Raw genomic sequence first — 125,419 nt, 5'->3', positions numbered from 1 at the left:
AATCAGGCCACTCCTGCTATCTCCTGAGGAATGTTAACGAGCAAAGTAAAGTCCTTGTAGTGGAAGGTAAATAATCCAGGAAGAGTCATAATACAGTAAATCAACAGTCGCTCTCCCCCTCTTATCTGTAGCAAATGTTCTTGCCTTGGCTTTATTTCTCTCTCTCTCTCAATAGCAGCATAACAACAGCAATAGTTTGTAGTTCTCAGGAGTGGGGTTGGGAATGGTTAACTCTGTACCCCATTGTCCATCAGGTCTGTCCATCACTCATAACATATGATTGTAGGGGATTTTAATTTTCCACACATTGATTGGGACTCCCATGCTGTTAAAGGTCTAGATGAGTTAGAGTTTGTAAAATGTGTTCAGGAAAGTTTTCTAAATCATTATATAGATGTACCAACTAGGGAGGATGCACTATTAGATCTCCTATTAGGGAATGATTTAGGGCAGGTGACGGAAGTGTGTGTAGGGGAATACTTTGTTTCCAGTGATCATGACGTCATTAGTTTCAACGTGATCATGGATAAAGATCGATCTGGTCCTCGGGTTGAAGTTCTAAACTGGAAAAAAAGCCAAATTTGAAGAAATGAGAAAGGATCTAAAAAGCGTAGATTGGGACAGGTTGTTCTCTGGCAAGGATGCCATTGGTAAGTGGGAGGCCTTCAAAGGAGAAATTTTGAGAGTGCAGAGTTTGTATGTTTCTGTCAGGGTTAAAGGCAAAACGAATAAGAATAAGGAACCATGGTTCTCAAGGGATATTGGAACTCTGATAAAGAAGAAGAGAGATGTATAACATGTATAGGCAACAGTAGATAAGATGCTTGAGGAGTATAAAAAGAGGAAGAAAATAGTTAAGAAAGAAATCAGGAGGGCTAAAAGAAGACATGAGGTTGCTTTGGCAGTCAGGGTGAAGGATAATCCCTAAGAGCTTCTACAGGTATGTTAAGAGCAATAGTAAGGGATAAAATTGGTCCTCTTGAAGATCAGAGTGGTTGGCTATGTATGGAACCAAAAGAAATGGGAAGAATATTAAATGGGTTTTTTGCATCTGTATTTACTAAGGAAACTGGAATGGAGTCTATGGAAACAAGGCAAACAAATAGGGAGGTCATGGAACTTTTTCAGATTAAAGAGGAGGAGGTACTTGCTGTCTTGAGGCAAATCAGAGTAGATAAATCCCCAGGACCTGACAGGGTATTCCCTCGGACCTTGAAAGAGACTAGTGTTGAAATTGCAGGGGCCCTGGCAGAAATATTTAAAATGTCGATATCCACGGGTCAGGTGCCGGGGGATTGGAGGATAGCTCATGTAGTTCAGTTGTTTAAAAAAGGCTCAAAAAGTAAGTCGGGAAATTATAGGCCGGTAAGTTTGGCATCGGTAGTAGGTAAATTATTGGAAGGAATACTAAGAGATAGGATCTACAAGTATTCGGATAGACAGGGACTTATTAGAAACAGTCAGCATGGATTTCTACATGGTAGGTCATGTTTAACCAATCTATTAGAGTTTTTCGAGGAAGTTACCAGGAAAGTGGATGAAGGGAAGGCAGTGGATGTTGTATACATGGACTTCAGTAAGGCCTTTGACAAGGTCCCGCATGGGAGGTTAGTTAGGAAGATTCAGTCACTAGGTATACATGGAGAGGTAGTAAATTGGATTAGACATTGGCTCACTGGAAGAAGCCAGAGAGTGGTAGTGGAGGATTGCTACTCTGAGTGGAGGCCTGTGACTAGTGGTGTGCCACAGGGATCAGTGCTGGGTCCATTGTTATTTGTCATCTATATCAATGATCTGGATGATAATGTGTTAAATTGGATCAGCAAATTTGCTGATGATACAAAGATTGGAGGTGTAGTGGACAGTGAGGAAGGTTTTCAAAGCTTGCAGAGGGATTTGGACCAGTTGGAGGAATGGGCAGAAAAATGGCAATTGGAGTTTAATGCAGACAAGTGTGAGGTATTGCACTTCGGAAGGTCAAAGCAAGGTAGAACATACAAGGTAAATGGTAGGACACTGAGGAGTGCAGTAGAACAGAGGGATCTGGGAGTACAGATACATAATTCTTTAAAAGTGGCGTCACAAGTAGGGTTGTAAAGAGAGCTTTTGGTACATTGGCCTTTATAAATCAAAGTATTGAGTATAAGAGTTGGAATGTAATGGTGAGGTTGTATAAGACATTGGTGAGACCGAATTTGGAGTATTGTGTGCAGTTTTGGTCACCTAATTACAGGAAGGGTATTAATAAGGTTGAAAGAGTGCAGAGAAGGTTTACATGGATGTTGCTGGGACTTGAGAAACTGAGTTACAGAGAAAGGTTGACTAGGTTACGACTTTATTCCCTGGAGCGTAGGAGAATGAGGGGTGATTTGATAGAGGTGTATAAAATTATGATGGGTATAGATAGAGTGAATGCAAGCAGGCTTTTTCCACTGAGGCCAGGGAAGAAAAAAACCAGAGGTCATGGGTTAAGGGTGAAGGGGGAAAAGTTTAAAGGGAACATTGGGGGGGGCTTCTTCACACAGAGTGGTGGGAGTGTGGAATGAGCTGCCAGATGAAGTGGTGAATGCGGGCTCACTTTTGACATTTAAGAAAACCTTGGACAGGTATATGGATGAGAGGGGTATGGAGGGATATGGCCCAGGTGCAGGTCAGTGGGACTAGGCTGAAAAATGGTTCGGCACAGCCAAGAAGGGCCAAAAAGCCTGTTTCTGTGCTGTAATGTTCTATGGTTCTATGTATTGCATTGAACTGCTGCCGCTAAGTTAACAAATTTCACAACACATGCCAGTGATAACAAACCTGATTCTGATTCTAAGGACCCTGATAGGTGGAAGAAAGACCCCGATGATCCTCTCAGCAGTTCTTGCCATCCTTTGTAGGGACTTGTGGTCAGATGCAGTTCCTATACCAGATGGTGATGCAACTGGTCAGGAATCTCACCCCAAACTCCTTCTCTGTTGATCTTCTTGCTCCTTCCTCCCCATCTCTACTTCTGTATTACTCCTCTCTCTGCTCTGTTTTTCTGCACCCATCTCTCTATCTTCCTTTCTGTCTCTATTTTTTCTGCTGTTCTCTCTCTCTCTCTCTCTCACTCATTCTTTCTCCTAATCTTGCTCTCTTTGTCCCCCTCACAGCTCTTAATTCCCTTTTATTTCCTCACTGGTCTCTGCCCAATTCATTTATCTTACCTTCTCTCAAAGTTCAAAGTCAATTTTATTATCTAAGTACATGTATGTCACTATATACAATCCTGAGATTCATTTTCTTGTGAACATACTCTACAAATCTATAGAACCGGAACTATAACAGGATCAATGAAAGACCACCCAGCTAGGGCATTCTACCAGAGTTTGGAAGACAACAAACAATGCAAATGCCAATATAAATAAATAGCAATAAATAACAAGAACACAAGATGAAGAGTAATTGAAAATGTGTCTGTTGGTTCTGGGACTGGTTAAGGAGTAGTAACTGGTCTTGAACCTGGTGGTGTAAGTCCTGAGGCTCTTGAAGCTAATATCTTATAGCAGCAGTGAGAAGAGAGCATGACCTGGGTGGTGGGGATCCCTGATGGTGGACGCTGCCCTCCTACGACAGCGTTTCATGTAGATGTGCTCAATGGTGGGGAGGGTTTTACCTGTGATGTACTAGGCCGAATTCACTACTTTTTGTAGGATTTTCCATTCAATGGTATTGTTGTTTCCATACCAGGTTATGATGCAGCCAGTCAATATACTCTCCACTACACTACACATTTATACTAGTTTGTCAAAATTTTAGAGTTTTGTTATGCCAAATCTCCACGGATTCCGACGGAAGTAGAGGCACTATTGTGCTTTCTTCACAACTGCACATGTGTTGGGGCAAGGACAGGCCTTCTGAAATAGTAACACCTAGGAATTTAAAGTTGCTAACCCTCTCCACCTCTGATCTTCTGACGAGGAATGGCTCATGGACCTCTGGTTTCCCTCTCCTTAAGTCTACAATCAGTTCCTTGGTCTTGCTGATGCTGAGTAGGAGGTTGTTGTTATGACACCACTCAGCCAGATTTTCAATCCCCTTCCTATATGCCAATTTATCACCTCCTTTGACTCAGCTCATGACAGTGGTGTCATCAGAACTCTTGTACATGGCTTTGCAGCTATGCTTAGTTACACAGTTGTAAGTATAAAGGGAGTAGAGCAGGGGTCTGAGCACAAAGCCCTGTGGTGCACCCTGTGTTAAAGGAGATGTGGAGGAGATGTTGCTGACAATCCAAATTGACTGGGGTCTTCAACTGAGGAAATCCAGGATCCAAGTGGTCAAGGAGGTATTGAGGCCCAGGTCTCTCTCAAACTCGCACTCTCTCTTTAAATAACTAGTTGATTTCTGCTACTATTAGTATCAATTTTAAATAAAACAGTTTCTCAACTGTAATTACAATTTTCCTAAGATACTATCTTTTGATTTAATTACGACATAGCTGATGTGAAAAATAACTAACGCTGACTTTGCAACTAATAGAGCAAGCTGCCAAACCAGTAGATGGTGCTGCTGTATAGTATGAAAACAAACATCTACGTTATCATAGATAACGTATGCTCCTATCATTTCGCATTTCCCCTTCCCCCCACTACTTTCAAATCTCTTACTATCTTTCCTTTCAGTTAGTCCCGACGAAGGGTCTTGGCCCGAAACACCAACAGTACTTCTCCTTATAGATGCTGCCTGGCCTGCTGTGTTCCACCAGCATTTTGTGTGTGTTGTTGTTTGAATTTCCAGCATCTGCAGATTTCCTCGTGTTTGCTCTACATTATCAGTATCTGTTATCAAGGAATAATACAAACTCCAAAAGATAAACCAAAACATGAATGAGAACATAATGAAAACCAGAACTCAAGCAGGTATAAATTTGTTTTTATTAAAACTAATTTTAGTTAAAATTTGAATTACTAGTTTTTATCTGGGTGGGACTTTCAGCACTTCAATTTAAGGCGGTTTATAAAATGAAACCCGTAACAACTTGAAACGGCTAAATCAGATTGCGGGAATCCCTGTCCTGTGACCAAACAACATGCACTACTGACTGTGCTGAATGTTGGACTGAATCATATAAACCACCAAAGAATCACATAGCATAGATCAGATTTTTATTTCCAACCTCAGCATAGAGCTTGCAACTCCTATACTCAGTAGTATTGTCTTACTGATACAGAAGGATTGTTTACCTTTGCATCTGTTACAGATTCAGCAACAGTAAATATATAAGTGAGGCAGGGTTTTTTTATAAAGAATAAAACATTTATTAAACACTGAAAAACAAACCCCCAAAAGTAAACAAACAGCTAACGCAACCGGAAATCAGCTGCTGTGCGGCAGCTTAAACAGTTCTTAAAGCGATGTTGCAAAAACAGTTCTTCAAAGTAGTACTGCGAAAGTTCAAAATGCTTACAGTCCATTAAAGGAGAGACTTCTTAGACGATTTAAATTCTCTTTCATGTCGTGTTGTTGCGGTTCCCAGTCGAACTATACTTTTACGGGAGAATTTACGAAGATGAAAATGAAACGGCTTAAAGGCACTGACCTTTACTTGACAAAACTGTACCCAACCCTTTCTGCTATTATTGCAGGGGTTAGCACGGGGACAGCCAACGAATTCCTTCCGAATGAGGATCGAACAAGGTCAAACCTGTTTCACTGTCGAAATCGACTTTCCTCGATCTTTCAACTCCCGAACTCCGATCTTCACTCTCCACTGACTTTTGACTGGCATTATTATAAAGAAACTGCCGGCAATGACCTTTTAAACTTTAGGCATTAAATAAAACTCCACCTTTCAACCAAACTGCATCATAATATTGGACCACGCAGTGGCATGGAGTCGAAATGGCAAATCCAGCCACGAACTGCCCCTCCTCACAAGGAGAGGTCCTCCTTTTATACCCTGTCACATGACCTTTACTGGCGGGAAAATGATGTCACTCCACCATCACAAGACTATTACCGTAAGTCCAGTATAGCTTCAACACCACTGTCACGTGACAAGTACCAGATACCCACGGGTACATAACACATCCTTGAGGCAGATGATTTAACATATAATGCTCATTAGTAGTGGCTTATGACCTCAAGTGCCATCTATTGTATAAATTCGCCAATGACGCCACTGTTGTTGGTAGGATCTCAGTTGATGAAGAGGAGTGCAATAGGTTGGCTGATATGAGTGGTGTCACAACAGCCACCTTGCATTCAATGTCAGCAAGATCAAGAAAATGATTGTGGAGTTTGGAAGAGGAAGTCTGGAAAATGCACATCAGCCCACATTGAGGTATCGGCGTTGAAAGGGTGAGCAGCTTCAAGTTCCTGGGCATCAACAATTCGGAAGAGCTGTTCTGGGCTCAACACATTGATAGAATTCTGAAAAAGGCCCTCCAGTGACGATATTTCAGAATCAGAATCAGGTTCCCTCTCACTGGCATTTGTCATGAAGTTTTTTGTTTTGCAGCAGCATGTTGCAACACATTTAAAAAACTATAAATTACAATAAGAAATATATATATGAATTAAGTAAATAGTGTAAAAAGAAAGAGAAAAAAGTGAGGTAGTGTACACTGGTTCATTATCAATTCAGAAATCTGATGGTGGAGGAGAAGAAGCTGTTCCCTGAAATGTTGAGTGTGTCTTCAGGTACTTGTACCTCCTCCTTGTCGGTAGCAATGAGAAGAGGGCATGTCCTAGCCTAGCCGGCCCGGCCCAGCCCAGCCCAGCCCATAGCCTGTCATCTCCATTAGGAGTTTGACAAGATTCAGTGCAGCATGTCACTGAAGATCCTTACACATTCCTCTGGATGTTTAATGAAGCGTGTTCTGACTGGTTGCGTCACAGCCTGGTATAGAAGCTCTGAATCACAGGACCACAAGCAGCCTCAGAGGGTTGTAGACTCAGCCAACTCCATCACGGGCACAACCCTCCCCTCCATCAAGAACTGCAAGATTCAGTGCCTCAAGGTGGTGACATCCATCACTAAGGACCTTCACTGTGCAGGACATCCCTCTTAACGTCTCTATCACAGGGAGGAGGTGTAGGAGCCCTAAGAACAAACTCACCTCCGCCACCATATTTCCGAATGGTCCATGAAACTATGAATGTTACCTCATCATTCATTTGTTTTTCACTATTTACTTGTTTTTGAAAATTATGGTAATTTTATGTCTTTGTGTTGTACTGCTTCTGCAGAGAAATTGCAGTGACGGTAAACTTGATTGCCATTCAGAATAAAGGTTCTGCTGAATAAAAATTCACAATTCCTTAATTCCAAACAATTTCAGGAGGTTCCTTCTGAAATCATGACTACTTGCTTCTTGAGAGGGTGTGCTAAGCAAAAGACATCAGTTCATACTGGGCTTCTGCATGCTTCACAAGATGATTCATGTTTCGCAACGTTCTAGATGCTTGCTCTGTGTGCTGTTTGGTCAGAGCCTAAAGGTTCTCATGAGTCAGTAAGGATGACTCATGTTGTCAAGGAAGCTTTGAGAATGTCCTTGAAACATTTCCCTGCTACTTGGTAACCTTTACTTGTGAACCTAGAATGGACCGCTTGCTTCAGGAATCTGGTGTCCGCATGTACCAAACTGGCCTGCCTACTAGAGCTGGGTAAACATGATTGCTGCTGGGGATGTTGGCCTGGCAAAGGATGATGAAGTTGGTTCCATTAAAGACACAAGATGCTGGAAATCTAGAGCAATAAACACAATGTGCTGGAGGAGCTTAGCAGGCCAGGCAGCATCTATGGATGGGAATAAACAGTCGATGACCCTTCACTGGGACTGGAAAGGAAGGGAAAAAAGTCAGAATATGAAGGGGGGGAAGAAGTACAGGGTGAAATAAAGAGCTAGAACTTGATTGGAAGAAGAGATGAAGGGGGAATCTGACAGGAGACCAGGGAAGAGGGAGGAGCACCAGAGGGAGGTAATGGGCAGGTAAGAAGAGGTGTGAGGGAAACAAGAATTTACCAGGGGTTATTTACCAGAAGTTCAAGAAATCAACATTCAATTATCCTCTCTGCGGCTTTTGGGGATTTTTCTTTTTCCAAGAGTTGGAATGTCTTGTTGCAGCTGTACATAACACTGGTTTCTGTGTAAAGTTCCGATTGCCACATTGACACAAAGGATGTGACGACATTAGATGTGGTGTGGAAGATTTATCACAATACTGTGTGGAATGAAAGGCTTTACTTGTAATCATACTGCTGATTCCACCGAGAATGAACCCAAATTTACACAAAATCAAACGGGGCATAAATAGGACCTCTTTCCATGGGTGGGGGAGTCTTAAGACTGGAGGGTATAAGTATAATTAAGAGGTGAAGGAGATCTGCAAAGAGTGTTTAGATGCAGCAAGCTATTAGAGAAAATGGTAGAAGCAGATACAATTACTGCATTTAAAAAGGTACTTGGACAGTAACTTGGATAGGAAAGGAGTAGAGGGATACAGGCCTATTGTGGAGAAGTAGGATTAGAGTAGACAGGCATCACAGTCACCATTGGTTATTGCTGTATAACTGTGACTATGAGATAGCATTGACAGGTTTTCTTGTGTGTTGGAACACCTACTGTTAAGTGGTCTGGCTGGCGAATGGAATCACTGTTACCCTGTAAGATTGTGAGCTTTGTGCTGGATTTAAGATCTTGACAAACGTTTTTTAGGTCATTAGCATCAGCCTTGAGGTATTTTCTGTTGCTAGAATGCTTTTTCCCTTTGGTTCAACTTATGAGCTTATGCAGGTTCCTAACTGCTTTTCCAAAGGCACATTTTCTTTTATGCTTGTGACAATCAACGTGATAGTGCAACCAGTGAGCCAGTGCTTACACCATTTTATTCATAGCAGCCTAGACTCTAACACAATAATGAATGGAGCTCTTTATTTGATGATCAGATACTGCTATTTTTGTTGATTTTCATGGGTAAATGGATTACAGATCATTTACACCACAACCTGATTTTGTGTGACTTAGTCTCCAGATAACTGCATTATTTTGTCTGCCTCAGATATAACAACTTTTGGCATGGTCATTCACTCCAGTCAGTTTCACAAGCATGCAGTTTAGTATCTTAGCTTATATGGCATCTTAATAGAATTCAGATTCTTATTGTGCTCCCAATAATTGTCTGAAAGTGCTGATATTTCATCATTCCAGCATTATTCAAACGTTTTGCAAATGTGCAGCTTTGCAGCAGTAACAATGAAACTCTATCGTATCTCCTCAAGCAATCCTTCTCAATTCGAGATGGCCCATTTTTACAACCTGCTCCAGTGGTGGGTTTTGGGCACTCCTGATTCCTTACCAACTGTAAAAACCTCACCAGCATCTGTCAGTGATTGTGCTTTCCATTAATGGCATTTGATTAAGTTTATGAGATTATCCTGACTCATTAGTATTGTCGCACATTGATAACTTGCTTGTTAATGCGCTACTTGTTGATCAACACAATTAAAAATCTGTTCACTTGTTACACTTATTGCTTGCAGCAGCATACAATATATATATATATATATAATTCTTTGTATAAATGAATTTCCAAACTCACAGCCTGCTTCATATTGCCATTTTAAATTACTCTTAAATTTTGGTTAATTGGTGAAATTTTGGCTTTTAACCTGTGGTCTGTCTGAAACACTTGACTATTATAACTGGTAAGGCTCTCTGCAAGTGATGCCTGGATTAGAGAATATTAGATATAAAGGGGTTATTTTCTCTGGATCTTCAGAGGCCAAGGATAGATGTACATAAAATTATGACGGATTGGTAGCTAATCTTACCCCCCTCACTGAGTAGAAATGTCAAATACCAGAAGGCATGGCTTTAAGGTGAGGGGATGGGAAAGTTTGAAAGATTTAAGAAGTTTAAAAAAAAAATTATTAATAGAGGTTTGGTAAATGCCTGAACCATGCTGCTAGATGAAGTGGCTGGTAGTACATACAGTAGCAAAATTTAAGAGGTATTTTAAGGTTAATGGCCAAGCCTTCATCTTTAAATTCCTCTGAAGTTACAATCAGTTCCCAGCTAATTTTTCCACTCCTTCCCCTTTAGCCATCTGACCCATTCCTCCCTCCCTTCATGTTAGATTAATAGCAGAGACATTTGTCACGGTAGAGTAGCAGTCGTCTTAGGCACTTTCTCCAGCCACTCACCAAGGGCCTGCCACTGATGGAGAGAAATAATGACTGAAAATACAGTGTAGACAAAAAAATGTGATAATACTTAAAGCCAAATTAATGAAGCTACATTGTAGCCACGGGGTTAAATATATGATTTAAAAAGTTTAGCTTAATATAAAAGTAAATGTTACAAGTTTTGAGAAATATGATTGTAATATTTTTGTTTTTAATTACTTGGAGTAAAAATCAGAACTACCCTCATGTAATTCTACAAATGTAGAGAATGAATGTATTCATAAAATAATTTGATCAGTGCAAAATTAATAATTGTTGGGATACACCATGGCAATCAGTAATCATATTGCATAAAGGGTACTTTGAGACTTGGTCCATGTAGGTGTAGGAAGTTACCGTTATTCACTCAGCCAATAAGTAACAACGCACAAATGATCAGTCTCCTCCAACATATTACAGCCAGAATAAATACTGACCAGGTCACAAACTAGTGAGATGAAATGTGTCTGTATGAATGAGCACGAGATGAGGGCTTTGGTCAATGCCTCATTCAAAAGGCAGCATAGCCTCAAGTGCTGTTCTGGATCAGCAAGGTTATGTTTTTTTTTTGCTAAAATCACTGTTTTGGCACTTGAATCCCTGATGTTGACACTCAAAAACAAATGCTTACATCTGTCTGCAGTTCACCGATTAATCCTCTGACTTTAAACAAGATTCTCCATAATTAAAAATGTGAGGGACTAAAAGCAAGGAGAGAACGTTTTTCCAAAAAAACTTTTATTTACTAGAAAGACAAAATAACAACAAAATAGGTCCAAATTATGCTATAAAATGTTTCAAAATGGGGTAAAAATTTCAATAATTAAAATATTTGATATATTTAAAATTACAAAGGATACATTTAACCAAATTTTTTCAACCCTAGAGATTTTTTAAAATTTTGCTTGCACAGCAAGGTGCTAATAAAAGTCAGCCCTTAAGACCTGGAAATTTTAGAAATTACAGTCACATAGCAAATATAGTTTCATTGTGAAAGTGTACTTTGGTAGAAGAACTATAGGACACCTGAGGTAGTAGAAACTGGAATAAAACAGCAGTAGACGTTATTTACAATTTAAGAAGTACCAAATAACAATAAGAACAGCACAAATAATTACACATAACATTTTCAATCCAGCTCTGATCCAAAGAAAGAATATTACATCACATGTGCATAAAATAAAAGAAAATTACACAAAATACATCACAATTTACCAGCAAGCTGAGGGCAATGCAAACAATCTCAATTAAAACACATCTTGAAAATAAAAAGCATCAACTTTTTAAAAACAATCCAGATGCTGAGATCTATGAAGTAATACTGATTAGCTGAGGTTCATCAGTTTAATGCCTTTGTCAGAAAGTGAAAATATGACAAAAACATCTCCAGTATAAAATGGCAAGTGTGCATCTTTTAAAGCTCACGAGGAAACACTTAAAACTTATTGACTTGAAAGGACCACAATACAATTCAAAGTTGTCAATACCATAAGGAGCCAGTAGTATCCAGTGTGCTTACAAATACCTCTGTACTCCTTTTAACTCTTCAAGCAATAAAAGCACCTTTCTAACCAATAAGGAATGTAACATAATATTAACACAATCTTTATAAAAAATTAGTATTTTCAGGGCTTCACATTATAAGTGGACTTTTAAAAAATAATTGAAAATAGGGACAAAAATCCCTCACATCATTGACACTTAAAATCTTATGTTTTTTCCCCTAACCCTTGTATATTAATTTGACACAAACATTTTTATTTACCAAACTTGCCACAGTTACAGTGGTAACAATAATTAAAAATTTGTAAAGACAGTCAAAACTTATTGCTGGAAGAGTTAAAATACCCAAATGACAACATCTTTAGGATGCAAGCTTTTATAAGCCAACCACTTCTTGAAACATTAACAAAATATTTAGATTCACTATAAAATGTCCACGTAAAATGCCATTTTTTTCAGCCTAAATACATACCTAAAATTTGATCATGTCAATCAGAATTAATTTTTATTTTAAAATACTGATTGATGCAAAATATGATATTTTCAATTGTTTTCAATCCAATAGTGCTACTTTACATACAGCAATATGCATTTTCTTTTCCAAACATCTTAAAAAAAGAGCAGTCGACAATTCAGGTGATCTCAATAAAGTGATGCAGCTAATTCAAACTTACATTTCTCTATAGTTTACGGAAAAAGAGGCGATGAAAACATTCACACACTTAAAAACTTAAAGGTGTTGCATGTAATTTTTCAACATGCTTCTTAATCAACTAAAGTTTCTTAGCATTAAATCACCTCTATCCTGCAATAGATCACTGAATGAAGGGCTAACATTTAAAATGATTATTCTGTAGGGAAGGGCACATCAGTTTGCACTAAAATTTAAATATTAAGATATTACAAAGGGGAAAAATCAAGTTGAATATTAAATATGATAACAATGAATGAAAGCCTCTGAATGAAAGAAATCTGCAGACCAAGGATCAAATAATTTTTTTGTCTTTTTTTGTTCTGAAGCGTAAAGTAGTAAGACTTTTCGCAAACCTCCCAGAATCATACAGCAGTTAACAAAACTGAAGTTCAACTGATTTAAATATTTACATATTGAAGTTGAATAGAAAGTAGCACAAGTGAAACTGCAGTAGATTCTCAATATTTATCAACAGGAACTGAGCTCAGGTTTAAACAGTACATAATACTGTACAAATTTTATAAGGGACACTGATTATTTGACAATGGAATTCCAAAAGCAACTTGTTTAGCATTTTACAAGATTCATTTTCAATATTTTTTGTAACTCAATAGCTGAATTATGGCGAAATTTTTTTTTACAAATAGTTTGTTTTTCAAAAATTACCCTTCCCTGAATATTAAACAAATTAATCCCTAAGTAATTACCAGAATTATTTCAAATACTAGTAAAACAACTTGTCCATTAAAACTGGACAAAGATACAGTAGGCACCTTCCTAGTAAATTGGCCAATCAGCTGAAATGATTTTCTAACTTCACTGTCTTCACATTGAAAACCTATAATCAAGTACTTAAATGGATTGCTGAAGGTAATAAAGGGTAGAATTTCCCCTAGGCAGCGCACGTTTTTCCTAGTTTAAATGTACTGAAGACGACCACAAAAGAATAAAAGACTGAGAAATTTCAAGTCTGGTTAAAATTGCAATCCTTTCTGCTAGTTTCTTCGAATAGCATTCCAAATCTGATTCCACCCACAAAACCAGAGACTTTATTAATATGGCAAGTGTTTGTGATGCTTCGAGAAAGCACTTACAATTAAGGCACGATGGCAATAATAGACATTTTTAAAACTAAACATTAAACTGATTTTTAATATTTAACAATTAAATTATCAAAGCCATCTTCAGTGATTTAAACCTGGGCTACTCATAAATGGGGGTGGGATACATTAAAATACTTTAAAACAAACTATTTTCATCTGAATGAAAACTGTATCATGTTACCACATTTAAACACATCTTTTATACACAAAATTTAAAAAAAAAGTCACTGTTTACAATGATACAGATTGTGCTGGTTGATGATGGGACTTTACTTTCATTGATCTGAAACCCAAGCAAATAGCATCCAATTTCAAACTCAGTGCAATTCTATGTGCAATTTGCATTTGAATAAGCTGATTGCGCTCAAAGTGGAAACTCTACCCCCAGATATCTCAGCATTAAACCCAGAAATAAATCCTTTACCAGAACTTCTGTACATAAGCTTAATAAGGGGAGAGTCTGGTATTGTTGACATGTTACTTCAGAAGATAACCAATGGCAGCTTAAAAACAGCAAAAACTCATAGGAGCCCCTCAGCTGCTAGTATTGGCTGAAGAAGTACTCCAATGAAGAATTTCTCTCAACTGCCCTACAGCAGATCCAAAAACCATTTCTGGCCAACAAGGACAAGTCTAATCAATAAAAAGGCACAACTTTTACAAGCAAGAACAAGACATCTGCATACTATTTAGAAGTATAACTCCTTGCACGGTAGTCATTTCCTGAGACAGGCTCCGTTTGGCTTTGCTGCTTTAACTTCAAACTTGAGGCCAGTTCATCTGCTTATATAGCTCTACAACATACTGCAGGACAACACTTGGGCATTTTCTTTGTTTCAGTAGTTTTCTCTTGCACAGCTTTTTTTTCTCTCCCCCCCCCCCCCCCCCCCATAGTATTCTTCACCATGTTCGGAATACTGGGTGTTTGAGCAGCTCCCGTGATGGAGGTCTATCCTGGGGTTGAAGCTCCAAGCACCGAAGAGCCACATCTCGCAATGCTGGGGATAAATGATTTGGAATTGTCGGGGCACTCGTTGCACTGGCAATCTGTTGAATTGAAGACAAAATGCAACATTTACACACAATTCCTGGTATGCATTAATAGTCAAATTTGAAAATAACAATCCTTGTGCAAATGTGGCTTATAAAATTTTAAATTGTAATGCAATATCCTTAATTGGTATGATAGACCAAATGCTAGTTTGGTTTTATTCAATGCTCTGACCATTTCCTCCCTTCGGTCATGATTAAAATATACTCAGAGTAAATACACTATGAAAGCAGGCCCTTTGGCCCAACTAGTTCATGCAGAACACAGCATCCTCCTGCCATAACCCTCCACTCAATGTAGCCATCCAAGTGCCTCTTAATTTTAACACTTGTCAGTATTCTGCCATTCTTTGAACATGTTCTACCCAGCTTGACTGGCAAAATGCAGCAGCTCAGTTCACCCCAGCTGAAATCCATTTGCCATTCCTCAGCCCTTCTCCTTAATCGATCAAGATCTCTTTGAAATTGACTGTAACCTGCTTCATTATCAACAAAACACCCTGATTTAGTATCAACAACCTTGCTAATTTTGCCATGAACATTCATACCCAAATTACTCACATGAATAATAATAACACTGACCACTGGAGCATCCCACTAGTCACAGGCCTCCATCCGGAGAACTGATCTTCAACCATCACCCTCTGCTTCCTATCACTGAACCAGTCTGAAGCTGCATCATTGGCTCCCCTTAAATCCCATGCAGTCTAACTTACCAGATCAGCTTGCTATGCAGGTCCTTGTCAAAGGCCTATTGACACATCACCACCCACTGCATTATTTTCATCTATCCCTTTAGTTACCTCTGAAGAATTCCAGATGATTTGTCAGACCTGCCCTCCCACACATAAAACCATGCCGAATATTCCTGATCAAGCTGTAACTATCCAAGTGATGGTAGATCTTGTCCCTCAGAATTCCTTCCAGTCCTTTCAATCAACTGAAGTCAGGCTCACCTTCCTGTAGCTCCCTGTCTCATCCTCACTGCCCTTCCTGAAAAACTTAATTGTACCAGTGTTCTGAAATTTGCCATTAGCTAATGATGAAGCAAATATCTCTACGAGGCCCAGCATGATATTTTTTCCCTGGCTTTCCACGAGGTCCAGGGGTGCATTTGGTGAGGTGTTGGCAATTTGCCCAGTTTATTGTGCTTCAAGGTTGCAGGCATCCCCTTCCATAATATTCATAAGATCCAAGACCTTGCTACTCATTACCTCATTTCTCTGGCATCCATGATATTCTCCTTAGTATACACAGAGGAGAAATAGTCATTATAATCTCAAACATCTCCCACAGTGATTTTTAAGAGGTCCTAGTCTCCCCCAGAGCCCTCCTTCTGTTATTATAACTGAATAACCTGTTGGGAATCTGAATCAGAATTAGGTTTATCACTGGCATATATCGTGAAATGTTTTGTTTTGCGGCATATGTAAGTATATTTTTAAAAAGTGCTGAAACACAGCAAAAAAAAGTGAGGGATTATCTTTAACCCTGTCTGAAAATTCCATCTCATACGCTCTTTTTGCCCTCCCGATTTCCCTATTATACCTGGTTTAAACTTTTTTTTAATGTAAATATCTTTCTTTTTCCTTACCAGAGCAGAGTTTTCTAAATTTGGTACCTCAACCCTTCACCATTAAGGGGAAGCAACACACACAAAATGCTGATGGAACACAGCAGACCAGGCAGCATCTATAGGGAGAAGCACTGTCGACATTTCAGGCTGAGTCCCTTCGTTAGGACTGTCCTGATGAAGGGTCTCGACCCGAATCGTCGACAGTGCTTCTCCCCATAGATGTTGCCTGGCTTGCTCTGTTCCACCAGCATTTTGTGCCTGTTGCCTGAATTTACAGCATCTGCAGATTTCCTCATGTGACCATTAAGGGGAAGCCCAGCCCCTGGGCTCTTGACATGATAATTTTAAAAACTATTCACTCACCTAATTTTCCATTGCCTTTAAACATTCACCCAGTCAACCTCAGTTAGACCTTGCCTAAAGCCTTCGAAGTTGGCCCTGCTCCATTTCAGGACTTTAATCCAGGGACTTGTGGTGACTGGACCCAAAGTGCTCCCCAGGTACCACTTGAGTTACATGGCCCCCTCATTCCCCAAGGTGGTCCAGTACTGCTCCTTTCCAAATATGTTCCTCACAAATTCAGCACCATCCAATCCTCTGTACTCTGAGCGGCCCAGCATTTAACAGGAAAATTGAAATCTCCCACTAGCACTGCCATACTGTTCTCACAACTACGTGCAATTTCTCAACACATACGCTCCTCAAGTTCCCACTGAGTATTGGGAATAGTTTCCTAATGCTTGGCATCACTGAACTTGTAATACTTTAAAAGGGATTACTGCTCAATACATCATACTTCACTGCAATTAATATGCATGCAGCTTTTCAAAATTTAACCTGGATAACTTCTATAATTTTCTCTACCTTAAATATAAGAGCAAGATGATTAGAGTGCTTCTCTGCATTCCAAGGCGGTTTAGCACAAGCCATCTCTATTATAACGCAACCAACGCTCCAAACGTCGCAGCTTCTGCCATATTGCTGACCCCTTAACACCTAAAGAGACAATGGATTAGGATTAATACAGCATGTGATTTACTTTAAATACTTCCAATAAAGCAATTTGGTAAGCAATACATCTTTCGTGAAGCATGCAACATTCTCCACTGAACTAAGAATATCTTATACAAAAAAATGCCAATGCTGGAAATCTGAAATATAGAAAATCCTGGAAGTAGCGAAAAGTTAGGCAGCGCCTGTGGAAAATAAAACAAAGTTCATTTTAAGGACATTTTAAGTCCTATTACTGTAATCTTTGGTTTACCAATGATAGTCAATTCATTTATCTTCTTCTGCTTGTCGGATGATTGCATTCCTTATATTAATGGCTAGATCTATTTTGTTGAATTGTAAAGAAATTAATCCCCCTACCATATTTCATTGGTTTTCTCAAACTATGTTGTGTCTAAATTTGGAAAAAATTAGAAGTGTTATATATGACCCTTCTATTAAACTTGAAAAGACTTGGAGGCCATTTATTCAATATTTTCACATGATGTAATTCAACCCCGTTCCAATCCTATTTGTTTTTCCAGTTTTGATTATTTAGATATAGATATAGATATATATATTCACTCTTAAGGTTCCAGAGCAATATCAAATAATAATGGACTAAGAGGACAGCCTTGCCCGGTACCCTGAAATAAACGAAAAAAGGGAGATCTTTGATTATTAGTAAAAACCGAGGCTACTGGAGTATGATATATCAATTTAATCCAGGATATAAATGTGGGACTAAAATTAAACTTATCAAGCACAGTAAATAAATATGGCCTTTCAACTCTATCGAATGCTTTCTCCTCATGAAATGACACATTCTGAGGTACTGTGTGAAGGAGTAGAAATAATATTCAATAATCTCCTAATATTGAAAAAAGAATAACGATTTTTAATAAAACCAGTTTGATCCTCCGAGATAATTTGAGGTAATACCTTCTCCAGCCTGGTCACCAATAACTTGGAAAAGATCTTGGAATCTACATTCAATAGAGATATTGGTCTATAGGATGCACAGTCAGTAGGGTCTTTATCTTTTTTCAATATTAAAGAAATGGAAGCTCTATAAAAAGATTGTGGTAGTTTACCTAGTCTAATTGCTTCTTCAAAAACCCTGCATAACCAAGGAGAAAGAGTAGAGGAAAAAATTTTTTTAAAATTCCACTGTATACCCATCTGGATGTGGTGCTTTCCCGGAATTCATAGAGGAAATAACACCTTTAATTTCTGCATCTGTAATAGGAGTTTCTAATATTATAAGTTCTTCAGATGATAATTTTGGAAAATTCCATTATGAACACTGGTAACTTATAAATTGGGTTAAAACCCGAACTAATAAAAATTAGGATGTGATAAGAAAGGCATTATAGGAAGACGACGACAAAAAAAATGGCGAAATCCAAAAAAGCAAGAAGTATTTTAAAAAAGAAACCGCCATCTTAGTTACACAAAAAATGAAAAGATATATATCAAAACGTTAAAAAAATTCACCTTCAGAGAATTAATAATAATGACCAAAAAATAAAATACAATGGTTAAAGTAAGTAAATTTAAAAAATTAGTACGTTGATAAAGAAAAGCTTTAATAGGAATATAAAACGTAAAATAAACCTACACCAATAACCAGAAACAAAATCTGGTTTTGGAAACAAAAATTATCTTGTAATGATCAAAACCATACATTTATTAGAGACGAGAAACCGAAGCAGTAGGATAATTCTCATCCAGAAAGCTTTGAGCATCAGATGTGGAGAGAAAAACACGTCGTGGTGCATTCCAAAGCGAGATTCTAAGTTTTGCAGGGTATAGAAGCGCTGGTTTTAGGTTTTTCTCGTAACATTCAGACATCAAAGGTTTAAAAGCGAGCCGCGCCTTCATCACTTCTGGGCTAAAATCCTCCACAAGCCGGAATTGGAATTCTCACAATTTAACCATCCCTAAACGACGAGCCAAACAAATAAGGTGCTCTTTAACATGCACATAGTGAAATCGAACAATTACAACAGGTGGTTTAGATGAAGAACTTGGTGATCGGCGCATAATTCTATGGGCACGATCAAGTAACGGAGGACTATCTGGGAAAACAGAAGGGAACGCATCCTTTAAAAGTTGAGTGACATACTTCGAGGGGTCTCCTTGTTCGATACCTTCCGGGAGACCAAGTATGCGTAAGTTCTGTCTTCTAGATCGATTTTCAAAATCGACAGTCTTGGCTTTAAGTATTTCCAACTGTTTAATCGCCAAAGATAATTTCTGCTCCAGATTCTCGATTTTCAAGTCTCGCTTCCGAGCGTCCTCTTGCAGAGTTGCGATTAAAGTTTGATGCTGTTTAATTTTATGACCAATCTTATCCAGAGAATCCTGGAAAGCCTTTAAATCTTCTTTGAAAGTTTGTCGTTGTTCTTCAAATTTTTCATTTAAGAGCTCCAATAATGTATCATAAGTCAATTCAGTGCATTTAGGATCAGTCTCTTTTTTTTTCTTTCCATTGCCGTTAGAATCTTTCCCAGGGTCTCGCCCTTTAGATCTTAAAGCCATTTCTGTACTCATTTCCTCAAAATTCACAGTACACTCTTAAAGTCCAAGAAAGTAACAAGAATCTTCTGGTGTAGGTAAAAATAAGTTAAATAAGGGTGATCATAGGTTAAAAAGTAAAGGTTATGGAGCAAATCTAGAATAGTGCTCACTCCATGAGCGTCTCCTGGTGACCTCCAAAAAAAGTGTCCATTTGTTCAAGCAATACAGTTGTTCTGCAAATGAGGATGGATACATTCCAGATTTCCCCAAACGTATTCACAAATACATTTTCTTTAGACCACACAGTGGTTCTGAACATTGGCACCTAGTCTGAAAAAAATGGATAACAGGCTGGAAAATGTAAACAAGCTAAAAGAATTTGCAACACAACTTTTCGCATTGTTTTCTCAAATGAACACAAATGACTAAGAATGTCTAGGTGCACCCCCAATATTTCTTAATGGATTATTCAAATACCAGTGACTACAGAGAAACTGCAACTGAAGTACTACATGAATACAAATAGCAAATGAAATTTACAGTTCATCTCACCTCAGGTGCCATGAACGCAATGGTTCCCAACAGCTGTCCCTGAAATTCACCTGCACCAGTGCCCTTTGATGCCAGCCTGGCTGCAGCTCCGAAGTCTGCTATTCTTAGTCGCTGTCCTGTGCTGTCAATTAACAAATTGGCACCTAGGAAACCACACGCTGAGTTAGTACAGTAATCAGCGGGGGAACATGTTATTTCCGAGTCACAATCCCAAATATCCTTATAAATATCTAATATATAGTACTATGATACAAATTGCCTAAGATTTTTGCACAGTACTGTATACTGGTTAAAATAGGAAGGTGGCTGGGTAACAAAAATAAGAGTACTTAGCTTTGATTTAGCTCAGTAGTATTAAGTGGAAGGACATAATATACAGTACTGTTAAAAGTCACAAGCAGCCTAGCTGTGTACATGTAGTTAACACTTTTGCACAGTACTGTACATTCCAAAGAAACCTCAGTATCTATAAATACTGACAGGCATGCATTTTTAAAAGGAGTAAACATGTTATTGGATATGGCTCAAAGGTTCTAAATCAAAAGGTCAGAACAAGATTGTGCTCTGCTCTGACAACACCTCAAAGCATGGCTGCTTAGAACAAGACCTGCTCTTGTTACATATATTTTTCTTTTGAACCCATTGTACTTGGCCAAGGATCAAGGCATTCTTACCTTTGATGTCCCGGTGGATGATCTGGTTCTCGTGAAGATAAGCCAAACCTCTTAACAGCTGCTCATTGTAATTAATAATAACTTGTTCCTTAAAAGCACCGTACTTGTTCAGCAAATGAGAAACAGATCCACCTAAGAGATAAAATTGCCATGTGAGAAGATTCTAAAGCTCATCATATTCTCAGTTTGTCAAATGGCAATTTTTGATTTTGCTTATGTAATGCAACACTTATCTGCTTGCTGTGTTTCTTATAGAGTGACAACACTTCAAATAATTACTTTATTCACTACTAGGGGATATCCTGAGATCATGAAAGGAACTTTACAGATATAACTTTGTCAGAGGGTAAAATGTAACATTCATGAGCTGAAGTATCCAAAATCATTCACTGTTAAATTCAAAGCATTACTTCCAACAAATAAGATGCAAATTTAATTTAATTTTAAATACTGGCACTTCACAAGGTTACATCCTAAGCCTTCTACTCAAATTCCCGCACTGTAATGACTGTAATAATGACAGGTCAGAGTACAGGAAGGGCATAGTGACATGGGACCATGACAACAACTTCTCCCTCAATGTCAATAAAACAAAAGAGCTGGTTATTGCAACACACTCAAAATGCTGGTGGAATGCAGCAGGCCAGGCAGCATCTATAGGGAGAAGCGTTGTCGACGTTTCAGACTGAGACCCTTCGTCAGGACTAACTGAAAGGTAAGATAGTAAGAGATTTGAAAGTAGGAGGGGGAGGGGAAAATGCAAAATCATAGGAGAAGACCAGAGGGGGTGGGGTGAAGCTGAGAGCCAGACAGGTGATTGGCAAAAGGGATACAGAGCTAGAGAAGGGAAAGGATCATGGGACGGGAGGCCTAGGGAGAAAGAAAGTGGGAGGGGAGCACCAGAGGGAGATGGAGAACAGGCAGACTGATGGGCAGATGAGCTGGTTATTGCCTTCAGAAAGGGGAACAGTGCATCTGCTCCTATCTACATCAACGGCAATGAGGTCAAGAGCTTCAGGTTCTTAGGTGTTGACATCACTAGCCCATCTTGGTCCAACACAGTGATATCACAGTCAAGAAATCTTATTAACATTTCTACATCCTAAGGAAGCTAATGAAATTCTGCACGTCTCCATTGGCTCTCATCAATTTTTAAAATTGATACACCAAAGAGCATTCTGCCTGGATGCACAATGGCTTGGTATAGCAACTGCTCTGCAAGTCACTTCAAGAAGCTGAAGAGTTGTGAACAAAACTCAGCCCATCATAGAAAGTAGCCTCCCCTCCGTGAGTTCAGCCTCCCCTCTATGAACTCTTTCTATACTTTTCACAGCCTCAATAAATCAGCCAGCATACTGACCCCACACACTATGGATTTCTCTTTCTCTCCCATTGGAGAAAAGATACAAAAGCCTGAAAATGTGTACCACTGAGTTCAAGTACAGTTTCTATCGCACTGTTATGATTTTGTACTTTATTGTTCACCTGTACTGCAATTTTTCCACAGCTTTTACACTTTATTCTGTATTATTATTTGACCTTCTAGCTCAATGCATTGTGTAATATTTTGGGCATTGGTGTCTCCACGTCAGGCTATGATGCAATCAAGTCAGGGTTATTCTTCATCATTATTCTTTTAAACTCCATTTTAAGTGTTTCTCTTAGTTGCTTGTTGTAGGACAACAAAGGCTTTAGATGTAGCCTAACGTCCTGACAAATAGTCTTCAAGCTGAAATGCTGACTCTCCACAGATGCTGCCTGAATTATGTTTCTAGCATTAGAAGAAACAGGGCCTTTGGCCAATGATCTTGTATTAAACTAAGTGAGCTAATGGTACTTCATCCCTTCTGTCCACACATCTTCCATATCCCTCCATTCTCTGCATATTTAAGTGCCTAAGAGCTTCTTAAACACCTCTCTGCCTCCAACATCAGCATTTTCCAGACACTTTTTTACTTTTATTTCATATTTCCAGTTTTTTTTTAAATTATTAACTTCATGGATATTTGATAGAATGTCTCCAATGCTAATCAACAGAAGGGTATCAAAATAAACTGAATAATGACAACGTTCCTATGTCAGCAAAAAGTAAGCCAGTTGAAAACATGACTTTACTTCAGAATATTGAGAATTTGGGAGGCTTTAAAAGAAATATTCATTCTTACCTGCCATCCATTCAACAAACAGATTATAATTACTCTTCTCACAAGTGGCACCTAACATCCGAATAATATTAGGATGGTTAAGGTGTCCCATCATACGGATTTCTTCCCTTAGAGTCTGTACCACTTCTTCTTGTTCAGTAGATGTGTTCCTGACATAAGTCACCTGTTTAGCAAAGTTAGAAAAGATATTACGTACTCTGAATTAACAAAATTAAGTTTCATACTCCAACATTACAAAGGACAGCAGATCAAAATGAAAACCACCAGATGAATGCAAATTCATTTTTTTTTTTAAAACCAAATTTTTTTTAAGACAGCTTTTCAACCACTATTCCTGTCCTTGTGTTATCAAAATGTGCCATCCACTTTTCAGTTTAGTCTTTTTATTAGAGTTTGGGCATCTCTGGCAAAGTCAGCATAATCTAACTTCTCTATTTGCCCTTTAGAAAACAGCAGTAAACCACCATCTTGAACCACTGTAATCCTCTGGTGTCTCCAAATGCTGTTGACTGCAGAGTCCCAGGAATTAGACTCAGCGATGACCAGCTATATACTTCAAAATCAGAGTAGTGCGCAACTTTGTGGGGAACTTTTAAATAGCCCACTATCCCGAGCTGGTGTTCCCATGCACCTGCTACCTTGGTGGTAATGACATTGAATATGAAAGGTGCTCTTGCAGAAGTCTAGACAAACAAGTGCAATGGAGTGTACAACATTTTATCATAGAGGAAGAAATTAATATTCAGACTGGTTGATGGTGTATCATCTAGTGGGTCACTTTGTCCTGTGTGGCATCGAACTTCTGAGAGACAAAAGCTGCATTTGTCCAAATGAGGCAAGTATTCCATAACTCTTCGGTGTATTTTCAGGATGCTGAAAAGGCTTTAGGGCAGCAAATTCACCACAAGATAGCCAACCTCTGACCTTTTCTTGTAGCTACTATGGTCTATTATACTGTGGCATAATTGTCACTTATCAGCCCATGTCCTAATGTTGTCCTAAACTTATGATGGAAGGTTGGTCATTGATGATGGGATAAATTGTATTGTTGAAGAATGGCTTCTATTATGATGTGAATGCTCCAGTTTTATCTTCAGAGCTTGCTTGCTGGGAACTACTAAATCTGAGAATGGAGGCATTCTTGAAGCCTCTTATTCCTGGTGCTTACAACCATTCAGACTAGATGTGGTCCACTGCATTGCTTCAATCTAATCAACTGCTGAGATCACTTCATTCCGTCTATTGCATACCATGTTTCTGTCTAGCACACGTAATCCTGAATTTGCAGCTCACTAGGTTGGCACCTTAATGTTTTGGTATGCCTGGAATGCCCTTCTACATTAATAGACCTTCTCAGCTAACTAGTATTGATAGAATGAGAGCCAACAGAACGAATCATGCGGGTCTGACTGTGTGTACTTCTGTTGCTGCTAAGATCCATTATACTTTAAGGACGACCAACTTTGAAATAAATTCTATCCATAATTGATTTTATTAAACATGACTGTAGTGCCCCACACTACTACAATCAAGGGTATCCTTGGTGTGAAGGTGAAACCTTGTCCCACAAGAATCATGAAAAGGTGATTTCTTCGAATGCTATCCTCGACAGCTACACTTTAGAGAGCACCCAGTCAAGTAGATTAATCCCTAGTTGGTTCAGACACTACTGGTCACAGTACTAGTTTGCAACTGAGATCCTTCAGGGTTCAGTGTTACCGCAATTGAATATTCGGCATCCAGTATGGAAGAACACCGATTCATCTGTTGAGGTAAGACAGTATGTGATAATTAGGTTTTCTTATCATGATCTGATGCCATGAGATGTTATGGGGTTTGGATAAGTCTAAACACCAGTCCCCAGATGCTTTCAGGGAGAACTTTGCGTTCACCGTATTACAAAATTTGAAAAGAATATCTGTAGAAAATAGTGAGTTGCAATATAAATTAATCTTTTTATGGAGATGGAAGTACTGTTTTTTTTATAAATTGCTTTAATATAGTGCCCTTAAGGTAAGCAATATTTTACATTACATTAAGCTACAAGAAGAAATAAAAGACATGACATAAAAAATTCAAGTAACTGCCAAATTTTGAGTATTAAAGTACTGCTTGAATTGGAGCAAATTTTAAATGCATCACATCTTCCTACTAGCAATTGAATACCAGAATAAGGAATATCTGAAAATTACCTGTTTCACAGCCATTAATGTCCCTGTTCCCACATCTTGTGCCTGATAACACGAAGAAAAGGCCCCTAGTCCAATCTGTTGACCTTTGAACCATTCTACACCTTCTCTGTAAGCAAGTTTTGCTTTGGTATGACCAGGTAAGGTTTCTGGTGTCTACAGGTTGAACAATTAAAAGATAAAATACTTAAAAATGAAATATATTTAATTGTAAATTACAATTTAGATTCCAAAATTACAAATATCACATTAACTGGCTTTTTGTTTTTGTTTTGGATGTTAGGATTTCCAACAACTGAGAACAGTTTAGCAGTTGGATTTAGTACAAATGTTACATAAATACATTGGCCTGAGACTTGACAGAATTCCACCATGTATTATCAGTGTATACATTCAAGAATAATTCATCTGAATTACCTACAGTACCTGTTACTCCGATAATATCAGTAAGCATTTTTCTATGGGAATAAAAGAGAATGACCAGGTGGGAAGAAAATTGGAAAAAAGAGGGAGAGGTGGTGGCAGTTAAAAGAAGAAAGAATTCCCCCCCCCCCCCCCATGTATTAATCTAATGCCACTTCTATGTTTAGATTGCAAATTAGGTCAGCAATTAGCAGTATCTCATCTGAAGCCTCTTTGGCTCCTCACCTTCCCAGCATCTCATGGAGGAATGCAGTTAAGTCATGAGTTAATCATTTTGCCATGTCAAAAGAAAGATCGTTCAAAGGAATTTTAATTATTGGCCACTTATTTTGTACACTGAAAATATTCCAAATCTAGAATGAAAATGGTTTGAAAAATCTGCTTGTAAACTTCTCCAGAAAACAAGTGATAGGAATACCAGAACGTTTTAAAGGAGAAAGGTTAAACATGAAAAACACTTACATCTAACTGAATGAGAATAACATCCTCTCCATTCTGAACTTGCAGCTGAGGAATGGTGGGAAGGGCATCCTGGGATGCTGACATAGCCAAGGCAACAGCTAATGCCGCCTCCTCCTCTGCTTCCATCTTTTCTTTGCATTTTTGATTCTGGTTAACATCATCATTGTAGGTACAGTCAGTCTCTGCCTTCTCAGGAGAGAGCACTGCAACTTCAGATTTAAATGTAACAGTACTATCACAGGCAGGCATCGAAGCCTCAAGCAAATCTTCCATACTGGAGTTTAGCTCTGCTGAAGCATCAAGGCGAAAATTATCCTCCACAGGAGTGAAAACAGTTTCATCACTGGGAATAACTGGATTGCTGCCAGAGTGGTCACTCAGTGTCAGATCTTTTAGTTCAAGCATCATACTGCTTTTACTCAAGTCAGATGGCAATTTTCCTGCTTCGTTCTGGCACGGCCGAGATGGTTTTGGTCTATGAATCTGACTGGATGCAGGGGGCTGTGCCTGGGTAAAAACTGGAGAAAGCTTTTCAGTCTCTTTAGCTCCAGTAATATCCTTAGAACAATTGTTCTGAATTGGAAGTAAAAATTTACGCTGTGCTTTTGGGGAAGACGACGCAAGTTTGCTAGGAACAAAACCCTGAGGTCTTAATTTGGAACTTTCAATAGCTTGTTGTCCAACTGAAGGATTTGACAATGAAGGAGAAGGCAAAGATGGGAAGGATGATTGGGAATGATGTAATGGAGTCATTGATGAATTAATACATTGACTCAGTGGCCTGGAACATGCTTGAATGGCTGTCTTTGGTTGTTCACAGGACACCGAATTCAATGGAAGTCTTACTGTTGAAGTATTTCCTGTCATCTCTCCCATTTCATCTGGTTTAACACCAGATTTAACGTCATGATCAGGACTCAACATATTTTTCATTACTCTTCCAGATAACTGCACTGTGTTGATTGGGGAATTATTTTCTGTAGTATTTGGTGAGTTATGTGGAGCTGAGGGTTCTACAAAGTCATCGTGTCTTCCTTCCACAGTTTGTAGGTCCTCTATACCTAATTGAATGGCATCAAGAATGTCCATCTCCTCCGCAATAGCCATCAAGCGCCGCCTCATACGCGTATAATGAGTTGAGCTGGTAACACTCAGCATGTGTATCAGTTTCAGAAAAATGTGAGGCACCCTTGCAACCATTCGTGCAGCACTGAGAAAGACTCTCCGAGACATCTTCCCAACCATTGAATGGGAATTGTCAATCGACTGCAGTGCGAAGTTCAAAAGTGACAGTAGCTTCTTGTATCTGAAAAATAAAACAGAACAAAATGCAGCAAGTTTTTTTAAAAACCTACTTAATAAGAACAAATGCAGAGTTGGAGTCATGGACCAGTGGATTTTCATACAAAGTATTCATCCATTGGAGCCACCCAGAATACACCATCAGTAGCTAAGGAAACTACAGGTTACTATAATAGATAACAAAACAACTCAAAGATTTGACTGTTCTTGTTCTCTATAATCTTCATATGGTGCACTGCCATTTAATAGCAAAATTAATTTGGGGGTGCTTACGTCTTACCAAGAAAAAAAGTTAACATTCACTCTACTGCATCAGTAGACATCCCCTCAAAGTAATTTTTTATTTTTAAAAAAGGAAAAACTTCACTCATTTTCAACTTTCTAATTTTACCAGACAACTTTGATAGTATTTTGTACCATAATTGCTGCTGGATGGAACTATAACATTGAACCTGGATAGGGATTTTTGAACACTCCAGAGTTTAGCTATTCATTATCACTTCTCTATCTAGTTCATAAAAGAACCCGCTTGGAACTTATTTTCACAGCTAAACTTTCCATGAAGTTTATTTGCATGAGTACACAAATTGATTCCATGGAACTTAGCCCATTAACATTATATATATATATATATATATAAAAAAATGAAATCTCTTCCCATTAATGGTCTCTAATAGACCATTAAATTGGTCTATTATTATGGCATTTAACCAGGTACAGAGGGAAAACTTTGTTTTGCATGCCATCCATACTGATCATTTAAACAGTGCATTCAGTATTGCCTGCTCACATTAACTCAACTTCTTCACTCAGTGCTCCACTATAAACATTGCCCTGCCCATCTCCTTGTCAACATAACCCCATCACTACACTATTGTATTTCTATTCTTCACTCACCCTGCTGGATCTGAATGGTAAGAACCTGTGATCCTTGCCATTCTTAATCTATCACTCGACATTGCATCACTGATGACATCCAGAGCAAAACAAAGTGCTGGAGGAACTCAGCAACTCAGGGAGCATCTATGGAAATTAATAAACAGTCAACCCAGACTGCATTTTGATCACTGGGGGGAAATCACCCTCCTACTGGAGAGGGGAGGCTGCATTTTGATCACTGGTGGGATTGCTCTGCTGCTGCAGAGGGACAGACCTACCACTGTGACTGGAGAATATTACCCAGGTTTTCTGCATTTTGGATATGGACTTGGACAACAGACCACCACCGTCTTAGTTTTTTGTATATGTATTCCATGTTTTTCACCCAATCTTCCTTGTTCTTTTGTGTGCCGGGAGGGGGTATTATGGGGGTCGATGAGCCTGTTCTGTTCTTGCTCATTTTTTGTGTGGGAAGGAGGATTTGAGGGTTGATGATCGTGCTGCCGTTAGTTTCTTTCTTGGTTTTGTGGCTATCCGGAGAAGAAGAATTTCAGAGTTGTACACTTTGATAATAAATCAACCTTTGAACCTTGAACATTTCAGGTCAAGACCCTTCTTCAGAATTGGAAAGGAAAGGGGAAGATGCCAGAATAAGATGGTGGGGAAGGGGAAAGAGGTGATAAGTGAAGTCAGGAGGGTGGGGAGGGGTTGAATTAAGAAGCTGCAAGAAGGTAGGCGGTAAAAAGGTAAAGAGCAGGAGAAGAAGCAACCTGATAGGAGAGGAGTGAAACATGCCAGAAAGGAAGGGCACAAGGTTGTCAAGCACCTTTGCTCCATCCCAAAATGCAGGGCTTTCCCCAATGGCCAACCATTTAAATTCCAATCCCCATTCCCATTCTGACATGTAGGTCCACGGCCTCCTCTTCTGCCACAGAGGCCACTCTCAGGTTAGAGGAGCACCACCTTATATTCCATCAAGGAGCCTCCAACCTGATGGCATGTTCTCCAGCTTCTGGTAATTTTCCCCATTCAACCTTCCCTCTTGCTCATTTCCTCATTTGGATCCCCCTCCTACCTCTTTTTGTCTCCCCACCTGCTTATCAACTCCCCCGGTGCCACTGCTGCTTCCTTTTCTCCCAAGGTCCACTCTCCTCTCCTATCAGGTTTCTTCTTGTCCAGCCCTTTACCATTTTTATTTCATTCCTCCTCCGACGCACCTGGGTTCACTAATCACTTCCTAAGCCTGTACTCCTTCCTGTCCATTCCCCACCTCTCCACTTCATATTCTGGCATCTTCCCCCTTCCTTTCCATTCTGAAGAAGGGTCTCAGCCCAAAACATTGACTATTTATTCATTTCTATAGATGCTGCCTGACCTGTGAGTTCCTCCAGCATTTTGTCTACGTTGCTTTGGATTTCCAACATCTGCAGAATCTCGTGTTTATGACGACACCTAGAGAACATTTGTAAGACACTACACAAGGGCTATCAATGGTCAGAAAAAAGGACTACAAAAGGCATAAGTTTGCAATTCCTTACTCTACTCTATATGCTGACAAGCCTAATTAAAGCACTTAAGCCTCCCCTTTGTGTCATTTAGCAGCAGAAACTAGTGCCTTGCTCAAATGCATGAATCCATTAGTTTTCTGGCTCTTTACACAAAACCTCACTTCAAAGTTGATCAATTTTGACAATTTACATAAATCAATGTTTATAAATTTTACAATAAACAAAAATAGTTACCCCAATCTACATAGATTTTATAATTAAAAAGTGAGAACTACTAGACCAGCTATAGCCTATGCACTTTTCTTTGGTAGCATTTACTCTTAATATCTATCACCTCAAATATAAAGTATGGGGTGTACTCCGCTGCCACGAGGTTATGAAAGGAATTTGAAAGAGCTGACCATTACCTTTCCAGCACAAGTTCTGTTTGAGCAATCGGACCTTCACCACCAGAAACAATGTGGGGATAGAATTCTGCAGGAAATTCCAGTAACAGTCTATCAATAAGACACAGGCGACCAAGCAAAGCCTGCCAATTTGTGGACTCTGTTGAGGTGCCCAAGATACAGTTTAAGACATAGTCAACACCTCCAACTCCAATGGACCCTATGCAAGAAGAAATAACACATGTTACCATTAGGAATTAATTTTCAAAATCAGTTTGCCAGAGAGTTTTTATTTTTGCTTACAACTAGATGAAGGTTAAAAACATGCAATGGCAACACCGCATCCCCCACCCCAACCACCCGCACAGCTCAAATTCCATTTCACCATAGATAGCTTTTTAAAAGAACTTATGATAAACGGTAGTCTGTTGTTTCTAGCAGTTTTATATTTCCAAATTAAATAGTACAATTCTCTCTCGAAAATTTGGCGTAAAATTGTAAGACATCAGCAATTTCCTCCTGGTTTGTTTTAATATTCTAAGATGGAAACCAGCACATGATGAAGACTAAACAATTGTAAATATGGTCAAGATATGGTTTTCATTTTGTTACCAATGTTATATTCAATGCAAATCAGTTTCAGTAGATGTACAACCATACACATGAAATACTATGTTCAAGAACATCCATTCTTAATTTCAATACAAATTCAGTCATTCCACAGTAACTTTCACATCTGTGTGGCTTAGCTTTGAACAAGTGATTAACAGACATCCTTCTTTTAGCAATGTAGAATTAAAAGGGAAAAATAAAGACACATCTGTGCACAATACTCATTATATAAAATAGTTGTAATAGCAAATATTTCTTGCCTGATTTAAGTATTTCCCTGCCCACAGCAAGCTCCCCTGACTGGCCTTTGCACAATTCCAGCAGTGTGGATACAGAAAGTTGACTTGTACGACTATAAATAAAATGCAAAATATTATGTAGTTTTGCACATCCTACCGCTTTTCCAACCTAAATTATAACTTTATATAATTATTGGAATAAAATGTAGGCTCAAAGAAACAAAAGTAAGCTTGGATTATTGAAATAAACGGTCATTGAATAACTGCCAGAATTATTTATTATATGCTTTCTAAACATAATGTTTAGAAACAAGAAACACTGCAGTTATATCATGTGTCAGAAGCAACATATTGCTTGTTTTGAAGTACAAAACCAAATTAACCAACCAGATTATAAAGATAAAGATATTGTCTCCATTTACCTGTATCCTGGCATCAAAATACTTTTGTTCGAGGATCAAAGGATTAGATGACTTAAATGTCATCAAGATATCAGACAAACTTGTTATAAAGTATCCAGATTTACAATTAATGAATGTATACTTCACTACAATTTCGCAGAAAAATAATTGTAGTTGGGAAAGCAGAAGGTGGGGGAATGGAAAGAGAATAACATTCATATAATTGTGGCATTATAGTTAGGCTTGCAAATACTTCCAAATCTGAATGAAATACTTAAAGGCAGCAAGAAGATGGTCTGAATCAACTAAATTCAGAGCAAAGGAATCATAAAGGCAATTTTAGAGTGAATGGCAAAGAGGATATTAAATGATGCCAATTAAGGAATTAAAACAGAAATACTGGAATATTCCCCCCACCATGCAGAAAATACAAGAATACTGCTTGATTAAAAATGTAAGTTAATGTAGTGTTGACTACTAAATAGTGAAATATGCAATTCCCAAATTACGGTACCTGTTAGCATCTGCACATTTGACTAATATAGTTTCAACCACTGGCCTAAGAAGCCGTTGAAGTCGTGTCCTTTCCGTCGCTGCATGACAAGGTGTATACACTAACATGGCTCGCAAGGTTTTCTGGTTAAAACAATTAAAACAAGAACTTCAGTTACAAAGCTTCTGAACATATAGAAAATTGAGTCAACATCAATAACCCAAGTTGTGAAAATATTTTGATAGGAGCCTGAAAGGGTTTATTGACTAAATTTTCCATCTATCTAGTTGTTTATACATTGTTGGCCAATTAATGCTGTTAAAAAAAAAAATCCCATACAATTTAAACTTCAGTATACATATTATAAATCAATCAATGCATGTTTTAATCCAAGTAGACTTTTATAAATAAAAAGAATAATTTTAGTACCAAAATTTAGTTACCAAGCTGATGTTAACTTCATTGATATACTCAAAAAAAAAGTACAAAATTACTCAAAAAAATCATAAATTGCCCAGAATATTTGAAGGCTCCAACATGGCAGCATTACATGTTTTACAAAACACAAAGTATACTGCAGATGCTGTGGTCAAATAACGCGTACAAATAAGCTGGACGAACTCAGCAGGTCGTGCAGCATCCGTTGAAAGGAGCGGTCAGCCGGCTGACAGATCCTTTCAACGGATGCTGCCCGACCTGCTGAGTTCATCCAGCTTATTTGTACGTGTTACATGCTTTACTAATTTAAGACACTTGCAGCATCACCTGTCAAGTGATAAGTCTGCTGTTTAGGCCTTCCTGCCTTCTCATTCAATAATATGTTTCACATTACCTCTGTCCCTCAACTCCACTAACATCCAAGATTCTGTCCATCTTTCTCTTTAAATATGTTCAATAGCTTGGGCAGAGAAACGTAGAGATTCACTACTTCCTCATTTCAGCCCTGAACAGCTGGCCTTTTATTTGGAAATTGCAAATCCTGGTTATAGGCAGCTACAAGATGCATCATCCTTGCATCTGCTCTCTCCAGTCACATCACAAGTTTGTCTTTTCCACTGAACTCACCCCTCATTCTAAATTCTGGATGAAACTAGTCTGTTCGAACTATTCTGATCCCTCTGAACCAAGAATTACTCTAATGAACCTTTGCAGCATTCACTCTCATCACTAGTTAACTCTACAAACAAGACATAACATTCCAAAAACCATGCTGACAGATGTTAGAAACATAAAATTTGACCAGCATTGTACAAAATTAAATGTGCATTTCTTTGTAGTGAGAATATTCCATTTTCTATCCACAACACAACTGTGAAAATGCAAGAAAATTGAAGATAACTATTGCTAGATTACCAATATATACTTAGTAGAATACAATGTATATTTGCATTGAGGTAGATCTGAAGACGGATACAGGATTGGCTATACCACTGAGCCCTTTAGAAGCTAAATATAGAACACTACAGCACAGAGAGAGGCCCTTTAGCCCACCTATTATGTGTCAAACCATTAATCTGCCTAGTTCCATTGACCAGCACATGGACCATAGCCCAGCAAATTCCTCTCATCCATGTACCTATCCGAAATTCTCTGTAATGTTGAGATTGACCCTGCATCCACCACTTGCACTGACAGCTTGCGCCACACTCCGAGTGAAGCTCCCCTTCATCTTCCCCTTACATATCTCATGTTTCACACTTAACCCACGACTTCTAGTTCTAGACTCACCCAACCTCAGTGGAAAAAACCTGCTTCCATTTATCCCATCTATACCCCTTATAATTTAGACCATAAGACCAAGGAGCAGAACCAGGACATTTGGCCCATCGAGTCTGCTCCATGGCTGATTTATTATCCTTCTCAACCCCGTTCTTCTGCCTTCTTCCCAGAACCTTTGATGTCCTGATTAATCAAGAACCTATTAACCTTCGCCTTAAACATACCCAACAATTTGCACTGCACAGCTATCTGTGGCAAGTAATTCCACGGATGCACCACCCTCCGGCTAAAGAAATTTTTTCTCATCTCAGTTCTAAATGGACGTCTCTCAATTCTGAGGCTGTGCCCTCTGGTCCCAGACTCATCCATTACAGGAAACATCCTCTCCACATTCATTCTATCCAGACCTTTCAATAGCCAATAGGTTTTAATGAGATTCTTTTAAACTTCAGAGTACAGGCCCAGGGCCATCTAATGCTCCTCATATGTTAACCCTTTCATTCCCAGACTCTCTCCAATGCTGACACTTCCTTTCTTAGATTAGGGGCCCAAAACTGTTCAAAATTCTCATGTACGGTCTAACCAATACCTTATAAAGCCCCAGTATTACGTCTTTGTTTTTGTATTCTGGAAATTAATGCTAACATTGCATTTGCCTTCCTTATCACTGACTCAATCAGCAGGTCAACTTTTAGGGAACCACCAGAGAAGATCTGCAGGTGCTGAAAATACAGGCAACACACAAAATGCTAGAGGAACTCAGCAGGCCTGGCAGCATCTACGGAAAAGAGTACAGTAGATGTTTCGGGCCAAGACCCTTCATTAGAACTCCGTTCTGTGGGGTACAGCACTCCCTCTCTCTACCTATTCCCTTTCTGTATCCTGACAGTCACCCAGGTACTTGCCTCCACCAGCTTGGGTGTGACTCCACCTGTAGCATCTATTTATCACCTCCTCATTCTCCCGTATGAGCTGAAGGACATTGAGCTGCAGCTCCAGTTCCTTAACATGGTTTCAAAGGAGTTGCAGCTTGATGTACTTCATGCAGATGTAGTTATCAAGCAGACTCTACAGTCTCCTGTATTTCCCACATTTCACACAAGGAACATACCCTACCTTGGATCCATTCTCAGCAGCCTAGCCATGTACTAAAAGGGAAAAAAGCAGAAATATTCTTTCTTATTTACCTCTACCTGCTTACCCAAGCCTGTTGAGTCAAAGCTGAACCACTCCAACAATGTACATCTCTATCAAATCTCCCCTCAATCTTCTATGTTCTAGGGGATAAAGTCCTAGCCCATTCAACCTTAACCTATAACTCACATCAAATCCCGGCAACTTCCTTGCATATTTTCGATGAATTCTTTAAATCCTGTAAGTAGGTAACCAAAACTGCACACAGTGCTATAAAATTAGGCCTCACCAACACCTTATACAAATTCAACATAACATCCCATTACCTGTACTCAATACATTGATTTATGAAGACCAATGTGCCAAAAGCTTTCTTTACAATCCTATCCATGAGTGATGTTACTTTCAAAGATTTATGGATCTGTATTCCCAAATTCCTCTGTTCGATAGCACACTCCTGTACCCTATTGCCCACCATGCAAGGCCTACCCTCCCAAAGTGCCACACCTTACATTTCTCTACATTAATTTCCAGCTAGTCCAGATCCCGCTGCAAACTTTGAGAGTCTTCCTCGCTGTCCACTCCATTCCCAATCTTGGTGTCATCTGCAAATTTGCTGATTAAGTGTACCATGCTGTAATAGGTATCAATGATTTGGATGATAAACAACAAAGGACCCAGCACCAATCCCTGTGACACACCACTAGTCGCAGACTTCTACTCAGAGGGGCAACCGTCCCTCTGTAGCTTCTCTCACAAAGCCAAAGTCTAATCCAACTTACTACCTCACTTTGAATGCCAATGGACTAAGCCTTCTGGACCAAACTTCTATGTGGGATTTTGTCAAGAGGACTTGTTTTCCAAGTAGTTGCCTCAAAAAGCTAAGATTTGTTTAACATGGCTTACCACGTACAAAGCCATGTTGACTATTCCTAATCAGTCCCTCTATCCAAATACTTTATATCGGGTTCCAATAACTTTCCTATTACTGAGGTCAAGTTCACCAGCCCATCATTTTCTGGCTTATTCTTACAGCCCTTCTCAAACAATGGAACATTAGCTATACTCCAATCCTCTATCACCTCCCCCGTTGCTAAAGATGCTTTAAATATCTCTGCTAGGGTCCCTGCAATTTCTGTACTAGCCTGCCACAGGGTCCGAGAGAACACCTTATCACACCCTGGGGAATTTCTCCACCCTAATTTGCCTCAAGACAACAAACACCACCTTCTCTGTATTGCCTCACATCTATAGACTATGTCTGTCTCCCAAGCAAATACAGATCTAAAAATCTCCCTCATCTGTCTCGGCTCCATACAACAATTACCACTCAGATCTTCCAGAGGATCAGTTTTGTCCTTTCCTATCCTTTCGTTCTTAATGTATCTGTAGAAGCCCTTAGGATTCTTCTTCACCTTATCTGCTAGGGAAACCTCGTCTTCTTTTGGCCCTCCTGACTTCCTTCTGAAGCATTCTCTTGCACTCCTAATAGTCAAGTACCTTATTTGAAAATAAACTAGCACAAAATATAAAAACTGATAGTAAAAGTATTTATAATTATATAAAGCGGAAGAGGGTGGCCAAAATGAACACAGGTCCCTTGCAGGAGGATAAGGGGAAATTTATATTGGGTAGTGAGGAAGTGGCTGAGCCTTTGAATGACTATATTATGTCAGTTTTTATGGTGGAGGACATGTCTAACATGCCGAAGAGAGATGATATGGATGCAATGGGAGGCAAAGACCCTGATAAAATAGCTATCACTAAAGAGGTAGTGCTGAGCAAACTTGAAGATAGATTAAGTCCCCTGGTCCTGATGGAATGCATCTCAGCGTACTGAAAGAAATGACAGAAGTTATAGTAGAGGCTTTGGTGATAATTTAGCAAAATTCTCTGGACACTGGGCAGGTTCCAGCAGATTGGAAGAAGGTGAATGTCACACCACTGTTCAAAAAAGGATGTAGGCAAGAGCCAGGTAACTACAGACCAGTTAGTTTAACATCTATAGTTGGGAAAATGCTTGAAGTTATCATTAAAGAAGAAATAGCGAGGTATCTGAAAAAAAAATGGATCCATCAGGCAAGCACAGCATAGATTCAGCAAAGGCAAGCCCTGTTTGACAAACTTACCACAGTTCTTTGATGATATAGCAAGCACAGTGGATAGAGGGGAATGGATGGAGTTATATACACTTGGATTTCCAGAAGGCGCATAAAAAGACTTCTCCATAAGGTAAGGATGCATAGAATTGGGGGTGACGTATTAGCATGGATAGAGATTTGGTTAACCAATAGAAACCAGAGCTGGGATACATGGATTTTATTCTGGTTGGTAATCAGTGGTGAACGGTGTTCCACAGGGGCTGGTGCTGGGCCCAGAACTGTTCATGATATACATTAACGATATGGAAGAGGGGACCAAGTGTAGTGTATCTAAGTTTGCTGATGATACTAAATTGAGTGGAAAAGCAAATTGTGCAGAAGTTAAGAAGAGTCTACAGAGATATAGATAGGTTAGATGAGTGGGCAAGGGACTGACAGATGGAATACAATGTTGGTAAATGCAAGGGCATCATTTTGAAGGAAAAATGAAAGAGCAGATTATTATTTAAATGGTAAAAGATTGCAGCAGGCTGTTGTGCAGAAGGACTTGGGAGTGCTCATGCATGAATCACAAAAAGGTGGGTTTGCAGGTACGGCAGGCCATCAAGGCAGCAAGTGAAATGCTGGCCTTCATTGCCAGAGGGATTGAATTTAAGAGCAGGGAGGTTGTGCTGCAATTGTACAGGGCACTGGTGAGGCCGCATCTGGAGTACTGTGTGCAATTCTGGTCTCCATACTTGAGGAAGGATATACTGGCTTTAGAGGCAGTGCAGGAGGTTCACCAAGTTGATTCCAGAGTTAAGGGTGTTAGATTATGAAGAGAGATTGAGTCACTTGGGTCTGTATGTGCTGGAATTTAGAAAGATGACAGGAGATCTTATAGAAACATACAAAATCATTAAAGGGATAAGATAGAGGTAGGAAAATTGTTTCCACTGGTAGGTGAGACTAGAACTAGGGGACATAGCCTCAAGATTTGGGGGAGTAAATTTAGGACGGAGATGAGGAGGAGGAATTGCTTTTTGCAGAAAGTGGTGAATCTGTAGATTTCACTGCCCAATGAAGTAGCGGAGGTTAACTCATTAAATATATTTAAGACAACTTTGGATAGATTTTCACATAGTAGGGGAATTAAGGGTTATGAGGAAAACTCACTCCAGATTCGGAGTTTTCAAATGGCTCCTGCGCTACGAAGAGGGAAACCATAGATTGATGTAGGAGCTAAAAGGACTTTTTTTTTAAAAAAAGATAACTTCACAACTGAACAGCAACTATTTAATTTGTAAAGAAAAAGGAGTCTAAAACAGGAACAGCAGTTAAAATACAGAGCAATAGACGACTGTGGAATTTGCATTATAGTAATATAGAACTGCAGAAAACAATAGGATTTCCATTGCACAATTTGCTTCAATAACAAAAGAACCTGTGGAACAGTTTAATTTTTATTTACAACCACTGCTTTCAGATCGAATTATGATTCAAAACAATTTTATACAATAAAAAGTACGAGAAACTGAAAAAACACCAAGATCCGTGGAATCTTAAGGGAATCTCAATTTGACAGGGAATGTACAAATTTGGTTTAGCATGCTGGGGCATTTCAGATAGATCCTTGCTCCTGGTTGATTCCTAGCCATTCTGCTTAAAAGTATTTGTATATTGAGATTGTGCATACATAGTACCCAAATAGATGAACTTGTTTAAAAACATGAACAAATCACTTGATCATGATGCAAGAAGTTATTAGTACTTGTGGAACCACATGCCTATTGTTAATATCTTTGAGGGGTGGGGGAAATGAAAATGAGCCTTTAATAACTTGGAGCACAGTGAATCTTAAATACTGGAAAATATCGAACAAGTGGAAATTAACGCGTATCGTATTATAGTTACACAATGTAGTGGCCATAGTCTGCATTTAACAGTACTGGTACAAATCTTGTCTAATGAATGAAATTCATTTTGACATCCCAACATGTAATCTATTCCTCCTGCAAATCATCACCATTGTCTGACACTTTTGACCACATCATCCTCTTCTAGTCACTTTTCACTATTATCCAGAAGAGCAGGGCAAGAGTCAACTGCTTTCATTTTCCCGAAAATACTTCAACTATCCTTTTGTCTCCACAGACGCTGTCTGATCTGTTGAGTTTCTCCAAAAGCTTGATTTATTAGCTCCAGACCGCAGCAACTGTAGTCCCTTGTGACTTCCATTCTGGTGTTATCCACTTCACCATAGTATAGGAATAACCTGACGAAGAGTCCTTGATTTTAAACATTTAACTCAGTTTCTCTTCCCATCAATGCTGTTTGTTGCGTTTTCTATTTTTGCATAGGGTTAGAGGATACAGCAGACACAACTGATCACTTCATTAATAAAGGATCATTTTGCACAAATACTGATTGTATTCAAGCTCAATGTATGTCTATGAATGTAGTCTTGTCGAAAGATAAGGGTAGCCCTTTGTCTTCTATGTAAAAATATTTTACTTGACGTATGACTGACATATTCTAATAGCAACCAATAATTTTAATACATGTTGTCTTTATATGCCTCAGTGCTCCTATTTACTACAGCATGTAGCACCATACAAATGTGCAACAGAAAAGCCTTTTTGTATTACACGTGGTTACAAACCTAAATGAACAATGCTTTTCGTTGTTCCTGCATGCCAACCCCTCTAGACAAAATGCCACAAGCAAATGTCAGCCTCAGTAAGGCCTAAGAATTCAAAAGGACGTCGTTGAAAATGTAATATGAAGTTTCAAATTTCACCCTTTTAACCTAAAAAGTGAAAATTGCTTAGTTAAAATGATTCCCATCTTTCACAAGTCAAGGACTCATTAAGTCAGGGCTTAATTTAACCATTTCACTATGCAAAAAACAAAACAAACAAATTATGACACCCATACCAAAAAAAAATCAACTTGGAAGTGGTTACTTTGTTTTTCTATCAACAGATAGTGAGCAAGGTATTCCAAAATATATAATGTGTAAAGCATAAAATTAAAAATTTAGGATTTTCAGTCTTCTGTCACAGTCATCTTCCATTCTGAATTGCTCGATATCAGATTATAAACTTCCTCTTTTATGTACCATCTGTGCGGTGTGTTGGAAACACTTGCTAAGACACCATATTTTCTGGGTCATATATGCTTACTTTTTAAACCAATTGAATAGACAGAGAAAAGATTTTATCTGAATATATGCTAACTGAACTGCAATACTGGGATATCAGCAAAATGCAATGTTTAAGCTAGAATCTACTGAGAGACAAGTGCACCAAAGTGATATGGTTTTTTAAAAAAAGATATCTCATCGGAAGATCTCTACCAAATGATTTCTGAACAAAATTACCAAGCAATACAATTTTAAATCCATTCCATAAGATATAGCAGCAGCATAGGCCATTTGGCCCATTCAAGTCTGCTCCACCATTCTATCATGGCTAATTTATTACCCCCACTCAAGCATTTCCTCCATCAAGCATTTGACGCATTAATCATTGGAAGTTGCATCAATTTACCTCAAAGCCATTCCAAATGCTTGTTATGTCTAAATCTTGCTATCTGAGAACAGCTCTAGTTCTTTAGAGCTTCCTTAAAATTGCTGCATCCTTAAATTTAGTAAATGAGAACTATTTACATAATTATTAAGTGTGAAACACAAAATCAGGTATTAGCTTTATTCTATGTTATCTAGAAGCCTAATATTTTAGTATTCTACATATTTACAAAAACTCACTGGGTCAAGTAACAAATGTAAAGACAAAATGATAGATGACATTTTGAGTCATCCCAGGTTATGGCTGATGTTTGATTACAGGTGTCTCCTCCCCCCCCCCCCCTTTACAAAGGTAGAGCGCTCCTATGAAACCTTTAAGTCAAAATGGCGTAAAGCGAAGAACCATTAATTTATATAGTAAAAATGTTCGTAAAAGCGAAAATCCTCTTCGTAATGCAAAAACAGGTTACTAATGCAGGTCTTTCGTAAAAGTGAAGTGGTGTAAAGCAAACATTCATAAAGCAGGGGACACCTGTACTTGCCTTTCCTTTGCATCTTCCACCTTACTTAATGTTGTTAACAGTTCCTGGGCCTCTGATTCTGGTCCCCCTTCACCATTTAATTTGCAGTGATTATTCCCCCTTGGAAAGTCCAATTCCTTATCTCTATCCTTGCAAATTAACACACTAATTCCAGCCTCTGCTTTTTATCCAGAGCCACTGTTGCTTCCAATGTCTGCAGCCACCTTTCCCAGAATTCCAAAAAGGATGCCAGCTCAAATCAAAGTACCAATATGGCATTAACCATGTTATAATAGCAAAACAGCTCGTTGTCAAGAGTCATACTGCTTAGGCTGTTTTGGCCTAACAGCCAACAAGAACCAATCTATACTAATTTGATTTTCAGCCTACAACCTCCTATGCTGTGGTGATTCAAGTATTTGGTAGACACAAATCGTGAGAGTTTCTGTTACCACAATGTTTTCAGATGCTATGTTCCACAATGAACCATCATCCAGGCGAGTTTTTTTTAAATTCTCTCAGCTCCCTTCTAAGTACAAGATTTTTTAATCTCAATACTATGCTCTCCGGTTTTAGAGAACTCTTGCCAAAGCTACAAATAATATTAGGTGTTACACAGAAAACCAGCTCTCCCTTTGTGTCTACAGCTTCTGACATCCAATGCCTCGCCAGTCATTCATTTGTATTGGGACTATACTCAATTGGCTCCCACTTTTGCTGATCACACAGAACCAACATCTTTCCTTTTCACTTCCATGCATACTCTAGATTTAACAATATGCTTCCCTCATTAATATTATCCACTGGTGGCTTCTACAATACTGCTGATGCATTTAACTTTCTCAATACCTCCAGGCCACACATCATCACCCAAATGTCATTCTACTGGTCTGTCTTCCAATACTATGCAGGCACACATTTCTACCTTTTGGGAATTACTGCAAAGTCATTTCCCAATCACTCGCCCAACTCTTCTCCTTGGTCAGTGTCCAATGCTGAACTAGATAGTTTGAATCCCTGGTGTCTAAACTGACCTACGGATGAGCTTCTGCCAACAAACCACCCATTTCCACCTTTAACAATACTCGATTCAACTCCTACCCCAACTCATCTTCATACTTTCTACCCTACCTAACAACTCAAGAGTCTTACATTCACCATTACCACCATCCTACCTGATTTACACAGCAGCTTTAATTATTCAAGAAGCAATTTTAAAATGTTTATCATGGCCTTACTCCTCATCTCTTTAATCTTGTCATACAGATTAGCAATAATTAAATTCAATGCTGGCCCATGGACAATCCACAATTTTAATTCTGTTGCTGAAAGATGGCTTTCCCTACTAATGCAAAGGACCCAAGATCTGAGATCCCTCATTAAACCTCTCCATCTCTCTACCCCACTTTACAAATATACGTTTTATTAAAACCCATCTATTTGGTTAGGTTTTTGCTCACCTGTTCTAACATTTAATATGGCTCAAATAATTCCCCTGCAAAATGTCTTATGACACTTTACAATGTTATTTCATATAAAATGCAAAGTCTCATTCCATTGCATACAAGTGACTTTTATTAATAAGCTTCCCACACAACATAAGCTAATTTCCTTTTGAAATCTATATACACAAGATCTATTATTTTCTACTATTTAACTTTTATAAATAGTTAAGGGTCCTTTTCATTATAGCTGGTTGAAAAATGCAGTTCCACTTTCTATTTTAGATTAACACAATTCTCGTTGCATTAAAATTATAAGCATAAGCAGCCTCAACCTATTTTGCCCAGAGGGGGAAATGAGCAAATACTGGTGACAAAACTGATTTAAAAAGATAAATCATATTAACAGGAAATTAGCACAAAAAAACCCAGTAAATTAGTGTTTGAAAAAAAAGTGTTGGATTGGAAATAGAAGACGGACAACATCTGCCAAATTATTTTCTTCAGCCCACTACTCTGATGTGGACAATAATTGAAAACTGTAATTTTAATGCTTCCACTAAATTAGGAAGCAGCTCCACAGCCTACTAGGATGTTAAATGTTTAATTTTCAACCTGATTGTAACATCAAGTAACTTCTCAGCATTGTTTCTCCACCACCCAAAAGAAAAGCAAAATCACAAATTCCAAAATTATTTTAAGCTTGCTTTCTACCAGTTTCAATTAACAACCTGGGTAGCCTCCAACCTGGTGGCATGAATATCGATTTCTCCATCCGGGTAAAAAAAAAAAATTGTCGTCTCTCCACCCCGCCCCCCCACCGCTCCCTTCTTTCTTTTCCCCAATCTGGCCTCTTCTCAACTGTCTATCATCTTCCCTTGAGACCCCTCCTCCTTCCCTTTCTTACATCAGATTTATTTTTCTCCAAGCCCTCTACCTTTCCTACCCACCTGGCTTCACCCATCACCTTCTAGCTACCTTCCTTCCCATTGCCCCACCTTTTTATTTTGATGTCTTTCCCCTTCCTTTCCAGTCCTGAAGAAGGGTCTCAGCCTGAAATGTCGACTTGTTTAATTTCCACAGATGCTGCCTGACCTGCTACGTTCCTCCAGCATTTTGTGTGTATGTTGCTTACAAGTAACAAAATATCTACAATAAAATAAATTATACAAGTTTTTGTTTGTGATCTAATTTTGGGTTTTGAGAGGCGATTTGCACAATACATTTTGGAGCTGACATCCAGTTCTTAAATTTTATTAACTAAGCATTGTGTATAGTACATTTGAAATACTAATATCTTACCAGAGCAGCAACATATACTTTGTAGACTGGGTCAGCACAGACCATAGAGAGTACACTGCAACATGACTCCACCACCACATCTCCTGAGATATCAGTCTGAGATGATCCATTGGCTCCTATTAGACAACTAGATCCAGTGTCAGATCCATTACTACAAGAGGAACTTCCAGTACGGATTTCACCATTTGCCAAAAGCAAGGCACCACTAACATCATGTGAAAGACGTCTTAATGCCATCTCACGTACATTCCAGTTCCGAGAAAAGAGACAGCTGACAAGTTCCATTCCAAAAACCTAAACAAGAAAGTGGACAGCATAACTACAGATAAAAATCTAAACTGTTAAATGCATGTACTTCAAATAAAGGATTTATCAATTAAAATTATTAAACATTTATAGCTAGTTCATGATAAATATTGCAACTTATAACAGAAATTCAATAATAGGTTTCAAAACTTTGAGTTTTCATAAGGCGTGTGTTTAAAATTTTCAATGCATTCAATAAAATGCAGTTTCTCCTCATGAATAAAAGTATAAGTAATTCTTTGACATCTCCTCACCTGAATCCAAGGTTCTGTCAGCTCCTTGTAAGAATGTGGAATTTGTTGGACACCATAATGATGAAGACTAAAGTCACTGTCCTGTTGTCGTCTCTGTGCAACTGCATCCTGCGGCGAATTTTGAAGCTGCATTGAACTTTGAGATTCATGGCTTTAAAAAGAAAAAAGAACAAAGCTGTCTTGTAAAATGCTGCAACAAAAATATTGAAGGAATGAAATTCCAACAAATCTGGGATTTTTACATTTGTCAATATCCGTAAGAATCCCAAATATTTTACTGACAAGTCAATGGCATCTCTGTCAATACAGTTGTTACTGGACTTGTCAACAGAACTGTACCTTGCTGAGAAATACCAATATTTGTTTTAGAGGATGATAACAATTTCAAAAAATTTTTAAAATTCAAAAGACAAACATTTAAAAATCGTGACAGCTTTAATGGCTAATAGAACTGGGAGTAGGATTCCTCCAAGTCAGCTGGACAAGACCATCTAACCCGGATACAGGCAGCCAATGTAGTCCTGAAGAGCAGAGATTAGGTATGGTGGAGCTTTGCTTGTAAAATTTAGGCTATAATTTTAGTAGTAACTTTTATAAGTAACACTGGACAAAGATTTTGCTTCCCAAATACACTTGCGTACATCTTACGGATTTTTGGCAGCTAATCATGAAAATCACCATGAAATGTCCCTGTCACACACACTATTAAAAATTGCTGATATTTGTTATTTTAATTCATAATTCAAGTCAATTAAAATGTTGCCCACAATTTAAGCTGAAACCATGAAGTGCAACGTGTCACTAAAGATTCAATTTCTGCATTCCCATTTAGACTTCTCTCCTGCAAATCTTGGTGCTGTCTGTGATGAGTATTGTGAAAGGATTCACCAGGACATTGTGGTTTTGGAGAAACAACATCGAGGCAACTGGCTGATTACTGTTGGACATTTAAGTGAGAACTTCAGTACAAATGAAGATCATCAACAAAACATTTTTAGCTTAGTTGAACTATTACAAAGCATCAGCACCATTATGCAATTAAATCCATTATATTCAATAGAAGTTAATTTCTAGTTTCTCCAAATTCCTACAAGCAGTCTGAAACTATAAGCAAGTTCAACTTTAAGTGATCTATCAAACAAAAAGAATCTCTGAGGAAGCAACACCTTCGAAAAAAATTGTTGTTCAGTGTAATTGGGGCTGTTTTGTAGCTTACCAACTAAATTTAAAGAAAATTAAATCTTATTAAACTTCCTTTATACCAACCAGATCAGGCTAAACTCCCATGCTCACAAAAATAAAATCATTTTTTGCTTAAGGTACACTGAACAAATTTTGGATATAATTTTGAAACAGAAATGGGAATTGGCATTTCTGGAAGGAGAACTGGTTAATAAATAACAAAGATCATCCACAGGAAAAGACAGCGCCAGTGAACAAAGTGATCAAGGGCAACATCCTTCAGACAGTTCATAAAATTACTTCTTTCACTTTTTTTTCTTTCAAATGTGGTTCTGCTACTGTTGAAATGATCTGCATTTCGATGGTTTGTTTTTGGGCCATTTGAGCAATCTGGCACTTTGCTGTCGCTGAGGGTGTTCGGTGAGGTTTTGAGCAAAGCGTGTGGCCTCAAAGACAAGAAGCCTGGAGCCCGTTATCGACTTCATTTCTCACCAATTAAAACGTCGAGGAACACTGAAATCAGAGGCGAGAGTGGAAGGCCAGTGTGTTCAGCGTCGTCTACCAACCTCTTTTGCGCTGCTGCTGGAGCGAAGTTTCCGTGTGCAGCGGACTCTCATCACTCTTGCTCATTACTCCTGGAAGAAGATCCCTGTGTTTGAATGGTTTCTCGCTCTCCCTCAACGTTGAAGAATGGTGCCAGAGTCCTGGGTCTCAGGCAAGGTTTAATCAACATGGTTTGTGGATTGGACTCTACAGCTCACGATATGATGTATTTTTGGTCCTTCCTTTTTTTTTGTTGTTGCTATTTTTGCGATTTTGATCGGGGTAGCCTGCAGACAACGAACGACAGCACTAGACTGAACTGAACTGAATATGCCTGGACTCTTTCGATGTCTCTGTAGGTTGGGTGTTTTATATTTTGTGGTGTTCACTTTTTTTTTGGTCGCTTGTGCAATTTTGTTTTTTTTTTTGCACATGCAGTGAGTTTTTGGGGTTTGATTTTCCTTAAACAGGTTCCGTGATTGATTTTGTTTTGTAGCTGTCTCTGGGAAGATGAATTTCAGTGCTGTATACTGCATACATACTTTGAATCTTTGACACCTTTGAACTCCATGCACACTTTGAACTCCAGATTCTGCCTGTCGTGAGTGTTTGCACCGTTTTCTGTTTGGATTTTGCAGACTGCTGCTGACCTGTTCCTGATCTTTACAAATATTTGGTCTCTTTTCAAGTGCACATATTTATTTCTGACATCAGTTTCAAATTCATCCAATGGAACTGGTGAAGGTGAAATAAAGATTTGGACATAAACATTTGATCAGACACATCTATACATCAAACTCCATTTAAAATAATGAACTTTGAAATGTCCTGAGAACATGAGATTTTGTGTGAGGGAGGCTGCTCAGTTTAGTACGTTGTTAAACACTCAGTTACATCTGACTGATCAAGGGTCATTTTCACTATTTTATGCAAAGATGAATGAGTTAATAGATTAAATTCACATCAGTAACAGTTCTGTATCAACTTCATCTGCAAATACCAAAAAACTCCACCCTGTGGAGACCATTAACACCAGCTTTATATTGCCATCTAAATGTGAGGGCTACAGAGTCTGTTTGGTTTCCACTGTCAGTTATCGCATTTATCAATGTACCAATAGTTTTGCTGTCATTTACTAATGGAAATTTCAGGCATTTTTGAGGTGGGCAGACAAATCCGAGTCAGAGTGGAGTCAGTATGGAATATAGAAACAAATCCTTCACCACAATTCATCTACGCTGCCCAAATTGCCTACCTCAGCTAGTCTCTATTACCTACGTTTGGCCCATATCCCTCCAAACCCTTCCCATCCATGTACCCAACCATATTGTCTTTTAAACACTGAACTGCAATCTGCCACCTCCTCTGGCAGTTAATTTCACATACCCATCAACATTTCTGTGGAAAAGTTGCCCCTCAGTTCCTTTAACCTTTCCTCCAAATTGGTTATGGATACAAGAGTTTCAACATTTGAATAACAGATAATATCCAAAATTGCTGCTTGATATTTTTAAATCCCAGATGTGACCTTTTCACAAGATCTGATGAGCTCCTGAATTTCAACATTAACATCACTTCCCTTGAATGCCAAGAGGGAAATACAGAATAGGTTTAACTAGAGGTAGTAATTTTGAGAAAGTGTCACAAAACCATCAATGGAAAATTGATTCAAAAATAGGCAAGAATTAAAATGAGGTGAGGGTATGAGAGGTATATGAACAAAAGCCTAATTCATGAAGCAAATTTCACTACCTGTGTAGTTCATGGGACTTCCATTTGGCTCTACAAAGAGGACAGATCAGTGTCTCCCGGTTTCTTCTGCATTCTTCAGCCCCTGGAATAAAGCCCAACAAAACTCAATGTACCATTACTTTAAAACGTTTTTAAATACATTCAGAAAATAGACCACCGTAAATCTCTTTGAGTTTCCAATTCAAATCATCCTTTCAGAATAAATCCAGAATAAATAGCTAATCTACTGAGCTCCAGATGAAAATATCCCCACCTCTTTTCAAATTGTCACATTTCCCAGTCAGTTCAGATTGGCAAAAATCTCCTCCGCAGCCTCCATCAGCACAAGTGCACCACAAGGCTGTGTGCTCAGCTCCCGACTCTACTTATGACTGTGTAGCTAAGCACAGCTCCAATGCCATATTCAAGTTTATTGACACCACCCAGGACATGGTCTTTTCTCACTGCTGCCATCAGAAAGGTGGAACAGGAGCCTCAGGACTCACACCACCAGGTTCAGGAACAGTTATTACTCCTCAACCATCAAGCTCTTGAACCAAAGGGAATAACTTCACTTCGTCACTGAAATGCTCCCACAATCTAGGGACTTACTTTCAAGGACTCACCTTGTTCTCAATATTTATTGTTTAATTATTATCTTTCTTTTTGTATTGGCATTTATTGCACACTGGCTGAATGCCCAAGTTGGTGTAGTCTTCCATCATTTACATTATGGATTTATTGAGTATGCTCGCAAGAAAATGAATCTCAGATTTGTACATGGTGACATTTGAACTCTGCTTAAAAGCTAAAAGTTGAAGAAAATCATAAGCTTACAGATTGACATGCAGTGATGATGAAGTTTATTCCTGCAGCCTTCTTCACACACTGTTAAGCTTTCCTCATCCAACATATCCAGAAGACAAATGGGGCACATCTGTTCTTCTTCATCTTTCAAGCTATATATAAAAAGAAATAAATCCCAACTTTAAAGTTTCATGAAGTTACCAAATTCCAAAACTTCTTGTCTATTAAGGCTGTATGTATGCATGCAAAAGTCAATTTCCCTATTCCAATCACATTTCCACATAAACACAAATACCAATAGATCTTAAGTTTTATTTAAAATTTAATCAACAATACTGAAATTCCACTTCCATGTTCTTATAATTTAAAGAATGAAGCAGAATGTGCTGAATGGACATGTGTTTAATTTCAAGTAGCAATGGCTGGGCTTCGTATAGTTCACTGAGACAACTTTGGTTTGAGTCATTACTGCAAACTAAGAATATACAACCCTCAGGATTTGGAGTGTGCTTAGACAGAAATGTGGAGTGGTGGAGATGGCAGAGGGAGAGAAGAAAGGTGCGAAAGAGGGGGAAACTCATACAAGTTTACTTGACTGATTTCCAAAATGAAATAACTGTCCTTCAAGGAGACAAAGCAGAATAGACCTTGATCTGTCAGTGCTTATAAGAATAAGGGGTAACTGCATTGAAGGACATGTTTAAAGATGTGGAGAAGCTGCTTCTCTTGGCTGAAGAGCTTGTCAAAAGTCAAAGTCTTAAGATGAGAGGTCAGCTATTTAGGGTTCAAACATAAGAAATTTATTATCCAAAAACCTGTGTACAGTCAGTGATTATGCAGCTTCCTGAAATTTTCCAATTCTCATGCTTAGGTGCTTCTTTTGAATTAAAACCACTTTTAAAACTCAGAAATCCTAATGCCAACCAAACAGCAGAAACAAAATTTTAATTCACATCTCCTCATTCACAGAATATAAAATAAAGATTAGATGTGCACATTTAAACAAGAAATGAAACTGCACATTTAAAACAAGAATCAATAAGAAAAATAGAATTCAAAAGGACAAAAGAGAAGGTGCTTTCAAATTAATTTGTCAAAACAAGAATTAAGACTATACAGTTGGTGAACTTTTCTTGTCCTAACAAATTAATTTGGAAGTAATTATTCCATTCTCCAGACCCCTTTAAAGTTATTCATTTCAATACCAACCTGTTTTCTGAATTGGATGTAGAGGTACTGGATGAAGCAGATATATGCGAGTTAGACATACGGGAAACAAACTTTTGTATGGTGCTACGTGATGGTGCTTTGATACGGGAGCTCCGTCTATTGTGGTACTTCTGAAACAGACTCTCGACCTTTTGAAAAAAATCAACAAATTTTCATTATATTTTGGTTAAAACCAATCCTATTGCACAAGCTTGACAACAACTTTCCATATCATTTCCTTCTTCCTGAGCAGAGACTGTACATACACTGTAATCAACAAGGCCTGCATCAAGTCTGGCACTTTTCCCTCACATTTCATTAACTGAATCTAGTTACCATGTACTGCCAAAACCTATGACCCCCCCCCCCCAAAAAGATATGCGTTAGGATAAGATCTCCTGCTGCTTCTCCAGCAATCCCAATCCACCTCCTATTGGCCCAAAGTACTATCAAAATTTTGATATATCAATTGGCTTCCCATGGGAACAGCCTACTTTGGCACAGTGAAGAAGAACACAGTAAAACAGATTATTTCTATTACTTATTTTGATCAGTATTAAGTCAGCGGACTCTGTTGTCCTACATTATCAAGCAGCCCTTGACTGGTTCATGAAAACAACCATATTAAGTATTGGCATCTATTAGTTCTCTTCCAATGAACTACAAGTTTTTCCCTAGTCCTTCCTCCCCCTCCCCCAAACTGGCTTGCGGTAGCATCCCAAATACTGTTTTCTTCTCCAATGCATTTTTTGCCCAGTAATTAAAACACTCCATAACATGCTTAGCAAGTCTGTCTGTAATATCTGCACTGGCAGTGTTTTTTTAAAATAAAAGAATCTATCTCTGGAAAGCTAAAGCAACAACTAACAATGCAAAGCGTACAAGTTTGCACTTCAGGTGAGGTAGCACTCTGAGAGCTAGCTAGCCTGCATAGCCAAGCACAAAATATCTTGCACCACAATTTTGTAGCAGAGTAAGCAAGTTTCTATGTTCAGTATTTTCTGTCCAGTATTTATCCCACAACCCCTGAGTCAGCCAGTCATTTATCATTGAACTTGGACCTTGTGCAATATTAGTGACTTCTTTCTGGCTAGAAAGTGCTATCGGATATTCTGGGGCTATGAAAGTTGATCCACAAATTTAAAGATTATGAGAAATCATAATCTTCAAGTTCCACTTACCTCAAAATTTTTCAAAGTCTTTCTCCACAACAATGAATCAGAGGGTTCTAACTGGAAAACTCGTAACATAACGAACAGCACATGAATGCAGAATGTTCCACGTCCACAACTACAAGTCTACAAAAGATCAAATTAGCAAAACGCTCAAGGCTAGGGAGTTAAATTTAATAGTAAAAAGTTAATTTTTTTGCCAGAAGATCTTCAAGCCTTCAATATGTCTTCCTCACTATCCTCCCCTAGAATGATTACTTCATATAGATCTCCCCTACCTCCACCCTCCAAGTTGGGACTGAGGATTTAATTTTACCAAACTGAATGTGCGTTCAAAAACAGCAGGAAATTGGCAGCTTTAACTAAATAGTATAGTACAAACTCAAGTTCTACAATCATTGTCTTGGGTAATTTTTGTGGAACTTAATGTCTTCCATCCAGACATTGCTTTGAGGCAAAGCATCAGTGAGGACGTGGATACCATACAGATTACAGAGGTGGTGGTGTTTGGTATCTTGAGGTAAATGATGGTGGATAAATCCCTAGGGCCTGACAAGATATTCCCTTGGATCCTGTGGGAAGCAAGTGCAGAAATTGCAGGGGCTATTTACATCAATTGTAATCATTTTCGAGGTACCAGAGTATTGGAGGAGAACTAATATTATTCCAGTGTTTAAGTTGGCCTCAAAAAATACGACAGGAAATTATAGGCCAGTGGAAAAGTTATTGGAAGGTATTCTAAGGGACTGGATACAAGTACTTGGATAAACAGGGACTGATTAGGGACAATCAGCATGGCTTTGTGTGTGGTAGGTAGTGTCTAACCAACCTTAGAGTTGTTCGAGGAAGCTACTAGAAAGGTTGATGAAGATAAGGCAGAGGATTTTGCCTACGTGGACTTTGGTAAGGCATTTGACAAGGTCCAGCATGGAGGTTGGTCAAGATTCAGTCAGATAAAGTTGTAAACTGGATTAGACATTGGCTTTGTGGGAGAAGCCAGAGAGTAGTAGTAGATAGTTGCCTCTCTGACTGGAGCCTGTGACCAGTGGATTAGTGCAGTGATCTGTGCTAGGTCCATTGTTGTTTGTCATTAGATCAATGATGATAATGTGGTTAACTAGTTCAGCAAATTTACTGATGAAGGGGTTGTGGACAGCGAGGAAGATTAGAGCTTGCAGTGGGATCTGGAGCAGCTGGAAAAATTGGCAAATGGAATTTAAGGCAGACAAGTGCGAGGTGTTGTACACCAACCAGGGTAGGTCTTATACAGTGCATGTTAGGGCATTGAGGAATGCAGTAGAACAAAGGGATCTGGTAATATAGGTCTACAATTCATTGAAAGTAGCAGCTCGGGTAGATGGGATTGTAAATAAAGCTTTAATTTATAAATTGACCTTCATAAATCAAAGACCTGAGGAGATGGGATGTTGTGTTGAAGACATTGGTGAGGCCTAATTTGGAGTATTGTGGGCAGTTTTGGTCACCTACCCACAGGAAAGATGTACATTGTAAAACAATATCATTCAGAGCCATGCAATATAATTATCTTTGCTTTGATAAGCAAATTGGTAATTGTGAGCAATTTACACAATTGCAACTGGAACACCTACAGCCCAAAATCTCTTATAAAACCTTCAGAAGGCTATAAATATGCTCAGTTATTTCTTCTAAAGGTGAAAATGAAAATGTTAACAATCGTGTTCCAACTGACCTGAGGACCGATAAAGACCCTGTACTTATTGTCAGGAACATCGCCTCCAATGAGGAAGGAGTTTGGCCCTATTTGCTGCAGCAAATATAGGCGAGCCCGCATTACTTTGTTGACTCTACGGTTCGTTTCTTCGGGGCTGTAAGGTGAGAAGCCATCAGGTGATGGAGCTCTTCTTGGTGGTGTTACGCGTCCATTCTGAAACTACAGAAGAAGAAAAAAAATTGGAAAAAACTTCCACCACAGCCAGATTTTAGAATTCTTCTTTAGAATCTACGAAAGCAATTGTTCTTCACAGGCATCTACCTTATCAGGTAAATGTACAAGCAAAGGAACCCGAGCATTTTTATAGCTCAAGTCAGCTGTTCAATAAAACCCAACACGAGGAAATCTGCAGATGCTGGAAATTCAAACAACAACACACACAAAATGCTGGTGGAACACAGCAGGCCAGGCAGCATCTATAGGGAGAAGCGCTGTCGACGTTTTGGGCCAAGACCCTTCGTCAGGACTACTTCCTGATGAAGGGTCTCGGCCCGAAACGTCGACAGCGCTTCTCCCTATAGATGCTGCCTGGCCTGCTGTGTTCCACCAGCATTTTGTGTGTTGTTGTTCAATAAAACCAGTACTTTGCTCTGAATAGCAAGTAGCGATTTAGTCATATAATGTGCTTTGCTATTATTTTCCAAGGATTACAGGATATCCAACTATGAAGTTTATTTTAACTTTTCTGCAGCACCATTTACAAGTAGTTTTTTTTAAAAAAGAAAAAGGACAGAGGATGTTTTATACTGTTGTGAGCTAGAAATAGAATTCTTTTTAACATTCTCCCATCAAGACCCACAATAATCCAAGTTCAGGCAGTTCATGGAAAATACTGGGAAGAATTTGCTTACTCATTCCAACATTCTGATAACACTCAGGAATGAGTCAACATTTGTGGAAAAATAAACAGAATTAATGTTTCAGGTCGATGAGCTTTCATCTGGGGCATCTCCAGCATTTTCCACTCAGTATCCAGCAATTGCAGCTTTCTTTTGTACAATGCAAAAAGCAATACTTGAATGGAACTTGGCCAAACCATATAAAAATAATGGTGTGTATTCATACCCTTTTAGCCAATGTCCTTCATTAATATAGCTGATACTCATGCAGTTGATGCAAGCAAAGTATGGAAACACCAATGAATGCCCTTGAACAGAAAATCCTACAAAAAGTATTAGATACAGCTCGGCCCATCACAGGTAAAGCCCTCCCCACCATTGAACATATCTATCACAAGGATGCACATCATCCAGGTCATGCTCTCTTCTCACTGCCATCAGGAAGGTGGTACAGGAGCCTCAGGACCCAAACCACTAGGTTCAGGAACATTTAAAACCCCTCCAACCATCAGGGCCTCGAATCAGACGGGATAAGTTCACTCACCCCATCACTTAACTGGGCTGAAAGTCCTATTTTTCTGTTGTACAACTATTCCCTTTTATGGGAGAACCTACAACTTGGGATCACTGAATAAAAATAATGGGTTATCCACTTAACCAGAGACAGCTCAAGTTTCTTTAGTCTTTGGAACCCTCAAAGGGTGGAGAAAGCTGAATCTTGAGTATTTTAAGAGAGCAGAGAATTTTGTCAATAACATGGTGGAAGGCTAGTGGAAGTAGATGGAACAAGAGCTGAAGTAGCAAACAGTTCACCAAAGATCAAACTAAAGAGTGGAGCAGGCCAAGTGGTTCACTCCTAATTCTGTGTGTACTTTGACATCCCCCCCAACGCTGCCAAAATGCATCATGGAATCTTGAATAAAGTACATTAATGGCATACATATTTCATTGGTAGAGCTCATATTCAATGATTAAGGAACAGTTTCTTCCCCTTCTTCAGATTTTTGAACAGTCCATGAACAGCATTATGTTATTCTGTTTTTTTGTACTATTGACTGACTTCTGTAATTTATAGTAATTTTATGCACCCACTCTACTGCTACCACAAAACATCACATTCCATGTCATATTTCATGATAACAGTTCAGATTCTGATCAATGTTAACCACATTGCCATAAGGAATAAAAATGGTCACTGGGCTACTATAAATCAAGTGTGTCATTTGGCTTTATATTCCACGTTGTGCATCTTATGTAATTCTGATTTCAAAAGGCAACTTTAGCACAGTTGAACAGTTCTTAAAAAAAATCAGACTAAAAAGCCAGGGACATTCATTTTCACCCTATCAATGTAAAATTAACAATATTTCATCATGCACTTAACAGCATATTTTTGAATTAGTTCCTAATATTACAATGTTGTCCATGGAAAATGTCAGTTCTAACCCATCAAGCAGACTCACAAATTTTCTTGAACATCTCAATAAATTTTAATGCACCCGAGAAAGTCGCAACACTTAAAAATTCTAGTCGGCTGGAAGAAGATTAAAACTCAGTCCTCGAAATATTAGCTCCTTTAAAATCAGCCTTGAGTGTTGAAACTGTGATAGAATTTGGCCATCCGCAGATGATTAGCTCATACATCATGAATTTGAAGGCTAATTTTGATAAAGTTATGACACAATATTCAGTATTTGACTGGTGGTAATTTGATTTTAGACACTTGTACATTTAAATACCATTTCACTGTGGTCAGGAAAGTCAGAATTTTTTTTCATGCACTTACAGGAACTGGTGATATTCTTTTTCTCCTTACACCAGGAGATTCGGACTTTGCAACACATTTTGAAGATGATGATGATGATGTGGCTGATGATGATGAACTACTGGGGGAAGGACTGCGCCTTCTTTGCTGCATTTGTGGAGAGACATTTGCATTTGTTTGACAGTCAGATGCTTGCTTTCCAAACTCTGTCCCATCTGCTTTCACTGGAATTGGTTTCACAATCTGCAAGAAAAACAAAAGTGACCCTAGTTAATTTATTTCCAGTGGAGTACAAAAGAAAAAAAACATTTAAATTAAATTTAGTAAATCATTTGCAATTTCCACCAACTGCATGTAGGCATGACATAGAACTATCCTGGACTACAAAATTAAAAGCAAATTAATTTTAATAATATGGTAATAATCTGCATTTTTATAATTATGTACACGAACACACAAAATGTATATACCAAAAGGAAAGGGAAACATCTGCGCCTATTTCAATGAAAACTAGGACAAGTACCTGAAATAACAGTAGAGGGCACTGTGATAAGGCTTTAAGTTTATATCTGCAACGCAACCAGTGTCTAAAGGGGTACTAAGTCTGTGGAATCAACACCTCCTTTACCCCAATTTAATGCTACTTTTAACCTGATATTAATTACAGAGCTAGCAGCAATGAAGTTGATGTCATAACAAATATCTTTCAGACTGAAGAATTCTCAGAGTAAAGCAGGAAATAAAAGTACGATTATAATTATTTTTGTTTAAATCAGGTTTCAGAAAGTGAGTGAGTTTGGGTCTGCAAAAGAACAAAAGGCAGAAACTGAAATACAAGCATTTGAAAATTAAAAATTGAAATTATGGGACTTTAAATGTGGATGAAAGCTTACATTTTGATATTAGTCAAGTCCCATCTCCCTTCCTAACAATACAAAATGCATTCTTAATTTTAATTTGTATCCCTCCCTTCTTTTAAACAGACAGATTAAAGAAATAATCATTTGCACTTTTCACAGAATAATGCAGAAACTGTCTCTGCCAGAACCTTCTCTTGCTCAAAAAAAAATTCCTTTGCAAGATATATCATTGTACTTACTACAGGTCCTCGCCTGTTCCTTCTTTCTAACCATTCATGCTTCCAGGCTGGCATGCAAGTCACCTTCAGCTTTTCCCTAATTGTGCGCTCTTCCGGGCGGTCATCCATCTTTGTTAACCCCTTGAGTGTCTCCTTGTTTTCGATGTCCCGACTGAAGGAAAAAAATGTAGAAATTCAGCTAAATAACAAAGCCAGTTTAGTGTTTATAAATACTGCACTTTATATCTATTACTCTTTAAACAACTACAGCGCATTTTCTGAAACTACCTTTCTTGCATACTTCTATGGCAAGAGTTTCCAAGGGTGGGGTAGGGCAACTTGCTTCTCTCAGAATCATTAATACAGATCAATAGGATTTGTAGTTGTTTCTTAATGCAAGATCACTAATAATATCCATACAGCAAGAGTCAGATTGCAAAACAAGTCTCAACAGAAATACTAACAAGTTTTTAGTTCAACTATTCTCCAAACCTAATACAAGGCCATAACTGTTCTGCTGGCGAATTATTAGATATCCTAATACATTAAGTACATTTATAGAATGTCTGAACACTTGGATTTACAAAATACTGTAACCTTGGACACTAGGGGCCCTCAGAGAAACAGCAGGAACACATTAATGTGCAAGCTATAACCCAACAGAGCAAAAGGAAGCTTATTGACAAGCAGTTTAAGGCAATGGGTTTAAACAAAATAAATGAACCCTACCAAGTAGATTGCTGAAGCTTTTTTCAACAGTAAAACAATGCTGGTATATACACTGGGTACTGTGGAGTAGTATCACCAATTTACTCAAAAGCTCAAGGTTACCAAAACCATTCTCCGTGGCGTTGTGCAAATAGTTCAGCAGAAAGCACTGCTCAGAGTAAAGTATGTTTTATCACCAGTCACAGGAAGTGAACCTACAAGGTTAATTTTACGATAGTGTTACTGAAAACAAAATCTGTATATGCTCATTATCATTACAGTTTTATGAGAATAGTCTCCATTTTCTAGCTGGCAAAAATCACTTGATTTTTTCTGAAGAACATATTATTAATCCAGCACACGGGCACATTTGCTGATGAGTTAGCTTCCTGTTGCGCATTTTGGTTATCCCCTTCTGTTCCAGGGGATTTAAAAAAAACAGTCCTGCATAGTTGTGATGTCTGGGGGTGGATAGTGGGGGTTTGCAGCCTAAAGGCACATCCTTAGAGCATTTTTAAGTAAACAATAATGAAGGCAATTGAAGGATTAGCAGATGGGAGAGAGAGCAGGAGAGCCAGTCGGTCACAGTGGTAAAGTGCTGTCTCACAGCTCCTAGACACGATTTTGATTTCCAGTGCTATCTGCGTGGAGTACACATCACCTCCCAGTGACCATACAAGTTCCTCCTAGATGCCTCAGCTTTCTCCCTCCCATTTCCCAAGACATACCAGTTGCTAGGTTAATTGGCTAATGCAAGTGTCCCCTCATCCACGTGAATTACAGTAACACGAGTCTCCTGATTCAAGTATTCGCTTGCTTCAATAGGAGATGACAGAATAGTTTTCAGGGAAATAAAGGTGTGGTTGGTGAGATTACTCCAAGAGTCAGCTTGTGAGGCCATTCAGCACACTTTTCATAAGGAAAATGGAGGTGGTGGTGGAAAAAGATGAATGGGGGGAGGGGGGAAAGAACGAGGAGCACTGGCATTCTAATATACATTTAGAATGCCAGTGCCTGAAAGATTTCAGCTAGCAATTGAACATAGCAAATACAATTGACAATAATCAGCTGTATCGGAGTATGAGTGCACTGAGGATTGTGGCCTTGAGAGGATGTTTTCCATTTCAGAAAACGCACCAGGGACAGAAACTGTCCTGCTTTAGGGCAAAGAAATTATAAACGTTGAGAACTTGTACCTTGTAATAGCACAAGTTACTTGTACAAGAAATACCTGTACACTGATACATATAGATATCGACAGATAGACAAAATGTTGGAGGAACTCAGCAGGTCAGGTAGCATCCATACAATTAGGTGCCTGATGGTTGTTATGGCATCATGGGGCACAGGGCATTTCCATGCTGCATCTCTTGGACTTTATGGCAAACAGATCAGAGGAAATGACGTGCAAGTTTGCATACAAGGCAGGGCTGTCCAGCTGATCAAAACTGAAGTGTTTAAAGACTCATTGTATATTCCATAACTGGGCAGATGCTTCCTCAACCCCATTCACTTACATGCAAAACAATAAAATATACTGTATCAATTATCAATTCAGGTGCAACCACAGGTTCCTTTATGCCAATTTCAAGTGAGCATAATGAGGCCTACCAAAATTCTCCTCCCCTCCAAGAAACTGTCAGGAACAACAGTTACTCATTTCTCCATCTGTCCTGCTTCCCTCTCCACTTGCACAATGCAACGGTTCTTGTTGGATTCAAAAAGGTTCTAATGTGCAACTGGGTCTCATCCATTCTCCCAAATGCAACTTCTCAAAGAGTTGAGAACATTTCTGCTAATAAAGGATCTTCATATATTTATGTATGTTGACATGCAAAAACAAATAAACAATTCAGAGAAATGCCAAAACAATCAACTGAATTGAATTACATTGTAAGACCCAAATTCCATTTCAGAAAGCATGGACATGAGCCAACTGCTGTTTCTTCAGTGCTATAAATTACTTTATATGGCTTTTAAAAAAAAACATTTAAAGTTCCAAAGACACTTCTCTTACAAAAAGTTTGAAAGTAACAATTTCTAATTACAGTTCACGCCAACTGATGATTTTAATGTAAGTACTACCTGCTTTTGTAATTTTCACATAGATGGCGGAATCAATGAAGATAGTTTGCAAATAAAGAGTGCCTCAGGTTCAATGGTAAGATAATCCATCTAATTCAGGACTAAAAGGGGAAACACTGAATTGGCTACAGTCACCTAGGCTCAAAAGACAAGACACTTGGTCTTCCCATTCCATCTAACACACACACACACACACACACACAAAATGCTGGAGGAACTCAGCAGGCCAGGCAGCATCTAGCAAAAGTGTACAGTCGATGTTTCCAGCCGAAACCTTTCCCATTCCATCTAGTGACTTCCTGAAGGGCAAGGTGAAAATATGGGCATAAAATTGAATTTCGTTCTCTCCAGTTATTCAGTACAAAAGCAACTAATTCATTGCCCCCTCCCTATTCAACACCAGAGATGGTTTTATATGGAACACTGTCCTCAGATTGAATGATGAAACAAAACAAAAGGAGTAACAAACTGATAGGTGCAGAACGTTTATTCAATGCTAAAGTGAATGCTGTTCACATCATATTGGAACATGTGCTATTCTCAATGTATACAGAATACAGCTCTAAGAAGCTGTCCTTCTGAGTTGTATTGTATACACATACTAAAGGCATAAAACACCTATCCAACAGCAAACACTGACATATCAAGTACATCACTCACAAAGCACTTGCTGATATGCTCTGGTCTCTCTTTAGAAGGACTCTCATAAGACATAGGAGCAGAATTAAGCCATTCAATCCATCGAGTCTGCTCCGCCATTCCATCATGGCTGATCTCAGATCCCTCAACATCATACATCCGCCTTCTCGCCAAATCCTTTGATGCCCTAACCAATCAGGAAACTATCAACTTCTACCTTAAATATACCCACGGACTTGGCCTCCACTGCAGTCTGTGGCAAAGCAATCCACAGGTTCACTACCCCCTGGCAAAAAAAAAACCCTCCTTGCTGCTGTTCTAAAATGTCACCCTTCAATTTTGAGGCTGTGCCCTCTAGTTTTGGATATCTCCACCATAGGAAACATCCAGCCCATCTAGTCCTTTCAACATTCAGTAGGTTTCAATGAGATCCCACCCACACAGTGTTTGAGATCACCCCTCATGATGTTTGAAATTCTTAAACACAAGTCAGAATTTAGATTAGTCTTAAATAAAATAGCTCTAGTTCTTCAAAGAATATTGTCATGATGATAGTAGGATTAAAGTAGATAGCTCATAACTTTAAAAATACTGAAAGATGAACCACAGTAAATGGATTTACATTTATAGGATTTTATAGCATGTATAAGGCACAGGATTTTTATAGGGTGTAATATTTTATAGGACTGATTTTATATTTATTGCATTTTTAAAAAAAGTGTTCTCTTTATGCTTACTGTGGGATTTTTTTTTACAACAGATCTGGAACAACAAGCAGTTTGTTCTCCTTTACACTCGTGTATTGAAGAACGACAATAAACAAGTTTGAATTAAACTCTCGGGGGATGTGGATAGTCAAGAAGATGGGACTAGGAGTGGCAAAAGCTCAAGGGGAATATAAATGTTGGCAAACATCTGTTCTATTGACAAATTATACTTTTTATACAGTTCTAATTACCGTGATGGGCCTACATTGTCCTCTTTTCATGGTTCCAACCAGAGTTTACCATATGTATAACTTGCACACTGTAAACCTGAGGTTATTTGATCTCGGGCATACTGAAGATTAATGATATTTAAACATCAGCTAAGGAGCAGAAAAAAAACTTAAAACCCCAAGAATGTTTATAGATTCCACAAATCACCAACATTGCACCTGGATTCAACTTAATGCCATAATACCAGTCTACACCTAGCAAAGATTAAAAACTGCAAGTGACATTACATTTAGTTAAAACACCTGGAGTCTCACTAAGAAAACCTTTGATGCAGGGTTCAGATACATACTAGCTCACAAAACAGCTGGCAAAATAATATACACTCAGCAGCCACTTTATTAAGTACACCGGTTCACCTGCTCCTTATCTAATCTGCCAATCATGTGGCAGCAACAAAATGCGTAAAAGCATGTAGATATGGTCAAGAGGTTCAGCTGTTGTTCAGACTAAACATCAGAATGCAGAATAAACGAGGCCCAAGTGACTGACCACGGAATGATTGTTAGTGCCAGACGGGCTGCATGAGTAACTCAAACTGCTGATCTGAGATTTTCACGCACAACAATCTCTAGAGTTTATAGAGAATGGTGGGAAAAAACCCACCAACAAACCCAAAAATCACATCAAGTGGCAGTTCTGTGGATGAAAATACCTTGTTAATGAGAATGGCCAGACTGGTTCAAGCTGGCAGGAAGGCAATAGTAACTCAAATAACTATCTGATACAACATTGTGGCGTGAAGAGCATCTGAATGCACGACACATCGAACTTCAAAGTGGATGGGCAACAGCGGAAGACCATACTGGGTTCCACTCTTCTACTTAATAAAGTGGCCAGAGTCTAAGATTGGTTACCATTTTATTTGGAAAAAAAAAAGCCCAATTTGAAAACACTTCCATTCTACAAATTATGCATTGACACTAGGCCATAAATGGCATGCAAAAAGGATAGATAAAAAGTCTTCATTAGGTTTTCAAGGAGCAGTGAAGCAAACATTAAATATTTGAATTTATGGTACATTTTTTCCTGGTTGCTTTAATTATATACTGGTTTGCTTATAATTACACTACTTTTAGTATTTGCCAAATCTGACATTTATTGTTCATTGTATACATCCACAAATCCAAAGAATTTTCCTAACTATTAGACTTCTCTGATAGCTTCTTTTTAAATCCTCAAATATTATTAAACAATAGTTCATACTCATTAGAAAAATGAAGTACTAATACAGAGGAATATTTGACTCCCTTTGTAAGCAATTAGCTTTGTGAAGAAGTCAGGAGGAAGAGGCATGCACACAGTGACATGGGCATCCGTTAGGTTTTCCCCTCCAAGTGATTTCAAAGCAAATGTATTTCTTGGATTGTTTCCTGGAACACAAATTGTTCTTCTTACCTACTAAAATGAATAAATTCCAGTAATGTAAATAAATATTCTTATATCACTACTAATCTCTTACGAATCCAATGCGAACGTAGGAACTATGAAGGAATAATGGGATTTACTTCTCAAGTTATGAGTGTGATCACACAGAACACAAAAAAAAGTGTCATTTTTGCACAAGAAAGGAATTAGAATTTGTACATTATGCTTTGATATTTCATCACTTAGCCCATGCCTCGTACAAGAAGCTCCTTACAAGATGGACCAACAGCACTATACTTTGTGTTAGAAGTCAATTAGTAATACATTAGATTATTTCCAAAAATTCCTGTCTTGATACAGTTCCACAAAATTGAAAAATGTAAAATGTAATTCTTCTTTAAAAACAGAAACAATAAGCAGGAATCAAGCTGGTAATCTTAAAAAAAAGTTGTCAGAGGGTAAATGCATTATGATGAAAGATGGCATAGCAAGTTACTCAGAAACGTTCAATATAATCAAGCAAAGTGAACACGGTCTGTGAAAGAAAAATCACGCTTCACCAATTTGCTGAAGCAGTAATAAATGAAGATCAGGAGATACAGTACAACACATCAAATTTTCAGAAGCCATTTTATTAGGTGCCTCATAAAAGATCAGGGCAGAAAAATGCAAGCTCTAAGTGCAAGATGTAACATAGTAGTGTGGGCGGAAGACTGGTTTGCAAACAAGAAACTGAATAGACATAAACAGATCTTTTTCAAGTTGACAGTGTATGCTACAAAGATTATTAGAATTCATATACACCAAGGCAGCTTGTTATAAAGCTAAAGCAACACAAAATGTTGGAGGAACCTCAGTGAGTCACAGCATCCATGCTGACTCGCTAAGTTTCACCAGCATTTCATGTGGGTGTTGCAAGATTTCCAGCTTCTACAGAACCTCTTCCATTATTTGCTTGAGACACAAAAATAGATGGGAAAATAAATTGTGACGACAGAAAGAGGCTACAAAAGGTAAAATGCACAGGCTAAGACCTCGCAAATGGAGCGCCACATGTTCCAGACTGAAACTGCCAGTCTGGAAGGGGGAAAAAAAATCAAGTGCAGTTTTCTAAACGGAGAAAGATAGACTTGCATGCCCTGGTCCATGTATCACAAAGCCTAGTGTACAGGAAGAGAAAGTTATCAGTTATCCCCAGCGGAATCAAATGCAAAACTAATGCTTTACAGTGCATCATGGTATATTGGGCATTGACGAGAACTTCGGAGGGACACAGAAAGAGAACACAATGTATAAAGTACTGACCTCATTACTGAAGGATGTTAATGCATTCAGAAATTCAGTTTTAGACTAGTAACAAGTGATATTTCTAATGAAAAAAGTTAGAGAATAGATATATCCACTGGGGTTTGGAAATGTGAATAGGGATCACTGTTTTAAATGGGGGGAGGTTAGAGATGAAGGGTGACAGGGTTACTTGTTTAAAGCAGAAATTAGGCAAATTTTCTTTACTTAAAAGGATCACAAGTCTGGAACCTTCCTCAAAAGGGTAGTGGAAACAAATATTAGATAGAAATTTGAGCAATGGGGATAAATAACAATTGTGGGCAAGTACAAATGCAGCTGAGATTAGATTAGATTATCCTAGCCATGATTTTACTAAATGCATAGTAGGCTCAAGATAACTCCACTCCTGCTTCTAATTTGTAATCGTGCACAGTAAGCTTTTCACACACACGTACTGGGTCAATTTGGGTCAATTTGCTGTGCCCAAGACATTTACAGCAACAGTTTTGCATCACGAGATCAGCTTGATCCTTTGTTTTACGTGACAGGACTCTCACCACCTACTGAAACCTCAATAGTAACTTCTAGAAGAACTGCACTGACATCCAACTATCCAAACTTCATTTTAGCATTGGATGTTATTTTATTGCTCAATAAATTCCACATGCAAGCACATTTCAAAATTAAGTATTTAATTATATTTGAAATCATTGCTTAATGTTATTTTTTGTTGGACTGAAAATGAAACTTGGTAAGACGCACATTTTATGCTGCTATAGCTGTTTACTTGCTCAAAGCTAAACTTAAAAGATTTGCATGATATTAGATTGAGAAAGGTGCAGGTTTCAACAAGACTTCTGTTTGCTAAAGCTCACTCTAGACTACTGTCAAGCCAAAATTCTGGAACTCCCTCCCTAACAGCATTGCACCTCACCTCAGTCACACTCAACCTCTACAGCAGTTCATCATCAATTTCTCGAGAGCAATTAGGGATGGAAAATTAAATGCTGGTTGGGCATGTGATTTCCTTAACTCTGGAATATATGAGGGAAAAAAAACCAATATTTTCCATCATGTATCCAGTACAAGTTATAATTTATCTTCTCCAAATTATACTTGTCTAGGAATATTAAATATGAAAATTTAGAAATACTTTGTTACAGAAGTATTTACCCAGTTTAGTAAGTTTGATGTGCATCTTTAAATAACAGTAAATAGGATAAAACACTACCAAAACTCTGTCTCAAATCTGTCAAGGAACAAGTTTCCTAAAGCAAAGTTACAGGATTACTGCAATTCCATTTGCAGTTTTTAATAGCTACCTAAAAGGTATATACTACTATGTGAATTGTTGCACTTAAAGAAATAAAAACAGCTAGGCCTTGGATTTTGACTACTATACAATAAATATAGATACTTCGAGATTATTTCCAGTGAAAATAAGGTTAGGAGGGAGGTGTAGGAATACTCAAAAGATACATTGGTAAAACAATGGGAAAAATCTTTTCATTTATTGTCAAGACAGTTCTTTTATTTAAAACTAGTTGCCAGGTTTCAAAACTTGGCATTAGCTAACCACACAAAAACCTTCAGCAGCACCCACTCTGCAAAACAGTCTTGCTGAAGTTTAAATTGGCAAAACAACTTTAGAGTTACAAATATTTCAGAGCCAGTGTTGTTCTAAAAGCTACAATAAAACAGAATTCAACTCAAGCTTGTACAAGATTACACAGAACTGCCAGAGTGACTTAAATTACTTATAAAACAATTTTAAAAGATGAAGATTAGGTCTGACTGGTAGGGAAATACAAGATTTGTTTTAAAAATGCGATCAAATGCATCCACGAAGACTTCATAAACTACACCACACCATCAAAGACAGTGGCAAAACTGTTAGCACATGCATTACATTTCCATGATACTTTTACGCCATTCACACAGATAAACAAGCGCCTTCTGATGTCTTCAATCTCAAACCCTTTCAAACAACTCAAACCTTAAATAAAGCATGTGCTTTAAATCCTTTCCACGTCATCTGCCACAATTATTCTAAGCACCCACTTAAAGATCAAAATTTCATAATTATATTTCACATGACAAAGTCTTTTTCCGCTGTGCTCTCATACTACTTTACTGGGACAAAACTGCCTTTTACTTCAGTATTTACATCTTTCAGCAATTTTCACATCTATACTAAACTCCAATTGTAACAACAGGGAAAACTATCAATAAATACTTCAGGAAAGGAGATGACTTTTCAAAGCTAATAGACTGGACACAAGTGATTACTGAACTCCTGACAAACTGGATGACTTCTATTGCCTACACATATATACAAGAGGAAACTACTGCCCAAAGAGGTGATGGAATCAGATTTAGTTTCTTTCAAAAGAGATTGATCAGCAAGTACAAGGATCCCATGAAAGAGCTAGGAATGGAACTGATTACATTGTTCTTCCCAGGAGGTTGAAAGGTGAACTGATGGATATTCAATGTCATAGAGCCCAATGAAGTAAAAAAAGACTATTCCATTGGCAGAGTCAAGAATCACAGGGCACAAAGTCACGAGCAAAAGAGCAGAGGCAACATAAGGAAGAACAATTCCCAAGAAGAATTTAGACATTTATCTGGAATTCTTTGGAAAAAGGTTAAATCAGAATAAAATTATATTAGACAAAGAACCCATCATAGAAGTTGACATAAAACTTGATGAAAGTCTACTTACTGCAATGTTAACACCAGAGAACAAATTAGCTATTTTTAAATAAGATCAGCAGTCCCAGTGAAAATATCTGAATTGGGACAAATTTTATTAGAAATGTGACTCTTGAGCCAAGTTATCAATAGATATTGCTCCCTTCTTTCAGCACAACAAACCATTGCAAATATGAGGTGGCAAGGGGCATCCCATGCTTGGTGACAGATGGGAGGGAGAAAGAGGAAGGAAAAGAGGAAAATAAAATTTAAAAGAGGAACTGAAAATCTTGGTCCTGATGTAAGGTTTCAACCCAAAATAATCAACAATTCCTTCCCTGCACACCCTTGTCACCAGATTCTGAAAGACATACCAAATTCCTCTAGCACATTGTTACTCCAGGTTCCAGCATACGCAGTGTTGTGATTCCAATGTAAATATTGCTACTCAGCATACAATTCTACAGCTTCATTGTTCTGAGCTTGTTGATTAATATTTCATTTAGAAAAGGTATTTGCATTAAGTTCTAGTCCCAACGTCTTGCAGCAAGTTCAACTGGCAACTGACACAATGTTCCAAAGCTTTTGAAACATAGGAGTTTGTTGAACTGTGAGTAATGGGTTTATTATTCTTGCTATAAGTTGTTAGACCAGTTACACCTTAAAAATATGTTTTAAATTGAGGTTATCGGAATTCCATATGGCTTTGAAACAAGCAAAATAAATACTTATAAACTTACTCACGTTGCCAACTTTTCTCATCGTTAGCTATCTTAGTAGTTCAAACAATTTCACAACTATTAAGAGGTTTGTAACAAGTATTCAAGAACAAGTATTAAAGCAATAATCAAGGAATATTGCATACATTAAACATCTATGCATTTGTTCCATCATTCCTTACACATCTGCCTTTCAGAACCTTTACCTCCACCCCATGTACCAATCAATAATGACAAGCCAAATCTAATTTTCAGTTCTCTTGAACATAGAAATTTACAGCACATTACAGGCCCTTCGGCCCACAATGTTGTGTCAACCAGGTAACCTACTCTAGAGACTGCCTAGAATTTCCCTAGCACACAACCCTCTATTTTTCCTTGCTCCATGTACCTATCTACCTATCTAAGAGTCTCTTAAAAGACCCTATTGTATTTGTCTCCACCACTGCCGCTGGCAGTGCATTCCATGCACCCACCACTCCGTGTGAAGAACTTACCCCTGACATCCCCTTGGTACCCATTTCCAAGCACCTTAAAATTATGACCCCTCTTGTTAGCCATTTCAGCCCTGGGAAAAAGCCTCTGGCTATCCACAAGATCAATACCCCTCATCATCTTATACACTTCTATCAGGTCACCTCTCATTCTCTGTCACTCCAAGGAGAAAAGGCTAAGTACACTCAACCTATTCTCATAAGATACACCCTCCAATCCAGGCAACATCTTTGTAAATCTCCTCTGCACTCTCCCTATAGCATCCACATCCTTCCTGTAGTGAGGCAACCAGAACTGAACACACTACTCCAAGATCTTATATAGCTGTAACATTACCTCACGGCTCTTGAATGCCATGGTTGATGAAGGCCAACACACCATATGCCTTCTTAACAACACTGTCAACCTGCGCATCAACTTTGAGTGTCCTATCGACCACGGATCCCAAGATCTCTCAAATCCTCCACATTGCTAAATGCTTTACCATTTATATTATATCCTGTCTTCAAATATCTGGGTTGAAATCCATCCGCCACTTCTCAGCCCAGTTCTGTGTCCTATTGATGTCCTGCTGTAACCTCGGACAAGCCTCCAGACTATCCACAACACCCTCAACTTTTGGGTCATTAGCAAACTTACTAACTCACCCTAGTAGGGGCTATTCACAATTTGAAAATTTATCAAAAATATTTACTTAAACTCTTTGAACAAGTTCAAGACAGTGTATTTGCTCCACTTAACAAGCTATTTTAGCAATGCTTAAGATGGCATAGCAATTTTAACTTTGTCAAAATCAATTTTTTAAAAAAGTTTCCAGACATACAAAATGTAATCTGCACCAAGGACAAGACCACATGCTTAGCTTGCCTGAACCAAGGGGCGTAACATTAACTTTGAATGAAAAGTCAGTATGACAGGCATTTCAGATTTAATGGTTACGGGTAAAAATTCCTTGTCAACTCAGCCAGCTCCATCATGAGCACAACACTCCCCACCAAGGACATCTTCAAGACGGCGGCATCTATCACCAAGGACACATATGGAGAAAGCCCCCTTCTCGTTACTATCATCAGGCAGCTGGTTAACCTTAAGACCCATACTAAGCAATTCAGAAACAGACTCTTGCCCTCTACCATCAGATTTCTGAATAGTCCATGATCACTATTATTCTTTCTTTCCACACTATTTATTTTGCAATTTGTAGTCATTTTTATGCCTTTGCACTGTACTTCTGCCACAAAACAAACTTTGTCATATTATATGATGAACCCAATTCTGATTTACAGTATTTAGTTCATTTTCCTTGTACTGTTACAGGGTAAATGGCAGGAAGGACTGGATTAGTTACTTTTGAGGAAAACAATTAGCTTTTATGCTTTTGAATCTAAAGCTCATTAGAAATTGCTGCTATAATTGTGTCACAATATTAGCATAGAAAAAAGCAAAATAAATCCTTTTACCAGCTGACAACCAATATAATGGATTCCAGTTAATTGGGTCATCGGTTAATAGAAGCAGCCACTATTTGGAATAACTCTTAAAAGAACAAAGACTAATCAAGTAGCCAGGATTCCCTTTATTTGGGACACTATGCCACTTAATTGGGACAGGAGACTGTTGCCGAACAGTTTCTAACTAGCGTCAGTCACATGCACTTGTGTGGACATTAGCCACTACACTGTGCCAAGAACAAACAGGTTTAGCATCAGTTCTATGCAACTTTGTATTCAAAAATGCAGTAATATTTATCACTGATAGTTGGCGAGAAATCAGCAGCAAGACAACTGAGAACTGTTTTGCTGACTGTGGTTTCAAGCATTCAGGTTCGGAGATGCTAGAAATGGCCAAGAGTGAAAATGAAACAATTTTACCACTGCACCAAGCTAGAAACTACAAAGAATTTGAAGATATCGACAATCATCTTGAATGTTACAGTGAAATTGAAGATCGAGGATGCAATCACGAAAGCACTGTGCTGAGGCAATCCAGTATCTGCACTAGGTGTTTATGCAGATTTTGTTCATCTACAGTTCATTAAAAGAAATCCTCCATCAATAATTATTAGGAACTAATACACAATTTTACAGTACTGCAGTCGTATTGGTGGTGTTCTAATTTGTTGTGTATTTCATTTAAATATATAATTTGTTAGCCAGTTAAATGGTTGTTTGTCTTTTAAAAAAATCTACATTTTTAACTATTTCCATAAAACTTTGGCTATCTGGGTCAGCCATTTAATTGGACCAAAGAGTACTGATCCAGACTTGTCCCAATTAACTGTAATCCACTGCCTATACATCTTGGCAAACAAAAACATGCATTCATTCAAAGAGTTTTTCAATGTTTGTAGTGAGATGCTGAAGATGTTCTATAGGTCAGTTGTGGAGAGCGCCCTCTTCTTCGTGGTGGCGTGTTGGGGAGGAAGCATTAAGAAGAGGGACGCCTCACGTCTTAATAAGCTGGTAAGGAAGGCGGGCTCTGTCGTGGGCAAAGTACTGGAGAGTATAACATCGGTAGCAGAGCGAAGGGCGCTGAGTAGGCTACGGTCAATTATGGAAAACCCTGAACATCCTCTACATAGCACCATCCAGAGACAGAGAAGCAGTTTCAGCGACAGGTTGCTATCGATGCAATGCTCCTCAGACAGGATGAAGAGATCAATACTCCCCAATGCCATTCGGCTTTACAATTCAACCGCCAGGAGTAAGATAGGTTAAAGTGCCAGGGTTAGGACTCAATGTATTTAAGTAAACTACTTAAGAACTTTTTAAAAGCTATTATTAATGCTTTTTGAGAGGGTGATTTTAGATGCATATCATATTTTTACTGAGTTAAGTATTGTATGTAATTAGTTTTGCTACAATAAGTGTATGGGACATTGGAAAAAATGTTGAATTTCCCCATGGGGATGAATAAAGTATCTATCTATCTATCATTTCTTGATCAGTACTAAATGCCTTAGCCAATTACAAACAATTAGACATGCTGCTGATACAAGTATTTTGGTGTGCTACAAAACACTTTTAATTAACACATAACTACTAACAACTATTTTCATTTAGTCTGCATGTTCATCAGTAATGACAGGTACATAAACAAAACACCATACTGATGCCAGGCTGAAAAAACGTTTAACATTAAGTGTCTTTCCACAATTGATAAAGAAGGCATGAAGGCAGACCTGACATGGATTTGTAGCGTAGTGTATACTGTAACTACTATGAAAGCTCATACTCAATGTCTGTGCCAGTGGTGTAGAGGTACCCGCACCAAGGTGAGAGGCCCCAGGTTCGAATTCAGCTGGCTCCTTGCACAAGTTCCACCCATGCTGGGTTGAGCAACTAGCTAGCAACCTGGCCTCGTAAAACAGACAAGCATTAAAGGAATGGCAAGGTTGCTGCTCGATGCGCCCGAAGGCACGGGGAGGAACTTTATACTCAATATCAAAGAGGTTAGTTGTTTCCAGTCTCAAGTGATTCATTAGAACACTCCCTGAACATCAGATGAACTGAAATTTCTCTACATAAATGATAAGTACAACATATGTATGTATAACCAGAAAAGATTTTAAGGATAAATATTGAAAATAACGAAGTTGAAAATCTGCAGACTTCCAAGAACATATAATATATTGTAGAATCAAGGTTCAGTATAAGGTTTCAGCAAGACAAATTGCCATCTATTCAGTGATATTGTATCACATAGTCTTTCTCTCCCATTTGTAAAGGTCAAAGTGTACACACACACAAAATCATATACAATGCTGAGATTTATTTTCTTGCAGTAACTGCCAAAGAACATGATAGAATCAATGAAATACCACACACAAAACAGCTAATATGCAAGAGACAAGAAACTGCAATTACAAAAATCACAATAATAAATAAATAGGTAATATCAAGAACATGAGAAGAAGAGTCCTAAGGTTGTGGGAACAGGTGAGTGGTTAAGTTATCCCTTTTAGTTCAAGAACCTGATGGTTGAGGAGTAATAACTGTTCCTGAACCTAGTGATGTGGGCCCTGTGGCCCATGTACCTTCATCCTGATGGCAGCAGCGAGAAGAGAGTAATACCCGAGTGCTGGGTATCCCTGATGATGGATGGATGCTGCTTTTGGAACTGAATTTATTTTATTTTATGAACCCTTCTCTCAACTAAAATGGATCAAAGGATTTTGTTATTACTAATATGGAGCAAGATAACTGACAAGGTACTTGGGAATAAATTGTACTGATTATGTGGGAATTTGTTTATGTACAGAGTTGCCAGTAAAGAAAAATGTATAATTTCTCAGTTCTGACGTGTTAATTTTAATTGCTATTTACATTAAAATAATTATTGGGATCTAAATCTGATCATTGTAACTGATTAGAAGCTCAAAAAGAATAGGAAAATGAAAATGTAAACCACTGCAAAAGGACAAATAGAAACAGCTCTAATCAGCCACCATTTTTAAAAAAAAGTGCATTTGATGTAGAATGTACACAAAAACTTCTAACACACCGGAATACAGTTAGCATATTAATTCACAAATACATTTGCTGATTTGTTGCCATAAATAGGCTTCTTTGAACTCTTGAAAGCATTCAGATACCACATGAAAGGACTGCAAAAATAAACAAATCACATTGATGATCAAAATCTGATGGAGTTGAGTGGAGCAAAATGAACACTTTATAATCAATATAAAGATCTGCAGAATCTAAAGAGGTATTTCAAACTTGATTGAAAGAATTGTTGTTACAATCCATATATATTAAAATTTTAGATGTGTAAAATTTGATGTTAAGTTATTATCTGTAACAAAAATGATCAATTCAACTTTACTAAAATACTACTACAAACTTTGACTCAACTACTGTAAAATACTTCTTTCTAGCCACACACCCAACTACCGAAACATCACAAATGTGCAGAATCTCATATTGATTGGGCAGAAGCACACTGCAGGAAGAAAATTAATGATTAGGATCTTTGTTTTATCCAAGAGATACATGACAATGATTTAATATTGTTTACCTGTTAATGCAGCAATACCCATGACATTCTAACCAGCAAATCAATGGGCTGGAGCTTGCTGGTAAGGAACTATCTGAGTTTCCCAAACTGCTGACATTTTCTCCTCACTGCCTAGTGCACTATTCCTTGTTCATCAACAACACTGAATGTGAACACCATTCCCAGTTGTGGAATGTAAATGTGCTTCAATACAAACTCTCCAACCAAACCCAAACCCTGAAATATTTAAAAACACATTACTAGTTCTGGAACAACAAAAAACTTCCGGAGGAAATCAGCAGATCAGACATCATCAGTGGAGGGAGTGGAACAATCAGGTCAAGACCTTGCATCAGGAGTGAGTGTGCAAAGGAGAGCGAGCCAACATAGAGGTGAGGGTGTGAGGATGTTGCAAGGTAGAAGACAGCTGATGGGTGGAGTTAGGTGAGTTGATGAGGTGGTGGGCAGATGAAGCCAGGAGGGGAGAGGTAGAGACCGAGGTGTAAAATGTTAGAAGTGGAAAAAAAAACAAAGGGCTGCAGATTCTGGAATCTGATAAGTACAGTGATAACAGAACTAGATAAAGGAAGGAATGATGGATAGAGTTAGAGAGAATAGGCAGCTTAGTGGATAAAGCGCTAGAGAAGGGTCTCAGCCTGAACGCCGACTGTCTATTATTCATTTCCATAGATGCTGCCTGACTTGCCAACCTCCACAATTTTATGTGTTGCTTTAGATTTCTGGCACCTGCAGACTTTCTCACGTAGTGGATAAAGCATGTGGGTGACATACAGTTGGAGCTGCAACTGAAGTGACTGACCGACAGGGCTGATAGTGAGAACCTGGGTTGACCAGATGAGAGAGGAAGACAGGAGGCACAAGTTGCTGAAAAATTCAGATATTCATACAATTGGCAGAATAAAGGGCATTTTTCTTCTAGTTTGTTTTGGCCTCAGCCTGTACAGTGTAGCAATAGGGCTGAAGTTAAAAAGGCATACAACTGGGAGCTCAGAATTGCCAACGAGGACAGGGTGCAGATGACCAGCAAAGCAGCAGCCTAGTCTATTCTTGATTTCACTGACATACAAGAGGGGACAAAGTAAGAACTGAATGCAATAGGTAAGGTGTATGTCATCTTTTAACAGCTGGAAAGGCTGTTTTAGCCCCTGAATGGTAGTAAGGGTGTTGCAGGGGAAAGTACCAGAGGGCAAGGATGCTCTCTTTATACTGGCGATCTCCTCTCCACACTCAGTCCCTATGCAGAATCTTGACCTGAAACACTGACCTCTCTCTCTCCCTGCCTCTCCAGTTGCTGTCTGATCCACAGAATTCCGTCAGCAGTTTAGCTTTCTGTTCAAGGAGAATTCAATGTCCTTGCCAGATTTTATAGCTGGCAAAGTCCATGGTGTGATTTAACCAACTGAAACTTTCTTCCTCCCGTCCCGCTGTTTCATAGGCAGGGTTCATTCTGGGCCACTCAGTTGCTGACACTGCATGATCATCAAGACGTAGTTACTTGGATCAGGATAACTTTAGGCAGCAAGCTGACAAGCAGATTTGGAAGAAAGTCTCTCTCTCTACACCATGGGAGAGATTTCAAGAAGGAGGCTGCCTGTCCTTGCACTAGGTTCTGGCACATCACAAGCAACCCACACATACCATTGGTTGCTTCCCTAGAGAATGGGCAGCATTACGAAGCTCCATAATCTGAGCATATGTCAAGAAATGTGAATTGAAAAAGAAGCAGACTTTGTGTTGATTTATTTACCACACCCCCTCCCACCCACACAAATTCCACGAGAGTGAATGTTTTACTGCATCTCAAATTTTTGGATAGCGATTTGTGAAATCAGTACAATTGAATTTCTGCAACCCGAACGATAGCACCCGTATTTATTGTGGTGTCAGAAATATTTCCCATTGCGGCAAAATGGGCTTTGCTTTTTATAAAGGGACAAATGACAAATTGGCAGTGCTTGGGATTACCACATGCAAACACACAGAAAATTATTTCTATTCAAAACTTGGGAGTGTTTTTGTCAATCTCTTCCACTAGAACAAATACTCCATGTTATACTAAAAGGATCTGAAACACAAAATGCAAACATACACAAAACCAGTCACAAGATTAACTGAATATAGAAATACCAAAGACAACTTCACATGCTTTCAAATCAAGTGATTTGCATGTGGTCCAAAACTTCTTTCCATCGTATCAAGTTTTGCCAAATGGTTTGAAGTTTATTTCAGCCCAATTACAAAAAAAAGTATCATTTGGGGCCAAGCATATTGTTACTTTTCCCTTTAATAGGATTTATTGTCATTGTTGTAAGTGAGAACAAATATACAAGACCCAACATGTTTACTAGAACTGAACTTTGTTTTCTGCTTTCACTTATTCTTTTGAAGATTCCATACAAAAATCGCAATTTCTCAAAACTTCAGACTTTAGCACTTAGAAATCCTTTATTCATCATTTATACCTATATTCCAAAATGTAGTATGAAGCCATTCTTTAACTAGATCTCATCTACAAATGCTTCAGCAGAATTATCAGACAACTTAATGACAAAATCATTGTGTGACATGGGATTTAAACCAAATCCATAACAACCAAGAACAAGTGGAACACCAAAATGCTGGTGGGACACAGCAGGCCAGGCAGCATCTATAGGGAGAAGCACTGTCGACAAGTGGAACACTTTTATATTCTCAACTCATTTACCTTAAATGCAATAATTCCACATTAAGTTAATTGAAATTGCCCAAGCTTAGGGACAAGAACATTTTGACTGAACAGCCATGGCCTGCCCACTATCTGGCACAGGATTGTGACATAGCCAGGGAAGAATGAACCAGGTGATATTTGAATACACTGCAAGAAAATACTTACGATACAACAGTCAAGTCAACACTTAAAAAAAGTTTAGACTCCCTCATCTGCTAAATATAATTTTCTGATAGGCTTAAATGTGCAAACTAATCAACCATGCAACAAGGATCAAGTGTTGAGGGCTGTATAAGCTAAGTACTTACACTGTTAATACAAATGAAATGGATTCTCACTAATGTACCTGAAGAATCAGCTCATTCATCAAGAGGTTAAGTTTTATAGTTATAGTTCAACATTCAAAACACCACCATTGTAAAACTGCAAGGATTAACCAACAAGTAGAACACAAGAAAAATGTAGTTTCCTCCAGTAGCTATGAATAACAGTCTTTATATATTTAAAAAAATCCAGTATACATCTCAGTACCACCTGGAAACCAGAGGAACTGAGGGGTTCAAAATGATGTCTAATTTATGTCCCATTGTTAATGACTTACTTTGTAAAAAAAATAGATCAAATACTTAAAATTGAATTAATATTCGTTGGTTCAATCCAGCAAGACAACTAGTTCTCCAGTATATCTGACCTAAAGACCCAGTTACTCATCACAACATACAAAATTATGAACAGCATAGATAGCTGAAAATGTCACTTAAAACATAAACTTTCCACTTCTCACCTTAAAATGAGATGTGCAAGGCAAATTAAACAAGCCACAAAAGTGATAGGTGTCTGACAAGCACTGGCATGGTAAGCGATTGAAGCAAATGTTGAAAAGGCACTTAGATATGCCACAGGCAGAGAATGAGGGATACAGGCAACGTGTAGGTGGGATTAATTAGATTAGCAGTATAGTTGAGGTGAACACAGAGGTCTGAGGGGTTCTGTACTCCTTAATCAACTCCTTGTGCACATTTGTACTTTACCAATACAGTTTTATTATTAGTAAAACAGCACATCAAAAAGTTGAATCAACAAGCTTTTAAAACAATGCTTGGTAGTAACCTCCTCAGATCATGTATAAACACAGGTGAAAAGGAGATACTTCATTTGAGAAAGAGCAGTAAAATTTAATGGTGGAAATAGTAGCCATCAAGACAAGCTTGAAAAAACAAAATTCTGAGAAGGCAAACTCTACAGGAGTGAATTCAATTGAATTTATTTACGTAAATCTTACATCTGTCCCAGAATGCGAGGGAGTAAAAATCATTGCGTTGTGACTGTCGCAATGTACAGACAAGCAAATTTACAATTCTAGTGTGAGTGAGCGCGCACGTGCACACATGCACGGCGCGGGGAGGGAGAAGACAGTGCACACAGGAATGAAGTCACTAGTAAATCCAGTGATCTTGTCTGTTTACAATGCTGCCTTTCCACTCACATGGGTTTTGGTTTTGAAGCTCTTCTTCATGCTACAGGGAAAAAGCAGAAGAAGGGTTGAGAGGGATAATAAATCAGCCATGATGGAATAACAGAGCAAACTCGATGGGCCAAATGGCCTTATTCTGTTCCCATGTCTTATGGTCTATGCACTAGCATATATGCTTCTTTCCCCACGTACTTTATTCCAAAATTTATACAACTGTCTAACATCTAAAGAGGTGGATTAAAAAATGAGCAGTCGTATTTAACATCATAGAGTCTGGAAAAAACTGAGTCTGTCATAAAGTTACCAAGATTGCTCAATTGTCAGAGGTTTGAATATAAAAAAATCCTGCATTTGGAAATAAATCCAGCCAATAACTATACATCTTTAACATGTCAATTATAAAGAAGCCATGTGCTCATCGACAAGCTGATCACCCCTGCCATAATGCAAGTCATATTTTCTCAGATTACCCTCAATTACAGGATGAATTTATTTATTTATTTATTTATACGCAAAAACAAGATTGACTAAAATCTAAGGCAGAGTAAAAATAATCTGTAACAGACTGCCATGTGTCAACATTTGCTATTAAATAGTGTGCCTGAAGTGATACATTGCACAAAACCTTTTATTAAGCATCAACTCTTTTTTTTAAATATAGCATTGGTTGAACTATACAAGTCAAGACACACAGGAAAGTCAGTCTTGGGTTTAGAAACATGGGTCAGCTTTAAGTGGTGTGGTTTCTCTGCAAACATCAGTAATTTTTCAACTGAACAACTTCTTTGATGCAAGTTAATCTGGTCACATATACTGTTTCATGCCAAACTGAAGCAAGCACACATTTTCAAAATAATTATATTCTCATGGCAAAGCATGAACATCTAATTTAAAATCATCTAGCATTTAATATTTTAAAAACACAAGGTTCATTTCATTGATCAATTGAAAAAAGGCTACCATCTTAAAACATGGAATTTAAAAATTAGCGAAAAGAACCAAATCTGGAATTTGCTTAATCTGAGACAAGTAAACCAAATACAGTATCCCTGAGCAGTGGCTCAGTTGCAAAAACAAACTGCGTTTTCAAAAACATCTATTCATGTGCTTCCTCTACAGCTGCAGAGCAGAGAAATGCATCGATTCAAACAGGCATGCAATGCCCTTATTAATTTCAACAAACAAACTCCTGCAATAAGGCAAGATAGTCTGTTTCCTATCCAGCATATCAATTTATAGCATTTCTTTAATAATTCAAATGATTAGGAAGCATCAGGATAAAACAATTAATCCTGTAACAGTATTTAAACATTTTTGAATTATTGCTTTCAATTTGAGTACAGTCTTACAGTTTCACCACAGCTAAGTGGGGGGGGGGGGGGGGGGGGAAGAAAGAGGAGGAAGGACAGAAGGCTTCCCAGCTTTTTAATTTCACTAACACTCCAGAGAAAAGGCAGATAGGTGGAGATGAGTCCATGGTCAGTTCAGCCATGATCTTACCGAATGGTGGAGCAGGCTCAACAGGTCAGATGGCCTACTCCTGTTCCTATTACTTATGTTATGTTCCTCCCCTCCCGCCACTTTCTTGCTCTGTCTCCTCATCTTCCCCCCCCCCCCCCCCCCCAATCCTGATGAAGGGTCTCGGCCTGAAACGCCCACTGTACTGTTTTCCACAGATGATCCCTGGCCTACTGAGTTCCTCCAGCATTTTGGGTGTGTTGCTTGGATTTCCAGCATCTGCAGATTTTCTCTTGTTTGTGATTTAGAATTATAAGCTAACTGCAAATAAAGCCACATTTTGAAACACTTGATCTTTTTGTTGCACAATTAGAAGCGGGTTTCATGAATCAAGTAAAATGGGGATGAGATGAATAATAAATCAGTCAAAATGGAATGGCGGTGCAGATTCAATGGGCCAAATGACCTAATTCAGGCTTCTTTGTTTTATGATCTAAAACACTGCACAAAAGTACTTTTCTTTCAAAACAGAACTCCATAAATAGTTAAAGATGTCTATGGTCTTGATTCATGGGGATTCTCCCTCTTTATTAAATATACAAATCAACTGGACTTACACATTTTTGTGTTAAGGTGCCACGTAACAAGCTTTATCAATAAAGTCAGAGCTCACGATACAAGAAGGGACAATGGTAGTATGGATACAAAGTTGCCAAAATAAAAAGATCATGATTAATTCACAGATGAAGGAAGGTAAATTATCTCTCTCTCTCAAAAAACCTATATCAGGTCTATTGCTTTTTTAACATCTATATACTAAACCACACTCAGGGATTCAATCCACAATCTCTAGTTTTGCAGATCACACAAACCTTAATACCATTAAAACCTGAGAAAGGTTGCAGCAGGAAATAAAGTCGGAGAATGGGCAGAGGAAGTTTAATGTGAAGTTATGTATCTTTATAGAAGAATGATCAGTGACATTGCAGAATAAAGGACACCATTCTAAAAGAGGTGTAATACAGAAAGATAATACGGCATACAGAGTTTGGGTTTTTAAATCAATAGTGTGTAAAAGAGAAATTATCCCAAACCTCTATATAAAAAAAAACTGGTCCAACCTCAATTGGAGTACCATTCTCAATTCTGGTCAACACACAATAGAAAAGATGCAAAAGATTCTACAGCTCCAAAAAAACCTGTGATGAATGACTACAATTGGAAGTAAAAAGCTATTTTTTTGAAGGCCAAGGGAAGACTTAGAGATATTTAAAATAATGAGTGATCTGCACATAGTGAGCAGCAGCAGTTTATTTCCACTATTGAAAAGGCAAAGAATAGAGGTCACAGATACAAAATAAAGGGGGAAGAGCAAGGGATGGCAGTGGAGCAGCTAGTAGAGATGCTTCACAGTCCCAAATACCTGGCCCTATCCTGACCTCAGGCTCGGCTATGTGGTTTGTACATTCTCCCTGAGATTAAATGGGGTCTTCTAAGCTGTTCAATTTTCTTCTCACTTCCCAAAGGTGTGCCAGTTGCTAGGTTAAATAGACAACATAAATTGCTCCTAATGTGTAGAATCTAGTGGTGCTAATGAGAATGAGAGATCAATTAACAACAATATAGTATTAGTGTAAAATAAGTACATAATGGTCAGTAGGAAAAAGGACTAGTTTCAATGTTTCATGACACACATGAGAGTCAAGGGTAATACAATTTTATGCAACTGTGATTAGTACCTGGAATGTACTGCCTGCAGATGCGGTGGGGGCATGTTGCAATGAGGCCAATGGATAAAGGGATGAGAAAGAAATATTTGCAACACTACAGAGGAAGAGCAGAAGGTAGGAGCTAAAAAGTCTGAAAATATGATAGGGTGAACTATATGCATGAGAAAGAATGGCAGTCACTGTTCCATTGAAATAAATTTCCTATGAATCAATATCACTAGGAAGGTCTACAACACTGGAGAGTTTAAAAAAAAATTGTATGAAACAGGATTACACGATTTTATGCGCATAAGGGAGCAGACAACAAAAAGTACATTCCCTCAGAATTGCACTAAAGATCAAGAAATGACAAATATCTTATTTTCTACTTCTCATCACCGTCTGCAGCATGAAAGCTGACAAATTTCACAGAATGTAACCATATCACTGATCCAAACTGAACAGAATGAAAAGGGCCCAGAAAAGTGGAAAAGGCACACATTGTATGCAAAGTTCAACAGAAGTATTACTTGCCATGAGAAATCAAACCCACAAAAATTATATTTCAAACCTCATCTCCATTGCACAATCCTGTCAAAATCAAAATATTAAACTCTCTTAATAATACATTGAAAAATCTAATTTCTAAGTGCAATTTCAGATGGAACCAAGTTTTTAAAAAGTCACACATGCTGTGAAAATGGGGGACACCTCCCTCTCCCTTGCCAGGGAGAGAGAGAGAACCTGTGGTTGGATGAAATGCGAAGCCTTTGGGGTAACTTTGGTCTGTCTTTGCTATTGCTCAGCACACACTTGGGCTTGGTGACGGTACTGATGCACTTTTTTTTGCTGGGGGGGGATTGTTGCTTGCTGCCGCTTTCGCGTGGAGGGTGGGGTCGACTTTGGGGTTCTCACATTTAACTGTCGTTCATTCTTTGGGGCACTTCTCGGTTTTCGTGGATGTTTGCGAAGAAAAAGTATTTCAGGATATATATTGTATACATTTCTCTAACATTAAATTTGAACTTTGAAAATGGTTCTGACTGAATAGCAACTTGCATTTCAGAATAATATAATCCTAGCCTTCCAAACCAACCCCATTTTAAGACTAAACCTTCCATGAAACCTTTAATACTACTGTATCACCAACTGTGGGCAATGTGGACACAAAGATCAGCATTAATACAGCTCTGACCCTCTAAAGATAACTCACATGCAAAATTACCAATTCTCTGCTTAAAGCTGTCTGATACAGGAACTCATCGAGCAACATCCTCTGCTTCCACAGATGCTGCCTGAACTGACCTGCTGAGCTCTTCCAAAGTTTAGTTTGTTTTGTTCTTGTTCTGAGTGTAGGATCTGCAGCTTCATATTTGCAGGTATACCACCCCAAGAACAAATATCAAGAATATGCAATACCATATGATGACACAAAACACATGTTCATCTTTTTATCCATTGTGTACATCCCAGTTAAAAAGGAATCAATTTCATCATCTATACCTACTCTAGGTTCATAATATCAAAAGGGAATAGCAAATCAAAGGTTATACTATACACTCTTAAAATTTACTCACGGCCTCTGCCACAACTATTTCCTCAGGCAGGAAATTCCTAACCATAACCACCTTCCAGACTGTTACATTTTTCAAAGTCAGCCACTGATTTTGAAGCATTCATAAATTAATGTTATGCTAAGGTAAAATGTTTAAGTATTATAAAAAAAAATTAGAGAAATGGATTTCCCCTGTGCAAGAACACTCAAATAACAGGGAGACAAGCTCACAATTTGAACATTTCTCTTAATGAAGAAAATCAAAGTTCCACAATTTTATGAAACTCACTGCACTGTTTATTAAACTAAACATTATAAAAATAATCTAATTGCAATATAATCAGTTGTTCAGCTTCAGTCACACTAAACAGTCTGAACCAAACTCCAAAGTGAACTCATCTTTGAAATCAGAATGAGTTACCAACGTGCCAAAGTGTCAGGAATAGAGACTCATACACCCAGGGCAAATTGACCTATATAATTTTAAATCCTGTCACACCAGCTTCACATTCCTAGCAAACATAAACTTTGCATTTTTGCTATAAACAAGTAGAAATATTGTTCTGACTAGCAACATCTATGAAACCTGAAGCACAATTTAAATAATCAAAACAGCGCACTCTTCGAAAAAATTAAAGCTATTTTAATTAAAAAAGCAACATCCTGCAATATTTAATAGAACCAGCAAAGCACAATTTGGCAGAGCAATATTTAAAGTAGCATACAGAAGTGTAACTGCAATTATGATGAGCTCTGTCAAAAAATAAAATCACACCTGGAATACTTGACACATAAAGTGCTCTCAACAATGAAGGAAGGTGGTTCATGCCTCGGGACAGCATCCAGCATAGATTTCTGCTTGACCTCTGGAATGATTGGAGCATCCTTTTAGATGCAATTGAATAAAATTTGTCTAAAATTCAGAGCTTTATATTTCAGAATGAGAAGCAAGCTTATTAAAATTATACAAAGCAAATTATCTAGATGCTCTACTAATTAATTCATTGAGCAGAGGAAATCACAGGGTTCTGTCACTACTTCAATTTTTGCATATCCAGATGAATAACTTTTGAGAGAACTGTTATTTGAAAAATTAGAACCATCAAACAATATATGGCACAAGACACATGTTTGCTGAAGTACAAGTCCAACTGAATCAGTAAGCCCATACAGCGGCTTTTAGGCCTTTAAATGCAATGAGTCTCTGATGAGAGCCTGATTACTGCTGGACTTTTAATGGCTGCTGTTCCAGGAACTGTTCAAGTAGCTGTTAAAAGTTAACATGCCGTTTATTAGATGAACATTTCTGACAATGAGTCACCTTCTTTGCATACATCCTGTGTTATTGAAACATTGTTTATTATCCTGTTGTTTGTGGCAGATAAGACCAATAGCATTCTCTCAGGCAACTACAATTACAGAGTTATTTAAGAACTATTAACAAGGCAAATCAAATACCTTTTAAAATTCAAAGTAAATTATCAGAGTACCAAATAAAACAATGAGATTCTTTTTCTGCAGGCATACTTAGCAAATCTATAGAAACAGAAAACCCACAGCACAATACAGGCCCTTCAGCCCACAAAGCTGTGCCAAACATGTCCTTACCATAGAAATTACCTAGGGTTACCCATAGCCCTCCATTTTACTAAGCTCCATGTTATAAAAAGAATGTAGTCCCCCACTACCACAAATTATGCAATCGAGTATCCAGCATTTGGGGATACTGCAGACGTCAGCACACCCAAAGTGCAATGGGATAGCCTCGTCCTGAAACCCCGGCCATCCTGATTACCAACGATTCCCTGCCAGGTAAGAACAGTAACTGTAACAGTAAACAGGATCAATGAACAAACCGAGTAAATGCAAATATAAATAAATAGCAATAAATAAACAGAATAAAGAGTCCTTGAAGTGACACCATCGGTTGCAGAAACAAAAATAGAATGAGTGTAGCTATCCCCCTTTGCTCAAGGGCCTGATGGTTGAGGGGTAGTAGCTGTTCTTGAACCTACCGGTAGTAGTGAAGTTCTGAGGCACCTGTACCTTCCACCTGATGACACCACACCCTACACCACCACAATGAACAAGCCCAAGGTATTTCCAAAAGCAGGAACTGACCATTCCTACCCTCTCTTAGTGCCAGATAGATTCGTTTTCATAATTGGTCTGTGTTTATCACTGGCCACTGGGAAAATATTTGCAATACAACACTTCACCCACAAAAATCTGAGAATGGCTGCCAATACCAATTCACACTCGCCTCAGCACCCCATTTTATTTACATGAAAAGTCTTCAAATCATAAAAAAGGAGAATAAGTTGAGAAATCAAATTTGTTCTAAAACACCCACAAAAACATGCACATTGAATAGGCAAGGCTATACACTTTCAAAAATGTAGGCAAATGAAAATCACGAGCATATAGTAATTATTGTGCTAGTCATAGTACGATGTCATTGCTTTTGTATTAGTTATATTAATGTGTAAACCATGACCAATTCCTTGTACTATTACTACTAAATTTAGTTCCTATACTGAAACTGGCATATGCAGACACAGTTTCCTAGAACCAAGGTAAAAGGGAAATAGTATAGAATCAAAAATTCAGCAAAACATACAACTTTTTATTCCACAATTAAATACACCTCGATATAACTTTTCCTTTCAGACACAGTATCTCTGGGTAGCCATCTTGCATTTATGACGCACAATTTCAAACATGACAGCACAAACGAAAAGTAGAGGAGTGAACTTTCTGCAATGATCCCATTTCCTTTCCTCTTACAGAATTCACCATTTAGTGCAAAAGGTTATTAATGAACCCTCAAAGCATCCATGAAGAATTTTGTTGAAATACTAAAATGTACAAATTACAAATCTATTGATTTCATTTCTGGCAAGTTCACATAAATCAGCACTCTAACACTAAATAAACTTGACATTTTTGCTATATCAAAAAGGGAACCCATGCACCATTTTACACTATTATCTTATGAACTACAAGGAACCCATTTTAATGATACACTAACAAACTGGATCTTTTTAAAAGCTTATTTCTGCTATCAACAGGGAATAGTGTGATATCAGGAAGAGCTCTTATCAGATTTTTATCTTGATGGAAACACTGGAGACTGAAGATGTTGGAGTCTAGATCAACACACACTGGAGTAACTCAGGAGGATGGGCGAATAGCTTTACTTATACTGTTGAAAATAATTTTCAGCCAACTTTTATTATTTTGTGCTTTCATTAGATTAGTTCTGTGGAGCTATCCAAACATTTCCCACTTATAGCTACATAAGCTTGTAATATCTTTTCCTTCCTTCAAGCTAACAAATGTAGTGTAACCGTCTCAAACAGAAATAAATTTCAGTTAAGGTGAAGTAGAATATTTCAGGTCAGAATTTCATATTTTAAAAAAAGCAACACACAAAATGCTGGAGAAACTCAGCAAGACAGGCGGCATCAATACAGGGAAACGGACAGTTGATGCTTTGGGTCGAAGTACTTATTTCCTGTCCTGCTGAGACCTGTCATTCGCCTATCCTCCAGAGTTCCTCTAGCGTGTGTGTTGATCCAGAGTCCAACATCTGCAGTCTCCCATGTTTCCATCAAGATAAAAATCTGATGAGCTCTTCCTGATATCACACTATTCCTTTTTGAGTCACCAGAAATAAGTTTTTAAAATAAATTAGCAGGAAATAGCACAGAGGATAAACAAATATTATAAATCTGTCCTGACATATACTAGAACTGTTTGTTAGCTTGCCTAGTACCTGCAAGAGTAGCAAAAATAAAAGAGCAGAGTGATACCTGAGGGATCGTATACTTTAGAAAGGTTTTAGATAAATTAAGGGCATTAGGCCTAATAAACCTCCTGCAGCTGATATTTTCCACCCTAAGAAATAGGTGTGTGGACTATCAAAGTTTACAAGGTTTAGAAAACATGCAAATGCAGCACTACTATTCAAGGGCAGAAGAGAGTTAACAGAGCTGTCGAGTTCATATTGGACTTCACAAAATGTGTCAGCAAGCTGAGTTCACTTAAAAAAAACATTTCTAGGATTTGGGGTTGAACCTTCACATACTCGCAATAAAAACAAAAATTGTTTTTGATTTCATTGCTCTGTGGGTGGCAAATGTGTGCAACATTTGAGAGATACCGGCAATGGTACAGCGAGGGGGAAAACAGGCTGGAATGCAGCAGACAGGTAGAAAGAGTGGCCCAGGGACTGAAAACAAATGTGGTTCTAAATGAAAGTAATATTCCTTCTAGACTCTAGGGCCTGACTACCCAATTCCAAGCTCCAACAGGACCCCAAAAAAAACTGATGGCAATGCTGCTGAATGATCATAACATCAACCAGTAATTTTGTTTCTTTTCATACTGAAAAAGAATGCTGAATGTTGGAAAATATTTTATGTTTATTCAATTTCAGGTTAGCAGCCATATTTTACTTTGGAAGGCAAAGAGGACTTTGGCCTTTACTTCAAGGGAGACACCATATGGAAAAGAAAACTAAGGGAATTTACATAAAAAAGTGTACAGATGCAGTAATTATAAAATAAAAACAGAAAATACTAAAAACACAACAGGTGAGCCGGCGTGTGTAGAAAAACAGATAATGTGTCAAGTATTATTGCATTTCAAATTTATTTTAGTATCCAAACTGCCACACTTCAGACAATTCGTTACAATCTAGGAATGCAAAAGTCTGAGGTAAGCTTTAACAGGACTTTCAATTGCTCATTTTTTTTTAATGCCAGAACTCAGAATGCCATTATAATCAAAGTACACATGAATCTATTAACAACATCAAAATACATTTCTCTACACGACTTCCTTGTCCAGTTGTCCCTTCTCACTGATCTTCCTTCTGGCTCTTACACCTGCAAGTGGAACAAGTGCTACACCTGCCCCTACACTTCCTTACTCTCCACCATTCAGGGCCCCAAACAGTCCTTCCAGATGAGGCAGCACTTCACCTGCGAATCTGTCAGGGTCAGCTGCTGTATCTGGGTTTCCTCTACATTGATGAGAGCCAACTTAAATTGGGGGACCACTTTGTCGAGCGTCTGTTCCTTCTGACACAAAAAGGCGGAATTTCTCAGGGGCCACCAATTTTAATACTACTATTCTCATTCTGATATACCAGTCCACAACCTCCTCTAGAGCCACAAACAGGCTATTCTCAGGTTGGAGGAGCAACACCTCATAATCCATCTGAGTAGGCCTCATGAAAATCAATTGCTCTACCTTCCAGTAATTTTTCCATCCTCCCCCTTCCCTCTTTTCCTATTCTGGCTCCCTCTTACTCCTCCTCACCTTCCCATCACCACCCTCTGGTGTCCCTCCTTCTTCCCTCTCATCACTCCTCCTCCTTTACATTTTCTACCTATCACCTCCCAGATTTTCACTTAGTTCCCCCCCACTCCTCCACCCCTCCCCCGCAGCTGATTTTACCTATGAACTGCTAGGTTGTACTTCTTACCTCCCCCACTTTTTATTCTGGCTTCTTCCCCTTCCCTTTCTGTCCTGATGAAGAATCTTGGCTCAAATCGTCAACTGTTTATTCCTCTGCATGGATGCTGTTTGACGTGCTGAGTTCCTGCAGCATTTTGCATGCGTTCCGGATTTCCGGCATCTGCAGAATCTCTTGTACTTGTACACTCAAACAGTTGTCAACTAAATTACATCCTTTTATTACCAGAACACCCTTCATGAAAGCCCAACATAAGCTGCTGCTCATCAATAAAACCATCTAACCTTTCAATACTACATAGCAGTATATGTTACAAAAGAAAAATCTATTTATTTGTAAATGCTAATGTTCATTTATTTGTGTGAAAAACAGTTGTGCCATTTTGATGATGAACTTCAAAACAGAGACAGGATATTGAGCTTCTCAAATCTGCTTCACACTTCAAAGGAAATTGTGAACATGAGACAATTCTCTACACTTGCATATCAAAATCAGTATAATACTAAAGATGGCAAACGATAACAGAATTTGCAAGTATTGCAATAATTTGGAACAAAACAAATTTCTACCAAGTTAAGTGTTTCAAAATATGAAAATATAACCTAGCTTAATATATTGTAGTTTAACTACTTGTAAAATTCAACTATAAGAGAAATTATGAGCAACAAAGAACATCCACCATTGGAGAATTTATGAAGCAAATACTTGTTTCAAATAACTATAATTAGCAGACTTTATCAAACCAAACAGTAATAACAACTATTATCTTTACTTAAGTTTAAAAGTTTGGAAGTGGTGCTTGTAAGCAGTTTTGAGTACATCATTCAGTTTTAGTCTGAACCCCCTTTTGGGCAGGTATGGACACAATGGCTGGAATTCTGACCACCTGTGTTGTAACCATGCTAAGTTTAACATAGCTTATATAATTTTTTTGATTTAGAATTCAGGACAAATTTATCTTGGCAGGAAGTTCTGTCTGTGCCCCACAAATTACTTTGGAGCCTGCAAATTCTGTTTGCAGTGTAAGTACCACACCAAAAAGATATTAAATAAATAGGGAATGCTAGTATAGTGAATCAGATCAGACATCAGCCATGCTCTCCTTGAATGGCAGAACAGGTTTGAGGAGCTAAATTAAAATCATTCAGTTAATGGCTTTCAAAGAGGTAGAGCACAAATTCACTTGAAAGAACAAAGGGGTTAAATGACAATTTGTATAAATGTGGCTTGTATTCTTTAAATATATACCACTTGTGATTATCAGGTCACAATTTAACATGTCTCCTTTAGATTACCAACGCTCTTCCAGGAATTCTCAATTCTAGAGTAATTATTTAAGATTTCATTGAAAAAAATTACTGAAGTTGCTGGATGAAAGAACTTGGTAACAACCTTATCTAGCAAGTTTGGAATTTAATAGAGAAGACAGTGGGAACTACTTTTGCTCCTTTTTCTCTATTAAAAAAAATCAACATTGATGATCAAGTTGAAGACAGCCCACAATCACTGAATGCCCTCAGATTCTTGCATAAAGTTTGAATTCGATGGCCATGTTTCTTGTTAAGAGAATGAAGTTAACAGCCATCTCTGGAAGTTAAATAGCAAAGCATCCAAACAATCACAACAGCAGATAATTTAACTATTCTGTTAATGGATTAGCATTAGTCCTCTGACAGACAGAGACATCTGTGATATTGGTTCACAGAAGGCACTATCAACTTTACAAGTAAAAGGCACTTAATCACTACAATTAGGTCCTAACGAGTTAAAACACCAGAAAACACGCCTAATGTAAATAAAAAAAACTTTATTCACTTTTACATACAGAGTATTCATTTCTACTGCTGAACTGACTACAAAATACAGATGAACTTCCACCCAAATTTCTGACATAGCCCAACAATACTCAAGAAATAACTTACAGATTGTTATATTACCCAAAATTTGGCAGTTTGTCAAATACACCAAAATGCCTGACACAACTTAGCACATTGAAAAGTGAGAAATATGACTCAAGCAGCCCACTATACCCTCTCCTCTAGTAAATCTGGGAGAGGAAGCAAGGAATATGAGTGATAAACAAATCAGTCATAAAGAACGACAAGGTGCCAGAGGACTGGCAGTCAAGGGACAGTATATCACTAAAAATAAATTCCTTATCCAAAGTGAAGACAGAAGAAGCATTTTCTAGTTACTGGGGGCGGGGGGGGCTGTGGAAATAGAACTGTGGGCAAGAACAGCAAGAAGTGGGTTAGAACAAACCTAACAGCAAGTACAGAAAGAAATAGAATTGCATATCTACACATAAACACTGAAAGGAGAAAAACAATCTACCTCATTTACAAGCAAAATTAAACACTCAGTTTGCCATTAGTAAATCTTGAAAACCAAATGTTCCCATTTATACAAAAATTGGAGATAAGAATTCGATGTAAAACAACTTTTCAGATTTCACCCATTGACTGAATGCAGTACACAATTATTAAATGCTGAGTCATACATATTCTTACTACATTATGATCAACCTTTAGTCCTTTTATAATGATTGTACCATAGGGCATGCAAGTCATGTGTAAATCTGGTGTAACTTCTCAACCTATTTTGAGGTATTAAAATCATCATATGCGCTGATAATATGACAAAGGTTGTTGTTTTGTAGCATTAGTTGCCATAGATTCAACACATTGATTCCCGAGATGAGAATTACCCTATTACTATATTCTCCAGAGTTTAAAAGAATGTAAGGCGATCTTACTGAAACCTCAAAATTCTCATACAAACTTTACAAGATAAACGCAGACACATTTTCGTAAGCTGAGATGTGTAAAACTTAAGGTCACAGTCTTAAAAGGCATCAGACTTGAAACGAAATTCTTTTACCGTAGTAAATGCTCTGATCAGCAGAGGCAGACTCAGTATATTTTGCACATTTAGTAAATCAAAAGAACATGGGATCAATATATTAGAGTAGTTCGTATTTCATATAGCATTGAAACAGGCCCTAAAGCCCAAATCACTATGTGGCCATGGTGCCGTCAAGCTAATCCCTTTTACCTGTTTTGCCCATATACTCAAAACCCCTCCTAACCAAGTGCAGTACTTACCAACATAGATCAACTATGACCTCTCTGAACAGCAGAGAAAATTAAAAAGCAAGAAACCCTGAGACCACCGGACTTTTAGCAAAACTAAACTATTTCCAGATTTATTGGTTTTGATTAATTTGTTTTCACAAAACTTCCACTTGATCCCTCCACCTTAACCACCTCAGAACTTGACTTCTGTCCAAAATATTGTTCATCATCACAAGTGTCCCATTATTAAGTCATAAAATGATACAGCAGGGATACAGGCCCGTCACCCCAATGAGCCCATGCTAATCCAGGTAGTTTCAATTCTTTGCATTCAGCCTATAACCCTCTAAGCCAAGAGTTCCCAAGCTGGGTCCACAGACCCCTTGCTTATGGTATTTGACAATAGCATAAAAGAGACTGGGAATCCCAGCTCTAAACCCTGCCCATCCATGTAACTATCCAAATGCTTCTTAAATGATACTATTGTACTTGTCTCAAGCACTTCTTCTGATAGCTCATTCCATATACCCACCACCCTGTGACTGAAATACTGCCCCTATCTTTCCCCCTTTCACTGTAAATCTATACCCACTCATTTTGGACTCCCCTACCTCTGGCAAAGACTGTTAAGCACCCTTATACAATTTCTACAAGGTTCATTTTACCTGTTTCCCAAGGACAAAGATCCTAAACTGGCCAACCTCTCATTATAACTCAGGTGTTCTAATTCTGTCAACATCCTTGTAAAAGTTACTTGAAGGGTGTCCTTATCAATGATTTATACAACTCCATTATTCAATGTCCTGACTGATGAAGGTCAGCACGCTGAACATCTTCCTCTCAACCTAGCTTACCTGTGACATTGCTTTCAGTGAACTATGCACCTGTACATAGTGCCCTAACAGTCATAGTGCAAGTCCTACACTGGCTTAACATTCCAACTCACCCCACTTCTCCAAATGAAAAGCATCCCCCTTTAATCCACACTTCCTACTCTTCCCAAGTCCTATATTTTCCTAATATAATACTTGCTAATTTTGCGTCATCCACAAACTTGCTGATGAATCCCTATAGACCTGCATCCAAACCATTTATAAAAGTAAAGAATAACAAGGGTGCCAAGACCAACCCCTACAGCACACCACTTGTCACTGGCCTCCTTTCCAAGAAAGGACCTTCAACCACCACCCACTGATCTGAGCCAGTTTTGAATTCACCTAACCAGCTTTTCCTGGATTCCACGGAATCTAAACTTCTAGACAGCTACCATGTGAGACCTTGTCAAAGGCTGTGCTCATCAATAGACAGAAATTAGGACTACAATTTAAATTGGTTTGCGTACTGAGATACAGTGAAAAAGTTGACCCGTACTGTTCATACAGATCAAAATTCAGTGTATGGTGCATTAAGGTAGTAAAAGGTAAAATAATAACAGAATGCAGAATAAAGTGTTACAGAGGAACTGCAGTGCAGGGAGATAATAAGGTGCAAGATCATAACAATAAGGTAAAGAGCCTATTGCACTGGGGAACCATTCAATAGTATTTAAGATTGAAGTGCCTTGCTAAATCTGAAACACGTTTGGAAGTCAGTGTAAAATATTGATTTAAAGAACATAGATATTAATCTGATATCACTTTACTAGTTAATACATTTCACTACCAACGGCAAGAGGTTTTAGAATTCCAATCAATAAAAAGCTGGCAATGAACAATTATTTAAATTGAAGACATTTATACAATGCATTTTACATTTCTATCAGAATGTTTCTATTGTTTAGCCAATTACGTTTGCCAAGTGATTAATGCTGTAATGTAGATAAGACGTCTCTTTATATTATCCCTTTTGCATCAGAATCGCTGTTTTAATGTCCTATATCAAACGCACGATATCGCAAGCATCAAAGATATACACGCACACACACACACTGCACAGTTCCGCACGTAGGTACAAATGTTAAGACGCCTAGTGTCTGAAAGGCAACATACCAGGGGGAATATAAACGCGTGCCTCTGTTCACGTGCTACAAGCAATTTACTACGTTGAAGATATGTGGTATGAAACTAAAGCAGGCGTGTTAGAGAAAGTGTTTATGAAGATTATAAGAAAATTTATCTTAAATTGTAAACTATTAATTTGTCCGTTGACCATCCGCAGCGGCCCGTAGTTGTACTATGCAATGCTACCAAGTCTCGTTTGCATCCATGAGAAAGCGGCAGTAAACCTTTACAACTTCAGCACCACGTTCGCTAACTTATCAAGTGAACGGAACTCAAGCGCGGAGCCACACACACTGAAGGGAGGAAGATTGCTCCAGTGATCAAAGAAGATCATATGACAATGCAACAACCGACAACACATTCAAAATCTGGACAGGAAACTAGGCTTGCTAAGCACTTTCGGGCAAAAAAAACACGATACGAACACGCAAAAACAAAATAAAATCAGTCCTGCGCACATGAAAAAAAACCCCAATAACAAACCAGACAGAACCTCCGATGTTCAAAGCAGATTGATCACCTGTAGTTACGCCCAGGTTTAGGACACACTGTTTATTTACATCGAAGTTGCATGTGGGACACCTGAGCAGCGTCGAGCCCTGCCGCTTCTCCAAGCGCAGCCACCACACGTTCGCCCAACCCAGGAGCATTACCTGTGCTGCAGGAGCCACCTTACCTGAAAGGAGCGCCTATATCCATGAGGATAGCCCCGGCCGAGCCGCCATACGCTACTGCTGATCCTCCCGCGGGGTCCCCACTGAAGTGCGCGGGCTGCTCAGCGCTGGGCTCGGCCTGGGGACACGGGTCGCCACTCGTCTCTTTCTCCACCGAAGCATCAAAGTCGACACTTTTGACTTTACGGAGGTGTTTCCTGTAAGAGGCGAACTGCCTCTGGGCAGAGCCTAGCTCTTCTTCCCTCGACTCGGCGCTCTTGCTGCTGCGACTGCCGGTCACCGTGGTGGGATCGGCGCTAAGAGCCGCCCGGCTTCCCGTCACCGTCCCCGCTGCGGCCGCCATTTTGTCCTGCTTCAGTTCATGGGCGCCAGTATAATGGAGCAATGGTTGGCCTCCTACAGTACAGCCGGGTGCTGCTCCACCTCACACCGGCCCAAAAACGCACACGGCTTTTGTTTCAGGAGGGCGAAACAATCTCTACAGCTCCACAGTCGCACTCACATCCTCCCTCCTCGCACAAGCACTCGGGCTCCGGCTGTGCTCTTCAAAACTGCCCGCGTCTCCCCCCCGAACCGGGTTTACCGTACGAGTTTATCAGCCGGCCTCAGCTGCATCTCTCTTCGTCCAGCCATGGGGCAGGACCCACCGACAAACTTCGAGTTTTCTATTTTTTTTCCTCTCACCAAGGGGAGGAGCACCCTAGCTGCTTCATGATGTCGGCCCGTCCCCATCCCTTATATGGAGAAAGATCCCTATCCTTCCCTGGCCACTAACCAACTTCCTACTCCACAGCGACAAGTTAGTTGGACGTAGGAATCAACGGCGGAGAGCATTCTGTGAGTTGGTCAGTCATTTCATTCATTCATCCATCCATCCATCCATGCGTTCCTCTAGAGGCGTAGATGGTAGTATCCCGCAGTAAATTCTAACATATATTTTTAATGAAGCTACAAAGCTCCGCAAGCTAGGCGAGGGTGAGAGAAAGAGAGTTAATCTTTCAGGTCAATAACTTCCACACGGAGACAAACATTTTCAGTTGAGAAATCTGAGCTAGATTTTGACAAGCTATTTTGAGGAGGGAGAGATAACTTGATCACTTTGAACGGTCAATTTGGAGAAGCTACAATTTAGGCATTCATAATGTTATTTGATAGGAAATCCCCATAAGAAACAATGGGAACGATACAATTCAGTAACAAGAGTATACACAACCATAGGAGAAGGACATCCTCGAATCTGCTCTAACATAAAGTAATCTTGGCTGATCTAATTTGAAGTCTATGACCAGTGGTGTTCCACAAGGATCAGTGCTGAGAGATCTGCTTATATATAAATTGGGTTTCACAAAATTTGGTGGAATTGCAGATACTGAGGAAGATTGTCAAAGGATACTACCTGATATAGATCTGTTCATAAAATTGGAGGTAGAAGTGTCAGATGCAGTTTAATTTGGGCAAGTGTGATGTGCTAAAGGTTTGGAGGTCAAATGCCTGAGGAAAGTATACAGTGAACTGTGCAGTACCTGGGGAGCATTGATGTATCAAGGGATCTTGGAGTGCAAGATCCCTGAAAGTGGCAAAAGAAGTGGAAAGACAGGCTTACCATGTTCTGTTGGGACACTAACTATAAAAGTCAGTATATTGTTTTGCAGATGTATACAACTTTGGTTAAGCCATATTTAGAGGTTTATGTACAGTTACGATCCCTTTAAACCTCTGGGCAAATGCTCAATCATAGATGCACTCTACGAGCAGCTCACTTGAAATACATTGTAGAAAATCTTTCATTATGCATTAGTACAATGCATTGAAATAAGATCAACGTTTTTTCCCAAGTAAAGTGCTTAAAGATGAATAAATTTATTGTCAGCAGGGGCCTATTTTAATTGGATCTACAAATTTTTTTGTTCCAGAGTCGCCTGGCATTAGGGAACGAATGGGCATAAAATCCATTCTGGGAATTCTATCATTTGTCATGTCTTGCTGTCCATATTAGTAGTTGAGAAAATGTATGAAAGATAATATATAATGGTACCAGTCTAATAAGAGGAGCAAAAGAAGCATTGTGGGCAGTGTTGATATGACTAGCACTCAGTTACCTTTAAATAAAATGATTTGCTAGGATATTTTGGTCTGAAGTCACAGATTTGGTGGGATAGTTGAGGGAATCGTATTGTTTCTTCTATAAGTTGATAATTTAGTTGTTAAATTACTAAAAAATAAAATTTTATTCTAGATAAAATCTAGACCGCCATGGTAGGATTTGAACTCCACTTTGAACTCCAGGTCTTTAGTTGGCTAGTAGACTAATCTACTCTTGTCCAAGTTCATCACATTGATGCAAGATCTTGGATTTGACATATTTCTATAAATGTGTAGTGGAGAGTATATTGACTGGCTGCATCACAGCCTGGTATGGAAACACCAAAGTCTTTCAATGAAAAATTCTACAAAAAGTAGTGGATATAGCCCAGTATATCATGGATAAAGCCCTCCCAACCATTGAGCACATCTACATGAAATGCTATTGCAGGAACACAGCATCCATCAGCAGGGACCCCCACCATCCAAGACATGCTCTCTTCTCATTACTACCATCAGGAAGAAGGTACAAGAGCCTCAGGACTCGCATCACCAGATTCAGGAACATTTACTACCTACACCTCAACCACCAGGCTTTTGAACCAAATGGGATAATTTCACTCAGCCTCACTTTCTTCACTATTGCAATGTTCCCACAACCAATGCACTCATTTTCGAGGATACTTCATCTCATGTTCTTGATATTTATTGCTTATTTATTTTTATTATTATTATTTAATTCTTTCTTTTGTATTTGTAGTTTGTTGTCTTCTGCACTCTGGTTGAACACCCTAGTTATTTTCTAGATTTATTGAGTTCGCCCACTAGAAAATGAATCTCAGGGTTGTATATGGTGACACATATGTACTTTGATAATAAATTTACTTTGAACTTTGAAATCACAAAGAATTTGTCACAAAAAAGTATGGAAGACTTAAACTTGTTTCCAAAAGAACATTGAATTGAATTGACTTTATTGCTTACATCCTCCATCTATATGAGGAGTAACAATCTTTACATTACATCTCTGTCTAAATGTGCAATGTGCATTTTATAGTCACTTGTAAGTTATGTAAATTACATACAAAATATAAAAGAATTGTTCAGTGAGCATTTAAAGGGCAGCAGGAGAAATGTGGGTAAACTGGAATTGACATACAAAATTGATAGTTACATAGTAAAGTTATAGAATTGGAATAGTTATCAATGTTCAAAGTAAATTTATTATCAAAGTACATACATGTCACTATATTCTATCCTGAGATTCATTTTCTTGTAGGTATTCACAGTAGATACATAGTAATACTATGAAAGCAATGAAAGACTACACACAAAGACAGACCAACAATGTGCAAAAGAAGACAAGCTGTGCAAATATAAAATAAAACAAATAATAATAAAATTAAATATATAATCATAAAAAGAACATTGAGAACACGAGTTTTAGAGTCCTTAAAAGTGATTGGGTGACTCCAGAGTTTGTGGATCAGTTCAGAGTTAATGTGAGTAAAGTTATCCATGTTAGTTCAGGAGCCTGATGGTTGAAGGGTAATAACTGTTCCTAAACTTGATGGGGTGGAACCTAAGACTCTTGTACCTCCTTCCTGATGACAGCAGCAAGAAGAGAGCATGACCTGGATGTCCTTGATGATGCTTTTTTTTTGTGGCTGCATTCATTGTAAATGTGCTGAATGGCAGGGATGGCATTACCTCTGATGCACTGGGCTACAGTGAGTGTAGGGGGCTTTGGAAAGATGTTGTACCTGTTATGTCTGGCAGCTGCACTGTACCTCGTAGGGTGGACGGGCATCACTGGTCCTCATCCATCTCCTAAATCTTTCACGTCTGCATCCAAATAGCACACCTCATTACACTGCTTCAGCTGGTGGGTTAAATGATGTAAGGGGGTGGTGTTAACACGGCACCACTGGGTGGAGGACCTTGTCGAAGAAGTCACCAGCCAGGGTGGATGAGCTCCCTGAAAAACTATAACAGCCACGTGTTCGAAACCATGGCGAGCATCCAAGTTGGAGGGCATTGGGTGTGGCCTGGCCTGGAGAGGGATGGGCGTAGCCAGGCCTCATCAGCCCAAGACACGCAAAAAGCGCCCCTATGACCCATAGGTGGGTTGCAGGATCCGAACCTCCGTATCCAATATTTTTTGTCATCTTTTCCATTCATGGGCATTGATGCTTCCTTACCAGGTCGTCATGCAACCAGTCAAGACACTCTCCACTGTGCATTTATAGAAGATGGTCTGTCAGTCAATAAAGTGTAGACCTTTTCATAGAGCTAACCCATGTATTTAATTTACTCTACAAGTTGATATTTCTTAAAGTGCCTGTCCAAATTTCTTTCAAAAATGATCATTAATGTTGTGTTTACACTGGCACTGAAAGCAAGAGAGAGTTGAAAGGGCTAATTTTACTAAGAAAGGAAGGAAGCAGCTGAATAATCAATGTACTAGTCAAGGTCTTAGCTACTGCGTTTTGTACTGCTATTCTGAAGACAACCAGCTTTGGTTGTCACAGGATCTTGTTAGGATCAGTTAAGCTTCTGAAATCACCCTGAGTAAAGGGGTGATGTGCACTGTGCTTGTTGTAGCAGGCCATGCAGAAGATTATGCTGCTGAGTCAGTGTATGTTTCGGTTATTTCTTCTCCTACTTTGTGGACTAAAAGCTTCTCGTTTAGTTCTCTCAGCTCTGCAAGGGAACACTGGGCCTCACTTTCTATTGGTTTATTTCCTTTTTCCTGACTGCAGTCCTCAAGAGAGTAAATTAAAATGAAAGACTGTGGGCAGTTTTATCTGCCTAGCTGCCTGGCTTCTGGTTATTGGATAACTCTGCACCTTGTTATTTCACCACTAAATTCACTACTAAAGAAAATCTAAATGAGAGAATATATGCCAGTTAGGCTGATTTCTTAGAAGGGTTTGGAGAAATAAGTGCTAGGTATTTCATTTAAATATGCCAGGTGAAATGCCTAACATTGTTAGCTAGCCTAAATATACAACTCATTATTGAACTTAGTATAAAATTAGACATCATTTAAACAAGCTTAACACTTAGAGTAGTCCAATTTCCAGATAAAAGTGCATCAAGCTAGAAAGAGAATGAAGCTAAGTTCATCTTGTCACATATTGATTTCATTTATGAAGAATAGTTTAAGTCTGAAGGCAATTCTTCCGGCTTCAAGCCTTAAAATGATAATGATGTCCAAAATTTTATGTGACTGTCATGGAAAAATTAGACACAAGGATTTATATCAAAACGTATGAAATACTCCAATTACACTTTAAACATTAGAACCATTAAAGAAAGTTACTACAATATATTCTGTAGTGGATCCATTAGTTCTTTGTGTGCTTTATAATTTTGCCATTCACTTAGGATAACTGGTTGATCTTTGATGGGAAACAGCATGCTTACAGACATAACAGGCTCAGAAACTTTGTGTCCTCTTCGGCAGAAGTGGAATGTGAGAATTGATAATAAGCTTGAGGAGAATGTTCAAAAGTTTTACAATAGACCCTTGTCTGTGAATTCCTGTAATGGCTCTTCTCTTGTATGCCTTGCCAAAGCACAGGTGCAGAGGATACTAAAATCTTCTGCCTTCACATATTATAATTATGACAATTTGTTTTCAGTGATCACTCATGTTGTCCAGTTAGTACATATAAAATTGATATGGAACTTGATGACAGAGATTGAATGCCCAAGCAGGTGTTAAAACTTAAATTGCAAGATCATAAAAATATACCAAATAATTACCATAATATACCTAGCCTTACATTATTTGGTGGAATATAATCAGTGGTTCATCTTCAGAGTGCTATCCCAAAATGCTCAGTAGAGACTTTACACGGCTGGATGGAAACATTATGAGTGATTTGTGAGCTTCTGAACAAGTGCATATGCTGTTTCTGTTTGGGCAGTTGAGTTTGTCTGATAAGTTTGCCTGATCAGTTTGATGACGATAGGTAGTTTGAACAGTATTTGTCAATTCCCCAAGTAAAATGGCTGCATAATTTGTGACCTTGATGATGTAATTTTCACACAAATCTGTTAGTCATCTTTTTATAATTAGATTCTGAATTCAAATACTAGCCAGCTTTTACATTCAGTTATTCTGGTGGCATTTATATGTTCTGTTTACCTAAATGCAGGCCATCTGAAACATCAACATGTGTAGTGTACAACTATGTTTTGCTCCATACCATTACTGCCAAATTTAGTTTTTTCCATTTACAATATACCAGAATAACAACTTACCATTACACCTTGTGAATGGATGACAATGTTTATTTCAACCACAAAAGTCTCTAAAATGGCAGTAGACCTTTTACATGGCATCTTCCAGTTAATTTAAAACCACAAATTTGAATATTTGTAGTTTTTACAATGAGATTGGTTACAGCAGGATAATGTGTAGTAAAGAAGCAAGGTTAAATGCAGGTCAGAATACATTTATATATATATATATGTAAGTCCGTAGATTTTCTACTGGTATGTTCCTGTATTAATTTAAGGGTGAAACTGCAACAACTTCAGAGAATATTATTTAATGTTCTCAAATATTCACAAGGTTTAGAAGCATTTATTACCCTTCGACCATCAGGCTCCTGAACCAACATGGATAACTTCACTCACTTCAACACTGAACTAATTCCACAATCTACAGATTCACTTTCAAGGACTCTATAACTCATGCTGTTTTTAAAAATTATTTATTTATTTTGCACAGTTCGTCTTCTTATGCACATTGGTCGTCCATCTTCGCTTGTGTGTAGTTTTTCATTGATTCTATTGTGTTTCTTTGTATCTACTGTGAATGCCCACAAGAAAATGAATCTCAGAGTAATATATGGTGACTTATACATACCTTGATAATAAATTTACTTTGAACTTTAAGTTGTTTTCATCTATCATTCACTGAAAGTATTTAGTGAAAATTGATTAATTAAGGAAATCCAATCGCAAAATAAAAGAAATGCTTGAAAGTAAGGATGTTACTGGATATAGAGAAATGAATTGGAAAAAGCGTTATTCACTTCTATTATGACTAACATTGGAGGACCACAGTGAATTGAGTGGCATACTCCTGAAAACTATGCAGTAATGGCAGTAGAACCAAAGCAGTACAACTATTTGCCATTCTAATGCCCTTCCCTTGGACAACATTGGTGGCATGGAGAGGGGAGACTTGCAGCTTGGGCAACTGCTGGTATTCCATTAAAAAAAAACCTTGCCCTGGCTTGCGCCCTGGAAACTTTCCAAGGCGCAATTCCATGGTCTATCAAGACTAACGGAGGCCTACCTACTACATTTGCCATTATACAAATCACAGATCAGTACTCAAAAAATCCAAGCTGGAGAATTAAATTCACCCCTCCAAAAATTATGTGGGGAGTATCAATAAAATTACTAAAGACCTAAATATAAAATGAAAAGGTACAACATATTTTGTTTATTTTAATTTTCAACTGCACAGATAACGTTTTTTTTTAAGCATGGTAGGTTTATTTTGCTGTCTAACAGTTTTTTTTACCCACTTACCTTTTCAAACAGAGTTTAAGTGCAAGCTGTAAACTTAAGCAACCACTTAAAGGAATTTCGCTAGATGCAAAACTTGATATTTTACAAAGGTTTGATGGTGGATACAAACGCTGTCCTATGGGGCATGGTACAGCATCTCTAATCCCTTGTGTCACCAAGTGCAGCTGCTGCTTACTTAAACAATATCCTTTGGAAACTGACAAGACAATCTCTTAAGTGCTCTCCCGCTGGCAACTAGCAGCTGCAAGTATTATCATTACTTCAGAGAAAAAAACCGTAGGATTGCTTCTCCATAACATAGTGTTCAATGGGAATTAGGGTTTCACTTTAGAGGAAATCAGGACGTGGATGTTATTCAAAAAACACAAACCCTCTGTAATGAAGGGGTCAGTTGTAAACATTATGAAGATATGTAAGTACTTTGAGATAATTAGAAACTCATAAAAAGTTTGTATTATTTAGTTTTCATTTGAGCACATTCACTTTTATTGCAGATGCCTAACGAATTGACTTCTTTTTTCAACCCTGAATAACTGTCCATTTCTGGATATTTTTAACAAGTCCTAAAGTACTTTTGAAAAGAATTTTAAAGAATTAGTTTCATCTGCTTTTTATCCTCTTTTCTTTTTGAATGTTTTGTTCTAAAGAATAGTATGTCCAGCTTTAATTAAAGAAATTGTCTTGGTAACGTTATTGAGCTTGACTATGGGTGATTTACATCAGTGCACATAGTCATAAACATTGACTTTATTGTTAAAATTATATATAACTTGTTCTGTGCTACATTGGTCCCACCAAGCAATCCTCACAATTATAGTTTGAAGACAAAATATTCTTCTTAAAATTCAAAAAAAGAGGTTGAGAACTGTTTATTTAACAATTTTAATTGTTAAATGGACATACAACCTTACACTTAAATCTTCAGTTCTATTTAATACCATGACTTTTAAATGACTTTTTCTACAGTGAATAAAGAATCTGAATGTTTAAAATAAATATAAATGTTTAACAATGAATTTCAGACAAGGTGCTTATATCATAGAAGCTAAAATTTGTATTACCAAAAAGCAAAGTCATGAAGACTTATTAAATTCTTATTCAAGAAGGAATACAATGCAAAGAGCTTTAATTATATTTAGCTTAATTGTTAGAATAATGTGGAAAATCACTTGAGAAGGTGAACTTTCTTTGAGACCTGAAATATCCAGTTATAGGATCGTGTTAGAGGATCCAGTTATAGAATCAGATAAATATCAAAATATTTATAGTTCTTAACTGTCATTAATGATCATATCCATTTTTAGTTTAAACAATGCAATTTCTTTCCTGTATTTGCACATTTTTTACTTTCCCATATGGTGAATTTACTTAGAGCCATGATAAATTGCACATTTAAGATCCCAGGTCACATAACATGCACTGAGTGCTGCACAGTAAATCATTTTGTCTATATAGGGTAATGCATCTGTATTTGCTCAACAGGGTGCAGCCTCCTTAAATTTGTTCTTCAATCTAATTTTAGCCTCTTGCGAGGGTATGACCTGTGTTATAGTTACGGCAAAAATAGCGTTCAGAGTAACCTGGTTTTAACAAGTAAGAGAGTAAGAGGGTATAGGATGCTTTCTGCTGCCTGTCAGGTCATATGCAGGCCATTTAGCTGCAGAGTACTTTTTTTTAAGAATATCACAGAGAAATACTTTCATTGTGCCTGCAGTTTAACAATGTCAGCTATATAATAGAAGTTCTTCATTGTAGAGTTCTTCTAATCAATGGATTCATTTGTGCTGATATGTTTTACTAATGATTCTCTGTTTAATAATTTATCCACTTTCTTTGGCTATGTTTTTTTATCAGTACAGCACTAGAAAAATGTTCTATGTTACAGCTAATTTGAATAGAATTAGGGTCCAATGACCACGTTGGCATTTTATCACTCTAACATCTGCTCACATTAATATAACATGTGTATCAGCTCTACTAGGGCTGTGTTTATAAAGTTACATTTCAGGAATCAGAATCAAATTTATTTTAACTGACTTAGATGATGTGAAATTTGTTTTTTCATGGCAGCAGTACAGTACAAAGACATAAAATGACTGTGAATTCCAAAATAAAAAGAAGGACAAAATGAAGGAATGACAAGAAATTTTCATGGGTTCATGGACCATTCAGAAACCTGATGGTAAAGAGGAAGAAGCTGCTTCTGAATGTTTGAGTGCCGGTCTTCAACTCATATACGTCTTCCCTAATGGTAGTCATGAGAATAGGTCACATCCCAGATGGTGAAGATCCTTATGCCTGTCACCTTCTTGAAGCACCAGCTCTTGAAGATGTTTTTAATGGTAGGGAAGGTTGTTCTAATGATGGAGATGGCTGAACCTACGCCCTTCAGCTGCCTCTTGCGTCCTGCACATTAGAACCTCCAACCAGGCTGTGATGCAACCAGGAAGAATGTTCTCAGTCAGGAACCTCAGTAAAATAGTATAAATCAACCATAATCTTATCGGATGGCAGGGTATGCTTGATGGGCTTGGAGCCACTCCTGCTCCCACTTTCTTGAGTTTTTGTGTTTAGGAGCTGTTATTGCCATCCTTTTCGCTTGCTACTTTTCTAAGAGCCCATTTTTTGATGTTTGTATAATATTTGTGCAGTGTATTTTCCCAATAGTAGTTATTCTTTGTGCTATATCTGTATGATTATGTACAGATAATATGCTCAAAGGGAAAATCTTGCCAGTAGCATTCAGTTGTGAGCTTAAGTCCTCCCTCTCCAGTTTATTACAGACATGCTGCAGTTCTGTGATGGGAAGAAGGTAATTACTATTGAAGCTATTGTAATATAAAATGGTCATAGCATTACCAAACTGAATTAATGGTTAGGGTTGTTCATGTTGGTTCAACAACACAGTGATTGAGGGGAACTACCGGTTCTGAAGTTTCTGCCCAATCATAGCTACAAGAAGGTGGTATGGTCCAAATTAGAGGGATGTTTGATAATAGGTGTTGTCTTCTTGAGGCAGTACTTCATGTAGATACTTTAAGTGGCAGGGAGAGATGTACCCTTGATGTACTAGACTGAGTCCACTACCCTCTGCAGCTTTTTTCTATTCCTATACATCCGAATTGCCATATCAACTATGATGCAGCCCGTCAAGATACTTGCAACATGTTTTACATGGCATTTCTATATTTTAGAACTGAATTGTGTTAATGTAAATAACAGCAAAAATAAATCAAATGAATGTCTACTCATCATCAAATGGAATGTCAAACTTTTGTTGCTGTTAATCAGCCTGTAATCACTCTGTATAAATGCAATTACATTTAACTGGATTTCTTTTCACACTTGTCCTGTGTAACACTTTAAATAAAAGTCATTATTTGAGTTTCCTATTTGTTGTCCAGATTAATCTTAAGGCTTCAATCTGATGAGATGTTTTAATATTTTTGGAATATGTAGATTGCTGACGAAGCAAGCACTTATCTCTCATTCCTAATTGTTTTTCAAAAGATGATAGTGGGCTGCATTCTTGACTCATTGTAGTCTGATTGTGAAGGTACTTCTGAGTATTCTGATTGGCAGGAGGTTTGGGAATATAGATGCAGCAAAGATGAAGGAATAGCGATATGTTTCCAAGTCAGGATAGTGTGTGGATTGAAGGGGAATTTTCTGGTGGTGGTACTCCCATGACCCTGCTCTCCTTTTCCTTCTTAGTGATAGTGGACTCTGGTTTGGAAGGTACTGTTGGAGAGTCTGGATGGATGAATAAATGCAGTTCATTTTGTAGATAGTGAACACTATGATAGTGAACACATAGATCTACTATGCACTGGTGGTGAAGGGGATGGACGTTTAGAAAGAGATGCTTTGTACTAATGGTGTCATATTTCTTGAGAGGCGTCTGCACTACTCACCCCAGCAAACGAGTATTTCATCAATCAACTGATTTGTCCCTTGTACATTGCCTAAAGGTCTTGGGGTATCAGGAGCTGAGTCACTCACTGCAAGGTACACTGTCTCTGATCTATTATAGTAATCACAATATTAATGTGGTTGGTGCAGTGAGTTTAGGATGATTGGAGCTTCCCAGGATGGTGGTGATCATGGTGATAGTATTACCATTGAATGTTAACACTGAAACACAGTGCAATCAGCAGTGACCATTCCCTATTCCAAGCTCATATTGGAAGGAAGCTCATCGCTGAAGCAACTGAAGGTAATTAGACCAGAACACAGCTCTGGTGAGTTCACAGTGAAATCCTGATGCTGGGATAATTAATCTCTGGTATTCTTTGTGTGATATATGACTCTGCCATAGGTTGTTTTCCCCTTGATGCCCATTGACTCCAGTTTTACCAGGGTATTTTGATATCAAATCATTTTCTTTCAACTCACTTTTAGAATTCAAATTTTTGTTCAATACGTGGGCCAAAGCTGTGATGAAGTCTGTAGCCAACCGGCTGTGGCAAATCTGAAAAGGGAGTGAATGAGTTATTGATGGGTAACAACATTCAGGATAGCATCCTTTGCTGATGAGTAGACTGAATGGCCAGTTATTTAGCCCAAGTAGAATGGTCTAACTTCCTGTAAATTGGACAGACTGGAGCAATTTTTCACATTGTTGGGCAATTTGTTCTGGAGCACAAATCTGCAAAGTACAGCTGGATTTCTCTGCACTGGGATCCTTGAGTAGTACTCTGCAGCTATCATCTGTTTGCTTTAAAATAAAGTCTGGACTTCAAAATAAGAGTATGTCTTCATTATCCAAAAAGGCACATTCTACTGAACTGATCACCCAAAAATTACATAAGACTTTTATAATCTCATTGCTTAACAACTTTGTTCAATACCTCGAATTTCACATACTTTCTACTTTTCCACTAAATTTTAAGATGCTGGAATACTCTACAAAGGTAGTTCAACTGATTTATTAGCACCAACTGAAACCTGATATTTCTTTCTACATTGAAGCACATTCGTATCTCTTTTGCAATGTATTAAATACACAGACCAGCTCTTCAGTGCTTTCATTGGAATCTGACTTTTTGATCTTGTGTTTGAACCAAGTTACTTCATTTCAGCCAGATTGGCACCAGGTCAAAATTGGCAACAATCAGCCCAAGAATTTCTGTGCTAAAGAGAGACGGAAAAATTTAGCCAGGTCAAGGCTCAAACTCTTTATTGCTATCCAGTGACTTCTTCTGGAAGGTGCATACTTATTGAGACCAAATGAAGACAGGATCAGATTTGTTAGTCCGCCTTGAATGATTGAATAACCTGTGGACAAGCGCTGTTCAGGCTCAAATATCAAGAATAATTGCTTGGGCCATAAACCAGAGGGCAGCTGGTGCTCATGAAACTTTACCCCAGTAGAAGTCTGTGCTTTCAGGAGAATAGAAGAAGGGAAGATAATTTTGAAAAGCCCTTGTAGAGCTGAAAGCTATGGTATTCAGCAGTAAACATCTGGAACTCAAAGTAGTACTACAATTCCATAATGCAATATGAATCATCCTACTGTGAAACAAATTGGTATTTCTAATTTCAAAGAATAATGGTCTGTATTATAAGAGAGTTTAGGGGTATAATAGCATATCAGCTAAATTACTGATGTAGCAATTCAGAAGCCTAGACTAATGATTTGGAGATAAGTTCAAATCTCACCACAGCAGCTGGAGAATATAAAGTCTATTAATTAAATCTGAAATATAAAAAAAATAGTACTAACTGTGAAACTGCCACATTGTTGGAAAAAGCTAATCTGGTTTACAAATGATCTTTAGCAAGCAACCTCACCCCATCTATTCCAAATGTAATTCCATACTCACAGCCAAAAAATTAACTCTTAATAAAACTCTGATGTGGCTTGGCAATCCATTCAATCAGACCTAATTGTTGTCTCATGAACTTTCGCAGTTCAAGAAGAACCACCTTCATGAAGCCTGCTCAGCAACCATGAATAGTTAGCAAAATTTGAGCTGGCAATGGAGAATGACCATTTGATGTTCTCCTTTAGCTTGAGTGAAAATGGAGTAAAGCAGTAACTACAGCTGGGCTCTCAAATGGGAGCAGAAATGTGAAAGCAAAATTCAGATCTTTAAAAATGAAGGAAATTTAGGTATATTTGAAAGATAAAATGTCTAATGTAATAGGTTATCTAAAATCAGTTAATTAGTCACCATCAAATGTTTCAAATGTGCAGCTCAGTTTTAGAGTCATAGACCCATACAGCACAGAAGCAAGCCCTTCAACACAACTGGTCTGCACGGAGCAAGATACTGTCTAAGCTAGTCCCATTTACCCACATATGACCTGTATTTTTCTAAACATCTATCATCCAACTGTCTCTTAACTGTCCATTGAGACATCTAGCTGTCTCTTTTTGTTACTGTACCTGCCTCAAACACTTCCTCTATCAGCTCATTTCATATACATACTATCCTCTGTTTTTAAAAAAAAAGCAAGTTTCCCCTCAAGTTTCTATTACATCATTCCATCTCACCTTAAACCTCAACCCTCTAGTTCTTGATACCCCAACCATAAGAAAAAGAATGATTTAATTTTTAATTCACCCTATCTATCCCCCCCCCCCCACCTCAGGAGTTTATACACCTTAATACGATTCTCCTTTCCACAACGGAGAACTTCTCCAAGGAAAAGTCCAACCTCTCCCAAAACCCAGTCCCTTGAGTCCTGGCAGCATCCTTGTTGATCCTTACTGCACTTTTTCCAGTGTAATGACATTTTTTAATACCAGAGGATGCCCAAAGCTGAACACTACCTCAAATGCAGTCTCACCTGCACCTGGTAAATTGTGACATATCTTCTCAACTTTACACTCAGTGCCGTAACTGATAAAGTCAGCATGCCAAATACCTTTCTTCCTACCCTGGGTAAATTTGACTCCACTTTCAGGGAACCATGACCTAAGCGTTGATGCTTCCTTCTGCAACTGGATCCTCAATTCCGTCACTTGTAGACCCCCTCCTCCACAATCACTATCAGTACAGGTGCACCACAAGGTTGTGTCCTTAGACCCTTCCTAGACACTTTATACTTATGATTGTGGAGCAAAGTACACCTCCAAGATTGCTGATGACCCCATTGTTGTTGGCTGAATCAAAGATGGTGACAAATTGGCATATTAGGAGGGAGATTGACAGTGAAGTTGAATGGTGCCGCACAACAACTTCTCACTCAATATTAGCAATACCAAAGAACAGTTTATTGACTACAGGAAGAGGAAGACGGCTGTGGAGGCTAAGTCATTGGGTACATTTAAAGCAGAGGTCCATAGGTTCTTGATTAGTAAGGGTCTCAAAGGTTATGGGGAGAGGGCAGGAGAATAGGGTTGAGAGAGATAATAAATCAGCCATAATGGAATGGCTGAGTAGATTCAATAGGCTGAATGGCTTAGTTCTGCTCTTATGTTTCATGGTATTATGATCTAAAAAACCAGAGGTCCATGAGCCAGTCCTCATTAGGGGATTGGAGGTGGAGAGGGTCAGTAAGTTAAAATTCCTTGACATTATCATTTCAGAGGATCTCTCCAGGGGCTACCATGTAAGTGTCATTACAAAGAAGTCATGGCAGTGACTCTCCTTTCTTAGGCATTTGTGCAGATTTGACATGTAATCTAAAACTTTGACAAACTTCCATAGATGTACAGTGGAGCCTTTCCTGACTGGTTGTATCATGGCCTGGTATAGGAACACCAATGCCCAAGAAGGGAAAAGCCTACAAAATGTATGGATAAAGCACAGTCTATCACAGGAAAAGCCCTCCCCAACATTGAGCACATCTACAAGGAGCGCTGTGACAAGAAAGCAGGATCCATCATCAAGGCCATCTTCTTTTCTCACTGCTGCCATCAGGGAAAGATACAGGAGCCTTCGCTCAGCACCAGGTTCAGGAACAATTTTTACCCTTCGAACATCAGGCTCCTCAATCAGGATTGACAACTTCACTCACCTCAACACTGAACTGATTCCACAACATATGAGCTCACTTTCAGGGGCTCTACAATACATGTTCTCAGTATTTATTGATTTATTTTTGTATTTGTGCAGTTTGTCTTCTTTGTCAGTGGCTTTTATTTATTCTATTATATTTCTTTGCTCTGCTGTGAATGCCTGCAAGTAAACTAATGCATTTGCTATTCCTTAGCCCACCTACCCAGCTGATCAAGATCCCACTGTAATGCTTGATAACCTTCCTCAATGTAAATGATGCCACTTTTTTATTTTCATTTGTTAGAAGTATTTTATTTAATGCACTTGGGGTCCAGAAATCTCGGTTAGGTTTTCTTGTTTTGGAAAATATTTTATTTGTAAATACAAAATGCCCTCCATTCATTTTACATTCTCATGATTCAGAGGTTTTCATTTGTCCTTTAAGCTCCGAGGCATCTAAGTAACTTGGCAAACTTGCATTTTGGCCACACATAAAAGAGTTTGCAGGAGGAACAAGGGAGTTCTGATTTGACATTGATACTTGTAGCATATTGACTATGTTGTACAAAAAGAACTTCACTCCCAACATTTCCAAATGGCTCGAGATTTCTCACGGTGGAAACTCAAATATTGTTTAAATTTGTTGACAAGAAGAAAGACTAATAATTTTTAATGTTTCAGAAATCAAAGAAGTTTGCTAAGATCCTGAAAATATTGCACATCATTAACAGCAGCAGTCACTGGCCTTCATTTGGCACTAGAACACCATCTGTTAGCTCTGACAATTGTATTTCTCATTGCCTCGTAGAGATTCTGGCAGAACAATTTATAATTGTAATTGATTATACTACAGATTTGGATTTAACATACTTATCCAATTTTGAGAACTTAGATACAAAGAATATTGTTTTACAATAAAACCATAAAATTGAAGTGTTAGCAAAACATTGTTTATTGGCATGCAATTGAAATGACTATGAAATGTATATAGACTGTAACATTAAGTAAATTATTCTGGTGCCTTATTGATACCCTGGGGAAAATATAAACATCAGATGCACAGGGAGAAGGTTGAAGTTGGTAAATGTATTATCACTAGCTGTCAATTCATCTTGCATCACTCAAGATATAACAGCACTATAAAGGATTGTACCCTTTTGAGAAAGCCTCGAGCATGTATGGTACACAAATTGTCAGTTAACAAAGCAAAATATATGTGCTGCTAGCACAGACAGCAAGTCTGTCTGGCAATGATGAAAGCAGTTCTTTGGCTTTCTGTTGATTCAATTATTTCCACAGATGATTGCAAGTTCTGGGTATCTATTATTTTTTGTCAAACATTGTCCCTGAGTTTAAGTGTATACAAGTTACTTCTGTAAATTCTTTTTTATACTGTCAGGCAGGCACATGTGCTTCCAGCTGGTCTGTCAGCAAGTTTAGGGTTTAAGATATCCGGGCATTAAATATTGTAATTGCTAGTCTTTTGATTCTTTCCTTCCATCTATCCTAGCTAAAAATCTTAAGATATAACTTAATTAATATTTTGTGTTCCATTCACCGCTGAACATAGTATCAAGCTACTGAGGCCTGGAACATCCTAGTTTTGATCTTTTCCTACACTGTGTTTTCCAACCTCAGTTGGAAAGGTGGTTATGGTGTTGCAATTCTCTGTTCTCCAGTGCTGTAGAAGAGGAAAAATAAGCCAGAACACACAAATTGCACCATGAGACATCTATAGGACATGACCGGTTGTGCTGTTAAACTCTTTATTTTCCCTCAATCAAAATGCTTCTGGATTCTGTCTAAATGAGAAAGGAGACTGAGCCAAATGGGACATCTAATAAAAGGGCTTCACATCAAAATAGTGCCAAGCAAACCTGAACAATATAAGTCAGACGTGTGTTTAAAGAACATATGGAGATGTTACATCTGGTTATCTAAACCTCACCTTGTTTTTTGAAATTCATTGATGATGAAGTTAGGTCCATTTTTCATAAAAATGTTTCCTGGCAGAAATTTTTTTCTTTGTAATCATGTAATCTGAATGATTGACATGTTTAGATTAATTTATCTCCTGCCAATAGGCAGACCTGGAATTCAATGTGAATTTTAAAACAAGTGTAATTCTGTCAAAGTCAAATTGTCCCCCAAATTCTGTTCCCTGACACAAGAAGTACATATTTTGACTCTCCAAAAATTAAATGTTGTTCTCTAAACCTTTTTTAAAACCTTAAAATATTTTTGAAATAACTTTATTTGTATCATTTCAAGGCACATGTCATGTCTTTTTTTCTAGTGTACTTCAGTTTGCTCTTTCGGCTTCCTGGGTCTGCGTGTTATTAACAAGGCAGGACAGATAGCTGCCTGCAGCTAGTCAGGATTTGTTATTAAAACATGAAGCAGAGCCCTGTCTGCAAAATGTAGGTCAACACATCATAGGACCTCTTCAAAAGAAATAAATGAACCATTATTTAAAGGGATATTGTCAGGAATAGTATTTGGAAAGCCTTATTTTAGTTTGGCAAGGGAAAATAGATGTAAAAGCCTCATTATTCACTGTAATGTCATGTGAATTAGTCACATTGGTAGGTTGTTATTATTTTTATAGCTTCAAGTATAATAATTCATCAAATGAATACAGCTTTTAATATTTTTGATAAATTTGTACCTTTTTAGTAACTATAATTCTGTCATTTAACACAAAATATTTATCCTGCACCCTTGTTTACACCATGAGGAGACCAAGAGTGGTAGGATGAATTCAAGATTATTTTTTGAATGGAAGAAACAGATTTCAATCTGATGATCCCAGTAGAAGAGCATTGTTGTCCCTGAGAGCTTAATTTACATCAGGATGAATTTCTTACCAAATGTCTGAGACTGGTGCACCTCAGGGGTGTGTATTTAACCCACTGTTCTACTCTCTATATACACATGACTGTGTGGCTAGGCATAGTTCAAATACTACTTATAAATTTGCTGATGATACAACCATTGTTGGTAGAATCTCAGGTGGTGACGAGAGGGCGTATAGGAGTGAGATATGCCAACTAGTGCAGTGTGCCGCAGCAAAAACCTGACATTCAACGTCAGTAAGACGGAAGAGCTAATTGTGGACTTCAGGAAGGGTAAGATGAAGGAACACATACCAATCCTCATAGAGGGATTAGAAGTGGAGAGAGTGAGCAGCTCAAGTTCCTAGGTGTCAGGATCTCTGAGGATCTAACCTGGTCCCAACATATTGATGTAGTTATAAAGAATAATAAACCTGATGCTGATTCTGAGAATTGTGGAGCCACCAGATAACTTTAACTTAAACTATAACTCTATTTACAATACTCTTATTTCTATAGGATTAGTTGTTGAAAATGGGTTGGAATTTAACTATTGAATGAGTAGTTGGAGCCATTTAAGTCAGATGAGGTGTACTCTTGAAACTATGGCACTGAATTTGTAATAGTTTGAATAGCTAACAATTAAGTGCTGCCAAAGGGCAAGCAGAATATATCACAGAAATGTAATGCTAATGGAGTACTATATAAAGATTTACTATTAAATGCATTGATGCAATATCCCTTTAAATAATGATTCTTAATGATGATACATTAATGATCTGGATGATGGGGTGGTAAATTGGATTAGTAAATATGCAGATGAAACTAAGATAGGTGGTGTTGTGGATAATGAAGTAGGTTTTCAAAGCTTGCAGAGAGATTTAGGCCAGTTAGAGGAGTGGACTGAAAGATGGCAGATGGAGTTTAATGCTGATAAGTGTGAAGTGCTATATTTTGGTAGGACTAATCAAAATAGGACATGCATGGTAAATGGTAGGGCATGAGGAATGCAGTAGAACAGAGTGATCTAGGAATAATGGTGCATATTTCCCTGAAGGTGGAATCTCATGTGGATAGGGTGGTGAAGAAAGCTTTTGGTATGCTGGCCTTTATAAATCAGAGCATTGAGTATAAGAGTTGGGATGTAATTTTTAAATTGTAAAAGGCATTGGTGAGGCCAAATTTGGTGTATTGTGTACAGTTCTGGTTGCTGAATTATAGGAAAGATGTCAACAAAATACAGAGAGTACAGAGGAGATTTACTAGAATGTTACCTGAGTTACAGCACCTAAGTACAGAGAAAGGTTGAACAAGTTAGGTCTTTATTCATTGGAGTGTAGAAGATTGAGGGGGGACTTGATAGAGGTATTTAAAATTATGAGGGGGATAGATAGGGTTAACATGGATAGGCTTTTTCCATTGAGAGTAGGGGAGATTCAAACAAGAGGACATGAGTTGAGAGTTAGAGGGCAAAAGTTTAGGGGTAACACGAGGGGGAACTTCTTTACTCAGAGAGTGGTAACTGTATGGAACGAGCTTCCAGTAGAAGTGGTAGAGGCAGGTTCGATATTGTCATTAAAAAAAATTGGATAGGTATATGGACAGGAAAGGAATGGAGGGTTATGGGCTGAGTGCAGGTCGATGGGACTAGGTGAGAGTAAGCGTTCGGCACAGACTAGAAGGGCCGAGATGGCCTGTTTCCGTGCTGTAATTGTTATATGGTTATATGATTATTTTTCATAAATCATAGGATTCTGTATTTCCCATGTGAGTCTTTGGTTGTTCAGAAAAGATATGCATTCTGCAGTAATGTTTTTGATTATTGATGCACATTGGATAGCTAAGCAACAGTTGCATTTGATACAATTTCCTTGCTGTCCTGGAGGCAGCAACACATGAACCATTACAGATCTCCAATCCTGAAGCATCTAATGATTAACTGTTGATATTTTCTTTACATTAATACTGGGGCAAAACAATATTTCTCATTATATGCTCAATTTTGATAACACTCTTCCTTAATGTTCTGTAGATGTAATATGTCTAAAGTAACAAAATTGCACTTATCTATTACTTTTAAAATAGGAAATAACAAGTACTTAGAAAAAGAATTGCATAATGGTGATTTTCAGTGCGTAGAACAGAATTTTGATGCTTAATATCAGAAAACTTTGTTAATTCTGCACAGATAGAACATTTCCATATGAAAGATATGGATCTTCAAATTGTTGATGACACAAAGATAGGTAAGAAAGTAAGATGTGAAAGAGAATATTGAAGGTTACATAGGGATGTGGATAGGGAAAGTCTTGGCAAGAAAAATCAAAAGAACCATATCGAGTGAAAATAGAGGGATGGGGTGCATAATCTAAAAATGGCTAGTATGGAGGTATGAGTAATTAGGAAGGTTAATAGAATATTATCATTATTACTAGATAAATTACTTACAAAAGTTGGGAGATTATGCTTCAGTTACATAGAACAATGTTGAGACCACATCTGGAGTATAGTGTGCACAATTGATCTCCGTATTTAAGAGAAGCTTTATCACACTGAAACTTGGAACAGGTGGGCTGCCTTGTGAGTAAAAGTTTGGACAGGCAATGTTTCAAACTGCTGGAGTTTGGAAAGCGAGTGACAACTTGATTGAAATATAAAGGATTTTACAAAGTGGTGAAACACATTTATCTTCTGTGGAAGAATGTGAGACTTCGGTTATTGTTTATAAATAGGGCTTTGCCCTTTTAAGACAGAGGTGAGGTGAAAGGTTTTCCCTCAAAAGGCAGCAGACACAGTATCTTTGAATATTCTTAAGGTAGAGGTGGATAGATACTTGAATAAGCAAGCGGTTGGAAGCTTATCAAGGCAGAGAAAAATATGGAGTTAAAAGTTATAATCAGATCAGCCATGCTATTATTAAGTTGTGCAGCAGGGTCAAGGGGCTAATTGGCCTAGTCTTTTTCCTAAATTGTATGTCTATATGTATATTGCAAAGTGCATGCAGTAGTTCTGGACAAGGTATTCTGTAATATATGTCAGATGTTTATCAGGTGCTTCAGACACAGAGTGATGCCATTGTAAAATGTTTGCTTGGAACTTTGGCAGATGAAGTTGGATGTGCTTTTTCACTTGAGGAACATGAATGAAAGTTTACCTTTCTCCAAATAACTTCCTTTGCAGCAGTTGGCACAGCTCCTTCACAGATCTGGAGACTTGCATTTGAACCTGAATGTAGGCGCTCTGTCTGCGTGTTCCAATTACCCACCACACTCTGGTTCGGAGACTACTTAGCCACTGTAAATAACACCTAGTCTAAATGGGGCAGGGAATTTGTGGAGATATAATGGTGTATATGGCTGCTTGGTGATCAAGGTGGACAAATAGGCTTAAGGACTTGTTTCTGTTGTATTTGATGCTATGACTCTAAAATAGCAGAATACTTTGGGTGGGTTTCACTGTTACTATTCAACAGTTTCTATTTGCTGAATATGCTTTTGCTGTACTCCTGCTGTGTATGCTGTATAAGGAATACTGAGGAAGTAGGAGAAGCAAACATGTTTATGGACCCAATATCCCATGAATGTTCAGGGAGCCATAGACTTATCATTAGAGGCTAGGGTTTTTAAGTGATGATGAGACTTCTACCTGCAGAGGTTAAGATCACTGTCACCCTGAATTCCTTAGCCTTGGCAATATACTAGGCAACAGTGACTGTTCTGAGCTGTTTTGTCTCAATTTTCTTGAGCAAATGGATTTCTGATTTTTGTAGAATTCTTGAAGCTTTGTGGAGTAATAGACTGCACTAATTTCTGTTAAGACACTGATGTTTGTAAGATGGGTAGCTTGTAAGATAGGCAGCCTCAGTGGGATAGATGTCTATGCTTTTGTGGATGTTTGAGATCTTTGAGGTAGAGTCAAATTGGGCAGAAGACTTGCTTGCTCATAGAGGTGTATAACAAACTGTGTGTGTGTATATACCTGTATATATATTTTTTGAAATATGGACTTATACAAACATATAAATATATGAACTAGGAGGAGGTCATTTTGCTCATTAATTAATAAGATGAGGGCTGATCTGTAACTTCAGCTCTACATTCTGACTACTTCAAGTAACCTTTCACCTCCATATTTATCAAATATTTATGCAGTTCTGCTTCCTCCACCCTTTAAGTAAGAGAACTCTGAAGACCCACAACCTTCCAGGAGAATAACTTTTACCTCATCTGTCAGAAATAGCCAACTTTTATTTTTAAACAATGACCCCCTAGTTCAAGAGGTAAAATCATCCCTGCATCTGGTCTGTAAAGAACCCTCGGAACCTATATGTTTTAATCAAGTCACCTTTCGTTGTTCTATACTCCAGCAGTTACAAGCCTGGCCTGGACAATCACTTTAAGTCAACCCACCCATTCATTACAGCAAATCTCTGAACTCCTTGCAATGTATTAACATCATTGCATCAATCTTACACACTGTACTCCTGATGTGGTCTCAGTAAACACCCATAATACGAAAGCATAACTGCATAAATTTATCCCCTTGTGATAAATAATAATATTCTGTTAGCTTTCCTGTATATTGGTCTTTTAAAAATCATGCACCAGGCCACACAGATTGCTCTGTGGTCTCTCATAGGTTTTCAACTGCCAGAATTGTTGATTCTATGCTATTAAACAGATTTATAATGCCACACAACACAAGGCAAGTATCTTCTGTGTAAATGTAGGATCATGTCTATGCAATTAGGTCATTTGTAGCAAATTTATGCTTGCTACATCCATTGTTTCCCTGTTGTCCACATCACCACTGGGGCAGAACTTCTGCCTGCTCTTTAAATCCATTACAATCACAACCCATTCCTCTGCCTTGGAGTTCATCAGAAATACAGTATGTGTCAATCTTCAGGCAATACTTCCATCTGACCTGTATATGGAGGAGGATTTCTGTAGTGCTGAGAAGGGACAGCATATGCTCTAACTAAGTTAAGCTAAAGAGTAGACATCCTGTTAGAGCATCAGGATGAAGGGTGGACATACCAAGTTCAAAGAACTCAGGCTGATGAGAGACAGCAAGGTGCTGGTAAGGACAAAAATAGGAAGTATTTAGGCAGCTGGGTATGAAGGAACCCCCTTGATGAATATAAAAGTTTAAGTTTAAGAGGGAAATCAGATGAACAAAAAGAGGGTATGGGATAGATTTGGCAGACAAGGTAAAGATAATCCCATGAGGTTTTTAAAATTTATAATAATGGTAAATGGGTGATCAGGGAGCAACTAGGTGCTCTTAAAGATCATTGGGGTTGCTTATGTATGGAGCTGCATAAGATGGCTGAGTTTTTTTAATTTCTGTTTTTCCCGAGTGTTTACGAAGGAGAATATCATGGATGCCAAAGAAATTAGGATAAAAAGTGACAACTTGGAGTATACTTATATTACAAGGAAAGAGGTATTTGCAGTCTCCAAGTGCAGATACCCCCTTCCTTGTAATATACGTATGATCCAAGACCTAGGGCAAATTTCCAGAGCCTTAGACCTAATGGGACCCCAGGGAAGAAATTGCAAAAGCCTCTGTAAAGATATTTTCTTCATCGATAGCCACTGGTGAAATTCCAAAAGACTGAGGGTAGTTAATGTTGTTCCATTGTTCAGGAAGGATGGCAAGGACAGGCCAGTGAATCTGATTTAATTTGTAGGGAAGTTACTGGAGGGAATTCTGAGGGACAAGATCTGCCATCACTTAGATAGTCAAGGGCTGATCAGGAATAGTCAGCATGGTTTTGTTTTATGTCTGACAAATTTTTTGGATTTTTTTGGAAGGGCAACTGTGGAGATGGATGAAGGTAGGGCAGTGAATATGGTTGATATGGACTTTAGTAAGGTCTTTGACAAGGTCCTGTATGGCAAACTGATCTGGAAGGTGAGGTTGCATGGAATCCAATTGAAGTGGATTCAGAATTGGCTCAATCAATGATAAGAAGCAGAGGGTGATGGTTGAAGGTTGCTTCTCCAACTGGAGGTTTGTGACTTGTGGGGGTCACAGGGGTTAGTGTTAAGACATCTGTTATTCTTTATTCACATAAATTGTTTGAATATGAATTTACATGATATGATTAGAAAGTTGCTGATGATACTAAATCAGGGGGACTTGTTGATAGTGAAGCAGGTTACAGTGAATTACAAAGAGATCTTGATCAGTTTAGGTTGAGGAATGGCAAATGGATTTCAACTTGGGTGAACTAAATTGATGAATTTTGAACAGCCAAACTGGGGTAGGACTTGTACAGTCAATGAAAAGGCAGTGCACAAATGTGGATCTGAGGGATCTTGGAGCACAGTTCACTGCAAGAAGCTGGCCAAGTAGACAGTGTGGTGAAGAAGGTGTTTAGATCACTGCGCTTCATCAGCCAGGCCATTGAGTTCAGGAGTGGTGACGTTATATAACTTGTTGGTGAGGTCACACTTGTAGTATTGTGTATGGTTTTGGTCACCTTGTTACAAGAAATACATTTATAGGCTGCAGAAAGTGCAGAAGAGGTTTACAAGGATGCTGCCTGGACTTAGAGGGCTTGAATTATAGGAAGAAGCTGGTCATATTTGATCTTTATTCCTTAGAGTGCAAGAGAATGAAGGGTGGACTTATGAAAGGTTAAAAATCACGAGGGGTATAGATTAGTTGGACAGCTATAGACTTTTCCCCAGGTTAGGGAGTCCAAAATGAGAAGCAGAGGTAAGAGGTAAGGGTGAAGGGATTTATAAGATTTATAAGGGTAGTGAGTACCTTGAATGTGCTGCCAGAAGAAGTGATCATGCTTGCAATTTTCATCATGTTCCAACACTTATCCATTACATTTCAGGCTGCTCATAAAGTAAAATCCTTGCCTGATAAGATCAATACTTTTTCTCAATGACATTTTTTCAGCATGTGGATACCATGTTTGTATTATTTTCCATTGTTTTTTGTCCAACTCATGTGCGATATTAACAAGAAAACCAAGAGTGAAAATGAATCAATGCAGAAGTGTGAGTGCAATAAGATCTGATAATGGTAATGGTCTCTTTTTTTCTCTTCAGGATATGAAAATCACCTTTTCATAATGAATCCCTAAACCCCCAATGCTTGTTTATTACTTTATCTCAGTCAGGGAACTATCTGTTAGCTAGTGGATGAAAAATATCGAAGATGGGTTCATACTTAATCTATAAACAGCAACCTGCATCAGGTCACATCCAAATTATAGTGAGAACAGGATTGTTATATTTCAAGCTTTACATACGTTTTCCTAAGCACTATACAAAACTGTGATTCAGCTCCCTACCAACTGGAACATGACCTTATGTAGGAAGTATTCTGGGACAGCAAGCTGCAGAGTGAACAATGAATCCTTTTCATAATTAAGCATTTGTTGGAAATAGTACAAGATCCCTCCATATCCTCTGATCTCTGATATTGAACACAGAGCACAATGGCAGACCAGCAAAACCAATGTTTCAAGTGTGTATTAGGAAGATTGCAAAATTACAAGATAAATGTGGGACAGGTATACAAAACAATCAATGGTAAGTCATCCATTTAATAAAAGACAATAGCATCACCCTATTGTGGCAATTACAGTTTTTTAAATGCTTCCATAGTTTTTGTTTTTATACTGCACCTGGTAGTTTATTCCATTAGTCTTTGCATAGAAGGTAATTTCCTGATACTGATGCTAAATAGCCCAAGTTTTATTAATGTAATTTAACACTTAAGGCTCTACATTAAATGTGTGATAAACTTGATTTCTGAAAAACTATTAATTGTGGTACTTTTCAGGTTAAAGGGTATGCGGTTTATTTGGAAAACAGTAGCAATGAATACTTGAACAGTTTTTAAAAACATTTAAATTAGTAGAGTGCTTTGTCCTGCACACTTCTCAGTATAGTGCAATTCATCGACCCTTTGCATTAGTGGCCTGATAATGTGGAATCCACAACATCCATAATATTGCAATTTGGGTAAGCATTTATTTGAGGCTAATGTTTTTAATTCTTTTTACAACCTTTTAAGTTTGTGTGGTAACAGCTCTTGATGATTCCTTTTGTAGTCCAAATAGCTCAGATTTCTCTAGTATTTTATAACAGAACACTGCCTTTCATAGACAACCTTGTAATTCTTTTCTGTTAGTGCATAATTTGAATATTGTTTATTCAATGCCAATCAGAACCTGCACTATTCATAATGGATTATTACTAAGATAATTTATAGTTTGACCTTATTTTCTTTGAAATTTCTTATTGTTTTAGTTATCTGATGCCTTTGATACAAACATTGAATGGATATGTTTAACATCATCTTGATAATTCTCCTAGCACTCTTGTCTGCTGAAAGTGCATTTATGTGATGCATGTTGTCCAGTTGTTCTTCCAATATGGGCATACTCACCTACATTAAATTTCAGCTGCCAGTTTTTCATCCAGCACATTCGGTGGTCCAATTTTTCTCTTAAAGTTCCAGTGCTTACTTCCATTTGTTTTATCTTTTCGTTTTTACTTTAAATATGATTACCCTCTGAGGAAGTTTTAGAAAATACAGAACTGCAGGACCCCTACTGATTTCTAGATCACCAGTACACCTACTTAAGCCCATTACCCCTACTGGGGCAGCAGCTCACTGGAATTCTCTGTCCTGGGCTCATCTTCCCAAGTTGTCCCCAGGTGTTTGACCTCTTACATCTTCTAGGTGAGGATCCTTCCTCTTTCAGGGATGGGGAGCTTCTGTTGGTGTTTCTGTAGCTCTGTTTTTTTTGGGATGGGGTTACAAGCGCATTGCCCAACCCTAATTATTCCTTTTGCCGCCAGGTTTGGGACTGTTCATGGTGGAGTTACCAGTACGTTGGGTCTGAAAATTAATTCTGCAATTACGTTCTAAATGGTTTACCAATTAACTGAAGTGCTTAGGCAATGGCTTCTAATATCTATGACCCCCAGGAGATGGGTCCTTCATATTCATGTTGACTGGACTTCACTTTTTACAATCATTTGTTAAACCACTACTCAGTCTTTTTTGTTACAAATAAAAGAACCCCAATCCAGGTCATTCTCTACAAATAGTAGTTACCAGCCCTGACAACATGCTTGTCAATCTTTTGTACAGTCTCGCTAGTGCTACTGCATCCTTCCTGTAATGTGATCAGAAATTAATGAAAACTGCAACACTAAAAATACAAAAAAAAATCTACAACACATAAATAGATACAAGAGAAATAATAGCACTAACACATGAGGCTCACATGTAGATTGGCCACATAGTTAAGAAAGCAGAATATATATTTTAATGTCTCCCCAGAAATCATGTTTTAAAACAATAAAATGGGTAGAAGCAACATAATGTGTGTGAAGTAACTTGCAGTGATCCTAATTTGCAAATTTGAAAGCTAGTTAAAGTATTTCTGAAAGTTAGTTATGACAGGGAGCCATTGGATCACTTTCAACTGATAAAAATAAGCAGCATTGTGATACAGATCATTTTATAAGACTTGCACCATAAGATTTATATAATACTGAAGAAAGCATGGTCACAGTTGTTGTTTCGGATACCCTCGCTGATGGAAAATTTGTGATAATAAGAATTAAAAGAATTCTTGCTTCCTAATTTCTTAAGATAAGCTTTAAGATTTAGCTGGATGAGGTGTGCAAAGCAGGTGCTGGTGGTTCTATTACTGGCTGGTATCTAAACATTGCACAACTGTGAAAACATGGTGAAGAGAAATCTTGACATTCCATTACTGGATTGTTCCTGTCTTATCACATAGACCTGAGATACAATTATCAATGTCCGCTCTTATGAAAATAGGCTGGTTGGCAAGGCTATAACTTATTTTCAGTACAGTTGCTGAATATCAACAATATGTCAAGCTATTATTAAAAATCCAAAATATGTTAGTCTGATTTAAATTGTTTATTCTGAAATGAATTATTTTGAGAAATGTAGGCCAAATTGCTTTTGAGCTTTTATTCGGGAAATGAGTGTGATTTTTGCTAGTTCCTTTCAGGAGTTTCATTATTCACATAATTGATCCTAATCTGACTAGACTGCAGTGTTAATGACACGATGTTTTACTGCATTGTAAAACTGGATAATAACATATAGTAATTATGTGACCTGTATCATTATACTTATGGATAATTTCATAAGAGGTTTATCATTTAAGTTTTCAAAATGTTTGAGAATCTTGTAAGTTTTTAAACTTTGAAACAATTGAATCACTTAAATAAGAGGCAAGAAAAAAACAATAAAAACTCCTCACATTTAAATCTCACTGGTAAAAGAAACTGGACTATTATAGTAAAATGAAAGATTTGGAGTTTTGCAAAGTTTCACATCTCTTTCTATATATAGTATACATTTATAAGTACTCTGTAGTAATGAAGTACTGTTGAAGTGTAGTCATTTTCTGATTTTCACAAATACTCTTAGATTTATGTCCCAAGTACAATTCTTAGGCTGGCAATGGTTTGTTACTTTGCATGAGCAAACTGGGTAATGATGCAGCTAACTTATTTGATTCTGAAGGCTCTCAAAGGCTAGTCTGTTGACTAAAAAAATTGAGTCATAGCGATTCTGACCATTGGTAAACAACTATTGTTGATATCTTAACACTAGTTTTGTTGAATGTGGTATTGGCCTTATTGGATCTGGGACTTTCTTACTCCACAAAAAACAACTCACGTTGATACATCTAACATTTAGTTAGTTATACATGTTCTCGTCACTAATGTTGAAAATGGTAATTAATAATTAGATGCTAAATTTTCTCTAAGTGGTGCACAGTTCAAATACTGAGCTGCAATTAGTTCTGAGAGTTAGCGATATTTATCTGTATTTCTTCCTCCTCTGTCTTAATAGTAAAATGCAAAAAAGTATTGTGTTATTTTGATTTTAAAAATCCTGTTGGATCATCAATGTAGTCAAATAGAGAAATTAAGAAGAAGTGGTAAGAAGTCAGGAAATACATCATCAGCTAAAGGAAATAGAGCTGGAGCAATTTTGAACCAATGCAAAGAGTACAGTAATTTATAGAATTTCATTTCAAGCATGAAAGCTATTCAAAGATATAGGAAAAATAGTTGTTAATCTGGTATGTATTAGCCACATAATTCATTGGCATCACTGTTCATTTAACAGCAAGAATTAGTCATTTTAATATGAATTTCCATTCGGTTTCATTGAAACTCCTTGAAGGGTTTACTCATTAACAACAGGCTGCCTTTGGACTTTCAGATAATCTTAGCAAGCATACCATTGGTGTCTGAAAGATTAAAGACAAGTTAATATGTTGATATGCTTAAACAAATAAAATGTGCCAAGCTCTGTCTATTCTATTGTGCATTATGATACTTTTATGATTTCAATCCACATTAACGTTTTTAACTTTCCTACAATTTTAAAAAAGGCTCAAGGTTCAGTTGAACATTCTTAAAAATGTTTGTAAATGTTCTGGAAAAAAAAAGGAAATGGCACTTGTAAAGCATAGTCTATATTTCGACGAACTTTCAAGACAATTGCTTTTAGAACTTTAGTTAGAGACCAGTTCAAGCAGGAAAAGAACCATATTTGGGGACCAATACATGAAATAATGTTTAAAATAATGTGCAAAATGTAGTTGCTGAAATATGTGTGTAGAGTTACTTTTAGGCTCTATTTGTTCATGCTGAAACAAAATCCTAGGTGATGGATTGAGTTTTACAAGAATTAATCTGACATAAAGAACAATAACCTTTTTATCATTATATGAATTGTTATGTTGTGCTTTTTCATGTATTTTTCAACTTTTTGTTTATTGTTTTGTGCTTTATAGAAACCAAAACCATGACTCTTAAATTTGAGAATTTAAAGTGTGCATTAAAGGTATTTTATTCAAATTAGCAAGATTCTAGTTTTAATTATGATTACAAACTGAATGATCCAGTTTGTCTAAGACTGAAGTGGGAATGTAAAAATTATTAGAAGTACTTTAGCAGAACTGACGGTGATGAAGTGATACCATATTTGGTCTTTGGTGTACCTGAATATTCTATAAGAAAGGACCAAGATCACTTGTTCTGTTTTGCTTTTGTTAAATAATCTAGTGACATCCTTTGTCTGAGTTTGCAAAGAAGGATTGCATGCAATTTTAACTGATGTATCCCAATTCCAGAAGAGAAATTTGGAAAAAGGTTGAAGTTAAGCATATTTTTAAAAAACATATTAAATATCAAAGAAATTTTGGGTGTAGGAATGCATGGTGCTTAATTTTCCTGCTGAGTACACAAAAACCATTAATGTTTACTGGAACAGTTTGCTCAGATAAGGAGGAACGCAGTAATGCTTCCACTCAATTTCCCCTATTTATTTCTCTTGTAGTGTTTGCAGATCAAATACCTGCTAAGTCCTTGATGTAGGGATGAATACTCTGATACTTGAAATTCTTTCACTGGTGTGGAATTTCTTCCTAACCATTTCAGAGACCAGCAATATTTTATTGAGAATGTAACCTTATCAATTGGGTCATGAATTCCATAATGACCCACTCCATTATTTTCCTTAAGTCTATGTTTAAATTTACTGTGCTAAATTTAACTTTTATTGAGTATGCTAGCATTCACATACGTGCCTTAAGCACTTTTTTGGGATTATGTCATAAAATCAATTTTTTTTCAGGGAGTCAAGGTTTAATATTGAACATTTATTACTAAGGTAAATTAATGAGTTTTAAATTCTTGAAAAATATCCAGTAATATCCTAGCAAAACAGATAGTGAACAGCATTTAATGAATTAACTGAACTACCTGTTATTTATTTATAACAATTAATCACGCAGTTAGTGGTTTCTCTTCAGTAGTCACTGATGATTTAATAGAACCGAGTTCATAGGTGGGCACTATACGTGACTGAAGAGGTACATCAAGAACATGAAGTTAGCGACAAATGGGTAGGACATAGAGTTGGCCATGTATGCTTAGGTGAGCTCCACATACGAGCTATAACAATTTTCAACATAGAGACCATTCCATTTTCGGCTGTTGCAATGACCTTGAGCACAGCAGAAATTGATCTGATGCATTAGAAAAGAAGAAAATATAAATGAAGTCCATTAATGCACACAAATTTCTTGTGAATTTTACATTCTGCCCAAATCTATTTGGTTTAGCAAAGGGAACCTGTCCATCAAATTGTTTGTACTTTATGCTGCTCCAGCAGCCATGTTATTATGTGTGCAAACAATTGGCCCAAATGCCCAAAAAGCTTGTGGCTTCTATCTATCTATCTATCTATTTATTTATTTATCTATCAGCAAATGTACATTTTATTTGAATGAAGTGCTTTAGTATAAGGCTAAAATAAACAAATAATTCCATTATACCTCATGAAAAAGTTAAAAGCTAAGCACTGCCACGGCACTGAAAATTGATGGTTTAGGCTCCAACCTGGGCAAAAGCCTCAGGTAACTTGGAAATGTATGATTACAAAAATCAACTTGAGATTTGGATTTTGCCACCTTCATTGCAATGTACCAATGGAAAAAAGACTGAGCAGCCACTGTAGGAATGTTCTCATCTCATTGTTCCACAGTCAAGAATGCGAACAGTAACACTCGTCTTTCCACTCTGCGATCCCTTTGATTCCATTTGTTTTACGGCATCCATGCCTTCTACCACATGGCCAAACACAACATGCTTTCTATCCAACCAACTAGTTTTCTCAGTACAGGTAAAAAATTGTGATCCATTTGTATTGGGCCCAGCATTTGCCATTGACAGTATTCCTGGTCCTTCATGTTTGAGTATGAAGTTCTCATCTGGAAATTTGTTACCATAGATGGATTTGCCCCCTGTGCCATTGCCTTTTGTGAAATATCCACCTTGGCACATAAAGCCAGGAATTATTCGGTGAAAAATTGATCCCTTAAACCTGTCACCCTCTGGCTTGGTACAAAGCACACGGAAGTTCTCTGCAGTTTTTGGAACAACATCGCTCCTTAGCTCGAATACAATGCAGCCCATTGGTTGCTTTTCAAAACCAATGTCGAAGAAGACATGAGGGCTGCCCATTCTCTTTTTTCCCTCTCTCGCCACTTGGTGCTGACCTCAACAGAGCACACTGCTAGAAGCGCTAATTTAAAGCTTGTGGCATTTAAAAATTAATTGAACTGTTTCAACAAGCTTTTGAAAATCTGCCTTTTACAAGTTAAGACTGTATTGTTGTACTACTTGTATGGGCTATAGTTTACTAACTTACCACAATGTAATTGCAAATATTGCTGGATTTTGAGAGGTGGTGACAGGAAACCAACAGAAAAGAGTATGTGTTATCTTTCAAAGGTCGATGGAATGGGGAAGAAATTAAGCATTTTATGAATTTATACTTTTTGTATGTGGAGTATATTAGATATTCTGGCAGAGAAGATGATAATCCTCAAGTTATCCCTAACTTTTCCTACTCTCTTTCAATCACTACCCGATTCTAGATACTATAAAGGCTCTTGACGTGTAATGTTAACTGTACATTTCCTTCTGTAGAAGCTGCCTGCCTTGCTGAGTTCCTCAATT

At 38.0% G+C, this 125,419-nt stretch overlaps 2 protein-coding genes and 1 non-coding gene across 4 annotated transcripts in view; all 3 read right to left on the bottom strand.

Moving 5' to 3' along the window:
• Nucleotides 1–10,916: 10,916 nt before the first annotated feature.
• On the bottom strand, nt 10,917–93,123 carry map3k1 (mitogen-activated protein kinase kinase kinase 1, E3 ubiquitin protein ligase). The gene is made up of 20 exons (XM_073064459.1): nt 92,434–93,123; nt 56,308–56,458; nt 55,230–55,451; nt 52,563–52,763; nt 50,861–50,977; nt 49,680–49,828; nt 48,501–48,622; nt 47,685–47,766; nt 44,208–44,358; nt 43,648–43,941; nt 31,941–32,062; nt 31,047–31,138; nt 30,196–30,394; nt 26,100–27,405; nt 25,218–25,370; nt 23,026–23,188; nt 20,861–20,992; nt 20,187–20,329; nt 16,986–17,117; nt 10,917–14,542 (listed from the first exon to the last, which is right to left on the bottom strand). Exons 1-20 carry the CDS (start codon nt 92,772–92,774, stop codon nt 14,396–14,398), a joined length of 4,419 nt encoding a protein of 1,472 aa, XP_072920560.1. The 5' UTR covers nt 92,775–93,123; the 3' UTR covers nt 10,917–14,395.
• Nucleotides 82,863–83,018, bottom strand: LOC140738168 (U1 spliceosomal RNA). Its single transcript, XR_012101331.1, has one exon. It is a non-coding gene; the product is annotated as a U1 spliceosomal RNA (small nuclear RNA).
• Nucleotides 93,124–124,356: 31,233 nt separating the features above from the next.
• LOC140737804 (peptidyl-prolyl cis-trans isomerase-like) overlaps nt 124,357–125,419 on the bottom strand; it is a 6,048-nt gene continuing 4,985 nt past the window's right edge. The window contains exon 2 of one of the 2 annotated variants that reach the window (XM_073064460.1): nt 124,357–124,913. In XM_073064460.1, the coding sequence (XP_072920561.1) occupies nt 124,424–124,913 (490 nt within the window). In that variant the 3' untranslated portion in view covers nt 124,357–124,423. Of the gene's footprint in view, nt 124,922–125,419 lie in introns of those variants that run through there. The other variant, XM_073064461.1, reaches the window with a different exon arrangement.

This window comes from Hemitrygon akajei, chromosome 13 (assembly GCF_048418815.1).
Source record: "Hemitrygon akajei chromosome 13, sHemAka1.3, whole genome shotgun sequence".
Taxonomy (NCBI): domain Eukaryota; kingdom Metazoa; phylum Chordata; class Chondrichthyes; order Myliobatiformes; family Dasyatidae; genus Hemitrygon; species Hemitrygon akajei.
This window is presented reverse-complemented; position numbering and strand designations above follow the sequence as displayed.

Excerpts from the sequence above, each read along its gene's own strand:
- map3k1 (XM_073064459.1), bottom strand. The coding sequence starts at position 92,774 with ATGGCGGCCGCAGCGGGGACGGTGACGGGAAGCCGGGCGGCTCTTAGC. Across the intron at positions 32,063-43,647 it reads AAGTATATGTTGCTGCTCTG|AAAACCTTGCGAGCCATGTT; the intron begins GTAAGATATTAG and ends TGTTTTAACCAG. Across the intron at positions 20,993-23,025 it reads GTTTGTTGAATGGATGGCAG|GTGGATCTGTTTCTCATTTG; the intron begins GTAAGAATGAAT and ends TTTATCTCTTAG.